This window comes from Callithrix jacchus, chromosome 16 (genome assembly GCF_049354715.1).
Source record: "Callithrix jacchus isolate 240 chromosome 16, calJac240_pri, whole genome shotgun sequence".
NCBI classification, from domain to species: Eukaryota; Metazoa; Chordata; class Mammalia; order Primates; family Cebidae; genus Callithrix; species Callithrix jacchus.
The window spans coordinates 65,367,102-65,511,280 of NC_133517.1; the positions used below are offsets into that span (position 1 = coordinate 65,367,102).

The 144,179-nt window shown below is 37.1% G+C and overlaps 1 protein-coding gene and 1 long non-coding RNA gene across 24 annotated transcripts; both read right to left on the reverse strand.

Annotated features, from left to right (window-relative positions):
* Positions 1-519: 519 nt before the first annotated feature.
* EFR3A (EFR3 homolog A) lies at positions 520-104,385 on the reverse strand. Of its 23 annotated transcripts, none has more exons than XR_008477194.2 (25): positions 104,170-104,385; positions 62,023-62,099; positions 57,748-57,875; positions 56,074-56,224; positions 52,536-52,657; positions 48,580-48,729; positions 46,636-46,773; positions 42,681-42,759; positions 39,629-39,764; positions 37,420-37,587; positions 35,093-35,207; positions 34,187-34,238; positions 31,837-32,009; positions 31,432-31,507; positions 26,664-26,825; positions 25,897-26,028; positions 24,661-24,728; positions 23,960-24,087; positions 22,923-22,973; positions 15,211-15,302; positions 10,204-10,252; positions 9,330-9,433; positions 8,750-8,799; positions 7,229-7,285; positions 520-3,314 (listed from the first exon to the last, which is right to left on the reverse strand). XR_008477194.2 is itself a non-coding variant. In XM_054246667.2 (25 exons), exons 4-25 carry the CDS (start codon positions 57,852-57,854, stop codon positions 3,209-3,211), a joined length of 2,409 nt encoding a protein of 802 aa, XP_054102642.2. In that variant the 5' UTR covers positions 57,855-57,875; positions 62,023-62,099; positions 76,497-76,610; positions 104,170-104,385; the 3' UTR covers positions 520-3,208. The 23 variants fall into 23 exon arrangements, 19 of the variants coding, with proteins under 19 accessions (XP_054102642.2, XP_054102639.2, XP_054102643.2 ...); XR_013528103.1 differs by lacking the exon at positions 22,923-22,973 and adding an exon at positions 102,355-102,540; XM_054246667.2 differs by lacking the exon at positions 7,229-7,285 and adding an exon at positions 76,497-76,610.
* A 2,438-nt stretch (positions 104,386-106,823) lies between these two features.
* LOC118148592 (uncharacterized) lies at positions 106,824-116,135 on the reverse strand. The gene is made up of 3 exons (XR_004735460.2): positions 116,016-116,135; positions 115,249-115,339; positions 106,824-106,935 (listed from the first exon to the last, which is right to left on the reverse strand). It is a non-coding gene; the product is annotated as an uncharacterized LOC118148592 (long non-coding RNA).
* Positions 116,136-144,179: the final 28,044 nt, after the last annotated feature.

Here is a 144,179-nt window from a genome sequence, read left to right on the forward strand (position 1 = left end):
GCCACCACACCTGGCTAATTTTTGTATTTTTAGTAGAGATGGGGTTTCACTATGTTGGCCAGTGATCCATCTGCCTTGGCCTCCCAAAGACCTGGGATTTACAGGTATGAAACACCATGCCTGGCCTCTTTGTGTAATTTATAGGGCAAGGAGGTAGAATTGAAAAGACAATCATTAAGACTGATGCAGAGATGGCAACTACACTTTCACAAGCACATACTATGAACTTTACCTTACTACATCTTGTCATGACTAGCAGTTATCGTTCTCATACATCCGATGTGTAGGGGAATGAATCCACTTGACAAATTAATTTTTACTAAAGCTCTTCTTTTTGTTTTTGAGATGGGGTTGTGCTTTGTCATCCAGACGGGAGTCTAGTGGCATGATCCTAGCTCACTGTAGCCTCGAACTACTGGGCTCAAAAGAAGCTCTTCATTTTTAATTTAAGCAAATATTGAATAAATTTAATTAAATGTAATAATAGCTATTACAAAAAATGAACTTATATACAAGTAATCTGATTTATGTTTTATTGCTTACATATGAATTGGACAGTGAATTTTTACATTTTAAAAAACTAACTTCATTACATTTAATACAGATATGAGCATTGAATAAGACAAATTAGTTCAATTTTCCGACATTTTGGGTAGCGAGAAGTTAATTGCTGGTAAAGTGTAGAATTATTATTCTAAAAGATAACGAGTTCAGAAGTATTAAGGAAGTATGTGTGTGTGTGCGCATATGTATTCAGGTAAACTCCAATAACAACAAAACTGTATATAAGTGGTCACAGACAACACAAGTACGGGAAGAACATTTAAATGTTAACTATTCAATGTCATGAAAGAAAGAGTGATATAAACAACTCTATACAGCAAAAAAAGAATGATTAACAATTTATTAAGAGTTTTATATATCTACAAAAATATAGCAATACAGTGAACTTCAACAAATCCTAAATGTTCAGTACCTGAACTGGCTACAACACCGTGTGCATACCCAGTTCCTGCAGAATCTCCTGCAGACATGGGGGAGTCAGCCAGTGAAAAGATCCATTTCTTGGGAATCCTTGTCAACAAGACCAGTTCAGAAATCCATATAGAAGCCTACTGTGTTTTCAAAACATAACACAACCCCAACAAAACCCAAATCAACAAAGACCAAGGTAAAGGTGTAATAAACATTAATTGTAACAGTTTTTCTTTACATGCAATACATGCATTTTAAAATCACTAAGAAACATAAAATTTTGTAGAGCAAAGTTTGTGTTTCACATGAGTGCAAATGAATATATATTTTATTTTTTATACTATTAAATTATATATATTTTTTCCATACAAAAGCACACAGTGTTAATCTATAAAATGACATCCAAGTGGATGATGATTGTTTTTGCATGTCCCCCTGCTTAGATTTTTTAAAATATATATTCAAAAATTAATATCCTTCTTTAAAAATATAGAAGGAAAAAAGGGAAATTAAAAAAAAGAAAAAACAACTTGGCTTTATTGATTGGTGAAGCGTTTTACCTGATCAAGAGGCAAAGTTCCAGTGACAACTCTGACAGGGCCCTTCAGTCCTCCAGTGGCAACGACTCCACTGTCATTCTGAAACAAGTCTTGTTGATCCACATTTAATAAGCAGCCCAGGATGTTTCAGTATCATTTCATAGGTCTCAATGACTAGACTGTTTTTCAAGATGTTCCACTTTCGTTTAAGTATTCAAAAATTTTCAAGTAAGCTTGTCCTATTATCATTTCCCTACTTTTTTCTGTTCCTACGAAAGGTGCCCAAATAACCATAAACACGAACATCCCATTCTTCACTGCAATTTTTTAAACAAAAACAAAAGTCAAAAATTAAACTGTTTTCTAGGCTACAGCTTTTGGTATGTAGGCTGTTTTATGTTAAAAAAAAACAAAAACAAAAAGCAAAAAAAGGAATCTGAAAAGATAGAACTATAAACAGATGACTTTATAAAAATGTCCTAAGAGAATTTTATGAGTTACAAAGAAAGCTGTTCATTTTACCATGTGATAAAATTCACTAAGATGTACCTAATGTTATGGGCTGTCAGTGGATGTGTAGAGTACACCTGTGATCTTGGTAGCTGAAATCAAAAGTAGCTTAAATTGACGAACTTCAGCACACTTGATTGTTAAAACACAGGCAGCTCTTCAAGTATAACTAACTAATTCTAAACAGATGCATACAAGTCAGTTCAAATCTTACAAATTAAAATTCCACCCGGAGAACTTTTTGACTACAAGGATTTAAAACAATGCACAATATACAAATGTAAATAAATGTGCTCTTAATGGAAATCAAAATGTACAGACTCTTCACAGGTGAACTAGTAGCTGTTTTAAATGTCTTTTTTTCTGTACTAAATATATATCTCATTTAATTCATGGAGCCACAGCAAAATACTACAATGTCAAAGCATAGCCTGTAAACTAATACATCTTATGATGTAAAAATATTGCACAGTTTGGTACTCCAAGAGTAAGCTCTACAGTTCTCAAGCAGAATGGTCAAACTCTTGGCAGGAAACACAGTATTACCAGAACCAGACAATTCAAAGTATGGCGTTTTTAGGGTCATGTTCAAGGAATGCTATACAACAGATGTCATATTATTGGGAACAAGATGAGGAATGCCTATCACATATTATTATAGTAAATGAATAGCAGGGTGCCTATCCCAGCTTATCTAAAGCATGGGGACAAAAAGCCACCGAACAGTTTTGCAGCCCCAGGACTAGGAACATATTTGAATGTATCTGCCTTTGCAGAAAAGAACAATTTCTACATCTAAGCAGTTGTGTAGACGTTTAAGAAATAAACAATTTATACAGTCTCAATCCTCTGAAGGCTTACTTTTTTAAAAAAACATTACCTTTGTGAAAAGTTTAAAATATACTCCTTAACAGTGGAATACAGTGAAATCAAAGCATGTTCAACTTTAAAAGGCAACAAGAACCTCAAAGCAAATTAACACGGCAGAAATCTATCTTCGAAAGTACTCAAAGTTATATATAGCTCCAAAACTTCTAATACAGTATGTCAAGCATTTGGTTAAAGATAAGTGCCATCATTATTTTCATTAAGTATGTTAATACACATTAAGTAAACCCTGAAAGCTCAGCTTGGCCTTAATTTTTAGGCTTTACAAATCATATGTTGAGGTCTTCATGAGCCAATCAGTACACACACAGATCTGGAAACTTCATCTCATAGACTGGGACAGATTGGTATTGGGCATGCCCAGAAGTGATGGTCAGTGTTCCTGATGGACTGGGAGGAGGACTGTAAAAGAACAAAAAACACCATCAGCAGATGTACTTACAAGCTGTTCATTTCACTGAGTATTCTATCTACTATCTGCAAATATCAAAGTCAGAGTCCTTAATTGCAGAGATCAACGCCATTGTAGTTGCTGGCCAGCTACAAGGCTGTAGCTGGGAAATAGACCACAGTAGTGTCAAACTGTTTTTAAGTCTAAGCATGCATTTTCCTTGGAAAATATGTATTTACAATTTTAAATGTGATTATACCCTATCTGTTCTTGTGAGCTGTGTTGTTTCATTAGTAAAAAGTTATTTCATGTATACAGACACTATCTTTTTAGATGACATTACGGTATTTCATTATATACATATATCATACTTGATTTAATCCAGTGGACAAAGGCAGGTTCATTTCCATTTTTCATTATGATAATGTTCACAAGTCTATTCTTATACATACATAATTTTATTCTGACTGGTGCCATCTTGGTTTATAGTCTTACAAATAGAAATTCTGTATTCAAAATTTTGACTTTGGTACATATACATTGTCAGAATACCAGCAATTTACACTTTAGCACTTCATTGTACCTTTTACATTGTAATAATTATCAGATAAATATTTTTAAAAAATCTTTGCCAATCTGAGAGGCAGAAGGGAATTCATTCTTATTTTAATTTTTATGTTACTATTAATGGTACGTATTCACCCTGAAATCATCCCTCTAACCCTCACGCATGGAAAATCTAAGCTTCCTATTTAATTGAAGCCCATTGCCTCTAATTCTACTCAGGTATATTTTCTTATCAGTTTGGGAAACTAACCTTCTGTCATATAATACAAATGCTTTCCTCCAATTGATCATTTAATTCTCAACTTTTTTTTGCTGCCAAATGCTTAAAACCCTTACCCAAACAAGCAATTATTTTTTATAATTTTTAGTTTTTGAGTTATGCTAAGAAAAACTTTGCTCCCAAATCAAGATTACAAAAAATTCTCCTGTATTAATTCTAGTGTTTTTATGTATTCTCCTAAATAATGAGTTGTCTATCTTGGTAAAGGAAGTTCAGTGGAAATCTTCCCTGGACCCTCCTTCACTGGTCAATAGCATTTAGCAGTTGTCCAAGCCATATTAACTGAACAGTAACTCCTTGAAAATCTGAAATCTTACCTTTACCACAGATACCTTCTATACTTGAATTTTCCTCTCTTCTACTTACCCATATACAGGTCCAATCTGATGTAAGTACCAAAGATGTGTCATATGTTTTCCTACTAAGCAAGGCAAATGCTCCCTGTTGTTTTTCTACAGCATTTTCCTGATTGCTCTTCTATGTGGTTTCTTTCACACTGCCCTTAGCATCATTTGTTCAAATACAAAAAAAGTTGATCTTACTAAAATGATAGCTCAGTCTACAGAAAACTGTTATCTATATTAACTTCCTATTCAAGAATAAGATTAGTTTCCATTTATATAAATATTAAGCATATTTCAGAAATGTATAGTTTCTTCATGAAAGTCTTACATGGTTCTTTGAATTTATTACTTCATGGTTAAGATCGTTTTCATTTTAATTAATAAATGCACAGATATTAATTTCATATAATTATTTTTTAAACTGTGAGAGTAGGCATCCTTGACTTGTCCCCAGTTTTAGGTAAAAAGCATCAGACTTTAACCATTATACACAACATCAACAATAGATTTCTTGTAATTACTCTTTATCAGGTTAGGTTCCATTCTATTTCTAATTTTCTGATAATTTTTATCTTAAATGAACATTGAGCTTTTTCAAATTCCTTTTTTTTTTTCCTGCAACTACTGGTGTGATCATGCAACTTTGCTCTCTTATTATGTTAATGTGGTGAATTTTGCTGACTGATCAATTTTCTCATGTAAAACTGATCTTGCTTTCCTCATAGTGACCCCATTTATTTAGGCCATCCATATCATCAGTTTTATACATTTGCTAATATTTTGCTAAAGATTTCTGTGACTATATTTATGAGGGGTATTTGTCTATAATTTTGTTTTTCTTAAAATATCATTGTCTTATTTTAGTACTGAAGCTATGCTGGCCTCATGAGTTAGAAAATGTTTCAACCTCCTTTGTTTCCTGAATATGTATGAAACCAGTATTATTTAAATGCATTTTCTTGCAGGACGCTTTTAAATTGCAAAACAGTTGTAGGGTTATTTGGATGTTTTACTACTTCTTGTGTCAATTTTAGTAAGTTTAACTTTCAATGATTTTTGCCCATTTCATCTAAATTGTTAAATTTAGTTTTAAAAAAGAGTTTATAATATTCCTTTGTTATCTATAGAGATGATCCTTTTTTCATTTGTAAGATTGGTAATCTGTGTTTTCTCTCTTTCTTCCTTAACACTTACCAGAGGTTTACCAATTTGATCAACCATTTCAAAGAACAAACTTTTAGGTTTCTTAATATTTTCTATTGTTTGCCTATTTTCTGTTTCACTGACTTCCGATATACTTAGTTTAGCTTCTGTTGCTCTTCTTTTTCTAATGTCTTACCAGAAGTTAATTCACTGCTTTTAGATCTTACTTCCTTGCAAGCAAAAGCATCTAAAGATATAAAATTCCTCCTGTGCACTATTTCAGCCTAATCTTACAAAATTTGGCATGTGTTTTCAGTTTAAAATATTTTCTAATTCCTCCTGTCATTTCTTCTTTGACCTATGGGGATCTTTTAATTTCCAAATATTTGAAATTTTTCTAGATGTGTTAATGAATTATAATTTCTTTTGTGGCAAGAGAAAATTTTCTAGATGTGTTAATGAATTATAATTTCTTTTGTGGCAAGAGTATGTTCTCTTTTGTGGCAAGAGAACATACTCAACTTGGTGACTTAACATGTCAGTTTCCTGACATTTACTTGCACTTGTTATATAGTCCCACATTAGTCTATTTTGTGAATATCGTATATGCACTTCAAAATAATCTATATTCTGTAGTTGCCTAGTCTTGTGCTTTTGAAAGGTCACTTAGATTGATTGAGATGGTTCAAATCTTATATCCTTTCTGCATTTTTGTTTTCTTATGTTTTAGTACTCTTATGAGAGGAACATTAAAATTTGCAATTATAATGCAAAGAAACAGGAAACTACGGTGAGAATAGGCAGCTGCCACACACATTTCTTCCCAAACTATATGTATCTTGTCGTTTAAATTCTTTGATGTTTGTGTGTGGGGCCGAGGAGGGGGTGAGGGAGTGTGGTGTTTTAAGAGCTTTTTCTACTAATTCGAATAACTCGGTTATCTGTGAGGCTGCTTATTCTCACTGTATTTTACTGCTTCTTTGCCTTTCTTGTGTTTTTAACCATACTCAGGTCAGAGTAAAAGGAAAGAACAGTGGGAGTGAAGTGTAATATTGTGTTTTGTTTCTTTTATGGGGAATACAAACTCTTTCCTCTGTCTGATGATCAGGGTGAGACAAATTAACAAGAGGAAATGTATCACACAGGACCTGAAAATTGTGAAGGCACATTTCTATAAAGTCTGTTTACTTTCTCCATAAGCTATTCCAGGGCTACTACATACTAAATTGGTGACCCAGTATAAGTTACCTAACTTTTATGTATCTCTGTTTATAAACATGTAAAATGAGAATCATTACTATCTGTTTGTTAGGATCTGTTGCAGATATTAAATAAAAAAATACATTTAGCACAGTGCTTGGAACAACATAGGTGTTTAATAAATGTTAATTAGTAGTAGTAACTGTTCAATGAGTGCTAACTATTAGTAGTAGTTGTGGTACCAATGAAACAAAATTAGTTATAACACTTATTCTAAAATATTAAATTCATATAGTTATGTTAGTTTGACTAAAAGTAACATGGTGATCTCTAGCAACATTCCGTTTAAGAACATCAAGTTAGGGGTTTGAATTTTGACTTTGCCACTCACTAGCTGTATGACCTTCAGCAAGTTATTTTACTTTTCTCTAAGCCTTGGTGTCTTCACCTGAAAAATGAAAAAAACAGTGTCTACCTACCTTTCAGGACTATGGTGAGGATTAGCAGAAATAACAGATATAAACCATGATCATAAGATCAAGTATACAGCAAATATTTAGTATCGAATGTTTGATGTTTAGACATCAAAAAAGTAAATGCCCATACCCAGCAATTTTAACTGAATCCTAAGTCTAGCACGACAGTCCCCAACCTTTCTGGCACCAGGGACCAGTTTTGTGGAAGACAGTTTTCCATGGGTGGGGGTTGGAGGGATGATTTCAGGATGAAACTTTCACCTCAGATCATCAGGCATTAGATTCCCATAAAGAGCATGCGACCTAGATCCCTTACCTAAGCAGTTCACAACAGGGTTCCTGCTCCAATGAGAATCTAATGCCTGCTGATCCGACAAGAGGTGGAGCTCAGCGATGTTCACCTGCTCACAGCTCACCTCCTGCTGTCAGGCCTGGCTCCTAACAGACCATGGACCAGCACAGGTCTGTGGACTGAGGGTTGGGGACCTCTTGTTTAGCACATATTGAATATTTTTGTCTGATTTTCTGTTCTTAAATTTTGTAAATGAGTGATCTAAACTTAGAGAGGGTAGCAATGAATGGGGGGGAAGTGTCTAGAGTAAGACATATAATGACAAAAATGTGCCTTGCTTATGAAAGCAGAAAAAAGACAAAAAAGCAAGTGGACTAGAGCATTTATCTTTCTCTAATATTAATATAATACAGGGTTGAAGCAAAATAGAATTAATCAAGTTAAAAACATAAAAGATACAGCTGATACAGAAAAAATTTCCAGAAGCACAGCTATCTCTACTGGCCACCTGTCACAAAGGTGGGTTTCCACAATGAAGTCAGTATAAGATTATGTGAAAATTCCTTCTTTAGATGGAACCTGGAGTTTGCCTCTCCTTTCTTCAGGTGCTACATTTCTTATTAATGTATAGACGAAGAACAATCAAAGAGCATAATAATTCACAACAGAACTCAAATGAATATTATATAAAAAAGCTAAAGGAAAGTTCAATAATTGAAATGAGCCATCTGTATATCTAGACTTATTACTGCCCTGAAAAGAACCATGAGGCTGACATATTAAAATGCTTTGTTTTGCAGATCAAATGATTCAATATGAGCATATTCTTATTTAAATCTAAGATTAGAATATGGGTCTTTCAAATTACCCAGATGTCCTTATAAGATCATCTGGAAGAAATGAATAATCTAAAAAAGAAGCTAGAAAAGCTAGAAGACAACTAGTCAAGAAGGGGTATCAGACTCTGCCTAATAAAAAGAATGACTATTAAGTCAAGGATTACCTGTACGATCTTATGTTAATCCTAAATAATAAGCATTACTTTAACATATTACCTTAAAATAATGAACCACAAATTCATAGGGGTCTGACAAGTTCTATTCGTGTGTGTGAGTTATTACTATTGTGATAACAAAACCCTTACCGTATGGTGAGTTCCAGTATTTGAGCGAGTCTATCATGAAGCAAATTTGCCTGCAAAAAAGAAAAAAATGTTAAGGATTATTTTCTAAGTATCTACATGTAATAATACCAATGTAATTTAAGAGACAAAGTGTAACTGTGACTATTAAGCTGATTAATTATTAAGTATACAATGCTTTAATTCTTGGTTTGATCTGTGCTATCTAATTAGTATTTAATATAAGGGTTGTCTTTTTTCCCCTTCCCAGTCTCACTTAAAAACAAGTCAACAAACACACAAAACAAAATACCTGCAGCAAGATCACAGAAAACCACTATAAAAAAGACTATCAAAGCAGTAACAATCACTAACACTTAATTTGGGGAAACAGTTCTACCATTTACATCAGCTTACATCACATAAAGAAATTACTTAGGCCTCACAGATATGCCTTCAGAGTTTTCAGTTCTTGTCTGATATATTTTCCTATGTTCCGTTGATTTGACTAAAACTTGGAACTTAAGTCAAATCAACAGAACCAAGTAAGAGTTGCGATAAAACCACAGTCCACCCACAATCTCTTCACCCTTTGTTCACTTACTTTGGATTCACACTGTGCTGCTATTTCTTCAAAAGGTGCTTTCTGAAATTTCTCTATCACAAGACGCCTCTTTTCCTTTTCCTGTTCTTCCATTCCACTGGTATCTACATAAATGTTTATACTCATTAAAAGGAATACAGAATTTCACAGACCCAGTTAATGACCATTAAGAGCTAATGATATAACATCCAAAAATAAAAACAATTTACAGGGCTATTTTTACAAGAAAAAAACAATAAGGCACAACATCCGTGAAATGTCTTGTTTAAGGCACACACACGAAAGAAAAACTCTAAGGTTAAAACTCTACAGTATAAGATTCTCTTTCATATAATACCATTGTCTCTCTGACCAAAACACAGCAAGGGAACAGGAGCTTCCTACAAGTCGAATTGCGTCAAGGTCCTTCCTGAAGGACTCTTTTATATAACTATGCCCTTGCACAGGTGAGACACTAAATAAAATACCTGCTCAACTGAATCTTGGTATTGAGTGGAATAACTGAAATACTAATGGGGTCCTTTGGAACTGTGTTGTTGTAGCCTTTTCCGTTTATTTACCACAATCTGAAAAGGGATTGTTTTGGTCTTATGATGATGTATGGTATAGCCAAAGTTTGTGAGAAAGCAAATTAATAAATGTCTTTTTTAAATATCCCTGCCAAAATTGTGTCTATTCAAGAATATGACCGTGATGGGACAAGACAATTTTGAAGCCTAAAGAATGTAGTTTAAATGATACATTTATATAGGAATCAACAAGTTTTTTTGGTTTTGTTTTTGTAATGCCACCTCTGCTTACTCTGTCATTGAAAAAAGTACCAAATAAAGATAAGTTAAATATTGGCAGTACTAACAAGTACAAAATATCTCACCAATTGCTTTCTTCAATGCTTCAAAAGTGATTTCTTCAGTGTTACTAACCTAGAGAAAAGTGATTTTAAGTGAAATCAAGAGTTAAAAAGGGTCAGTATAAATCACACCTTTACCTAGTTACAAGTTATCTAAGACCTTTTTCAGACTTGTTTGCTTTGTTGGGTTGGTCTGAGCTGTCATTATATGCCACAGTACCAAATAATCTCCACTTTTTCATTGGTTCTAACAATGGCCTACTGCAGTGGTTCCCCAAAATAAGTCTATAGTTTAGCATCAGACTGAAATAATTAGCATACCCTAGACAACAAAACCACCCTTGAATTACAGAACTCAGTCTCCAGTACTGTGATGTCTGATTTGAGTCCCATTAACTGAACACTGTACTGTAAGTAAACAATGATCTGAGATAATGAAGGCTGAGATTACACATAAATACATTTTTAGCCATGTGATAAAAAAAGAACTAAGTACTCTACAGCCTCTATAAATTTGGTACCACACACAGTTTACAAGTCAAAAGTAAAACTAAGATTTTAAATGATTTAAAAGTTAAGAACCACTACTTTGGGAAGTATTTCTCTAACGCTGACCATCAATTTATAATCTTTGAAATTATCCTTTTAACTTGCATCTTCCAAGTCTCTCTTGCTTTGAGATAGGTAAAAAGGGATGAAATCAATTGCTTTATGACAAAAAAGCCAATAATACATTTTATGGCATCAGCACATTTTCAGGAGAAATAATATATCCAGTTCCTATAGTATGTCTGAATAAAAATTAAGAAATGATACATGAGTACTTGCCTGGAACTCTCGTTATCCCTAATTTTAGCTCATGAGCCTCTGTTGCTAAGTCTAAGAAGGCAGCAAGACTAATGATAGCAAGACTTCATCCTCTGCACCTTAGCTTCTCTTTAAATCAAAGGCTTTAGCTGGCTGGAAATCAAGTAGCAAGAGTTCCACTCCCTCAGTTTTGCTACTGAGGGTTCATATTTCTAGTTCAAGTCAGATTAAACTTGGGAATCTTCAGTTGTTTTGTTCTAGATATTTGAAGCAGACATACGATTAGGCTCTGGCTGGTTGTACTTATAAGCATTCTAGTACTCAGTGAAAAAAAAAGAATTTGCTGTTGTTCTTAGAATTGGCTAGGAGCTTCTGACTTTTGAGAAACAACTACAGTATAGGAAAAAGAACATGGGAGAAGTTGGAAGGCCATCATTCTTATTACGTATAATTTTTACTCACTACCTGTCAATCTCAGATAAGAGCTAAAGTACCTTACCCTACTAATTCTTCTCTTTTTCCCCCTTTGCCTTAATTCAGAAAATTATGATGCAGCTTTCTAGCATCAAGAACCCTCAAGTCATGCCATCAGTGTCGACTTTTTTTTTTTTTAACATCTTCTTTCTTTAAATCCCTTTAAGTCATTTGTTGGTCCTATTCATTCTACTTTAGAGTAGAGTACTCTTGCCTTCCTGTCCATCTTTGTTACCTCTAGCCTGGCTACTCTAGATCCTCATTCCATCAAGTATGGACTATTACAAGGATCTCCTGACAGGCCTCTAACTCTAGTCTCGTCTTTCCAATTCAATCTTGTCACACTTGAGAGATTCCTTTTATGAAAGCACAGCTCTAATAATGACACTATCTAAATTTCGGTGCTTACCTACTTCCTACCTCAGCCTGGTATATAGCTTTCTATAATTTTGCTTCAATCTTATCTCCCACTCTTCCCTTTTGTGAAATCTTTTTTTTTTTAACTGCTTTATGCTACCATTTATAGGTTGACATTTTATACACCACAGCTGGCAAATACAAGCTACGCACATTATTTGGTGATCTACCAAACTATAATCTGTTCCAACTCTAGAGGAAAAACCAGTTATGATGGAGTTATGGAGAAGTAGTGCAAAGGCATCATTCTAAAAGAATTTCAACATTCCCTTTATATTTGTGACTTTTGCTTTATCTACTATCTATTACCTAGACTATATAATGCCTTTGGGCCTGCATGAAATCTGCCATTCATCTTTTTCTAATTATAGTAGCTACTATGTCATTTCCACTAATATCATAGTAATTGGATAGCACCTAGCACCACAGGTGTGACTAATATTGACTAGATGCTAGCACACACCCAAGTTTCTCCAGTCATATCTGGAGAAAAAGGCAGGAGTACATATATATAAGACAAAGATCTGTTATTTGCTCTAGAATAAACAACAACCTTTTGCAGTCAACTGGTGACTTAACTTTGTATTAAAAATTTAACATATATTCAAAATGCAATATATATAACATCCTATTAATGCACTTAAATAACCAAGCACTAATGTTAAGCTTACAGCTTTTTAGTGTGGTGATTTCAGGTTTTACTCATGTCCATTATGCGTATATAAGGAAGCCAAAAATCATTCCTATAGTGCTTTATTCTATGAGTCAAGCTGATAATTTTATCTCAGGAGGCAGAGGTGCCTCTATTCTATTTTAGTCATTTATCTTCTTGAATATGTTAATTTAAATTAGGCATCATTATTAAAAATATGTGTATGTACACCTATTATATGTGTGTGTGTGTGTGTGTGTGTGTGTGTGCGCGTGTGTAGTTGCATATATATGCATTGGGAAGTATTCCTCTAAAGTCATGCATTGGGAAGTATTCCTCTAAAGTCAACCACCAATTTACAATCTCTAAAAATAAACTTTACCTTGAGTCTCTCAAATCTCCCACTAGCTTTGAGATATGTAAACAATATGAAATCAACTGCTTTATGATAAAAATGTTAATAATACATTTTATGGCATCAGCACATTTTTAGAAGAAATAATGTATTATTTAGAAGAAATAATAATACGCATCTTTTTATATAGGGCAATTTTTAGAAAAAGTTCACCAAATGATTCTCAGTAGGCTGAGGTTGGAATTGTAATGTTAGAACTGGCAATCTCAAGTGGACCAGGTATTTCAATAGACTAGAGTAGCAATTTGAGGTTATCTAGGGAAACAAAACTTTGTTACGTTCTCCATCTAAACAACCTGACACTCTCTTTTTTTAAAAAAATAATAGTTTAAAAAGCAAAAGCAAATACATTTGAGGATAAACTAGGATTATACATATAAAACAATGAATAATTTTGATCAAATAAAAAAGTAATTTTTATGAGCAATTCTCTTATCTGATTTATTTTAAGAAAACAGTTTGATATTTTGCTACACCATTAACTGGTGAATATCCATCTGATGTGAATTTTTCCTGCCCATCACATGAAAGTAATTAGCTTTAGCCTAGAAGGTGGTAGTATTCTGTCTTCTGGTATTTGAACAAACATCTCTAATATACATACAAAAGCAGATTCCACAATCGCAAATGAGTCTGAAACCTAAATGTGCTCAATTAAACGTGATACTAAACTGTTTAACTTTTCAGATGCTTGGTGTCCGGCATATTTGACTTAGGACTTACAGTAAATGAAAAACAACAGGATCTTTTAAAAGGTAATACAATATTTACAGACTTTTAATGTAAAACTTATGTCAAGAATCTTTCCCCTGTATTGAGTCTTTATGCAAAAGTTTTTTCAGTTGATTTTATCAAAATAGACTGACTCTTTCCAACAGTTTCAAGTGCTCTCTATATAGTTTTGAAAGAAATAAGAATAGTTAACAAAAGGAGAAAGGTGAAAATACCAGTCAATAAAACATACTGTACTTTTAACAAAATTAAGTTTCTAAACTAAGGCTTTGGATGAATGTCTTCCCCAGAAAGGTAATAACAGCAAATTCATAATCATTGTAAGACAGAACTAGCAAGATACTCTTCTTACTAGTAAGGAGTGTGTAAATTAAACAAATCTGAAGAGGTAAATTTAGGAAAGGTTGTTATCAAGCCTTAAATTGGTAAGGAACTTTAAACCAGCTTTAATGTGCTGAGTTTCTAAATGAACACTAAGTACTTCTTCAACTACTTTTGATGCCGGGCTGGTAACTTCTTAATAAAACTGATAAATTCTACATAATGGGAAGTTGAATGGCATAGAAAACATAAGTCAGTTGGTTGTACTCTGGCCACAAAATAGTTTTAATACCTGAAGACAAATAAATCAATAGGAATTGGAAGTGGGTAGGAGAGAGGCTGAGAAAGCATAAACTCAGGCAACTTCCTTTCCCTTTCCCTATATGGATGCCCTTTTAATTATGCATATTACATCAGTGAGAAATAATAAAATACCTAGGAGGCAAACAATGGATAAACCATAGGTGGAGGATGACTTGACATGCTGGCATTTTGGCATTTTTACTTGACCATGAAAAAATTCTCTGGTGATTTATGTAGAATAAGTCCTAGAGAATAATGGCTGCTTTTTTCCCTATAACTCAGGAAGGTACACTCTTGTGCTTTTTCAAACGGGAGGGCAGCATTAAATCTATGATGTTTTAAATAAGCCACATAAGTCCATACAGAGAACACAGTTCACTGACACAGCTTAAGCTTCATCCAATTCATTATATTTACTATCCAAAATGATTAAAACATTTTCCCTCAAAGATGAAGTTCTAAAACCTTTTAAAGGTAGTGAGCATTTGGTTTCATGTGAGAATGTATAGTTCTGTTTTTGTAATTTGCATTTCCTAAACTTTTAAAAATAAGCAGGATCTAGAGGGCCCACTAATTTAATGACAGGCCTTCTATAAAGTTTCCTACAAAAAACAAAACAAAACAAAACTTATACTTTACAGTTATTTTAATTACACTATATTATACTGTGAAATCTGATAATATCATAACATATACTGTTAGGTTTATATATCTTTACAGACAGCTGAAATGAGTTCAGTAAAATAAATTACAAATAAATTCAAAGCTAAATCAGATTAATTCTACTAATAATTTAGTTGAGAATAATTTAGAGTTGTATTTTCTCCTGTTTGAAAGTGTGGAAAGCAAAATATTCTTTTAAATGATGTTCACCAAGACAGTACTCTACCATAAACTTAAAGTTACTTACCACATCATCAGAAGGAACATTGTTGGATAAAATATCCACCTGAATAGATACGGTGTCCACAATGCTTTTTCTTCTAGAAAGGCGATCTTCATCTAAAATAAAATTGTTTTCCTCCCATTATTTGTTAGAAATGTTATGTTGGTTTTCATTTAATAAATTCTACTTACTTCAGATTTCAAACACTGACAAAAATTTAAGACAGCTTGTCTTTTTTTGTTCCTTCTAAATACATAAAGCAGTGAGTTCTCAGACTTTTACATTTTGTGAAGCAGATTAAAAAGTAAAACTGATGGGGTGAACTGAAATAAGGTTAATGGTTTTTTATTTTTCAAAAAGGGGCATTTAGGACAGCAACATCAACAACCATTACTGAACAGTTTAATTTAAAACAGCAAGTCAATGCAACACCAAATGAAGGAAGTACCTAATATAAACTGAATACATTTAGCCCAACTGAAAACATCATATTGCCATTATATCTCTAATACTTTCATAGGACAGTGAAAGCTGTAAACTAACTCCGTTCTAGGATGATAGTTTGGGAAGCAAAGTCTAATTGTGTTTACAGTGCATTACAATTTGTGGAGCGGAGGAATTTGCTGTTTCAATTAATATCTCCTTCTCCAGCATTAGCCATTTACTTATCTCCATCAGCTGTTGTTCTTTGCTTTATAATTTGACCACTTCTCCAGAAAGATGCTTTCTTTACCTCAGTGCTCTAGCTAAGCTACTTTTCTGCCCCAACCCATTTGTATAGTCTGAACAAATTGCTTTGATTTTTCACTACTGACTATTCTGAAGCCTTGCAATTATAATCCCAACCCCAACCACTCTTCTGACAGTGCTTTTTAATAAAAGTCCATGGTCTCTCAAATCACTAAGTTTAATAGCTATTCCTGGCCCATTTCTGCTTAACCACTTCATGAAAATTTGAATTTGTTGATCAAAATGTCCTTCCATACATTCTTTTCTATTTCTGCTTTTCTGCTGTAGCATTCAGTACTCAACAAATCTAGGAAGTGGTGAGAGACCATGTTAGGTGTTAGGGACAGTTTGCTGAATAGATATTACATATCCCATGAAGCTTATAGTTTAACAGGAAAAATACAAAATAAAATTACACAAATTATAAAAGTGTGATGGAGAGTTCAGGATGCTAAGAAAATGTCAATAATCATGATTACAACTGAAAAAAGGAAGTCACTTTGTATACTCCAATATATACAATTAAAGGCTTATTCAACCCTTGGAAAGTTGAGTGATTAAGGTTAGCAATCAGATATTCTCAGTCTGCAGCATGGAGATGGTAATTCTCAAGAAGCTTTTAGAAGCTTCTAGTCTGATGTCCACCCATTTGAATGCTACACTGTCAACAATAATAGTTTCTCCTCTTCTACTTGCAAAACTTTCTGAGTGCTTTGTCAGTCTTTCATTCTGAAAACACATAGTGCTCAATTTTTCCTCTACGATGCAGAAGAGAATTTAGGAAGGGTGACAATGATGCCAAGTTGGCTACTGTTTAACTCCCACTCCTAAAAGAAATGTATTCAGCCACGTCACATCCCAGGACTTCTACTCTCTCAGAGTTCCCAGATACTATTAGTGTTACAGCTGGCAGTTAGTAGGTGCTCTATAAATACTTGTGTGACTGAGCCGGATTCTGGCACCTTATTTTCTGAGTTCAACATTTCTAATTTCTTATTAATCAACTCTATTTGACATGTTCTAAATCCAATTCCACATCTCTAAATAAACCATCTTTATCTCCACATCGTCCTATTTATTTTCAAGAGTGCTGTCATTCAAAATCTTCATCTTTTCTAACCCAAACCCTTAGGATAGCTTTCATGTGAGTCTTCCTAGTATGTTTCTACCTTCTATTCTACAAGTAGAGTTGTTTCTAAAATAGATAATTTTCAGTCCTAATTATAATTGTTAAACAAATGCAGCCCACTGCTTAATGCGGAGTTCCCAAGGTTTTCTACCTCACTGACATATTAAATTATAATGCATGCATGGTACACAGAGATAAATGGAAGCACCTGCTCATACTGCAGGTTCAGAGTGCCCAGGGCCTGGCCAGCTACTTGAACAGCTAAGAACAATACCCAGACGAACCTATAATGTTCCCCCAAAACACAAGGGAAGCTCAGGTCTGGAATCGGCTTAACAGCACAGAATTACTGCATCATCTGGCAACATTTCATCTTTTTCTCTCTCTCCTTTTTTTTTCTTCCTGAGACAGTATTTCTTCTCTGTCATCCTGACTGGAGGACAGTGGTGTGATCACAGCTCACTGCAGACTCAAGCTCCTGGGCTCAGGTGATTCTCTCACTTCGGTTTCCTGAGTACCAGGACAACAAGCAGGTGTCCACCATGCCCGGTTAATTTTTTTTTAACTTTTAAGTTCAGGGGTACATGTGCAGGTTATATAGGTAAATTTGTGTCATGGGGGTTTGTCATACAGATTATTTCATGACCCACATATTGAGTCTAGTATTCTTTAGTTGTTCTGGATGCTCTCCTCTCTCCACCCGCTACCCTCCAACAGACTCCGGTGTGTCTTGTTCCCCTCTATGTGTCTGTGTGTTCTCATCATTTAGCTCCCACCTGCAAGTGAGAAAATGTGGTATTTGGTTTTCTGTTCCTGTATTAGTGCACATATATGCTCATCATTGCAGCACTACTCACAACAGCAAAGACACGGAATCTACCGGCTAGTTTTTTGTTTTAATTTTTTGTAGAGACAGAATATCTTCCTTTTTTCTTTTTCCCAAGCTGGTCTCAAACTCTTGGCTTCAAGCAATCCTCCTGCCTCGGTCTCCCAAAGTGCTAGGATTACAGGTGTGAGCCACTGTGCCCAGCCTGTGCTCCATTTTACCAATCCTATTCTGTATATACTGTGATTTTACTTTACTGAAGGGACAAAAATTGAAGAATTAAAAGCAATCAGTGAGAAACTGGTTTCTCTCTTACTTACTACTCCTCTATTCCAAGGTAGCCTTCCATAGTTGTAACTAATGCTGTTGGTCAATATTATAGTTTGCCTCTTTCTGGAGATGTGAGAGGATTGCAATTACTGTCCTCTCTGTGGTTAGGAGGGGTTCTGTCACAAGTCCTGGCCAATAAAGTATGAGTCATGTGCCAGACAGCGGTAGCTCCATCAGCCTGGATTCCAGAATGTGGAGGATGTATAGGTATGTACAGCAAGTCCAAGCAATAAATAAATCTTTACTGTTTCAAACTATTAAGAATCTGGGGTTATTTGTTACTGTAGCATAACCCAGTAGGGTTTCTTAACCTTGACACTACGGACATTTTTGGCAAGATAACTCTTGCTGTGGGAAGCTATCCCTTGTATTATAAGATGTTCAGCAGCATCCCTAGCTTCTATGCACTAGATGGCAATAGGCCTATCCCATCTCTCTCCACCTCAGTTGTGACAACGAAAAATGTCTCCAAGATTGCAAAATTCACCTTTAGTTGAGAACCAGTAACTTACTGCATCCTAATAACAGACCTTTCTACAATTTTACCTGTATGGCACCACCATGTTAACTAAACTTTTCAAAAAAACACTAACTGCATAACTCCCCAAGCTATGTTCCCCAACGGCTTGTGAATTAAAAGGACATTCTAGGCTCTCTAATTAGATCTCACCAACAGTAACTTCAACCTTCCCTAATGAATCTAGTGTTCCACTCAAAGATGCCTGTTTTCTAATCTCTGAGCATGCTGCGGGATATCTGCTTTCTGGAAACACATCGTTACCTGTCCTTCTTTGCCATCCTCCTCTCCATAAAGATTCTTACCTTTGAAGGCCTATTTGAACATCACACTGCTTCCTTAAAGTGTTAAATATCACTCCAATTATTTCTGCTTGTCCCTCTTTCTTCTGAGCTAAAAAACTACTACCAGTTATTAACAAACTTTCCTTCTATCACCCTCAGCCTGGTACTACTACAGTTATGTTCACTGATGTGTGACCATATATCCATGCACAAAATTCAGTGAGACTCTGGGTTTTGCATCTACCAAACAAAAGTCATTCAGGTTCTACTGCATGAAGGGTGAAGGTCAGAATCAATACATACTAAACTGCAGCAAAACAGGACACACTGTTTTGCAAGAATTTTCAGGATGAGAATACTTTATATCCTGCATGTGGCTACTGCTGAGTTAACCTAGACCCTGTATTTTTTGTCTTTCCTTCATAATCACATGCTCTGATATAAATAACTGAACATAAAGACATCAATGGAATTGCTACAAGGCAGTATGTAGTCATCCCTGCTGATCTGTTATCTAGGCAGATTCACTTTCAAGGTCTCACTGGAAGTAAAAATAAGGAATGAATTACAGCCTGCCTCTCAGGAGGCTATAAAAGAATTCCTGGGTTAATTTATAAAACATGAGGGGTTGTAGAAAGTCATGTTGAAGCCAATAATAAAAAAGAAAAGGGAGGTATGAGGCAGGAATGGGGTCAATGAGTGGCAAAATCATTGAGAACAAAAAGGAAATATAGGGTTGTCTCAAAGGCCATCAATAATCGCCTTCCAGGAAAATCCAAAAAAAGGCCTTAATCAATTCTCAACTTCTCCGGAGTGTCAGCAATTTGTGCCAAGTGACCTTTCCCTTTTCAGAAGCTCCTCTACCTGCCTTCTCACTCCTGAGCCTACCACCACTCACATTCCAACATTGCTTTACTCTCCTTTCACATTCTTGAGACTTTCAGCTTCCTTCCCAACATGGCCTCTCCTCAGGAAAAGAGAACTCTCTAAATAAAGCCATTCCATCCTCTTTCTCTCCATGCCTTCACTGTGAGAAGGCATCCTCCCTGAAGGCTTTAGCAAAATCCCCTATGTTGCTGCTTTCAAAATTTTCATTATAACTTCCTAACCCTCATACATAACCCAGTACTAACTCCTAACTGCCTACAGGATGCTTTACTTGTATGCTCCACTTTAAAAGATACTCAACAAGAGGCTTATCTCCAAAACCAGCTACTTTTTCCTATTCATTTCTGTTAATGAAAAGTCTATCCTTCTACCATCCCAGATTCAAAACTACTTATAGTAAGTTTCGGCTGAAATAGGTACTTCTTTCCTTCTTCACTGGAACTCAGTTGATATGGTTGGCTGTGTCCCCACCCAAATCTCAACTTGAATTGCATCTCTCAGAATTCCCAAGTGTTATGTGAGGGACCCAGTGGGAGGTAACTGAACCATAAGGGCCAGTCCTTCCCACGTTATTCTCGTGATAATAAATACATAGTCTCATGAGACCTGATGGATTTATCGGGGGTTTCCACTTTTAATTCTTCCTCATTCTCTCTTGCTACCGTCATGTAGGAAGTGTCTTTCCCCCTCTGCCATGGCTGTAAGAACTTCCCCAGCCACATGTAACTGTAAGTCTAATTAAACCTCTTTCTTTTGTAAATTGCCAAGTCTCGGGTATATCTCTATAAGCAGCATGAAAAAAGACTAATACACCAGCTATATTACTTATCTACCTCCTAGAAAAACAAAACACAAACAAAAAAATCAAGCAAATGAAGTGGTAAGTAAATCCTATGTGTCCCCTCAGTTTTGCACCATCCACTCAGGTACCCAAGCCAGAAACCTGGACAAAATCCCTGGCTTTCTCCTTGTCTCTCCATATCAACCAAAAGCCTATAAAGTCTCTCTCATAAATTTTTCTAGAATCTACCCACTCTGTATTCTCCCTGATGCTTCTTTATTATGGGTGACTATCATTTCTCCTAAGAATGATTAACAAGCCATCAAAATAAATAGTCACCCCATCTCTAGTTTGCAAAACTACAAGCAAAGTAATATTTCTAAAATGTAACTCTGATCATGTTATCCTCTGATTAAAATCATGCATGCTCCCCCACTGCCTTTAGAACAGAGTTCACACTAGTTTACCTTGCTTTACAATTCCTACCTCCACACCCTGAAGTCTATGTTCACTCTGTATTAATTACCAGAAAAAATCCTGTTCTTGCCTGCCTCATTCCTTCACACGTGTTGTTTCATCTGAAGCACTTGCCTAACACCTGTTTCAAGCTCAGCTTAGAGACTTTTTCCTCTGGAAGATATCACTGGCCTGCCAAACCTGGATTAAATAATTTTATATGTTCCTAAACATCCCTAATCACAGCCGTACAGTCATATTACAACTGCCTGGTTATTTATCTTCTTAGAGAAAAATTATATAATGAAATTAACTTAATTCCTATGCACCTAGAATAATATCAAATCATCTGCTGTGTTTTGTGGTTCAAGTGAACAATATATTTGACAGAGACTAGGAGCTTTGTGAAAGGAGAGAGACCTACTCATCTTGTTCATTCCGGCTTTTGCTTGCACAACAGCTGGCACACTGAGGTGCTTGCTTAATACTTAAATAACTGCTGCATGCATTGACTGAAGCCACTGGTACCTCTGAATGGTCAGTTGGGGGAATACTACTGTTTCCCTCTCATAAAGCAGTATTTGGCATAGGCCTAAACATATACTATTCATTTGAATTCTAGGTTGATTAGAGATAAGTAAAATATAATAATTGGTTAACATTTATCAATCACATTATTATGATGCCAGGCATCAATAGTTCAATAAACTTTAGGTATATCGTCGTTCTTTCTGTAGATCTAGTTATCATTGTGTTTCAATCATTGATCTCCTTTTCCTACTATATTGTATTCTTTGAGGATAGAAACTGCATCTTAACATCTTTCTGCCCTATGAAAGTCCTAAGAGTGTCTGATATATAGAAGTAGGCAATCAGTAGAAGTTTGAGAAAGACATGATAAAAATCAATCTGGATTTTTCTGGAGCCTAAAGAATCTCTGAGCTCCTGAAAAATACCAAAATCAAATAATTTATTAAGCAACTAACTGGAGAAGCTGTTAGTGGTATCATCTAATCATTTAATTCAATTTTAGCCTCACTATCCTCATTTGTTAACAAAGATAATGCTACCTTCCTCACTGAACCATTATAAGAATTACATAAAGAAATGAATACAAAGCACTTATCACAGCGCCTGGCACACAGAACGTAATAAATAGTAGCTTCTATTGTGATGATGACGGGCATTGCATGATACACAACAAACTAAATATGTTCTGCTTTTTCTTTTAATATATTGTTCTTAAATCCCTTGAATTTTTTAAATGAATATCTGATGGACACACAGCAAAAGGAATTTAATTACAGATTCAGTATCCCGTAAAATATCACTGTTTATTCTGTTTCTGCATTAAGTAGGATACACATGCCACAGACAGGCACTAAACTATCAGACTTTACAAATCAGAAAAATCTAGTAAGTTTTCTATGATGTTATACAATTAAGTAGTCACTAAAATATTCAGAATTATTCCAGTCAATGGTAAAGATGCATTATGAGAGAATACATCTTTTTAAGGGTGGGAGGAATCAGGGAAGTGCAGACCATTTGTTAAAAATTTAAAAAGTGCCAAAGCTTTCATCAAAAATTGTTAAGAGTTAAAGGAACAGGATAAAAAGAAATAACAGGGGTAAAAATAAACTATGGCTACAAGGAAGAGAAAGGAAAATAATAACTAATAGCTATAGAAAATATGCAGGCCACTGGCTCCATTTTCCAAAAGGCACATTTTATTAAGCTATTTTCTTAGAGGAGAGGTGAGGAAAAGGGCAGGTCAAATTGACAACTGGATTTACCTTTGTACTTGTGCTTGGGTTTATGAGGTTTTTTGCTTGAAGGAAAGAGAGCTAAATCCAAATTATAAGAGTAAAATATTTTAAATGTTTAAAAAAAATCTTTTAAATTATAAATATCTAATAATTTTTATTCTTAGCTCTTCTATTTCCTCAAATAATTCCTGAGGAGCATGATCTTTTATAGTACAAAATTTAAAAGAAAATGGAAAAGCACTCATTAACATCTCAGACTGTTAGGAACAACTATTACTGTCCTAAATTCATATATTTTGGATCCATGTTGTTAAAAAAAAAGCCATTTACAAAGACTGTGCTACTTGTAGTGACTAATCCAGAAATCATTCTAAGTGAAATCAAATGGTTCTCCTGTAGAACAGAGATTTCCCCAAAGAAAGAACTAATTCACTTACCAAATTTCATATTTATATAGTCATCACATGAAAATGAGAGCAAAAGATACAAATTCTTTGATTTTAGTTTTTAAAGTAAAAATTGAATACAAGACACTATGCCATTTTACCTTCAAACAGAATTATTTCAAGCAATGAAAAAATAGAAGGAAATATATAGTTCACAGAGAAAAAGAAATCCCTAACTCAAAAAGTTTGCAGTTTTCTTTGTATAACAATAGTCTGTACTCAAATATCAAAAGTTTCCTGCTTCACTAAGCTCAATAATCACTTATCATTAAACAATTTTCACCAATTCCCATGAATTAAATAGAATATCATTTAATGAGAAAAGATCTCACTTTAAAATATAATACTAAATAAAATAATATATTAAGTATTATAACAATAAATATTCAAAAACTTGATTTGCTTAAGGTAAAATCCTATCTATGTCCTTAGATATTTTCTAAAGTTTTCAATAGCAAAATTTAAAAACAGAAGTAAATACTCTTAAGCATTTGAAAATCACTAGGCTATAGTAAGTACACACATCAGAATTAATTCTTATTGCTAACTGGGTAACAAAAAAAATTACTATAACATAAGCAATCACCGGAGTGAGAGTTCTAATTATCCTCCTCTTACCTGTTACTTGCGGTACATATGGTACTGACAATCTCTCAACACTATATCCACTTCCACCTAGTGACTCTGCAATCTTGTTGGTCAGAAAGTACAAATCTTTCTCATGCTTCTCTAAAGATTTTGGAAGCCTGCCAAGGTCATCAAAACAACAATCATTCAGCATTTTATGGAGCAAAAATAAGTTACTATGCAAAACACTGCAGAGCAAAAGCCTCAATATTCTAAATATAAACACAACATAAACTGTAGTAACAGAAAAATCAGTATATTTTAGGCAACGAATGAATTCGACTCTAAAAACACATAGCCACCACGTCCAGCTAATTTTTGTATTTTTTTTAGTAGAGATGAGGTGTTGCCATGTTGGCCAGGCTGGTCTCAAACTCCTGATCTTAGGTGATCCACCTGCCTCAGCCTCCCAAAGTGCTAGGATGACAGGCCTGGGTCACTGTGCCCTGCCAAGTCTTCTTATTCTTAAAAACTTTTTTCAAGATTGACTCCATGTTGTGCATGAGTCTACATCCATAATGTGCAAACCTTTTTATAACAAAGGAAATAATTAAATGAATTAAATGACAGACACAAAATGAAGATTAGCGTAAAGCACCAGGAATTATTACCAGAGTTTACTCCTCTATAATTATTATTGATTGGTTTATGATATCAGTACTGCATCCTTAAAATGTAAAGAATTAACATACATGCACTTATCTCTGAAGATATGCTCTGGTAGAAAATAAGGAGCTTCCATAGTTCGAATTTCAATAACCTGAAAAAATATTCAAAAATAAAAATCAAAAACTCCACCCCTCAGGACCCTGATATAAAACTTTGTAAAACAGCTTAAAAACAAAAAACTTTGAACATTTATAAGAAATATTATCACATTGCTTTTGAATTTAAGCTAAGTTTACAGCCTAAATATAAAGTTTATTTTGTTTTCACATCTATTAATTTTAAAATTAGCAGATAAAACTGTGACAATAAAATAATATATAAGGCAAAAAATGATGACCCATTACATTCGATTAAGCCTAGTATGATAAAGCAAGACTATCTACTTTCTCAAATGCACTATCTTGGAAATCGCTTTACAAATCACCATCCTCCACCTGCTGCATTACCTTTGCAACAACCTGTAGAAGGTGTCAAGGCACTTGTGTGGTCTGGCTCCTCCAATGAACTGTGAGTAAAGAGGTAGTCTGCTTTTGTAATATTTATTTCTTTAGTGATGGGCATCAAATATTCACTCAAATGTTTGATTAATGGATGAGTCTGTTTCTTAGACTACACTAAAAGCCTACATTTTAGTAAGGACTAAACGAGGTGCTTTCAATTTAAGAAAAATAAAGTTTCTCTCTTAGAAATGTCTTTAAAAGTGGACTTTTACTGCTAGGTAAGTTAGGGGCTTTGAAATGTTTATTAAGTCAGGCAAATCACGATTTAAGAGCTGCTGCTGAAGAAAACTAAATATATTTGAAAGACACAGGACAATTCTCTGAGACGCACATTCATTACTCAACTTTTGAGATCTGCCGCAAGTAGTTTAGAAAAAATGACAACAAAAGAGTATAATTTAAGAAACTTTAGATACTAAGATTCATAAAGGCTCAAAGGAAAAAACGTCATACAACAAATCGCATGAGGTATTCTAGAAGAAAACCATATATTCCACTCAACCACATTAAAAAATTCTAATAAAACAACAGGCATCTAAGAAAATATAAAAACTTTAACAATTCTAATAAAACAACAGGCATCTAAGAAAATATAAAAACAGTAGCTACAGTTTTAGCTGTAGTTTCAATTTACTGGCTCAATATTTTTATAGAATTATCTTAATTTGATAATCACCAAAGTTAAAAATAATCATCATTGGAATAAAATTAGCCATGTTGTACAAAATTCAAGTTTAAGGACTTTTCTAAATACATTACCTTGCTAACATGCTGGCAAAATGCAGGGACAGCTATCATCTGACTGACAAAGTTGAGATATGCTGCAACCAGTGCCATGATCCCACAACGATGGAACATTGGCAAATTATCCTCATTGATAATTGCACTGTCCTTTAATAAGAAACAAACACATCAGAGAGATCAAGTTCTTATGCTCTACCAGCATTTTCTCTGATTATACTGGAAAACTGCAGGTAGTCTGGAATGCTAACAAAAATGCCACTTTATCAGAAATTATTTTCTAAAAGAATTCTGAAAGGAAAATAAATGTTTATTTACAAGAGTATTAAATTTTTCAACTTAAACTCTCTTCCTTAGGAAACCTTTCCTGTTCTCATATATATACATACACATGCATATATAGCCACTGCATACTGTCCTTCTATTACATAACACTTATGCAACTCTAATTAAACAACGGCCTGTATGTAATTCTTATTTAATGACTACCTTCCCCACTAGACTATGACTATCTTCCACACTAGGAAGTGAGGGTACAGAAACTGGTTTTTCTTCTTCATCGCAGTATCCCTATGGCCTTGAAGGATATTTAGCATACAGGTTGATGCTCATTCAACGTATGTAAAAAGAATCAATGAAGAATGTGATCATAGTGTTGTATATTTTAGATTAAGAGGTAGATACCTCCCTTTTAAAATTCAAGTCCTTAGATAAAGACAACACTTCAAAGATGGTGTTTGCTTTATAAAAAATGTTTTCTGCAGTGAATGGTTATGAAAGCATACCTGTAAAGCAATGGCCAGTCGAATGAGATCAATAACTACTTCTTCATTAGCAAGTTCAATAGTTATAAGAGCAAGAGAAGTATAAAGTAGTTCATAGTTTTTCTGAACGTTGTCTTCCTCTTTACAACCCAAATATATGTGACGATATAGCTGTTGCCCATTCTGAGGAGAAAAGACAGAGGAAAAAGGTAATTCTGCTTAAAATATAGAAGAGGCAGAGTTCACATGCATACACTTTTACAATGCAGCTATATTATTATATAGCTTAACATGGAAATGAAATTAAAGTTGATGATTAGATGGTCAAATTCCAATGACTAACATCAATCAATATGCTAATATACAACTAAAAACTAATGTTAGAATTGAAGACAAAACTTAAATAAAAATAACAAGTAAAAAAATAGTTCCTGTCTAACAATGAAAATATTTTTAACAGTAATTTGAAAAAACAAAAGCAAATTATGGATTGACTTGAGAAAAATAGTGAAATGGATAGCAGAATCCTGGGAGATACTTTAGCAATACAGCCTCAGCAATGACAAAGAATATTGTGCTGAGAGGAAATGTACCCAGGCTCTCTCGACTGGGGAACAATCCTTGTGCTGTGGGTTAGCTGTTCAGAGAACAGTACCTGCAGGTTCTGTTATATTTTGGTGTGGAGTCTCTGAAGCCTATTAACAGAAATTCCCCTGGTATTGCATAGAGGTTTCCCCCCAAACTAGACAAATCTGAGTATGCTAATAAAGATTATTAAAGCCTTTCCTAGATAGTAAAGCATTCCTGGGTATAGGTGCAATGCCCTTTCCAGTCACAATGGTGACATTAACTCAATTAGCTCTCAACTGTAACTGTCTGCTGGAATCACTGGACAACTGGAATGACCACCATGCTATTGCCCTCCCCACTTCTCACACTGTCCACCCTCCTCTAATACAATGTAACTGGTCAGTGGCAAAGCACAAGCATCAGTATTGTTCAAGCATAAAGCTCCCATGTGGTTATAATATGCAGCAAGGGTTAAGAACACTCATTTTTCCCATGTGGAGAGACTTTAGGCTTACTATTCCAAGCCTATTTCTCAGAATGTTCTTCTGATCATTTTAGGAGAAGAAACTGGGCAAGAAGAGCCCAGACTCTTCTGAAGCCAGTCTGTCTGTAACAAGCATGCATTCTGCTCTGTTCTCTATCTGATGTGTAGTTCTCTAGCTGTGACAGTGACTGCGTAAGTCCGCTTAAATCTGTTGTATACTGTTAGTAAGCTTTTTTTTGGCTACAGATATAAAGCTACCCACCAGATTCCTTTATTTCTGAAGTTGTTATTTTGGCTTCCACCTTTCTGAATCTAGAGTTTGTCTCTCCTGCTCTCTCTCTCTCTCTCTCTCTCTCTCTCTCTCTCTCTCTCACACACACATATGGTTTCTATACTTGAGTGGGGAAAAAAAAACTTCATGGATTCGGTCCTCTCAAAACCTAAGAATATTCTTGAATTCTACAGTTCCTAAACATCATGAACAAACATTAAAGTGGTGCATCCATATGTGAGAATTTAGACTTCAGGTTAAATAATTCAAGTTTGTTTTTAAAAATCACCTACTACATACCCACTATATTAGATAAAATAAAAAATCTGTAATATGTAATGTAAAAATACAAATGACTTTACAAATTGGTATGGCATTATCTAGTGAATCTGAAGTATATATACCCTATTACTTAGCAATTCGTCTCTTACAGGCCTTGGAGAAATGGGAGTTATATACAGCATAACACATGTAAAAGCATGTTTATAGTAGCACTATTCCTAACACTCACTAACTGGAAACAATTCAAATGTCTGCCAACAAAAGAAAACCTGTGGTATATTCAGATAATGGAATACTAACAAAGCCACACACAGATGAATTTTACCAAAATAGAGCTAAATTTAAACAAACTAAACATCAAAGAATACACAATGTATGGTTCCTTTCACCCAAATTACAAAAACTGGCAAAACTAAACAATATAGTATAGTTTACGGATTTAAGGTATATTTAGGTTATAAAACTGTTAAAAAAAAAAAAAAAAAGAAGTCCATAAGAGTCAATTTCCATCAAAGTCAGACCAGTGATAGTGATTACTTGTAGGGGAGATGATGGAGTTATGAATAAGACAGAACAGGTAGGACACTTTTGATTATACTGTTGTTCACCTTAAAATAATTAAAGTAATAATTCCCGTAGATTTCATAATAAAAGCACTTTTTTCTACATAATTCCTTGATTTCGTGAAACATTAACAAGAGCTTTTCCACATGGAGAGAAACTATAAACTGAATTGTAGACTCAGTGGTGGCAGCTGTTATCTCTGGAAGAATACGCTTCATGAGGAAACTACAGGGGAAGTGATACCTCCCAAAAGTCCAGCACTTGGAACTGTTTTTCAAACAGACTCCATGTATAAAATGTCCCTACAAAATTCAGATGGAGCAGTTTTAGGCTGGGTAGTAATCTAAGACACAGTTGCCTAAACACACAAGTTAACCTTGAACATATACTGTCTACGCTAAACTAGGATTCTCTTAACTAAATGGCAATCCATCAGCCTGTGGCTATAGACCCAATTTTTTTTTCTTTAGGTCTTTGCGGAAACCTCCCTGACTTGCTAGTTAAGATTTCATATGAAAAATCAAACATTTTTACTGATAAAACAAATTGGAAGGTAAATGAAAAATAGGGTCGAGTTATAAAAATAAAATTCTGACAAAGGAAAAAAATGTGAACACATTGCTTCTGAAGAGAAAGACTCAAATAGGAATGGTTTACATTAATGATAACAAATGCTTACCTAGGAAAGTTATTTTAAATTATAAAACAGGGATAACTAATTCAGAGAACAGCTTAAGGATTCAAAATGTAACATGAAATAACAGTCTAATCTTGCCACTAAATTATAGCCTTTCAAACTGGTTGACTAGCAAAATTAACCACAGAAGTATTATTTCTATAACTCATAACAGATAAAATGAAATCCAGTCTGAATGTTCATGACTGTTTAATTGCATACAGTCAAAAACTCAAAAATCAGTAATCAATTGAGTTTTCAAAATTCATTGTATTAGTAATGATTAAAAATTCCTCAGTATGGAATCAGCCTAAGTGTCCATCAACAGATGAATGGATAAAGAAAATGTGGCATATATATATACAATGGAATACTATTCAGCCTTTGACTAGAAGAAAATTATTTCATTTGTGACAATATGGATGAATCTGGAGGATGTTACGCTAAGTCAAACAAGTCAGTCACAGAAAGAAGTACTGCATAATCTCACTTACAGGTGGAATCTAAAGAAGTTGAACTCATAGACATAGAGAATGGTGGTTAAGAAAAGGTGGGGACTGAGGGCAAGAAGGAGGGAATGAAGAAATTGTTGATCAAAGGTTACAAGGTTTAAGACAGATGGGAGGAGTTGTTAGGTTTTGAGATCTATTTACTGCACAGCAGAGTGACTATAGTCAATATTAGTGTATTGTATATTTCAAAATAACTGAGAGTACGTTTCAAATATGTCACCATAAAAAAAGACAGGTAAGCAAGAAGATGGATATGTTAATTAGCTCCATTTAAACTTTCTACATTGTATACATATAATCAAAAGATCATATTGTATCCCATAAATGTAATTACAATTTGTCAATTAAAAATATTTTTAAAAATTGTTTAAAATTCCTCAGTTATGTAGAATAACTTCTTTCATTAATAAGGTGATATAAAGAAATAAAAAAATTGAGAAGTAATGTATCTGTCCTATTTATTAACCAGTTTTTTGATATACAGTGTAGCCTAACTTAAATAATTATTTTATTCAAGGAATTCAATTAGATTCCACCTGTGAGATTATGCAGTATTAATTTAGGAAGAGTGATAGTTTGTAAATTATTTTTCAAATGAAGTTTTAAAATGGAGTTAACTTGAATCACAGCAATTGATAGTAATGGTAGAGACAGCAACATTAAAGACGGTGTCAGGGAGAAAACCTGGTCTAGTAAAGAGGCAAAAGAGAACACAGATTACAGGTCTCTGCACCTAGTTTCCTATGGGGCTCTGTCTCATGTTCCTTGCACCTCTAAAAACAGACTCCCTTAGCCCGCAATACTGTATTCCCTATTAGGCCAGTTGGTAGTGTCATGGTTATTGTATCTTCCAATGTTGACTCAGTGTCTGGCAAATACTACGTTCCCAAGCTTCTGAATTCAGCCATTTTCCAGTAGACCTACAGAATTTAAATTATCATCATGAAAATCCAGCTAGAAACACTATCAGGGGCAGAGATCCTACCCAACTCATCTTTATATCCCAAACAGTGTAGAAAACAAGGCCTAATATACAGTAAATATTCAGCATAGTTAATTTATTTGATAGTGATAGCTATTTTCAGAAACTTGAAGCTGTCTATAAAAAAGCCACTAAAAGAGGACTCAGTATGTGTTTTGGTGGGAGAAGATTGACAGGGCAAGAATTATAGGAAGACATATTACTCAGAGAAGAAATTTAGAACCACTACAGTAGCCCAACAATACAATGTTTAAACACAGGCTGGAGGAGACAGTGCCAAGAATGTTATACTTGAGAGAGGCTGAGGATGGCATCTAGAGGTCTTTCAAATTCAAAATTCTATGGCTTCATTTCAAGGTCACCGATCAATGAAAAACCACCTAACAATTCAAATGGCTATAATTTACGCTAGGCATTTATTTATTTTATTTTTTAGAAGATATCTTACCTTTTTCATGAAACTTGTGTCTTGTCTACAGATTTTTTCTCTTTTTATCTTTAGGTCAGCTACATCTGGTATTATTCTAGAGACAACCAATATATCATTTTTAACAAATAGCACATTTATTTACAATTTTACATCTTACATGGAAAATTATATTTATACTTAGGAGCTTGATAAGCCTGTAAGTAATGATACTATTGAATTGCTTCTGAAGAGCACATATATGACCTCCAAACATCTGGTATCTTAATATAAATGAATGATTACATTATCTCAATATCAATTAAATAAAACTCTGGGTTAATAAAGCCTAAACATGCTAGATTTGTTAAAATCACAATATTTAAATATACAAATTTACCAATATAAAAACACTATTATTAGAGCCATTTCAAAATGGCATATTACCTGATACCTCGAAGCTTCGCCCTATTGTCATGGCGATCCATGAGATTATGCATTACTTCCAAGACCAACTGTCTCAGTTCATAGTCTTCCATGAGAGACGGTGATAACAAAGGATCCAGGAAAGACCCCGGCAGTGCAGTAACAATCGTCTTTGCTTTGTATCCAGAAGTTACCTGATTATCGGGAAGAAAATAACCTTTTTTCATAAGTCTTTTTTTTGTAAAATTCATATTGTTTTATAAGAACCATAAACTTAGGAAAGAAACTATGGACAGAAGCCTGAAGAAACGACATAAAGGAAATGTGCAAAGTAATGAAGGATTATACTGAATTTACAAAAACATCATTCATAAGGAGAATAAAACTAACAGTAGCATACATTTACCATGTGCTAGGCATGATTGTAAGCACTGCATATGTATTAACTTTGTCCCCACCATACCTCTGTAAGGCAGACACTAGAGAATCTCCATTTATAAGGAGAAACTGAGGCTCAGAGAGGTTAAGGTTAGTACAAAACAGATATAAGGAACTTAAGTGGCAAACTAAAAGTAAGTCCTGCAAATTTTAAATTTAAGTTTGTAATTATTCTTTCATGTTAAATTAAGCAGTCAGTTAATAGGAACACATTTTCATTTTGGAAAGCTGTACTTTGTTAGTTACTTGATTTGACATTTAAAAGTATATCAATATCTTCTAAATATAAAACTTTTAAAGAGAATATACTTAAATGCTATTCAACATTTTAAGCATACTATATAGATATTCATTCAGTTCACTATGTGGTATAATCAGGATGGCGAGACAAAATAATTTATTTAGGGAATTTGTTTAATATAAATAAAGGCTTAGGATAAAATTAAATTACAGGTGGAAGATTTAAACATATTTCCAGGATTATAAATATACATGAAATATTTAACACTTATATTTGGACATTTATCATCGGATGGAGGTAGTTTTATAAGTCAGCTGGGAAGCTGGTGGAACAACTATCTACTCATCCAGGAAAATCTATGCCTCATACCACATATAAACATAAACTTCAGATTAAAATTCTAAATGTAGCCGGGCACTGTGGCTCAAGCCTGTAATCCCAGCACTTTGGGAGGCCGAGGCGGGTGGATCACAAGGTCGGCAGATCGAGACCATCCTGGTCAATATGGTGAAACCTCGTCTCTACTAAAAATTACAAAAAATTAGCTGGGCATGGTGGTGTGTGCCTGTAATCCCAGCTACTCAGGAGGCTGAGGCAGGAGAATTGCCTGAACCCAGGGGGCGGAGGTTGCGGTGAGCTGAGATTGCGCCGAGCTGAGATTGCGCCATTGCACTCCAGCCTGGGTAACAAAAGCGAAACTCCGTCTCAAAAAAAAAAAAAAAAAAAAAAAAATTCTAAATGTAGAGGGCTAAAATTTCAAAACTGCTGTAAGAAAATATAAACAAATGTGTTTATATCATCAGAGGAGGCACAGAGTTCTTATAGAAGATACAAATGAAAAAGTACAAAATATATAGAAAAAAGCTCATAAATTTGGCTATATTAGAATTCAAAACTTCTATATGACAAGCACCATAAACAGAATTAAAAATAAAACCATACAAGGCATTTCTGCACTTAGGTCTGAGATAGTCCATTTAAAAAATGAGATCACATAAACATTTCTAGGATAAATCTGAAAGACATTGATTTGAAAAGGACACATATATGCTTGGAGCACTTGAATCAAATATGAGTACAATTACTAGAAAATACCAGAGAACCTTTCATTCTGGGTATACTTTTTCGTTTCAGCTATTTATAGCCACTTCAAATTTTAAATGGCAACTATTAATTTTAATAAATCATTTTTCCAATCAGAAGTGATTATTTGGTAAGTATGAGAAAGAAATAGCATATGTTGAAAGAACTTTGGATATCAAGTCTGAGTTCTATTTTTTCACCCAGCGACCTTGGTGGACCTCATCAACTCCTACCACTCAGTCTCTGAGACCAGGTATTTTCATCTATAAGACAGCAATAGTTTCTGCCCTCTGTATGTTTCATCATTATGAAGATCAAACAAAATGACAGGAAAAATGAGGAATAACCAGTAAAAAATATAGGCTAATTTTTAAAATGCAGAACATTTGTCTGAACCCAGGAGGCGGAGGTTGCGGTGAGCCGAGATCAGGCCATTGTACTCCAGCCTGGGTAACAAGAGTGAAACTCCGTCTCAAAATAAATAAATAAAATATTAACCATAAACAGTAACTTAGTTAAGAAAAGAGAGCTTGTAAGATGAAGCCATTCAATTAATCTTTTCAGTAATTTAAGGTTAAGTATTTCCTTTATTTGCCTTAAATGCCTTACCATAAGCAAAGATCTCAGCAACATTATCTGAATCCTCCTGGTTCCCAAATCCCTAAAATATACAAAAGGCTAGAATTATTATATGAATTAGCATTTATATTACTTCATTTATTTCAATTATTGGATTTTAAAATTCTATTCTTACTGGCTAAGTAGACTTCATTTTTTATAACAATTTAAGTCATGGCTCACTTTACATGTCAAAATAAATTTCATGTGAACTAAAACAAAAACATCAACAAAACAATGTGTTATTGGCTGTTAAATAGTCCTATGTGTGTGATGACAAGAAAATAAATCATATACACAGACAACTAAACAACTGAAATTAAGACACCTTAAATGAGAGAAAATAATTACTATAAACATAGCTGATGCGTTTCTCTTTAACAAATATGAATAAACAGGAAAGAACAATTTTAGAAAAATAAATGGTCAGAGAAATATAAGTTGAATAAGATACTATTACTTCCTTATTAAATTAACAAAACAAAAACATTCACAAACAAAAACTTTAGCATGTTATAAAATCAAATTAAATGTATAAAATAAGGTGGTCAGAGCACATAATCTTTATCACTTTCAGTTCTAAAATTCTAAGAATAAGCCAATATTTCAGACATACTAATTTTTAAAATTTATACAGAAAACTTGAAGCTTCACCCTAAATATGTATGCACACGATTTTTAAAGATGGAAAATCTGAGAATTTATATGGTGAAAATAATTCTAAAGGCATAAAAATGCTGATTCAATTGCTTAGCAATCTACTGTCATAATAACACTAACTACTTTCCATAGGAATTTTATTACTGATTTAAAAAACAAAACTTTACCATTTTCTGGATTTCTTTAGGATAAAATGTAACCTAAGATTAAGTTCAAATTTACCGTTTGAGAACATACCCTAGTTGACTGATATCCAAAGTATGGGCAGATGTTCCAAAGACAGGTACTTTCCCCATAATGAACATCATGATTTCTGACCTCTGATAATCTGGCAGGTTACTTCCAAAAAATCCTATGAGAGTATTAGGATAAAGTTTAGAAACTGAAAAAGTCTACTTTTCCATATAATACAAAATTATTTTTAGCCAAAGTTTTCAATATGTGGTAAAACAATCACTGACAAGTTTTTAAGCTGCATGTAACATTAAAGGATAATACAGTTTCATTTGTCCAAAATCATTTAGTTATGTACCATATAAGCTGTGTAGTATAATGGACTGATAGATAAAATAATAGATTTATCAAAGTCTTTTTTATATAGTTGTAACAGTGACAAATCAGCACTGACTTGAGTTGACTGGAGTTTTAAAAAAGGAAAAATACTTTGGTAGTATTTCTGATGAAACTCTAGTTCATACATTGTGCCTAAATTATTGTTCTGGTACTTTATCTACACATTATCTGGTAAAGAAGTCAATAATTAAGTCACTACTCTGGTTTTCCAGGATTGCTCAAATAGTTGAGTGTCATTATAGTAAGCCAAGTTTATAGATTACCCATATGAATTCAACATACATAATTCAACTGATGTAAAAAATAAGTAAATAACTTGTCATTTTTCTTATCCAGTCTAGTTTGAGAATATTTTAAATTTATCTGCTGTAGCTTTTCATACTTACTTCCTGGTCACAAAAGATTTATAAAAGTTAATTACCATTTACTCATGCTTTAAAAGTTGCCTATTTCTTAGAAGGACTGGAACACACTATCAAATCATGGCTGTTATGTTAGTTTCTTAAAATTCACTGCAGTCATTTCAAAAACTTCCTGCATTTTTAGTATTTTTTAAGAATAAGCTGACTTTTCAATGTAACTGTTCGGCTTCTATTACTGGAGCTAATGATCTGTTTATACAAACTCAAACATTTCTAGTCATTATTTCGATTGGAACTAGGGTAAGTCATTTCCCACAATCATGTACTTTAGCAGTCAAAAATCTCATAACTTTAACATGACTCCATCTCCACAAAGTACATTTTTCTAGTTAACACTTACTGAATACATATTTATAGAATAAGAAACTATTTTGTATTTGGATCCTCAAAACAAGTTTATGAGTCTAACTTCTATTATTTGTCTCAGTTTCCTCTTGTGGAAATGACATTAAGAGAAGAACTCTTACCAAAAAAATTAGAGAGCTAACATTAGGGCCTGAAGTAAGGGTTACTTATTTCCAAAGTCTATGCTTATTCCTTACTTCTCCCACACAAGCTACTTTAGCTTTTCAAGCACCCAACTAGATACATTCCTAGTCTTGCATAAAACTGGACACTGACTTTCTGTCCCAAACTAATTAGTTATTACCACAAGGACATAAAGTAGTGTGCACTTCTCTTTACCGCAGCATCTAACTATAGTCACTAAGCAAGTATAATGTTGCTTATACTTGAAGGAGTAAGTTACAGTGTGTACCTCTGAATGTGCTAATCTGAGAAGAACATATCACATATGTAGTATTGTAGCCAGGAATATTTAACTTGAATTTAATCACAAGGAAACACCAAACAAAACCAAATAAGGAACTTTCTATTTTTAAAAAAGTGGGAGGGGGACTTTACTCATAAGAAATGTCCACGTCATAATGGAAACATTCCTCACTAATGGACCTAAAAAAATATTACAACTAAATGCAATATATGATCCTAGACTGAATCTTGGACCCAAGGAAGAAAGTCAATATAGGACATTACTGGGTCAGCTGATAAAACTGAAATATGAAAGGTTGATTCAAGTACTGGATCAATATTAAATTTAGCAATGCTGACAATTTTACTTGGGTTATATTAAAAAATACATTTATTCTTTGGAAAAATACACTGAAGTATTTAGTGGTAATAGGCCATGATATGTGCAACTTTCTGTATCTTGTGGTTTATAAAAAAATACATGTGTATGTGTGTATTCTTACATATACATACACACACAAAGACACACACACATAGAGAAAGAAACAGGAAGAGCAAGAAGGGAGAAAGAGATGCAGGAAAGAGAGTAAAAGCAAATGAAAAAGTAAATGGCACAAAACGTTAACAATTTGTGTCCTGCAGATTTAATGGGACAACATAGTGTTCTTATATTCTCATGCTTGCTTATTTTCAGAAAATAAAGTTTTCGGAAGTTTAAGCTATGATTCATCTTTGACAAATGTAATAGTCCAGGACCTTATGTGAGAGCTTTTAAATCACTGCTTTACATGAGAGTTTGGAAAAGTGAAATGCACTCACCTATTGTTTGGATGATAGCATTCTGCACAATCTTCTCATCATTGTCTTTGGAACTTGTGTTTAAATTGGCACTGCCTACAGATCCCCCCTGTAAATCATCTGCTTCAAATTCAACACTAAGACGCAGATGCTTCAAAAGGGTATTGAAGACTTCCAGCACTGTTGGACCTAAAAAGGATCACTTACGTGAGAAGATACATGTTTCTAGTATTGCATATTCAAAGTCAATTATCTTATTTCTCCACAGATTTTTTTTGTAATTTTCTAAGTAGTCAAAAGTCCATAATTTATAAACTATTTCATTTTTTTAAAAAAGAGTAAATGAGAAATAATTAAGAAAGTCGCTTCATTATATCAACCAATTTTACTGGGCATTTATGAGCAACTTGCTATTTGAATCTCTGATTCCACCCTTACAAAATGTGTACATGCATATAAGAATTACCAAAAATTTTCTGCCTATTTAATCTTATCTGTTCGCAATAGTGTATACTAGGATGATATGTGACTTAATTGCTGGGTACAAATCCACAAAATCATATAATATAGCTCACAGAAGCATCAAATATTTATTTTGCTTCTTTTGAGACTGAAGAAGGAAAAATATGCTTCAATTATGAGACAAACTACTGAATTTATTAGATTCAGGTTAACTGTGCATTTGTTTTCTGCATTTTGTTCTACAGCTTTTCTGCATGTGTTTCTCTCACTGCTTCTGTCTACCTTATTTTAATTAGTGGGTTTCATTTCTGCCTTTTACTCTTAATTCAAGCTTCTTTAGGAAAGGTAGCCATGTTTAAATGCCTCTTCAAATATATAGAGCCTAGCACATAGTACCTAACACACTTAGTAGTGTTAGTAGACATTAATCAATGTGACAATTCAATGTATTATATTGTTTCATTTCATGTTTCCAATTAAATAACTTTCCAATTAAATAACCTGTTTTATCTCCTTGAGATAAGTTACAAGATAAAATGGAAAATTCATATCCAAAATGCCCACCTTTATTTGACAATAAAAGAACAAAAGAATACAGTTGGTCCTCCATATCTGCAGTTCTGGATTCACACGTTCAACTAACTATGGGTTAAAAATATTGGGGGGAGGGGAACCCAGGATAAAAAAAATAACACAAATCAAAAAGCAATACAGTGTAATAACTATTCACATAGCATTTACACTGCATTAGGTATTTTAAGTAATCTAAAGATGATGTGAAGTATATGGTAGGGTGTGCATTGGTTATATGCAAACACTACACCATTTTATATATGGGACTTGAGCACCCACAGAGTTAGGTATTCTCAGGGGTCCTCAAACCAATCCCCTGCAGATACTGAATGATGACTACTTTATTAGATAATATATTTCTACTTTGATTTTCAAGCAAAGAAACCATAACCAAATTTTCCTTCAAACTTCTGTACTTCTAATATGGACTACTCCATTTTTGTAGTTACATGTAGGTAAAATACTGTAATTTTTGAACTATCCCCTCTTATCATTACCCCATGATCAAATCCTGTCAACGTGACAATGTCATTCCTACTGCTCCCATGCAAGGGCAAGTTCTTTCCCTCATGCACACAACAACGGCAGGAGCTTGTTATTTCTAATGTGCCCTATTTTGCTATCAGAAAAATTATCCTATAGCACATTTCTCATGAAGATTAGAGTAAATCTTTAAGGACTATTCATCAGCTAAAGAACTATGTCCACAATTTGATTATGACTTAATTTTAAAGCCACCTCCCTGACTTCTAAACTAGAACCATACATTCTACCCAAAATGAGCCACATAAATTTTGCTCCTGCTAATCCATTTTCCCTCCCTTCTCTAAACCCTGGCTTTTTTAAGCTATGTGATCAAAGCCGGTCATATATTACAGCATTAGGTGGAGCTGTCTAACCGTAAGTACACTATGAGTTTCTTCCATCTGCATTCTACCAATGTTCAGTATGTAATCCATACTCAAAAACCTTTATTAGAAGAAGAAAAGGGAGGAGAAATTGACGTGGAGGAAAATACTTAACTGTGCACTAAAGAAGACTGAAAATAATTGCATGAATCCAAATTTCAAGAAAAACTTATAGTACATCTAAAAATGTATAGAAATATTCTTAAAGAGTTTTTCATACACTGTTATAACTACTGAAAGAACACTTTAAACTAGATTAATGTACTATTTTATTTATTGGGACTCACCTATGGAACCTTTAGCAGCAATGGCGACAGCCTCTAACAGAACCTGAATAATACCTGCCCGAACCCGGGGAGCATCTTTTTTACGAGCATCAAGGTGTCCTAGAATCTCCTGAATCACATGGTGAGAATACTGAGCCTAAAGGAGACAAAACAGTACAAAGATGTATGAACAAGTACATGTACCTTGGCAGAATTCATAAGAATAAAAAAAAAAACACCTGACACATAAATGTCCAATTAGGGAAGGGTAGTCATGTTATGAGACAATATATAGCCAAATACAAAGTCATTCTTTTGAAGAATAAACAGAGATGCTGGAAAATATTTATGATACTCTGAGTGAAAAGAAGCATATTATATAATACTTTGTTTAACAAAATTCAAACTAGTTTTTAAAAAGTAAATTATAATTACATATACAAAGATTAACACTGGCCACCCCTGAGAAAGCAATTTATGAGAAATTTTTATTACCTTTACATTTTTCTGCAATTTCACAATGGTCATTTATATACTTATAATTTGATATCAGATCAAAATTTGGTAAAAAACATAAATGATGACATTCACAGTACTTTTCCCTTACCCAAGCTAAATACTATTTAACACGGACACCTAACAATGCTAAACAGTCAAAACACTCATCTAATCAAGAGCTACTGTCAAATTGAAAATATTATTAATATGTACCTGACAAAATTTAAATCAAGGAGATATCGAAAGATGTGCAAGTAACGCAGGCAATTTTATCACATACAAACAAATTTGATCAACTACAGCGAATGTTAGGGCCCAAAACAAAAAAAGCATAGCAGAAAAATGTTTATTTTTAACTCTAGTTAATTCCTTTTTTTTTGAAGAGTAGCAAAGTTTTTTTTTTTTTTTAAACCTACACTTAAATGTCCATGAGTCACAATTGGTCTACTATCCTGCACCAAGTTGTCAAAAGCATCTGTGGCCCTGAATCTCCCTGTCTATTCTTGTCTTCAGACAGGCCCGCTCTGCCCTGTTTTCAGGCAGGTTACCTTTCTTTCCTTTGGAATGTGTGGTTTGATAAGAAAGGAGTGCCCTACGCATAATGGCTACCCTGCTGAAAAGCAAAAATTCCCCTCCTTCTCTATCAAGTTACAGATTTCATCTCTAGGTATTTCTCAAATTTTTGTCATAACACACATCTACTTTTAAAGCCACCCTAAGTAAAAACTAAGTTTGTGTTTTCATCTTTACATTGTTTCATTCAAAGCTATGTTAAAATAGATGAATGTTAGGCAGGAAGACACATACGCACAACCTGAAACTGAACTTCTTGCTCAGGAAGCTGCATGCTTCTGGTATGTGAACTTGTGCAATTATTAGTCTGCCTTTATAGGTAAGGTAGCCATTTGATTTACTGTCCAAATGAGGACACTCCAGAGAGTGAAGGAAGTATTGTTAATAATTACACATAAAGTATGACTATACTACGCAAACCAGGGCATGTGTTCATTCCACTTATGAACGACTCAATAACGGTATCATGTGTTACAAGAATATGGAGTGAAAGGAAGGAAAGTGAGAAGATGTTACACAGTATGTTGAAGTCACATGTACTAAGGTTTCATTTACCTAACAGCAAAATTTGCCCTTACGTTGAAATTTAAGGCAATGTTAACAGATGAATCACTTTAAGAAGCAATATAATACAGTGGTGGTGAAATACACAAGCTCTGTAGTCAAACTAGCCTAAGTTCAAATTCTGGCCATACGATTTAATAGCTAAACAGCTCTCAGATTAAGAGAGAAATTATTTAATCTCCCTGTAACTCAGTTTCTCTCATCTATAATATTTAAATGATAAAAATTATTCATAGGATTCTTGGGGTAATTAAAGGAGTTAATTTGTATAAAGCACCCAAATTGTGTCTATTGTACGAAAAATGTTCAATATGCATTAGTTATTATTACTACTTTTCAATTGGTGACTCCTGAGCTAATATATGACTATAACATCAAACATAACAATAATGACAAAAGAGCATTTCATTCAGAAGTGACCAGAAGCAGGCACTCTTCTAAGTACTTTATACCAATTTTATGCAAAAGGCAATTAGAACAATCAAAGCTATCCAAAGTTTTAATTGTACAATGATAGTTAAACAGAAATTCCTATTCTGGTATATACCACCATTTCCAGAAATATTATACACGCTTTCCCAAATTGCCAAGCCCTGTCATAAAACAATAGTAAAATACTAGACTAAAGCTTTCCCTTGATATACTTGGGGACAGGCTTCAGTCCCACTCCATACACAAATCGCACATACTCAAGTCAATGGTACCAAAAACAAGACCTGAAATCCATCTACACAGTTGGCCCTGCATGGAAAAAATCAGCTCCCCATAAACTTGGGGTTTTGAATTCAACAAATAATAGATTTTTTAATCTCCATTTTGTTGAAAAAAAAAATCCACACTATAAGTGAAACTGCACAGTTGAAACTCATGTTATTCAAACTATATTCAGGCTATATATAAGAGTTTCTGATATCCAGATAAAGTGGCAGGAAAGGAAAGTCCCTTAGTCCAAACTCCAGAAGAAGGCAAGCATCTGGAAAGGTGAGGGCACACTGAGGCCAGCAGCAGTTCCAGGCAAATCTTCACCTCTCCAGTGCCCAGAGCTACTCATTTAGACAGCTGTATACATGAAGACTAGATACAAAGCTTAGGGCCCATACAGGAAAGGTAGGTTAACAAATCAGAAATCCCTGTGTCAATTCAGAACCCCTAAAAGACAACACCCTCAATGAATCCAGGGGTAGCAGGAGACTGTCAAGAAGCTTGTCTGTGTTGGTCTTAGTGCTGAAGGGAACCATGATAGAATTATTTAGTTCTTTTGATTAGATCTATCTTTTCATCTTGGCAAATAAGGAAATAAGTAGCAAAAGAAAATTAATGAGACAAAAGAGCTAAATTAAGAACAATGATTTATAGCTCTCCACGTCTGTTAGATAATGTGTTTATCTATAAAGAACCAAAATTACTTATATAAATATAGTAAATAACCAAACCTTACCTGAATGGAATACATTATAATTTTAAAGCAGTGAACTGCAAATTCATTGGGATCCCACAGTTTGTGATGATCTAAATGCCTGCAAATAACAACAAAAATTACTTTAAAATTCCCTATTTTATTATACTTTCTTCCTCTAGAAACCTCAACAATAGGAAAAGCTTAAAGTGAGAATACTACCTAAAAGAAAAGCAAGATTTCAGTTTAATTCTTAATTAATGAGCTCCATGAAACATATGTTGCAATTAAAGCTATTTCTAAAGCAATGCTGTGGACCAGTAGTAGTTTCGTGAACATTTAATCAATAAATATTTACTGATTCCCAGGTTTTTTCAATGTTGCAATTTATTAATTTACTTCTTGCAATGAGTAATTTTATCTAACAAGTAAATATGAATGAAAGAGGGTAAATGATGGACAAATACAAGGCTGGAAAACGCCAGGAGAACAACCTTAGATTATATCCTCAGATTGCCAGATCTACTTCTCACCCTTTGTATCAAAACTAAAGTTTAAAAATTGTCCTTCCATATCAAAACCAGCTTTATTATAACTATCATTTGTTGAAAATATGTTTTATGCTAGGCATATATTATCAACCTTAACGGTTAATTTAGACCATGAGTTCAGGAATAAAATGATTGGAATTTGAATTCTGACTTCACTTTCTACCTATATGTCCTTGTTCATGAGTGAGTTATTTGACTTCTCTAAGGGTCAGAAATCTGACCTGGAAAATGGGGACAGTAATGACATCCACTTCATATGGTAAAAGGATTAAGTAAGATAAAGCATATAAGGTTATTAGCATAGACACAGGGTGCAGCCAGCACTTGATAAGTAGTAGCTTCTATTTTAAGATATAAATAAATCATTTAATGCATGCATTAAAATCTTCTCAGAGGTGAAAAAATTGGAGCTCAGAGAGGTTGAGTTTTTCAAGTTCATACAACCAATAAACAGCACATCCTGATATGACCTATATTAACATCTGGGTTTGCTGCTTATTATAACTTTCATCTCCCGGAAAGTAATAATTGCTTTTTGAGGCATTACAAATGGAAATGGTACCAAAAAAAAAAGACCTGAAATCCATCTTGAATCATCACAGTTTTTAAGGTCTATTGTGTTATGTACTATGCGCTAGCCTTTGTAGATTCGAAGAAGCATTTGAAGATGGCTACTTGTTTGGAAGAAGCCTGAAGAGTAGAAGGCATAAATGAAATCCACTACTTAAAATTAAATGAACAGAAGTAGTGATAAAAAAAATATATATGTAGAGAATTTATAGGACAAAATGCAGAAAACAAATGTACAGTTAACCTGAATCTGATAAATTGGGTAGTTTCTGCCTCATAATTGAGGCAAATTCTTCCATCTTCACTCTCAAAAGATATAAATCTTTAATGCTATTATGAGCTGTATTATCATGATTTTATGGATTCTTAACCAATAGCCAAGTTAAATATTGTCCATTATAATATTCATCTGCTAAGAGGCAGAAAAATAAACTTTATTTACCTCATCAAGCATGCTACTAATTACTTATAGTTCACATACATACTTGTCAAGAATTTTATTATAGTAACCTGCTGACATATTGGCCCTGGCTCAAATATGTCCTAAATAGCCCTATCTGATTAACTTTCACAAAGGGCAGTTATAGCCACTGTATACTTTTAAGCTAAGATCTCCACTAATTATCTATAAACTTAAATATAAAATTTTAAAATCTCTACAGTATAGGCTAAACTTTTTCCCTTCTATCTCACACAAAGCCCTAAACCCTATCCAACACTCCAGCCAACATTATCAGTGTCTTATGCTCACTGTTGATTAAAAATATAATACTCAAAATTTGATCATTTTATTTTCTTTACACAAATAACTGAAATTAAAAACTGACTTTAATATCAAACTAAAGCATTATTTACAAATAAAATACAATTTCCAGAGCAGTTTTTGATAACTACCTTCATCTACCTTAAAAGATACTGGCCCTGGCTGGGCACGGTGGGAGGCCCAGGTGGGCAGATCACCTCGAAACCCCATCTCTACTAAAATTACAAAATTAGCCAGGCATGGTGGTGCATGCCTGTAATCCCAGTTACTTGGGAGGCTGAGGCAGGAGAACTGCTTGAACTTAGGAGGTGGAGGTTGCGATGAGCCAAGATTGTGCTATTGCACTCTAGTCTGAGCAACAAGAGCGAAACTCCCATTTCAAAAGAAAAAAAAGATGTTGGTCCTAAATTCTCAATTTAGACATGAATTATTTGTTTTGAACTGCCACAGCATTTTTTGTCTTTTTCCCATAATCCATATATTGTTTTACAAATATTGTACATGTCAATCACCCATTACATTTGTTATTAATGCATATATTCCCAAAATACATGGCACCTTGCTTACAGAGGACATTTAATATTTAATTAACTAAATGGCTAGAATGTAATCACATATTTACTTAAGATTAATTTAATTAATTAACTAATACATGATCAGAATTTTTAAGTTCTATATAGAAAAGAATATAACTCAGTTCGAGTTACTCAATTCAAGTAAAGCTTATTTGGTAATTTTTTTTCTCCAAGCTAGCTCTCTAGATTTTTAAGGCCTTATAGATTAGTTCTCAATAAGAATATTAAGATAAAAAATGGTATTCTGACATTGTCAGGATGTGTAGATATTTAAAAAAAAATCTGCCCTTAGTATATTTAATGTAATCCTGATTAATTTTTAGTAGCATTTCAATATTTTGGAGGTGGGAGGAAACATAGATTGAAAATCTAATGATTATTTAATTTTTAATATAATTTTGTGATTTATAGATTCTTGTAACTACGGCTCGGCTCTACTTGGAACCCTAGGCTAAGAACATCCATCTGTAATTAATAAAGAATTCTGGGCTGGGCGTGGTGGCTCACACCTGTAATCCCCCAGCATTTTGGGAGGCCAAGGTGGGTGGATCACAAGATCAGGAAATCAAGACCATCCTGGCCAACATGGTGAAACCCCACTGCTTCTGAAAATATAAAAATTAGCTGGGCGTGGTGGTGCATGCCTATAATCTCAGCAACTTGGAAGGCTGAGGCAGGAGAACAGCTTGAACCAGGGAATCGAAGGTTGCAGTGACTGAGATACCACTGTACTCCAACCTGACAGCAGAGCGAGACTCCGTTTCAAAAAACAAAAGAATTATGGATGTTACATTTAGAATATCATACATATTCTATAAAGCCACTATTATAGTCAGAAGGAGAAAAGGACAAGTTGAATTTTAACAAAAAAAAAAAAAGACTAGCAAAAATGTCTAGAAATTACACAGAATATTATATGGTAGATCTATCATCTAGTGATTGAGTTAGAAATACAAAGGCTTAACAAGGCTTGAGAGAAAATGTGTAGGTGGAGAAACTCAAAGCTCATTAACGTATTTTGCCTGGAGGAAAGCATGTAAGTACCAATGAGATATTTAATATTCTTGCTCTGATTAATCACCATGTAAAAGATTATTTACTCAGATATGTGAATGTGATCTAAGGCAGCCCAGCCATGGCAGAAAGTCAAGAAATAGAAGCCAGGGAACAGGAAAAACTGACCATCAAAGTTAGTAAAACAAGATACATCATACTTGGACACTGTTTATTTAAATATTTCACTGCACATATGCATTTCAAGATCTGTAAGTAGCTATTCAAGTTAAACAATGCACAAGATATGAAGCAGATTATTACACTTCATACTTAAAGCAAATAGCTACTGAAGTATTGACCACTGTTCAAACATATCATTTGTGACTCAGTCCTGTAACTACTTCCACAGTGTTACACTGATTCCATTAATAACTTCCTCATACAAGTAAAAAAGTAGTTGTCTTCTATAAATAAGTTAACACAGAATTGAATAAATTAATACAGCAAAGTCACAAATAACCAGGAAAACACCAACTACTTACGCAAAAACTGGTCTAACGGCATTATTCATATTCCCAAAAGTTGCTCGTCCCAGCAGTTCTCTGAAACAGTTTTCAGCCAGCACAGCAGGATTCTCTTCTTTGTCAGTTGCTGAAGGAGAAGAAGGAGGGCCTATGCGACTAAAAGAGAGAGCGAAATAAAGAAAAATGAACATAAGAATTTTAATATTAGTTCTAATAAACGGAATATACTTTAATTTTTAGAAATGTTAAAATGGCATTTGCTTTTTATCATCCAGTCGACATAAAGTTTAATTATAATTTCATGAATTTAAAACCACCAAAATGAATCATATGCTCTTTCAAATAGAAGAAATAAACTTGGCTGTGCAACTTGTTTCTAACAAAATGTCTTTTCTATAAGTAACACACTCAGCAGCTTGCTATTCATTTTCATTCAACTTTTCTGTATTTATAGCAAAATCTTAGTAAGAACACAGTGCCCAGAGACCATCTTTAGGTATCCTCAATTTAACTGTAAATGGGCAAAAATAGAATGAAGTGAAAAACTATGACCTAGCCTATAAATAAAAAATAAAAATTTAAAGCTAATTAGAATATTTGTATATGTAGCTGTCTTCAGCAGACAATATTCTGTTCACATCTTGAAACATTATTTTAGGCTAATGAATTTATGAATAATAATTTAAAAAATGTATATGTGGCACTGGGTTTATATCATGAAAAAATATAATGTCTTAAGAAATGGCAACCAATGAGCTCTGTTTCCTATATTTTACATAAGCTAACCCTGGACCTCAGGAGCCATAGTTATGGGAAATAGGTTTCCATCTAGCTAGCGATCCTTGAAACAGTAAATATTTTAGCTAAGAAAACTTTCATCTCAGCTATAGTGCCAAGAATAGGAAAAATACAGATAATGATAAAGTATATCAAGTTTCACACTTTAGGAAAGGTTCACAAAGCTGGAGACAGTCACATCCAAGGAATTAAGCATGAATCCTTTCTGTAATTAGTGCAAATTAACATGAATGTGCAAGTGCTACCATAGAGTTATCAATTACATCTCATTTCTAGACTACCTTTATGTTGCTATTACACATATAATCACAAAAATTATACATAAAATTTAAATCTAGAACTGTAGAATTGAATCACTTTTAAATTTGATTCAAATTTTCCTCTGCAAACTGCAATAATCAGGAAAGTAAGGATAATAAGTCATTGGAGAATACTGCTTCTGAAATGTTCATTAATTTCTATTAAATATATTAAATATTATTTATATATAATAAATATTTTATTATTCATTAATTTATTATTATTAACTTGCTATCTCTGTGTATGGCAACAGAAATGTGGGGGATAAGCATGCTTCTAGTATTTGAAAAAGTGGAATAAAGTACAGAATTCCAAGTGAATGTTATGGAAAAAAGAAAAAAACGAGCATATACCCCAAAACAATATTCAATTCCAGAATATCTTAGGACAAATCAAATATGAACAGTGTCTAACTGTTTTGTTGAAAAAATAAAATTACAGTGTGGGTAGCTATTATTATTATCATTATTATTTTGGTTAGTTCTAACTCCCTGTGCAAAAGTATACTAGATCTTTTATATTAATAGAAACGGAGCTATAATTTCTGTTTCTTACATTTGTGACTTTAAGTAGTATTCATTAAAACAGCAATTTGGATATTCAATAGTAAGAGGAAAATAGACTGTAAACTTATTCTAAAAGAAAAAGAAGGCTTAGGTGTATGAACAATAATCTGTATTCTACTAACCCTAATGTGATCACTATGGACTAAAATTTTTTCAGAAAGGTACATATTTTTAAACTCACTTAACTTTATGAGACTACTGTTTACAGAGTATTAAAGACAAAACGTTCTTATCCTAGGCAAGCACACATACACATATATAAAAGTAACAGTTTCAACACTGACATCTTTTTAAATACCTGTCAACTTCTTCTATCTTTTGCATATTAAACAGGAGGGATGGAACAATCTTATCCATATGCTGAGGTTCCCAAATGGTGGCCCGAAGTTCATCGTTAACTGTTTTGCGAACCACACCTTGAATACCCCTAATTCCAGCAATTCGTATCCTATTAAAAAAAAAAAAAGAGGAGGAAAATGAGTCATAAAAAAAGTAATTCAAACAAGTCTGTTTGCCTAGCTAAGAAAATGAGTATCAATACTGTTATATTAACAATAAAATATCTTAAAATAACACACAAGTCTAAGAAAGTAAAACCTCAACAATTTAAGATACAGAGATGTGCCCCAAAAAGTCTTACTTTAAATATTATGTTTCTAAAATCAGCATTTTAAAAGTTAAAGGGACTATAAAATACAAAAATACCTATTTTTCAATTTTAAATAATCAACAGCGTAGGTTTTCTTAAAATGATAACAATACTCCATTTCTTACCTAGAAGTCTTAAGAGCTGAGTAAAAACAGGATTTCACTGTTCTGAACACCCTTCATGCTTCGTCAGACTTCTTTCACTGTTCTTCCCTAACAGCCCTTCAACTCCCTTAGTCTACCTAGATAGAAGACTAAGCTGGTTCTTTTAAAAGGTATTACAAACAAGAACTATTGAAATGGAGCACAGATAATCTCAGCCGTATATATACAAATATACATTATCATGTAATAATCTGATAATGTGACTTAAAATGTATCAATATAGTAGTGAGAGAATGCTGCCTTATCCTCCCCTCCCAGATTATAGCATCAAACTTCCTCAAGCTCTTCCTCACTCTTCTTTAAAAAAGCAAAAAAAAATAAAAATCTGTATGTTCAAGAATGAGAAGAAAAGTGACCAGAAAACAGTTTCTAAAAACTGCAAAAGAACAAAGTCTCAAGAAGAGCTAACTTGGTGGCTCAATGAGTCTCAAAACAGTCAAATATGATTGTTATTTACTTCCTTTCTTTCTACTCTCTGAAATACTCACCAATTAGAGGTTTATTCAGTTTACCTAGCACTGTCTTCCAAAAACTGTAAATAGGTTTAAAGATTAGAAGATATGGGGAGGGAGGTGACATTGCTTTACATACCCATGGCAAAATAATGCAAGCATCCAGGAGTAGCAGATGGAGAATGGAAAGTGGCAGCAATACGATACTGAACAGGTGAGAAAAATGAATTGGAAGACATAAAGGTAAATTTTGCCTATTTCAAAGCCGTATCTATATATGCTGCTCTTTAAAACATAAATGAGTCTTGAGAGACTCTCGGGCAGCTATCACAGTGGGCAAGCCTAACATTCTTACAAAAGGTTCCTGCTTTACATACCTGCTGCTACACCTTGGGTGATGAGAAGGCCAAGCACAACGTGGCACGAAGCACATGCACAAACAAGATGAAACCTGTATCATGCCTTGTGAGTCAGCAGCCTAAATGGAGCAGCAGCAGATACTGGTGTCTTTGTTTAAGGTTAAGGGGCAGTATTGGGTGGTAACTATCAATAGCTACTATAGCTACACAGCTTCATCCAATCCAGATCTAACATCTAGCCTAATCAGCACATTCTAGCCATGACCCCCTCAAAAGGAATTTTACATTTTCCCCATCAGTGAAAAAGAAAAACTGTCACATCTACAGCATAGAAATGTTGAACAGTTTAAATGGGTTAACTCATGTCAAGTGGTTAACAATAACTGGAACACAGTAAGCACTCAGTAAGTGTTAGCAGTTCCTGTTTGTTGCTAACCATGATGAGGAAGGGAGGAGGGAGGAGGGAGGAGGGAGGAGGGAGGGGGAAGGGGGGAGGGGGGGAGGAGGGAGGAGGGAGGGGGAAGGGGGGAGGGGGGGAGGAGGTGGTACTTGCTACCATAGCTGAAGTTTCTTCAGAAAATTAGAGTTAGAAATTAAAACTGTGATGTATGACTCTACAAGCAAGAACCAGTTCTTCTTTCATTTTAAGAAAATCCAAATGTTTATCAACCCCATCTCCTACTGTCCATGTCCCCTGGAGTTCTATTTGATAAGAATTTGGTAAAAACTAAAGGGATTGATGATGTATCTAAGTTAGAACATAAAAGAGAATATAAACACACTTAAAGAAAATCAAAGGGCTTATATTTAAGGTAAAGCAAAAATAATCAAACTAAGTATTTTATACTAAATAGCATTTTAATTTACTCATTTGTTGTACAGGAATTCAAATGAAATGTTGGCATTATGGATCTTCAAATATGATATAATATTGGAAAGGCCTAGAATTAGCAAAATGTACTATAAGTCCTTTCATTTGGATATAGAATATTTCAACATTTCTGTTTGGAAGCAGTAATAAAAAACAGGTAAAAATATATTCAAAAGACAAGATATTTCACTAGGGGATGATACTTAGAAAAACACACTACATTTTTCTATATTTTGACAGACAGCAAAAATGTTAAAATCTTGAAAAAATTGCCATTTTCTTTAATCTTTATCTCTTTTTGCCCCATTAAAAACTTATTATCAGCCTTTGAAGAGAGAGAACAATCTCATAAAAAATTTTTTAAATGTCGTTTAGAGAAAGAAAAGAGAATTTTCCTGGTGATGGAGACAAACAGAAAATTAATCATTGTAAAGTAATTATAGTATTTTTTTTCTTTTTTACCTCTGAGAGGCTTTATATTTCATAATAAAGGAATAATAGCAGGACTTTAAATGGCCTGTACTCTACTGAGCAAAAATTATACTAATAGCATCACAGACAAAAACAAATCTTATACCTGAAATTAACTATTAAGTCACCATTAAGCTTTCTTTCTCCAAATTAAAATGACATTTATACTTGTTTTTATTTCATGTAAACCAGCAGTGTAGCCTGCATACTTCAACTAAAAGCTAGTTAGATTTTGTATATTCCTTTATTTATTTTAAAAGAAAAGTAAAAATTATAAAGCATGCTATATCTTGATTATTAGCTGCCCACAGTAATTCTAAATTCTGGTTGATTTCTCGTTTTTTAGGTGTAAGATAATAATGCTCAAATTACTTTCTATATTTACCAAAGTTATTTTGACTTTAATTCTTAACTTTAAAGTTTCTCATTTCTGTATTTCTCATTCTACCAACCTATAGACTGAGTTTATGAAGTATTCGATTCCAGATTTTTAGTAGGATACATCTAGAAAAAATGTTTAGAAACGTCCAAGACAGTTGTCATGACAACCTCAGATAAACAATGATTCAGTAGTATATATTCATTCAATTTAGCTACTTTTCACACACACAAAATTATCTAATTTTTCACTCAGTTAACTAACTGACTAAATGTACCAGGCACTATTCAAAGTATTACCAATACAGCAAGTAGTCCTCAAAACCAAGTCCTCACCCTCCTGGAATTTATATTCCATAGAGGAGGGAGAAACAGACAAAAAGATATATGATAAGAAGATAAAGATAACTGGGGGTGGAATGAGAGGGCTGACATTTAATGAAGGGTGGCTGGGGAGGGCTTTGTGATAAGGTGACATTTGAGCAGAAATATGAACAAAGTGAGGTAACAAGCCATGTGGGCACCTAGGGAATTGTTCTGTGCAGAAAGACCAATGTGTCCAAAGGGCCTGAAGAGAAGTGAGACTAAAATGTTCAAGAAATGGCAAGGAGATCCATGTGGCTGGATTAGAGTGAAAGCAGGAAGAAATGGTAGAAGTACAGGATATGACACAATAAGCGGAGCATGAACGGACATTCTAGGCTACAATAAAGACTGTATTTTAGTGAGCTGGATAACCCATTCTCCTTTTGCTACTTCAGTCAGTAATTATAACTTCTAACAGCAATGGGAAGCCATATTTCAGCCATATTCTGGTTTCCTCTGGTAATCATTATGTAACATATAAGCACAGTATTCATCTCTAAATTACTTACTACAGAACTAGATTATAAAGTAAAATAATACATACTCCGTTCGTATTTCTGGATCACTATGACAGGAATGACACATGGCACTGAATCGAGACACAAAAAAGTCATAACGTCTGTGATAGGATGGTGTGTCTTCTTCAATATTTGCAAATTTGACAAACTAAAAAACAAAAACAATATAAACAACATATATCACCTTCTTGAAAGTGTACACCAAATACATTTACTTTCATACATTGTTATATTAAAAAGCAACATGAAAATAAGAAACAAGCAAAATATCAAATATGACATTTATACAAAAGCTTTCTTTTCATGAGATAGGGTCTTGCTCTGTCACCCAGGCTGGAGTGCAGTGGTGCAATCATAGCTTACTAAGCCTCAAATTCCTGGGCTCAAGTGATCCTCGCACCTCAGCCTCCCAAGTAGCCAGGACTACAGGCATGCACCACCAAACCTGGCTAATTTTTTTATTTAATTTAATTTTTGTAGGAATAGGAGTCTCGCTATGTTGCCCAGGCTGCTCTTGAACTCCTGGCCTCAAATGATCCTCCTGCTTTGGCCTCCCAAAGCACCCAGATTACAGGCATGAACCACAGCACCTAACCCAAAAGAAACTTTTTAATAATGAACTTTTAGAAATCAAGAGGAGGAGAACAGAAGAAATGTAATCTGTGCTTTCCCTAAATCTTAATCCACAATAATGACAGTGTATTTATCATTGTACAAAGAACACAAGCTTTGAAGTAAGAAAGGCCTAAGACTGAATCCCACAGCATTACTTCACTGTGTCTTTGGACAAGTTATTTAGCTGCAATTCCTAATCTATAAAATGAAAATAATATTTCTAAGCTTGAACGGTTTTTGTGAGAATCATGACACAATATATATAAAATATCTAGCAAATACTGTATTATGTCTTCAAAAAGACATAAACCAATGTTACAGTATTGATGTTTATTACCATTACGTATTATTTTCATAACAAAATTATATATTATCATTTATTGATATTAACACTTTTCTTTCCTGAATCAGTGGGTATACAGCTATATTATGCTCCATACTTTTCTGTATTTGAAACAGTTGACAATAAAAAAGAGGTAAAAATAAAAAATATCTAGCACAATTTCTGAAACAAAGGAAAACCAAAATACATTGCCTCTATTACTGTCATATTGAGTTGACATTAACATGAAGAGGAAAATGTCAACAAATTAAACCATAGAAAGGCCATTTATAAATCTTAAATCAGTACTGGTCATGTTTGATAACATGGGGCACTCAGCACCACTAAGAAAATTAGACTGCAAGGAAATACTAGGTAATTATTATTGGTCAAGATAATATAGATAATATGGCATTTCATTTAATGAAGTTCACTCAAATTAAGGTAGATAACTGGGGAATTTGGTCTTTTGCCCAAATAACTTATTAAAGCAATCTAAAGGCATTGCTGGCTGTAAGTAAAGAAACTTTTGGAAATGCATACTAAAATTCTCCCTCAAGCTGTAAAGCTTCCCCTAAACTTTCCTCACCTAACATAAACAGAACAGGAGAAGCCTCAGTAGCTACCTTGCCTGAAACTAGGCTTGTCACATCATCTAAATGCATTTGGAAATACCCAATATTTTCCTGCTGAAATAAGTGATAAAAATAATATTAAGAGTTTGAATGAGGGCTTTATTTAACACTCTTGCTACCAGTAATAACTAACAGTGCCATGCACTGTTCCAAGAGCTTCATATATATTAACTCATGTCACACAACAATCCTGTGAGACTGGTATTCTCATTATCCTCTTCTCAGAGATGAAAAATTGAGGCAAGGAGAGAATAAATAACTTGCTCAAGATATATAGCTAGCAAGCAGTATAGGTGTAATTCAAACTGGGGTGGTCGGAGTCTGGAATCCATACTGTCAGCCCCTGGTATACTTCCTCTTCCTATACCGGAAAATGATTATCCATAAACAATAGCAGGTAATATATGATTATTTTATTTTTTGATTAAAAATCTGAATGGAAACATACAGTATTCATGTAGGTTGAATGCCTTAAACCTTCTCAGAGAAGAAGTCAGAACTGAAAGACTGAAGGTGATACAATGAAACTAGACAAGGAAAGAAATAATGTCACTGTATTTTCTTTTTGAATTAGGTATGCTTTCACCAACCTTATTTTAATGAACTATGGCTCAAGATAGAAGAAAATAAATGTGGTGAGCAGAAATAGTTCAGAAGTAGCCTAAGAAAGAATAAAGATACAAACCCTTAATGTTAATGGTAAATTTATTTTTAAAAGGGTGCCAAGACCATTCAAGGGGAAAGATTGGGCTTTTCAACGAATAGTATGGCATAGTTAAATATACACATGCAAAATGTGGATAAAGCTGAATGCTGAATTCACATCACATACAAAAGCTAACTCAAAATGACTTACTAAATACAAACCTAAACTGTAGAACTCTTAGAATAAACTATTAGAGTATACCTTTGTGATCTTAGATTAGGCAATAGTTTCTTAGATATGAAACTAAAATCACACCCATCCACCACCCCCAACCCCCCACATACATACACACCCCCACACACCAACAATAAAAGGAAAAAAAAGCAAGTGGACTTCATCAAAATCAACGCTTTAGTGACTCAAAGCATACCAGGAAGAAAGTGAAAAGACAAAGCCACAGAATTGGAGAAGATATCTGCAAATCATATATCTGATAAAGGATTCTTATTAAGAATATGTAAAGAACTTTTACAATTCAACAATCAAAAGACAATTGAAAAATGGGGGAAAGGATTTGAACAGATACTTCTCCAAAGAAAATATACACAACAGTCAGTGAGCACATGCAAAGCTTTACCATTAGTCATTAGGGAAATCAAAATCAAAACCACATTGAGATACCACTTCAGACCCTCTAGGATGGTAAAAGAAAGTACTGATGTGGATATGGAGAAACAACACTCATATGCTGGTGATGGGAATATAAAATGATGCAACCACTTTAGAAAACAGTTAAACACAGTAACTTACACTACTAAGTATAGACATTATTAATTGTTTATATACTATTAAGTGTATATACTTAGTAGTGTACTAAGTATATATACTACTAAGTATTTATACACTATTAATTGTATATACTACACTACTAAGTATATACCCAAGAGAATGAAAAACACATCCACACAAAAACCTGTACACCAATCTTCATAGCAGCATTATTCATATAGCCATAAAAATGGTAACAACCGTAATAATGAAAAGGCATGAAACTCAAAGGAAGTGTAGGACACAAAGTTAATGTTGCAACAAATGAATGACCAAGAGAAAATAAAAATGACAGGTGTGCATTCATTTACAGGCAAATATTCTATTACGATCAGTTAATACCACAGATTTCACAAGAAACAACAGAAAAAGCGAGAGACAAATAATTCTAATTATCTTAATTTGTGCTGACTGTTGAATTCAGGAAATTTGCCTTTACCAGGTAAAGACATTCTAAGAAGCAATTAATTCTAGATATTCTAATTAAACAAAATTAGTAACATTACAGTTTTACTCACAGAATTTGTTCCAAGAACTTGAAGCTTTGGTTCTCCTGATTCCAGCAGCTTTGCCACCATATGAAGAAAGCTTTCTACAAATGGCTTAATGCTTTGAGAATGGCAAGCCATGAGAAGTTGGTCCAGTGCCTCCATAGCAATCAAAACATACCTACATGTCAGAGAAAGAAAACGTCAAAGCATTTCTACCTCTCTTAATTCTCCTAAGTGCTTTCCATTGAAAAAACTGACATAAGTCTATTAAAATACACCAAAGAAAGAAATGCAAATTTAGTAACTCTTAAGTAATGTCTTAATTCTCACATAGCACTAATGATCTTGTAGGTTATAAAATAATCCTTATATTGAAGTATACAGAAAATATACTCTGTATTCCTCCATTTTCTCTTTAACTATCTAAGCTTCTTTAACATTAACTTTGTGTATTTTTCTTTGTAAATACAGGCAGTTTATATTTTCCAGACTTTTAACCATATTTACTTGTACCTAACCCGAAATAATTAGTAATGTGACAATTTCCAATATAATCTACTTATATGTGTAAAAATGAGTAGATAAAACACTATTAGCAACAGAATATTATTTTCAAAGTCTCATAAATATTAATTTACAATTCATCAGATTTTACATTTTGTAGTTAAAATTCAGACAGATACCAGAGGCTAGGAAGGGCAAGTGGGGCTGGATAGGGGCTGGTGGGGTGGGGTATGGAGGGATGAAGAGAGGTTGGTTAGTGAATACAAACTTACAAAATTAGATAATAGAAATAAGTTCTAATGTTCAACAGCACAGTAGAGTGACTAAAGTTAGCAACAATGTACTACACATCTCAAAGTAGCTAGAAAAGGACTTGAAATGTTCCCGACACAAGAAAGGACAAATAACGGACAAATAATGTGGGGTGATGGATAGCCCAAATACCCTGACTTGATATTTACACATTCTGTACATGTAACAAATCCTCACATTTTTAAGGGCGAATCTAAAAAAAAAATTAAAATTTAGTCTTTAGGTAACTGTCATTCAACAATCAACTATAAAGCTATCTCTGCCAGACTTACTAAAACATTCTAAGTGATAACCATGCGGAAATACAGAAAGCTAATACATCACTTGGAGGATACTCTAATAAACTTGCATCATAAAATAACGGAATAAGAAAGTATTTATAATCCAAATTGCAAAGTTATTATTGCTCTAGCACAGAGAATATAGTAGGATGGTAGACTTCTACTTACCAGTAGAAGTACAGCTAGTAACAGTTTCAAATTAGCATGCTGGGATTTTCTGAGCCTTGATATCTAAGTCTAGCATGGTTCTCTCTTACTACTCCTCTGAGAGGTAAAACTAAAGCTACGTGAAAAAAATCATCTGCTTTACAGGATCTTTCTGTTTGTTTTCAATTCAGAGACTGATTTTTAAGTTACTGTGTTGCACTGAGAAGCAAGCTAAAGGTAACTCAGTTAACTAACGTTAGTCTATTCACAAAATCTGACCACCAGAAAAGTAATAAAAGGCACAACATCTATAGGAGTATCATATATTTATTTGTATATTATAATACTTTATCTGCTATATATTATCTTTTTCTCTCTAAATGGCAAAATAATCTATAGATTTAGTCTAGAAAGAATTTTCCAAAGACACTATTTTAGCAGCCATTAGTTTCCTTACCCAGAACGATGTCTGACAACATCCCGGCTCAACCTTTCTGCCAGGTAAGAACCGATTCGATCCAGTTTCTCTGGGGCAGATACTGCATAAAATGTTAATTTCTCCATATCAGCTTTCACAAGGCCATCCTAAAAATAATAAGAATAACAAGATAAATAGATTATCTATATTTTCATGCATATATTTTTAAGTGTTGCCTGCTTTACATTTTCCCTTTTTGGATTAGGGATTAAATCATATTTATGTAGAATCTTCTGTATATAACCTCCTTAGTGCTAATATTCACCATGATGGATACATAGAACTTTTAAAAAGTTTAGAATGCACCCTTTATGCAAAGCACAAAAATCAATTAGACTCTAACATCTTCTTTTATAGAGACAGCTCAATTATCTGCAGATGTATGAAACGGGATATAGATGTAAAAAGATTTCAAACAAAATTTGTTTCAGTGTAAAATCTTGAATTACTATTACGCCCGTTTTACTCATTTACTTATAAAATAGTCAACATATTGCTTTAATGATTCAGAACTCAGTGATGTCATTTTAAGATTTTGTTGTAATTAATAAACAAGAAAGTGTTCAGAACTGTAGAATCTATGCTCATTCGATATATTTTAAAAGCAACAACAGGTCCCTGATGTGGGATTATAAAACAGTCACTTGTCTCTGCCATCTAAAAGATGATGTGCAACAGGTCCACAAATTCTCCCCAGTTACCACATAAATTTCTTGGCCATATATAACCCATGTAAGTGTGCTTAGGAATATTGGAATAGGTGAGAAGGGAGAGAGAGAAAAAAACTGTTAGATGGTGAATCTACAACAAAAACTGTGTAAATTTATGTTTTCTTCCTCAACTGGTCCCTCAATGTCCTTTGGCTATTTTGTTGTGTCCCTAGTTGAGTCACCCCCTCATATTTTCCACCTACTCCGTTTTCCTCAAACTTGCTACTTTGGGGCTTCTCTCCTCTCTCTGACAGCAAATGAGCTCTTCTCTTTCTCAGAGAAGGTGGAAGCCATCAGATTAGCATTAATTGGCAAAACATCCCTGCTTTCTCACTGCCTGTTAGGTCAGTGTATCTTAACCAGAGGTAACTGAACCCCTCCAGGGCAATGTCTAAAGGCATTATGGGTTGTCATAGATGGGGAGAGGTGGGTACTGGGATCTACAGGTAGAGGCCAGGGTTGTTTCTAAATATTTCACAATGCACACAATAGCCCCCAAAAGCAAATAATTATCTGAACAAAAATGTCAACTGAACCTAAGTTGAGAAACCCTGCCCTAGGCAAACAAGAAATCCAGTTTTCCTGTCCAGGAGGAACTGGTTTGCCTCTGCTCTGTCTTCTGCATACAGTCCCAGAATCTGGCTTCATCAGTTAACCTCTCTTATTCCTAGTTCCTTGACCTCTACCTGTCTATCAGTTCCTCTACATCATCATTTAAATATAATTGTGTCTCACCTATATTTTTAACCCCTTACTAATTTTTATTGAGGAATAATCTATATATAAGTAACTGCATTGATATACAGTATATAATTGGAAATATGACAGTTGTGTACATCTGTGAAGACACTACTACAAATAAGATACCGATTGAGGATACCTCATCCAAAATGCTTGGGATCAGAAGTTTTTCAACTGTGGATTATTTCTTAGATTTTGGAATATTTGCAGATACTAACCAGTTCAATATCCCTAATCCAAAAATTCAAAATCCAAAATGCTCCAGGGAGCATTTCCTTTGAGTGTCCTGTCAGTGCTCAAAAAGTTTTCAATTTTGGAGCATTTCAGATTTCAGATTTTTGGATTAGGGATGTTCAACATGTATAGAACATTTTCATCGTTTACAAAAGATTTCCCATGTCCTTTGCAGTCTCTCTCTCACCCTCTTCAGGCAATCACTGCTCTGCTTATCACTATGAATCAGCATGCATCTGACATAAATAGAATCACACAGTTCAGAAATCATATCTGTTGTGCAAGACTTCTTTCACTCAACTCACCTCTTTGCCCAGGAACCCTTCTCAGTTCACCTGGATAATTCCTACTCATCCTTTAGGTCTTAGCTTCCTTCAAAAATGTGTTGCACCCTCCCAAAAGCTCCACCACCAAGATTGGATGAGATGTTCCCATTATATGTTCTTTTAGCTCACAGTACTTATCTCCACTATTATATTTTATCAGGTTATCTTTTCATTGATTAAACAAATACTGAGTGCCAACTGTGAGCCAGGCACTATGATAGACATTAGGAAAGTAACAGTGAGCAAAGAACTGCATTAACTCAATTGGTCCTCATGAGACCCTTATGAGACTGGTACTATTTATTACTCCATTACACAATGAGAAACCAAGGCACTTGCCCAAGATTATCCAGCTACTAATTTTAAGCAATTATTTATCTGTCCCCTCAATAGATTTTTCTTTCAAGGCAGGGGCTATGACATGTTTGCTTCTGCATTTGGGTACCTATTGTCTAACCCATTATGGACATATCACAAGATTTGTTTGTTTTAATAAATTAAAAATAATAAATATGGCAAATTGAGTAATGTTTGTGATATGTATTCAAGGTTCATATAGATCTTTTCCTTTTTTAAAATCTGATCTTAAAGATCGCTATTTAAATAAATCTTATATTAATTCTTGGCAAAAATAAGGATTCTTTCTTTAATTTACCTGGGTCATTCAAATGATCAAGTGTCCAAATCTCCCTCACTGCCTACAAGTTAAAGTGGCTAAAGTAGAGGTCTTGTCTGCCATTCCCAATTCTCTAAAATCTGGCCTCCACCTTACCTTCAGTAACCACATGTCCCAGACTTCTCAGGAAAATAATTATTTGAATATTCAGCCTATTAACTAATAACATCTAAAATTTCAAATGAGAAATCATGTCAACACAATTATCTCACTTACACTCTACAATTAGGTTAGAAAAACCTTCGCCTACAGTCAATGGATAACTTGCTCTAGACTTCAAATATATGTCTTGCTTTCCAAGTCTTTTCTCTTTCCCCTCATTTGCAATAAAGAGACTAATCTTGTCTGCCTCTCCAGATGGTATATATCCTTCAAAGCTCAGCAAATCTCATTTTCTCTGCGAATGCTTCCCAGAGATTGCCAACCCACAGTGATACCTCCCTGCTTTAGAGACAAAAACTTTCCACCTGATTTACTTTGCATTTTACTTACTAATGTGTGCACTCTAATTTCATATTTAATATGTTTCTGCTTTATGTCAGTTACTGGATTGAAAGGTCCTTAAAGGTAAGTACCATATCTTAGGAGTTTTTTATATGCCATAAATTATCCAGGAAAACATGCAGCCAATAACATTTAATTGATTAATCTCTTCTACATAACTGAATGTTTAAATAGATTTGGTTAAAAATGAGATATATTAACATTAAGTTAATGTTAAGATAACCAAAAGCTTTATGTAGTCTGTTACATTTCAAAAGAAAGCAAATTTTGGAAGTAAAAAGCCATATAAACTTTTTTGTTTACATTCATTTAACATGAGACTACAGAAGTCTTAGAAAGGTTGAGGCAATGTGAAACAAAATCACCCCAACCAGTTGCTTTGAAACACTAGTCTTTATATAACAAATTTTATAACAAATAAATAATTGTTATAAAAATTAAATAGTATTTAAGTAAAAAGAAAAACTCTGCCTGAAACAGTCTTTCTCTACCTCTCAGTTCTCTTCTAAAACCTGTGTGGTCAACGTCTATTTATTCTTTGGATCTTAGGTTAGATTTTTCCTCCAGTCTTTCTTCTCCTCAGCCAGAACTGGGTATCACTCCTACTTACTTCAGGAGTGACTCACACTTCATTTGTCTATTACAATGTTTTTTTTCACAACAGATTGTAATTACCAATTGACTTATATATGTGCATAGTGAGAGTAGAAAACTTTATCTCTGTTCACAGTGGTATCACGAGCACTTAGTTTAAATAATCTGGTACTCGTTCATAAATTTTTAATAAGACAGTGGTACTTAAATTAGATACTATATAAACTATAAAAGAACATCAACTGTCCATTTTTCCAGATTTGTGCCTAATCTAATAAAAGAAACTGAAAACTAGATAAGCAAGCATGGGTTATTTAAGAGTTAAAAAAAGAAAAGCATAAAAAAGTAGTATAAATGATGAGATATAGAGGTAAAAGTAGAGAAATGAAATTAGGGAAACCTTAGGGAGGTCAGCGGGGGGCAGAATGGGTCAGCAAAGAGAAGGATCAGTAGATGTAGATCAAATTACTTTTGGATCTTCAGGGAATATGTTGTCCACCAGGCGTTTGTAGCGAGGACGCAAAGCAGAACAGCAGCAGCATACTCCTGTTAAAAAAAGGAAATCAAGAAGTATAGAGATTATTAATATTGTAAACTGACCTGGAAATTCGAGTTTCTGAATATTAATGGGCTATATAAAATACAAGTTCAAACTGCCACAAATAAAGACATACAAATGTAATCTGTGATTGAGAAAAGAAAAAGTTAAATTTCTGATCCTTACTCCAAAAACACACAGCTTCTAAGAATTTTTGTGTAATATGCATACACATCCTACCAAATTCATCTGACAAAGCGAAAACATAATCCATGTCCCCTTTTCCTCATTTCTGATCTCATCTCCCATAATTCTGGCATACCCCCATCCACCTGTCACAGTCCACTCCACTCCAGCCGCAGTGGTCTCCCCACTGATTCTAACCAGCTAGGCCCCCTCCTTTGGATCTTAGGTCTCACTGTTCCCTCTGCCTGGGAATCTCCAAATATCTACTAACAGCTATACTAACTATGTTACCTTCTTCAGTTCTTCATCTAAGCCTCTCTGACTACCTTTACCCTGCTCTACCTTCTTTTTCCCACAGCACTTATCACCTAACACATTAAATAAACTTTCTGTTGTGTTTACTGGTCCTCAACTGTGGTCGCTCACCAGGACCAACGAAGGCAGGGATCATTGTTTTGCTCACTGATAAATCCCAAGCAACTGAAATAATCCGAAAATACTTCAGATCAACATTAATACTGACACTGAAATAAATTAAAATCAAATATGTATTAAGCACACAAGCACTGAGCCAGGTCCTGTATTGCAATGATGAAAGAGGCTTATAACCTGAAAAGAAGATTAAGTGAGTACTTAGTGTACACTAATGCAAAGACGAATATAGGAAATTCAAATTGTTACCATGGCAGAGGCTGGCAATACGTCTGAAAAACAAGTCCTAATGCTTCAAGTTTTCTGTTAGAATGGGAAACTTCGTTATTTTCAGTAAGAAAGGTTCTTTATAAGCTATTAAGTTTCACTTACATTAACAATTTCTGATGTTATACACTATACACTACTTTTAGTTTAAAAACACTTGAAAAATAAATGTAACCTTGGAATGCAAACAATGTCCAGTTCCCCCTTTAGGAAACTTAGGTTTCCCAAGAGAGACAGAAAAGCAAATGGCAAAGTGCCTAGTGAGTAGCCACGGGGTTAAAGAACGTGGGCTTTGGACCTAGATCTGTAGGGAATCAGTCTTCCCACTGTCCAGCTGGGCTGGGTGGGTTATTTTGTCTCACTATACTTAAGTTTCCCGATCAGTAAAAATAGATGTCATAATGCCTGCTTCATAATAATTGTGGGAATTAAATAAAATTGTATATAAAGATCTTAGTAAGTAAGCACTCAATAAAAATGGTAGCTATTATTAGTAATGCAGTAAGAGGAGTATTACAACAATCAGCATAAGCAGATGATGATCAGGTGACCTTAAGATAGTATTCCCAATAGTGTAAAAACCTTTTCTGTAAAGCAATCATTTAAAAATCACAATACATTTTACCTATGGTTCCCAACCATAACTATCTCAGTAGCAGGTGTAACAATTACCATTTTCTGAAGATGAGTGTGCAGCACTGTACTAAGGATGTTACAGCATTATTCACTCACTCACTCCTATGGCACCTCTCTGAGGTTACTATCATCCCCATTGGATAAATGAGGAGACCAGCTTAGAGAGGCCAATTTTGTCCAGCAACACCCAGCTGGGGAGGATCTGAGGAACTGCAATTCCAACTCAGACCTGAGGACTTCAGAGAGTAACTGCCACACTAAACTCAAGTACCAGCAAATTTCTAAATTACTTTAAATATTTTAGCTTTCTATAAATCACGACCAATGAACGTAATTGCAGAAATGTGTATGCCTAACAGATGAGGGATGCACTGCCATATAGGAAAATAAATGATCACAGCGAGTTTCTCAGAAAGGCCCAGCACAAAACAAAAACTCCTTCTTGACTACTTACTATAAATAAAAAACTACCCACAATAAAGAAGGTATATAGGTTAAAATTTCTCATTTAAACTTTTAGGTTTATATAAAATTATATCAAAGACAATATAAGGTCAAAATTAATCACAAAAGAAATTACTATATAGGCTTTTAAATAAATAAGGATACTGTACTTATAAATATCACAAGAACTAGTAAAATAAAATCATTGGACCTACTTAAGTATAGAAATGTAGTTGACTCCCTTGTTGAAGTAAATTCATAAGGCTTTTCAAGTTCAGCTGCAGGCACCTGAACATAGTCCTTCATGTTGTATCAGACTATTTTCTAGTCATTCTTTCTCACTCTAGATCCTTTTACCTACTGCTCAGGAAGTGCCCAGTTCATTTTACTTCTAATTAATTAGCAGAGGGCACTAAAGTACTGTACCTTACCTAACTTGTCATTGACATCAAATATAAAGCTATCAAGAACTTGATAATATCCATATCAAGTTCTGCTATCAAAGCCAAACAGCTTAAATATGATCCTATTAAAGTACTTATATTGCTGGTTTAATAAAAGTAGGTTTTCACACAGGTTAAATAAGAAAGCAAGCCTACTTATACCCTCTTTACTTAAGGCATTCCTTTAGTTCCTCCCATCCTAGCTTCTGATTCCTTCCAATAAACCCACTTGGGTCCTAAAACTAATCTGTTTTTGACCTCTTCCCATCTTCCTCTTTCCCAAAAGAAATAAGAGGGATGAGCATATCACAGAAAATCTCCAACAATTGGCAAGTCTAAGCAATATGTTATTCCTTTAAATTTAATTCTATATTGCAGTTCTTTTTCCCAATTGTATGTATAGGGCCTTCACAGTGTTCATCACCTAGGAAATATTCAATAAATACTATTATCAGTAGCAATAAATTAATTCTAGCACATAAAGGAGAAAGTTATCCACTATTCTGCTACAGCATGTGGAAATCAGAACTCTGACTATGATACACTAGAAGAATATGAAATAGAAAGGCTCAAGTGGGATAACTTCAGGAAAACAGAATTCAGACACAGTGGACAAATTATGACCAAAAAAGTGCCAGGCTAAATATTACAGTAGTGTTCACACAGGCTCTGGAATAGTCTATTCAATATGGCTCTCTGAGCCTTAGTCAGTGAACAGGAAAATCCTGCTACCCACCTCTCACAGTTAAGGGTATTACATTAATAATACATAAAAGGTGCCTGGAGTGCAGAAGCCACCTAAACACACTTAATATGCTCTTTTTTTTAATGAGTAAATATTACATACTCCTGAAGTAACATTTCTTCAAAGACATCTGTGATATTGTAAAATATATATTTGGTTTTCCCATTTCCTGACAAATAGCTTCTGATAGCCATATGATCTCCAAAGTGCTAAGTGTCTTTGTGCATAGTAATGAGTTGACTGATGGCTGGGGGCTCAAGGATAGCTTCTGGTGTGGGCTAGTCACAGTAAAGACCAAGGCATGATGAGAAGGTGGAAACTTTCAGCCACAACCCCTAACCTCTAAGGATACCGGAGGGGCTGGCTGATAGTTACATTGGTTATGGGTAGCCAATGATTTAATCAATTGTGCCTTTATAGTGAAGTCTCTATAAAAATCCCAAAAGGACTGGGTGTTGATGGGCTTCCAGGTAGCTGGACACATGGAAGTCAGTGGAGGGTGACTCACAGGGTGAGAATATATATGGAAGCTCCTCACCTCTTCTCTCATACTTGGACCTATGCATCTTTTCCATCTGGCTGTTCATCTATCTCCTTCCTAATAGCCTTTGTAATAAACTGGTAAATGTAAGTAAAGTATTTCCCTAAGTTCTGCGAGCCACTCTAGCAAATTAGCTGGGCCCAAAGGAGGGAGTTTTTGGGAATCCTGATTTATAGCTGGTCTGTCAGAAGCACACGTAAAACAACCTGGGGCTTCTAACTGGAATCTTAAAAAGTGTGTATGTATGTGTGTGTATCGTGTGTGTGTGTGTGTGTGTGTGCACACAGGTGAGTGGAGAGGTGGCAGGGGGAGGTAGTCTTGTGGGACTGAGGCCTCACACTATGGGCTGTGACACTACCTCTAGGTAAATACTGCCAAGAACTGAATTACATTAGAGGACACCCAGCTGGGGAATTGCTGGTTTGGTGTGTGGAGAAAATCTCCTATACATCTGATCACAGAAGCATGTGTTGTTGTGAGAGTATAGCAGAAGAAGTAAGCAGTTTGTTTTTTCTACGCAAAACCCCAAGTAAATTCTTCTCCTTAGTCCCCCAATATCATTCTCATATATATTCAGCACTGCCTCTTGGTCCCTACACAGTAGTGATGCCAATTAACCTCTAGAAGACGTCAATATTGACCTCCTTCAACAGCTAATTTCCAATCCAGCCTGGCTCAGAGGCATTCATAGAAGGACCTGAGCAGCTGTATAGAGAACCTCAAAGCAAAACTGATAGTGTGGATAGGCAGGCACACAAAGGTACTGGGAATCAATATAAGTGGTTGGTTGACCAGTGAGTACTTCTGGTTTGTGATACCATTTGCTTTCCTATGCAACTCTATAAATGTGGGGACTTGAATCATTAAAAAAAAAAAAAAAAGACTCCTTTAAAAATAAGACACTTCCATTTCTGAGAAACTATATTATTCTACGATAATTTAACTGGAAATACTGATGTCTCCATCACCAAATGCTACCATGCCACTGGCTACTTAGGATAAAGCTATCCTCCAAAACAAAAATGCCAAGTTAGTAACACTGTCACTGGGGTTGAAGAATGCTTAGATTCTATTAACATTATGAAAACTGACTGTATGACTTTGAATTTTGTTCCATAATCTATAAAAGCATGTAACAATAGTATCTACACCTTCTATATAGCAATTCTCTCATTTAATTCTTACATGTAACATAACAGAAATTCACTGACATAGTAGGGCTTACTAGATTTTATACTTTTAAATGACAGTGTCTATGACTACTGGATTTTGGTCCTTTATGCCCTCATTATATATTTCTATCATAGCACCTGTAACAATCTACTGCACTTATTTACATATATGTGTCTGTCTTCACCACCAGAATATAAATCCCTCAAATGCAAAGCCCATTTATCTTACACATTGTTTTGCATGTCAGGCATAAAGCAGGCATTTATAAAAATGCTTTTTGCTAAACGAGGAAACAAAATATAAAGTGAGTTTAACATCTGCTCCTATATGCTATGAAAATCAATAAAGAAAGTACACTGTCCACCCTAAAACACTAAATAAGTGCCAGAATGATGGCCGGGCGCAGTGGCTCACACCTGTAATCCCAGCACTTTGGGAGGCCGAGGCGGGTGGATCACGAGGTCAAGAGATCGAGACCATCCTGGTCGACATGGTGAAACCCCCTCTCTACTAAAAATACAAAAAAATTAGCTGGGCACGGTGGTGCGTGCCTGTAATCCCAGCTACTCAGGAGGCTGAGGCAGGAGAATTGCCTGAACCCAGGAGGTGGAGGTTGCGGTGAGCCGAGATCGCGCCATTGCACTCCAGCCTGGGTAACAAGAGCGAAACTCCGTCTCAAAAAAAAAAAAAAGTGCCAGAATGATATGATTTTTCCAACAAACAGAAGACAATGTCAAATGAATCACATTGAACAATTCATGTTTTATTTTTAGGTATAGCAGAGGCCATCAGTAATCAAGGTGAAAAGACTTTGTATTGGAAGATTTTTAAAATTAACCACTTCAAGAACTGTAGCTCTGTGGTATCCAAAACCCTTTAAAAGAGTCTGCCTCATATATATTCCTTCCAAGGTTAAAATTAAAGTCAAGTTACTCATTCAGTTGATGTCAGAACAAGACATTTACTTCATACAGTCAGAAAGATTTAGCAATATTAGTGTTCCACTCACACACATCCTTTCCAGGTACCAAAACAACTCACATATAATGCATGTGTGTACATGTGTGCATATATACATATGTACAATATGCAGTAAAGTTAAATATGTATATATACTGCATATTATCATACTTATTGAAAAAATTAAATGTTACTCAGCAGAGCTACCCAAAGACAAGGACAATACACATACACACACACACACACACACACACTCTCACACGCACGCACAGGTGTATTACATATAATTCTGTATATACCTATATACACACATGTATTATATATAAAGCCTATAATATGGATGTTATTTTAGCACGCTATGCTACAAATGACAACTACAAGGAATTAAAAAGGTAACTACATAGTTGAAAAGATAAAGGTTTAAAAATAAAATTTAAAACAAAATTTGGACATTTTAGGACAAAGACTATCCAATATCAAATGGACTGCACAGCCATAAGCACCAGAGGTTCAGAGGAGAGAAAACAACTTCCAGTTAAAGTAAAAAGAGGTTTTGCCAAGGATATGGAACTTGAACTGGATACTGAGAACTCCCCAGAAGAATGAGTAGGACTGACATACAGGAATAAACTAGATACAGTGAAGGACAACTGTAATCAAATGCAACAAGACAAGCAACAGTATGCGGATGGTTTATGGGAAAAACAAAACGCATATTCTAGTGACCCAGAGCTTTGAAAGAAAAGTGGAAAAACATGAAAAGAGTTTGGTGACTAATTAGATGGGGTCAAAAGAAAGGGAACAAAATAATCTTATCCTCAGAAAAGTGTTCCTTTTAAAAGGATTTTAATCCATTAGAGGAGTATTTTATTACATGATTGTTTCCACGTATAATCGTATACCTTCTCTCCTTTCATTCTCAATTTCACTACTTGTTTGTAATTCCTAGGCACATAAACCTTATGGAAAAGAGGACAACAAAGCAATAAATAGAATTAGAGCTCCAATTCTGTTTCAAAGGATGGTCTTCCTCTTATACTGCAATACTTTGCTCTATAATAGACGTAACACAGACAAAACTCTGGTACACTTCTCCAAACAGTTCTGGGAAACTGTAGAAAAACAAACAAACAAAAAAAGCATCTTTTTGTCCTGAGGCAACTAACTGGCATATAATCCACAGATAATTTTTTCCCACTATTACAATTTTTAATAAAACACATTTTTAATTTTAGACATTATCCTACTTAGTAGTCATGTTATAGACTTACACTTATATTTAACTTTACTATATATTATCATGTTTATTGGAAAAAGTTTAAATATTACTCATCAAAGTTACCCAAAGACAAGAGCAATGAAATACAGAATAATCTGGGCTTTTGGAAAATATCATTCTGAGATATTTCACTGGAAAAGCTTCTAGAATCATTTGAAAAAAAAATTAACACAAATATTAATATTAGATAATTTAATTCCCTTTTCATTTCATCTGATCCTGGCTTAGTTTGCAAAACAAGAAAAAACCCAATGGATGAAAGAGAAACCAGAGCTGCAACCAGGAGAGAAAAGTACTCATACCTCTACCCCACACTGTAGAACAGTGCATGGCTCATCCCTATTTCCAAGACTATATCCCCGAACCCTGAGTGCACACACCAACTTCAATGTGCTCAGCCGGCAGAGTCCTGGCAAGGAGACTATATCACCCCTGTGTCCCAATCTACAGAGGTAAGTCATCAGATGATGCAGAAATAAAAACTGAAACAGTATGTGATTCCCTTAATACATAAAAATTGACTAATATTTTCTACAATGTCAGTAGTACTCTTAGAATTAAAAAAAGAACATTTTCATTGTTGTATTTTCTTTTTTAGATGTAAACAGTAACTTTCTTCTTTAATACAAACCATGGTACTATTAAATTGAAATTTACTGTGCATAATTAATATGTTTTAGAGGAGAGAAGTAATTATGTAGTGGTCTAAGATAAACGTTAGGGATCATGATTAAGAGGGAGAAAAACAAAGGAAAGGTAAAAGGTAAATCAAACTATGCACAATTTAAAATAGAACTGAGGGTGAGTTTATAATAGTACTAAGCACTAACATGTTCTAAGAGCCCTACTAAAATGCAATCTAGCAAAAGCACTTGTTGGCAAAAAAAAAAAAAAAAAAAAAAAAGTGTTTCCCTACATTTGTAGGGAAACAGTTGGCAAAGTCATTATGGAGACAGTTTCCATTTCTAGAGTATATTTCAACCAATCAATATCTTTGGAGATTTCTTTTTTTTTTTTTTTTTTTTTTTTTAATTTTTTATTGGATTATAGGTTTTGGGGTACATGAGCAGAGCATGCAAGACAGTTGCGTAGGTACACACATGGCAGTGTGCTTTGCTTTTCTTCTCCCCTTCACCCACATTTGGCATTTCTCCCCAGGCTATCCCTCCCCACCTCCCCCTCCCACTGTCCCTCCCCCTTTCCCCCCAATAGACCCCACTGTTTAGTACTCCCCTTTCTGTGTCCATGTGTTCTCATTTTTCATCACCCACCTATGAGTGAGAATATGCGGTGTTTCATTTTCTGTTCTTGTGTCAGTTTGCTGAGGATGATGTTCTCCAGATTCATCCATGTCCCTACAAACGACACAAACTCATCATTTCTGATTGCTGCATAATATTCCATGGTGTATATGTGCCACATTTTTCCAATCCAGTCTATTATCAATGGGCATTTGGGTTGATTCCAGGTCTTTGCTATTGTAAACAGTGCTGCAATGAACATTCGTGTACATGTGTCCTTATAGTAGAACGATTTATAGTCTTTTGGATATATACCCAGTAATGGGATTGCTGGGTCAAATGGAATTTCTATTTCTAAGGCCTTGAGGAATCGCCACACCGTCTTCCACAATGGTTGAACTAATTTACACTCCCACCAACAGTGTAAAAGTGTTCCTTTTTCTCCACATCCTCTCCAGCATCTGTTGTCTCCAGATTTTTTAATGATCGCCATTCTAACTGGCGTGAGATGGTATCTCAATGTGGTTTTGATTTGCATCTCTCTGATGACCAGTGACGAGGAGCATTTTTTCATATGATTGTTGGCCTCATATATGTCTTCTTTCGTAAAGTATCTGTTCATATCCTTTGCCCACTTTTGAATGGGCTTGTTTGTTTTTTTCCTGTAAATCTGTTTGAGTTCTTTGTAAATTCTGGATATCAGCCCTTTGTCAGATGGGTAGACTGCAAAAATTTTTTCCCATTCTGTTGGTTGCCGATCCACTCTAGTGACTGTTTCTTTTGCCGTGCAGAAGCTGTGGAGTTTGATTAGGTCCCATTTGTCTATTTTGGCTTTTGTTGCCAATGCTTTTGGTGTTTTGTTCATGAAGTCCTTGCCTACTCCTATGTCCTGGATGGTTTTGCCTAGATTTCCTTCTAGGGTTTTTATGGTGCCAGGTCTTATGTTTAAGTCTTTAATCCATCTGGAGTTAATTTTAGTGTAAGGTGTCAGGAAGGGGTCCAGTTTCTGCTTTCTGCACATGGCTAGCCAGTTTTCCCAACACCATTTGTTAAACATGGAATCCTTTCCCCATTGCTTGTTTTTGTCGGGTTTATCAAACATTGTATTGTTGTATGTATGTTGTGTTGCCTCCGGTGCCTCTGTTTTGTTCCATTGGTCTATATCTCTGTTTTGGTACCAGTACCATGCTGTTTTGATTACTGTAGCCTTGTAGTATAGTTTGAAATCCGGTAGTGTGATGCCCCCCGCTGTGTTCTTTTTGCTTAGAATTGACTTGGCTATGCGGGCTCTCTTTTGGTTCCATATGAAGTTCATGGTGGTTTTTTCCAGTTCTGTGAAGAAAGTCAATGGTAGCTTGATGGGTATAGCGTTGATTCTGTAAATTACTTTGGGCAGTATAGCCATTTTCACGATGTTAATTCTTCCTAACCATGAACATGGAATGTTTCTCCATCTGTTTGTGTCCTCTCTGATTTCGTTGAGCAGTGGTTTGTAGTTCTCCTTGAAGAGGTCCCTTACGTTCCTTGTGAGTTGTATTCCAAGGTATTTTATTCTTTTTGTAGCAATTGCGAATGGCAGTTCGCTCTTGATTTGGCTTTCTTTAAGTCTGTTATTGGTGTAGACGAATGCTTGTGATTTTTGCACATTGATTTTATATCCTGAGACTTTGCTGAAGTTGCTTATCAGTTTCAGGAGTTTTTGGGCTGAGGCGATGGGGTCTTCTAGGTATACTATCATGTCGTCTGCAAATAGAGACAATTTGGCTTCCACCTTTCCTATTTGAATACCCTTTATTTCTTTTTCTTGCCTGATTGCTGTGGCTAGAACTTCCAGTACTATATTGAATAGGAGTGGTGAGAGAGGGCATCCTTGTCTAGTGCCAGATTTCAAAGGGAATGCTTCCAGTTTTTGCCCATTCAGTATGATATTGGCTGTTGGTTTGTCATAAATAGCTTTTATTACTTTGAGATACGTTCCATCGATACCGAGTTTATTGAGGGTTTTTAGCATAAAGGGCTGTTGAATTTTGTCAAATGCCTTCTCTGCGTCAATTGAGATAATCATGTGGTTTTTGTTTTTGGTTCTGTTTATGTGGTGAATTACATTTATAGACTTGCGTATGTTGAACCAGCCTTGCATCCCCGGGATGAATCCTACTTGATCATGATGAATAAGTTTTTGATTTGCTGTTGCAATCGGCTTGCCAATATTTTATTGAAGATTTTTGCATCTATGTTCATCATGGATATTGGCCTGAAGTTTTCTTTTCTCGTTGGGTCTCTGCCGGGTTTTGGTATCAGGATGATGTTGGTCTCATAAAATGATTTGGGAAGGATTCCCTCTTTTTGGATTGTTTGAAATAGTTTTAGAAGGAATGGTACCAGCTCCTCCTTGTGTGTCTGGTAGAATTCGGCTGTGAACCCGTCTGGACCTGGGCTTTTTTTGTGAGGTAGGCTCTTAATTGCTGCCTCGATTTCAGACCTTGTTATTGGTCTATTCATAGTTTCAGCTTCCTCCTGGTTTAGGCTTGGGAGGACACAGGAGTCCAGGAATTTATCCATTTCTTCCAGGTTTACTAGTTTATGTGCATAGAGTTGTTTGTAATATTCTCTGATGATGGTTTGAATTTCTGTGGAATCTGTGGTGATTTCCCCTTTATCATTTTTTATTACATCTATTTGGTTGTTCTCTCTTTTCTTTTTAATCAATCTGGCTAGTGGTCTGTCTATTTTGTTGATCTTTTCAAAAAACCAGCTCTTGGATTTATTGATTTTTTGAAGGGTTTTTCGTGTCTCAATCTCCTTCAGCTCAGCTCTGATCTTAGTAATTTCTTGTCTTCTGCTGGGTTTTGAGTTTTTTTGATCTTGCTCCTCTAGCTCTTTCAATTTTGACGATAGGGTGTCAATTTTGGATCTCTCCATTCTCCTCATATGGGCACTTATTGCTATATACTTTCCTCTAGAGACTGCTTTAAATGTGTCCCAGAGGTTCTGGCACGTTGTGTCTTCATTCTCATTGGTTTCGAAGAACTTCTTTATTTCTGCCTTCATTTCGTTGTTTACCCAGTCAACATTCAAGAGCCAGTTGTTCAGTTTCCATGAAGCTGTGCGGTTCTGGGTCGGTTTCTGAATTCTGAGTTCTAACTTGATTGCATTATGGTCTGAGAGGCTGTTTGTTATGATTTCAGTTGTTTTGCATTTGTTGAGCAGTGCTTTACTTCCAATTATGTGGTCAATTTTAGAGTAGGTGTGATGTGGTGCTGAGAAGAATGTGTATTCTGTGGATTTGGGGTGGAGAGTTCTGTAAATGTCCACCAGGTTTGCTTGCTCCAGGTCTGAGTTCAAGCCCTGGGTATCCTTGTTGATTTTCTGTCTGGTTGATCTGTCTAGTATTGACAGTGGAGTGTTAAAGTCTCCCACTATTATTGTGTGGGAGTCTAAGTCCTTCTGTAAGTCATTAAGAACTTGCCTTATGTATCTGGGTGCTCCTGTGTTGGGTCCATATATGTTTAGGATCGTTAGCTCTTCTTGTTGTATCGATCCTTTTACCATTATGTAATGGCCTTCTTTGTCTCTTTTGATGTCTGTTGCTTTAAAGTCTATTTTATCAGAGATGAGAATTGCAACTCCTGCTTTTTTTTGCTTTCCATTAGCTTGGTAAATCTTCCTCCATCCCTTTATTTTGAGCCTTTGTGTATCCTTGCATGTGAGATGGGTTTCCTGGATACAGCACACTGATGGGTTTTGGATTTTTATCCAATTTGCCAGTCTGTGTCTTTTGATTGGTGCATTTAGTCCATTTACATTTAGGGTTAATATTGTTATGTGTGAATTTGATACTGCCATTTTGATTCTAAGTGGCTGTTTTGCCTGTTAGTTGTTGTAGATTCTTCATTATGTTGAAGCTCTTTAGCATTCAGTGTGATTTTGGAATGGCTGGTACTGATTGATCCTTTCTATGTGTAGTGCCTCTTTTAGGAGCTCTTGTAAAGCAGGCCTGGTGGTGACAAAATCTCTGAGTACTTGCTTGTTCGCAAAGGATTTTATTCTTCCTTCACTTCTGAAGCTCAGTTTGGCTGGATATGAAATTCTGGGTTGAAAGTTCTTTTCTTTAAGAATGTTGAATATTGGCCCCCACTCTCTTCTGGCTTGTAGTGTTTCTGCCGAGAGATCTGCTGTGAGTCTGATGGGCTTCCCTTTGTGGGTGACCCGACCTTTCTCTCTGGCTGCCCTTAGTATTCTCTCCTTTATTTCAACCCTGTTGAATCTGACGATTATGTGCCTTGGGGTTGCTCTTCTTGCGGAATATCTTTGTGGTGTTCTCTGTATTTCCTGCAATTGAGTGTTGGCTTGTCTTGCTAGGTAGGGGAAATTTTCCTGGATGATGTCCTGTAGAGTATTTTCCAGCTGGGATTCATTCTCTTCGTCCCCTTCTGGTACACCTATCAAACGTAGGTTAGGTCTTTTCACATAGCCCCACATTTCTTGGAGACTTTGTTCATTCCTTTTTGCGCTTTTTTCTCTGATCTTGGTTTCTCGTTTTATTTCATTGAGTTGGTCTTCGACTTCAGATATTCTTTCTTCTGCTTGGTCAATTCGGCTATTGAAACTTGCGTTTGCTTCGCGAAGTTCTCGTATTGTGTTTTTCAGCTCCTTTAATTCATTCATATTCCTCTCTAAGGTATCCATTCTTGTTATCATTTCCTCGAATCTTTTTTCAAATCTTTTTTCAAGGTTCTTAGTTTCTTTGCATTGATTTAATACATGATCTTTTAGCTCACAAAAGTTTCTCATTATCCATCTTCTGAAGTCTAATTCCGTCATTTCGTCACAGTCATTCTCCGTCCAGCTTTGTTCCCTTGCTGGTGAGGAGTTTTGGTCCTTTCTAGGAGGCGATGTGTTCTGGTTTCGGGTGTTTTCCTCCTTTTTGCGCTGGTTTCTTCCCATCTTTGTGGATTTGTCCGCTGGTCGTCTGCGTAGTTGCTGACTTTTCGTTTGGGTCTCTGAGTGGACACCCAGAATGTTGATGATGAAGTATTTCTGTTGCTTGGTTTTCCTTCTACCAGTCTAGCCCCTTCGCTGTACGACTGTTGAGGTCCGCTCCAGACCCTGCTTGTCTGGGGTGCACCTCTAGTAGCCGTGGCACAGCGAGGGATGCTACCAGTTTCTTTTTCTGCTCTCTTTGTCCCAGGATGATGCCTGCCTAATGACAGTCTTTTGGATATAGAGGGGTCAGGGAGCTGCTTGAGGAGACAGTTTGTACTTTATAGGGGTTTAATTGCTGAGCTGTGCACTCTGTTGTTCATTCAGGGCTGTTAGGCTGCTATGTTTGATTCTGCTGCAACACAGCTCATTAAACAACCCTTTTTTTTTTCTCAAATGCTCTGTGTTGAGGGGTTTGGGCTTTATTTTTGGATGTCTGATCAGGTGTCCTGCCCAGCTCAAAGGCAGACTAGCCACTGTTTGGCTGCCGAGGCTCCGCCCTGCTGTTGTGTGATTCGCGCTGTTCCTGCCGGCTCTGCTGTGGTCTCCGCCATGCCCTGCGGCGGAGTCTCTTCGTTGTAGTGTGTTGCCTCAGCAACGGCAGGCTGCGTCAGCAGTGGGCGTGTATCTCAGTTGGGGCGGGTTGCCTCGGCAACGGCTGGCTGCCTCAGCAGTGGGCGTGTATATCAGTTGGGGCAGGTTGCCTCCATTGTGGTGGACGCCCCTCCCCCACAGAGCCTCTCGGACCGTCTGCCCGGGATAGTTTGAAATCGCGGTTTTGTTCGTCCCACTGGGTATCCCAAACAATCTGTCCCTGCAATCCCCTGGGCTGGGCTACTGTGCAAGTCTTGTTCAGTCTCAAGTCCAGCCCTCTCAAGTCTCAGGTTGCCGGTTCAACAAGGCACCCGGACAAGCGCGCCCTGTGGGGATTGCTGGGTAGGGCCGGCCGCCGCCGCCCCGGCTGCCGGCTTCGCCAGGCAGACCTACTGCCTGGCGTCCCGTGTCTTTTTATACTTGGGAGTTTCCCCGTTCTGTGGGCAACAAAGATCAGTCTGGAAATGCAGCACTGACTCACCGTTTGCGAATTCAACGCGGGCTCCAATCCTGGGTTGTTCTCACAGCGCCATCTTGAGTCCCCTCCCTCTTTGGAGATTTCTATAGGAACTTACTTCCATTTCTCAGAGTAAATCTTGGTAAATACACAAAATAACAAAGATAGACAATATGTATAGCAGTATTTTATCTTAAAAACAGAGATGTGTATTTCTGGTAACAGCTTTCTTTAATACTAAGAGGACAAAAGAAACTGAACTTAAATCTTTCCTTTTATTAGCCAATTCTAAGCTAAATATTTCCTCTAAAGGACTTTAAGTAACCTGAAAAAATATTCATGGAACACCAAGGAACATTGTTAAATGTTTTTTGAAAACTGCTTTTGTTATGTCAATACTTGAACATAAGCTAATGACCCAGGAACCGTCACTCATTTCAAAACCAATTAAAAAAAAATTGTTTCGAGAAAACTAAAACCTTCTATTGTTCAAAAACACTATTAAGGTAAATTTAAAATTCCACATACAAAACAGAAAAAATTCCCATAAAAAATAAAGACACCTCAGATTGGGGGGGGGTCTCTGATATGCTCATAATTATAAATCAAAATACAGAAAAAAACAATATTAGTACAACAAAAATTGGGATTGTGGCAAGAATATGTGAAAGCAAGAACCCAATTTGCAAATCACTTACTTACATGGTTTCAAGCTTCAAAGGAATGTATATAATTTAGCATTTTCAAGGGTGGCTGGGGGATGCTATTATTAATTATGCCAGGACCAGTGGCATAAACTTTGAGCATCCCCAGCAAACCAGGAACCAGGATAATCCTACTTATTCTCCTGCATATTGGAACATGTGTAAAGGGATCAAATATTCAAATTTTCAGTTACAGCTGAAAATGAAGAAAAGCAGCAACAATCCAGCCAGGGGCAGATAAGGATAAAGAAAAAAAAGAAATATGGAAGACCAATTAAACAAACAAACAAACAAACAACCCTAAGATGTTACCTGGCTTTTTTTTCATATACAGTAACTATAACCATAATCCATAATACTTACTATGTATCAAATAATACAATGATTTTTATAGAAAGCTCATTTACTCAACATTTGTAATTAAAATGCTTTATAAAATATCTACTACATACAAGGCACCAAGATAGGCATTGTGAAATTTGCAAATATTCATACAACTGGTTCCTGAGAGAAAGAAGTTTAATATATATCAAGACTGTAAGAAATCAACATTACAGAAAAACAAAATAAGTTCCTTTACTAAAAACAAAGCTAGATGCAAATAAAATAATAAAGCAAATGACTGGATTTACCCAGTCTTTGGGTATAATTATATATACTTAACTATACTAATTTGTCTGTCAAACTCTTAACATTAACACATCTCTAAGGAACAATTACCACTCACTACTTCTAACTCCCTAACAAAATCAACATTCATAAAAATCTCCTTCTACCGTTTGTATTTATTCTTTAATGGTACAAGGTTACCTCGGAATAAATCCAGGCTAAGCAAACTATGTTTCCATAGTACAGTGCTTCTCTAAGGGTGGTCTATGAGCCCTCTGAAGAAGAATCTCCTAGAGTACTTTTAAGAGTGAGACTTTAAAGACTCCCTGGCCCCTACCCAGTACTTTCTGCATCAATCCCTGGGATGGGATACCAGAATTTCTCTTTCTAAATATAAGCCTCCCGTCCCACCATGGCCCACATGCACACCCACTGTGGTGTGCATTTGGGAACCACTGCTCTAGAGAACCACTTCCCTTGTATAATGATGTAGAGAATTTAGTATATGATGTTTTCTTATTGTGTAGTTAAGGTATTTGGGACACTGTCCTTATCTAAGTTATGCAACAGGTAAGTTATAATACAGGCTGCACCTCATAAGGTCATCTTATATATTACAATAACTGAATCACAAATAGCACTATGAAGATCCAGGGGACCAAATGAGTGAGAGAAATAACAAATGCTATGACATTTAGAAAAGACTTCACAGGAGATGCTGATGTGATAAAGACCTATCACTGGCAACAGGGAGTTGGTGTTGCAGCAGGAAAAGCCACGGGAAATGGATCTCCCGAACACCGAATACAGAAGGAAAGGGTTTATTACATCTGGGAGCTGAGGGAATGATTTGTCCAAATACAGCTCATCTAATAAAGGAAGTTTCTGCCTTTATATAGGCTTATACTTTAGATGTTACACATGGAAGAATCTTAGGTTTACAGCTTTAGAAATCACATATGAAAAGGGTCTCGGTTTATAGCTTCAGGAATCACATATGACAGGGTACCGGTTTACAGTTTTAGGACTCATATGTGAAAAGGTCTCTTTTTACAGTTTCAGGAATCACATATGAAAGTGTTCCAGTTTACAGTTTTAGGACTCATATGGAAAGATCTTGGTTTACAGCTTCAGGAATCACATATGAAAAGGTTCTGGTTTACAGTTTTAGAACTCATATGGAAAGGTTTCTGGTTTGATCTTGTTTTAAGTAAAAATAGCGTCTTCCAGAGAGTTTCCCCAAGACCAAGCGTGTTATTTTCAGGAAGGAGATTCAAGAGGCGCCAGCTGGCCTGCTCTCTCTTCTATTGAGATGCACAGTGGATGACAGAGGGGGAGGGAATCCCAGATGCCTGGATCTCCTTCCTCAGTATTTGTGGCTAAGACCACTAGAAATTCCCCATTACTTTCAAATATTGCTACCAGACCTTATTGGGGAGTAGATTTTCTAAGGAGCTTGTATAATAAATACTTGGCGGATTCACGTCAGAAATAAATCAGGACTAAATGGTCTTTAAAATCCTAAGCCAAGTATTTCAACTATAGTAAAAGCAAAGATCAGATTTTCCACATTTTTTTCTAAAACATGACCAGACCTTTGAAATTTTCTCTTTTCTTAAGATTGTGCTAATATTTTCTCTGTATTTCATTCCATCTTGTTCTTAACATTATCAGTCCTTGGGATTTATTTCACATGCAATGGCTAGAGAACAGGTTGTACATTTGGATAAACTATTCCACTCACCAGTTCCTATCTTCCCTATAGAAGACTTCTGCTATAAGAGGGAAAAGCAACTTAATTTACTCATGAGTCTGGAAAAAGGAACCTAGTAGGCTCTAAAACATAAGCACCAAATCTGTATCTGCACCATCAGCACAATGTCCAGGACAGGGTAAGAGCTCAATATTTATCTGTTAAATAATGAATAAACAAACTCAAGAGTTTCTCCTTCAGATCTGCATTCTGCAATCCACTCTTTCTGCTTATAAGCATACCTGGTTCTGGAAGTGTGTATCTTTACAAGGCATCTATGGGGTTATAGAGAAGTTTGAATCAATGTGCCTTCCTTGCAAATGGCTTGGTCAATGTGTTTGCTATGCTAACCTGGGGTGTCCCTCAGATACACCATTGGAAAGTTTAGATTTGAAGGGAAAGTAGTAGAAAGACTGATAATGGACAAGGGTCATAATCCATTCTCAACCCAGCTTTACCAGTAGTAAAACATGTATCAGATTGACTTTTATATTTCTCTATTTCAGTTGGTTCCAAACTCAGAGAGGACAAAGGTGAGACTGCTACCCTCTGAAAACCAAAAAATAGATGTGCCTCAGAAATATATATGATTGGGTAAAACAATACTCGATCTCATGTATTGTTTTAACAAGGATTTAGCAAAGCCTACCATGCCGTAGACACTAAACTAAATGGAGTGATACAAATACAGGCAACAATCCCTGGGCAATCCCTGGCCTTTTAGTAGCTCCTAATCTGGTGGGAAAAGATAATCACACACAGAGAGAATTATCTCTGCGATAACAACTATCACAGGTTGCTATGAGATGATAGCGAATGGGGTAACTGACCTTTCTGCAAGAAGTAATGACTAAATTAAGTCTTGAGGGAAAAGCAGGAATCAGGCAAAAAGGAGAGGAGTATCATTCCCAGGCAAAGAGTCACATCTATTAAGGCTCCTTAGAGGTTTAATCTATGTGGCTTTAATTTGCAAGTATGCATAAAGTTCTGCAACATGAGAAAAACGCCTAGGCAAACTTGCAGGAGGCTGACTTGGATCCAACTAAGTAAAGAAGATAAAGAGGAGGAGGTAGGAAAGTTTGGACAATTGGTTGGATGGTGGTGTCACTGACCAACAAGGAAGACAAGAGGATACACTTTGGAGTAAAAGGAGGATATCAAGAAGAGAGAATGAATTCTGTTTTGCACATATTAAATTTGAGGTAAACTTGAAGGTGGGATATCCTGCAGCAGACAATTGATCTAAACTAGAAACAAATTTAAGAACCAAAAGCAACCAGATTAGCTGAGATCATCAAAGGTGAATAAGGGAGACTTAGATAATCCTGAGGAAAGAAAACATTTAAGGGATGATGAGCAGAATAAGAGGAGAAAGAGAAGACCTCTGAATACATAGAAACTACAAAAGGATAGTTAGAGAACACAAAGAATAATTTTTCAAATGCTGTACTTTTTACAAAGGCACCAATTATACAGATAAAAGATACAGGTACTTTTTCAAATGCTTTAGTAATGAGGAAATGTCAGAAAAAAAAATTAAGAACATTTTAAAATGCAAGTAAACAAGAAACTATGATTTTCCAATAATATAATTTAAAATTTCAAGATGGACTAAATATTGTGACCAAAATAAATCACAATGGCAGTATCAAAATACTCAGATTGAAAATCATTGTTCTATAGATGTCATCTAACATGGAAAAAAGAGAGACTGATAACATAGTTTACAACAAGATTATAACTTATTATGTAGGTAATATTAAATTTCCTTTATAAGGATTTACTAATTTATTGCTACTTTAATCAGCTTTTGGCAAGATAAAAGTCTTCTATCTAAAATATAAAATTTAAGATTTCATTGTATAATTTCTAGTAAATGCTGAAGAATAAAATAATAGATTCTAATAAAAACAAAAGGAAAGTTTGAAGATAAAGATATGAAGAAAAAAAAATGTGTATAATGTCTGAAGAAACCTCACCCTTCATTTAGCCTTTAATGTTAAACATATGAGAAAAGCAGAGATTGCTTCTAACTGGATCAAGAATTGGGCAATGGTCTTATTCTAACAATACATACAGTAACAGAAGTTCCACATTTAAGGCATTCTTCCAAGAGAGACATTCAAAAAACATTTTAAGTATTTCATGACTAGTCAACCAATCAGTTAGGTTTATTAGATACTCACTACGTGCAAAGTGCCAGGAATGTTAACACATATGTCTTCAAGAAGTTCCCAAACTAGAAAGACTAAACTTCAAAAAATTCTAGTTGTCAGATTTTATTTTTCATTGTCAGAAGACAATTTTAATATTATAGCTGCAGAATTCCAGTCAATGCTTGCAAAATCATGATGAACAGGAAGTTCTAAAAGGATGGGAATTTATAAGGCTTTCATGGTTTATCACATCTGTATCTGTTTTTTGTTTCCGTGTAGTTTCATAAGGGAAGGGCACTTCTCACTCCTCTTTTTGTACTCACTGTTTAATTTTTTTTTCTAAAATAACACATAAACCATAATTCAATTTCCAATAAGAGATAAAAGAAGCTGTAAATTGTAAATGAATAAACTCAACACCAACAAATTAACTGACAGCTGGTAACTGACTGGCAAACACATTCTGGTTCCTAAAGAAACAGCCTGTTAAAAATCACTTTATTTTGTATATGAGTATATGTATGACCACCTTATAACCAACTAATCCTATACCAATTTTGCTGCTATGCTCACTTCTGTGTCTAAAACCATATTAGCACCAAGGAATCACCTAAAATAACAATATTTAACTTTTCATGCAGCAATTTTTGTACGTAGGGTGTGACAACTCTTTAATGGTCAGAGTTTCCAAGTTTGGGGAGCAATAACCTAGAGGAAGATTTCTAGTCACTGCCACAAAGCTCTGTATTTAGCACTTTTGCTTAATAATTTTATAGCTTGGATACCGAGCAAATAGGCAATGTTCTGAGTGTCACATTACAAAAAAAGGCAGTGGCAAACAAACATGTATGAAGAACAGGCCAGGCTTCTGCTCATGTTGTCCCTGTCTTCAGCTAACTTACCGCACAGCCTCAGCCCAGCATTATCCTTCAAGTTTTCCTTAACCATCACCTGAAGCTGGGCAGGTGCCACCCTCTTTCTGCTACCATGACCATTGCCATTTGGGTTATTGATCGATTTTTCTCAGAGGTCTATAAGCTCCTCAAGGGCAGAGCTGTGGTTTATTCATTTGTGCAAGATTCAGAGGGTGAAATGTTACGTAAAAAAGAATCCAGAAATGACCGATAAGAAGGTCCACAGTTATAATGTATATCTTTCCCCTCTGTGAAACAAAAATGCAACCTTGGAAATGTGAAGTCTCTCTAATGTATTAGACTAAAATATTAATCATTTTAAAAATTCAATGAGTTATAGTCAAAATGCTATAATAAAAAAAGAAAACCGCATTTGACTCCACACTTAAAATAAATAGAATGTTTAAATTGATTATCATAAAAACTAGCTGGACATGGTGGTGCACACTCATAGTCCCAGTTACTTGGAAGCTGAGGAGGGAGGATCACCAGAGCCCAGAGGCTTCAGTGAACTATGATAATGCCACTGCACTGCAGCCTGAGCAACAGAGCAAGATCCTGTCTCAAAAAAACCCTCTAATGTTTTTTTTCTTTTAAAAAACAACCTACAGTTGTGTTTCTTGAGCTATAAAGTAAATAAATGTTGGCAGTCAGTAGACATACACCTTAAATGTAATTTAGTATTTGGCACCACATATATGCCATTACAGGTCATTTTGCATCACTGTGCTGCAATAAAGTTTTGACCACACACAAAAATAAGATAAAATTTTTTTATTTCTTCAATTTTATCATTTTTGATGTGGTTCTTGTGTTTAAAATGTGCTACTTTCACACACACACAAAGTAATATTTCAGTCGGTTGATCTTAACTATAAGATCATAAACATCATAAACACAAATAAGTTAAATTTGAAATCACAGACAATAAAAATCATTTTTTAAAGTCACCACAATACATTCTGAAACTCTGTGACCAATCTACTGCATTTCTTCAGCAATTAATTAGCCTTTGAGACAGCCATTCATACTAAAATTTGAACTATATCATTTATAATTTTTAAAACATAAAACTAATAGTATACTTTTTCCTAGTCTTGTAACACACAAAAAAGCTAATAATAAGCTATAACCCTATAATAGATTTTAACTATTTTATTTGTTGGCTGATCTGGCTTTAGACTTGAGAGTGTGATTACCAACCTTTTTGTATTTATTTTAAAAATCAAAAAAATAAAATAAAATCATCTAACCACAATGAATACCAACATTTTCCTGGCATATTCATTATTATATATACTAATGTTCTGTTTTAGGCCTTAGCAAAATTTGCGAGGAGGATAATTATTTTAACGACTGTGAAAGAAAACACAGGATCAAGGACAAAGTACAGGAAGGAGATGTTTCTACTAAAACCCAGTTTAAGGTAACTCTACCTCAAAGCACTCATTATACTAAATATAGCATAAAGAGTAAACTTTAAAAAATTATAATAAGGTCTGTAGGGAGAGAAGACTTTATTAAAAAAAGTTATTTCCCTCTGCCACAGGAAACAAATTACTTACTAAGAACTTCCTCATTCAGATTTTTACAGAAGCCAGTATATTTGTATCATTTTTATGCTTTTGTGTTTTCACATTTAATGTCCTCAAGTCAAATCAAGAGAATTTCTTCATAATCATTTTTATATAATTCTATGGATGCTCTTCATTACATATTACTGATCAGAAATGGAATGCAATGTATTACTTGCCTGCAAGAGCTAAGTAGGTATCTTACTGTTAATTAAAGGAAGTTTGGCCCCACTTCATAGATTCTGCAAAAATGAACTGCTGTTGAATTTGACTAACTGCACAGATTGTGGTGTATTCGAAGGCTACTAAGTACAATTTATAATACATAACAAAAATCTTCATTATTTTAGTTACAAAAGCTTAGCACAGGATATATCACATAGTAAATGTTAAAATATCAGATATTACTCAAATATTTGAAAGATATCATGTGAAACAGGGACTATTCTGTGATGCCCTCAAAGGACATCCTGGATGTAAATATATTTACATCCTGGATGTAAGTATATTCCTGAACCTCGAACCAGAGGTTAGACTAAGGAATCTCTCTGAGGTTCCTTCTATCTCTAAATGCACATGACATTCCAACTCAAATTCAAACAAGCATTAACACATACCAATTTTTGTGGAAAGCAGTATGTAAGCCACTGTGGAAGATGAAGGAAAGAACCATAATGGAAAATTTTAACAAGCACTTACGTGCTTAAAAGGGTAGAAGGACCCACCTATAAACAATATAAATAGAAGAGAAATGAGAAAAATAGAAGTCTAGAAAAGCTCCTCAGAAGATGTAAAAGATGAACTCAGCCAAGCATGAAGACAAAATGAGTAGAACAGATTATTTCTTAGAGAACAGAAGATGAAAAGACTTTTCTGAGGTGGATTGATTAGGAAAAGCTTCTTCTTTCAAGAAATCTGAGCTTTGAGGTAGCGCTTGAAGAAAAGGAAGAAAATGAATAGAAGGAATAGAATATTCCAGAAAGGCTAAGGGAAACAGGATGTTCTGGAGTAATAAAATGACTAGCCCAGCTGAACGGTAGGTTTAGCTCTGGGGCCTAGAGAAAAACAATCAGAGAGATAAATCAGTAGTAGCTGTACAAACATATATAATAATACATATGTCTCTCTCCTCAAAATTATAGATGACCTTATATATATATATATGGATGGTAAGCTTGGACTTTGTAGGCATTGTAAACAACTCAAAATGTTTGAGTAGGGCAATAGTATTACGAAAACACTGTAATTATGTGATTAGTCTTTTTACTGTGTCAAAGGATAAAAAATTACTTGGCAAAAAAATTAAAGACAATTATATTAACAACTATGAGAAAAAATGCACAGTCAAGGACAAAGTATGGCAGAGAGATCTTTTTATTAAAACTCTCTTTTAAGACAACTTTCCCTAAAAAGATTTACTATACTTCATACAGCATAAATACAACTTTACAAAATATAACCAGATTTTCAGATTTCTATTGAGAATGCTTTCATTTATTGAATTAGATATTTATTAATGTTATTTCTGATTATATACAATACTGAAGGGGGTATGCAGAAATAATTCCTTTGGCATAAAATATTAACAAGCATACTTTGGTCCTTAGTTCTCTACACTGGTCCTTAGCTCTCATGAGAAACAATCTAATAAGCATTTATTTCATGACCTAAGAAATATCTGAACAGCAAGTCTTAGCAAGATACAGCAATTACAATAAAGTATCAGGGACTCAGAACACAAGCTAAACGTCAAAAACGCCAACCACAGTGCTGCAGACTTTGAAATTTTAATTGCTTCAAAAAAGAAGAAACTAAATCTACCAATGCCAATTTCAAATTGTTTCACTGATCTTCACTCAGTTCTGTTATCACTTCTCTGTAAGCCAAAGGACACTGCTTCCCACTGAAAGCTGAAGGGACTAATGTTTTGTTAAGACGCACTTCTGCTCAGTGAACACTGGCAAATAAGGTTAAGCAGGGGATTGTGACTTAGCTAATGCTGGTTCCCAACTTTTCTCATTTTAATATTTTGATACATTCCTTCTGAATTAACTTGTTATTCAGGTGACAAGAAAGCCCACTGAAGTTCTTGGTAAATAAAACACTTTATGCTAAAGTGAGATGAATGCTTAAAGTTCAAACCTAGACTCAGAATAACGTTTTATTCTTCCTAAGAAGTCATCTGAATGTGGCACTTCCAATTTGTCAAAAAAAGAAAGAAAGAATGCTGATATTTTCCCAGATGCCTTTTAAAAGGCCATGACGTTTATACAGAGCAAAATGAACACATTAGAAAGAATGAGTATAAAACATTTTATTATAAGTCACACAAATATTGAGAAATAGCAAAGATAATTAATATGGACCATTTAAAAGATAGTTCCCTCAATGCGTAACCACAAAAATTCAAATCACTTATTTTAGACTGGTCTTGGAGGTGAACCTATGCACAATCTCTACCTTTTCAGCCTTACTTCCCAATAAAGCATAACATTTTTCACAGCAAAACCTGTGAATACTCACAGCTTTCAAATCAAGTCTCAAATTTTCATTCCAATGTATTTGCTCATAGCATTCATTCTGCGGAGAATACTGTTTCTCAACAGAAAGCGGTATTGGTAATAAGAGGAGTAACTTAATATGCATTCCAATTACAAAAAAAGCTCCTGGAGATACAATCTATTATCAACAATTTTAAATACAACTTATGATACTGAGTTGGTAAAGAAAGCAAGAAACCAAAAAACACCCTAAGAATTCCCAATAAATTGTTGAAACAGAAGGACAATGAGTGGAAACATGAAGCGTGATTATGGATCTAGAAAACCATGGCAACAGGTTAACAAGCAGGAAAGCGGGAGAGTTCTCAGTTGTCACACTAAAGTATATTAACTTGTGGAAACAAGGCTGTGCATTTACTAGACAGAATAACTGGAGGATTTAAGAGTGATATTAAGAGTAAACGTGATTTTAAGAAGCAATGGACAAGTGTTGTGGGTTGAACTGTGTTCCCCAAAAAGTTATGTTTGAGTCCTAACCCCAGCAAAGGCTGAATTTACCTTATCAAAAATGCTTGAGACTGGAAGTGTTTCCAATGTTTTATTTTTTCAATTTAAGGGTATTTACAGAATACAGACTAGTTGAGCATCCCTAATCAAAAAAATCTGACATTCAAACTACTCCAAAGAGCATTTCTTTTGAGTGCTCAAAAGTTTCAACTATTGGGGCATTTTAGATGTTCAGGTTACGGATATTCAACCTATACCTGCAACTGTGATTTTATCTGGAAGTGGGAACTTTGCAGATATATTCAAGATGAGGTCATACTGGATTAGGGTAGGCCTTAAATCCAGTGACTGGTATCCTTATAAGGAAAAAGAAAGATATGGAGACATGAAGACAGAAAAGAGATTGGAATTATTTTGCCACAAACCAAGGAACTCCAAGGATAACAGTAAATACTGGAAGCTGAAAGAGGCAAAAAAGTATTCTTCCCTAGAGCCTTCGGAAGCACGGTTCTGCCCAAACCTTGATTTTGGATTTCTGGATTCCAGAACTGTGAGAGAAAAATATTCTGTTGTCTTAAGCCACCCAGTTTGTGCTACCTTATTATGGTAGCCCTGGAAAACTAATACATGTAAGATTTCATACAACATGTACACCAGTAATTCCATATTTATTAGATATGTACCATTCCTGAAACCAGTTCAAATACCAAATGACTTGAAGTCAGCCACCGGAGAATTTACTCTTTCCTGGATATTTCAGTCGCTTAAACTCAAACATTCCTCCCTTATCTCAATAGCAACATACAAAGTAACTAAGACAAGGAAATAAGGAATTTTTGTTCAATTCTACCGATTTTTTTCAAGTGCTACATACACGTCACTTAAGTTTAGGTAAATGAATGTTTGGTCTTAGCAAAAGGAAAAAAGACTAGACCATTAATTTACATCAAAGTTTAATAAATAAGCACAATTTAAAAACTGAAAATGTTGTAAGTAAAAGTCTGTTTCATTTTAATGTCTGATATATATCTATTACAGGTTAAATTGTGTCATCTCCCCCCAGTTCACATGTTAAAGTGATAATTCCTAGGGCCTCAGCAAGTGACCATATCTGGAAAGAGGGGGTCTTTGCAGCAGTAATCAAGTTAGGATAGGGCCATTAGAATAGGTCCTAATCCAGTATGACCAGCATTCTTATTTTAAAAAAAGAAATTTAGAGACAGACACACATACAGTCAGAACTCCAGGCAGATGGCTATCTACAAGCCAGGGAGATGCCTGGAACAGATCCTTCCTTCACAGCCTTCACAAAGTACCCACTTGCCAACACCTTGATTTCAGAGGTCTACCCTCCAGAATAGTGAGACAATAAATATCTGTTGTTTAAACCATCCATTTGTTGCGCTTTGTTGCAGCAGCCCAGCAAACTAATACATCAGATTCTAAATCCAAGTGTTTTTCAATGGCACAAAATCTAGTTTCACGTATATTGTGTAAATACAGTGGAAAACCAGAAGACTTAACCAAATGGCAACACGGTCCAATCTACTCCAGGAACTCCCTGCTCCTACCTATCCTTCATCTGTCAGTCTGATTCTTTCAAAATGTATTCAGCAAATATTTGAGTGTCCACTAAATTCTAGGTTTGGTCTTATTTAATCCCCAGAATGACCTTAAGAGGTAGATATTGATATTTACACTTTACAAATAGAGAATCAGAAAGACAATAATTTGCCCAAGACCACACAATCAAAGACAGGAACACAGATCTGATTAGGAGCCTGTAAGCCTGTACGCTTAACACTTTATATACTGTACTGCTTTCCTGAGATAGTTCTTTTTGAAAAACATGAAATAAAAAATCTGAACTGTCTACTTTGGAGACTAAAGCAATGTAGGTAAAATCTTGTGAAGCTGCCAAAATACTATACAATTACTGCCACTGCTCTCCAGAGATACAAAACTCAAGTCAGATGGTGGAGAATGGGGAATTGATACCCTGTTTGAGCATCTGTCATATTACAAAACTTAACCACTTCTAGAAATTACCTTCTTTTCCGATCACGGGTTACTCTGAGCTAAAAAAAAAAAAAAAAAAAAAAAAAGTCCCTAAAATACAAGAACATGTAAGACAGGAAAAAAGAAGTCTTTTATGCTATTAGAGTGTCTGCATAAGTTATTGGTAAACTCTCAGCATACCAGACCACAAGAAAGAGCTATAGGGAGGACTTTGCCATCCTTGCTACATGCACATCTTAGGAAAAGGGCACTTTTACTTTACAAACTCACAGCCAAATGGCCACTGCTGTTTAGGGTCTAGAATGTCGTAAAGCTTTTCCACCCACAGAACACCATGTACTGAAGTTTTGGCTTACGATAACAAAGCACTCTGGCACAAGTGTCCCTAAACTGACCAAGAAAATAATGGAAGTATTTTTATTTAACCTTTCACAAAATTCTAGCAGCAAATCCATCCCTAAGCAAAATCCAGTTCTGAAGCTAAGGCCCAATTTTATTTTGTAAAACTAAGGTGAGAATCCTCTGCTGTACTACAAGTTCAGCATGCAGAAAAGTCCATTTACTCTCTCCTGAACATATTAAAATGCTTGTCATTATAGTAATCTGATACTGAAAGCTTTCAGGGTTTTTAACTTACATATAGTATATAATATATATAAAATCTAGAAGTAAAAATATCTTCCTTACAATTAAAATGTTAAAAAGAACTGGGATTTCAGTCTTTCGCTTTCATGAGTCTCCTAATAATTACCAGTGTGTGTCCTAATGAACCAAAATCTAGTGGGAAGAGAAGGTGGAAGCAACTCGAAAAGTAACCGTCCCAGGGATTTTGTTTAATATAAAAACCAAGTCTCTCCATACCCTTAAAACACATAAATTTTATGGCATGCATATATCTCAATAACGCTGTTTTAAAAAGCAAATAATTATTTCCTTCTGTATACGTGTGACTTTAATAAGCATTGCTAATACTAAGGTTACAGTTTAAAGTTCTGCTACCCTACTGTCCAAAACGAAAAGCTGAATAAGGGGGGAAAACAGATAGCTTTGAGGTTTTCTGCAGATTTTTAGCTAAGGTTTAATCACTGACAAAGGACAGTATCTGCTTAAATAAACTAAGGCACCACAGTTTAGGAAAATAAACCCATAAATTAAAAAATATTAGTTTGTTGTCATTATGAGCATAAAGAATCTATCACAGGCAATGAGTGGGACCTTTCTTAGCTAACCAAGTTGGTTTGAGTTATTTTAATTAAAAGTCCTCTAAATAATTCACAAGTAGGATATGAGTTATCTCATGCAAAATTTAAAACAGCTTTAAAACCCCGACTACTCAAATTTTTAAAAAAAAATTAATTTCCTATTAGTCACAGAGCAACAAAAGTGTTAAGTCTGTAGGAGTGTTTGTAACTTCCAAAATTATTTTTAGAAGAAATACATTTACTATACCAACAACAATGATTCTGCATATAGATTTCGTAACACCCACAGCATCTATGCCGTATGTTAAAGGTTTTCATTTGAATTGAGATTACATTTTCTGATTAAACAGTAACTGAAAAGGTAAGTAGCACTGCAATTACATATCTACATAGAATACATAGTTGAAGTGATTTGTCTAACCAACATTTGAAGATAACAACATATAGCACAGGATTTGCTGAGCAGGACTTTGAAAAACTTAAATAATTATTCTACTAATTTAAACATTCAAGGTTCAACGCCTGATACACTCTCTCCAACCTTCCAACTAAAACCAACAAACCCTAAACATTTTATACTCACTCCATACATGAAATTATAGTAACACAAAGTCAAAAGCTCAAGACTGCTTTAAATTTTAATCTATTCTTTTAATTTATCACACACATACTGTAGTAACAGCATGTACAAGATATTTTTACATTAATCATATGCCTGTAAGAAGAAAATAAAATCTTTTCTAGCCAATATTTTTAAATGGCTTATAAACCAAAATCTGACCCTAAGAATTCAACATATTACTAACTAAATTACGTCAAGTTTAAAGATAAGGGTTACATGTAGGGGGAAAAAAAACTAACAAACCAATTTTTTGTAGCACTGAACATAAAGAACCTGGAAATCTGTATATATTTGTAGAATTCATTTTATTACTGCAACTATAAAAATAAATTTAATTTACTCTTATAGATTAAAAGAATCAATAGAAAATTATCTCACCTCTATAAATACTTAAAGTCTTTAGCAGGGCTGAATTACTGTGCAATTTTAGATGAAAATATTAAGAATGGTTGAAACAACTGCCAACGTTGGCAAAAGCAAAGCATCCAAACCACACTTAATTATAGTCAACCCTCGCTAATCTTCTCTGAACTGCTGTACAAAACGCTTTTAAAATTGTACATCCCTTAATCAGCAGGTTGCTGTACTCTGTCAGGACAGGATGAACATTATTTCTATGCTGCTGAAAAGAGAGAAAAGAGCCTGTTTACTGTGTCAGACCAAGTAAATGCTAAGAAACCAAGATGGGGAGGAAAGGAGAACACTATTCACTGTAGAAAGGGAAAAAATATTATTGAAAACTCTAAGAGCTAACTGATATTCTCAGGTGACAGCTCGAGTCTAATGCCCCTCAGTTCCTTGTGTGAAATAAAGCAGTTTCCCAGCAACTTGGCATAAGCATTGCATCTGCTATCTGCAAATCATTTAGCTGTTTTACAAATACAAATCATTATGATTCTCAAGATGGCAAGGGGTTGATAAATTACTAATAGTTTAGTTCTCTATTATTTATTTTAGCTTACATTTGTGGAGCCACCTTAATTTCTACTTGCAAACTGCACAATTTACAGTTTACATCCTCTCACCCAATTATAGTTTGACAATCACCTCCCCCAGAGAGAAAGCTGTGAAAAGACAGTTAAGGCCAGATGTATAGGACAGAACTGCCATGGATGAGACTCAACCATTGTTCTTAAGTCCCAAAGCTTAAAACCAATTGTTTCATAAATTATCTTTATTGTCATAGTATCAGATCAAACTGTAAGAGACTGTCCAGTGTTTCTGTTTCTTGCTATATTGGAATATTCAAATGCTACTAAAAATAAGTGTGAGTCATTTCAGTCTTCCATAATTCTTATCCTGCAAACATTTGTTGCAATGGTATTTGTTTAAAAAAATGATCCACCTTCTTCCTCTTTGGTTCCTTTGCCTCACTCCATCTTTAAATGAACATGTTCCTCAAGAGTTTGCCCTCAGCTTCTTTAGCCTCTATTCAGCCTATCCTTTTGTAATTTTATGCACTATTATTTCTAAAAACATTATCTGAATGTTCTTAAGGCACTATACTCATCATATCATAAAATGGACTCCTCTTTCATCTCAATTTCCCCAAACTGCTCCTCCTCCAAAAAATCCCTGTAGCAAACCAAAACCATTCACACATATGATAAAGCCAGACACCTGAGTAAATCCTTACTCCCCTTTCTCCCTCAATCCTTTAATCCAATTAAGGCTATCAATTGTATTTCCTCAAAAGTATAAATAAGGTAAACTTTTGAAGCTAGGGGCTGCTTTATTCGCCTTTGTATTCTCCAGCCAGCAATGCCTTACAAATGTAAGTCCATATATATTTTCTAAGAGAAATCCAACAGGAAAACAAGAAAAATTAAAAGAACATTTGTGATTCTAGGAACATACTGACAGTGCCTATGACTGAAATGACTACAAGAAGAGATTATAAAAATCTCCAAAGGATCATGAGAGGAAAACAGGTAAGACGTTATCAGCTAAATAGTTTTTATTTCTGCCTCTAGGTTCCCAAGCTATTGACGGCAAAACAGCTTAAATTCTTGTCAGAGGGCATATTCTAATGTCTCATACTATAACCTCAAAGCTTTTAAAAGAAGCCTTATTTCCCTACTGAAACAAATTGCAGACTGTCACCAAAAAAAAAAAAAAAAAAAAAAAAAAGAGATAAAAATAGAGTTGCTCCACTATTCACAATAGTAAAGACATGGAATCAACCTAAATACCTATAAATGACAGACTAAATAAAGAAAATGTGGTCTATATATACCACAGAATACTATGCAGCCATAAGAAAGAACAAGATTATATCTTTTGTGGGAACAAATGGAGCTGGAGGCTATTATCCTTAACAAACTAACACAGGAACAGAAAACCAAACACCATGTTCTTATTTATTAAATAAGTGGGAGCCAAATGATGTGAACTCATGGACACAAAAAAGGGAACAATGGACACTGCGGCCTTCTTGAGGGTGGAGGGTGGAAAAAGGGAGAAGAGCAGAAAAAGTATTGGATGCTAGGCTTATACCTGGGTGCAATAATATTACAACAATCCACTGTGACACAACTTTACCTATTAACTAACCTATAAATGTACCCTTGAACCTAAAATATAAGGGAAAAAAAATAGAGCTGCTCCAGCTGAAGCTGGTCAGGTAGACAGGGCCACCTGCACAGTCTTGTCAGCATCCTTCCCACACGACAGTCCTTATACTTCATTGAAGAAATGTTGAAAACTTGGCTCTAAAGGCAGCTCAAGTTTCCCTCGTGCCACCCTCACTGACTGTATTCATCAGTGTGGGTCAAGAGCAACATGGAATCCTCAGGAACCAACAATGAGGATGCTGTGCCAGGGAAAGGAGCTTCTGTACAGGTATTAGAAACAGAACTGTCCTGGAGCAGATACCCCCATCATTGGAAGACCACACAAAGAAGCAAGATGGAACCAAGAGAAAAGGGGTCATGACAAGTCACTTAAGTCTGCTTTCAATTTGAGTTGTGAAGAGTAATTGGACCTCTGAAATTCACATACTCCAACACAGCTAAGAAAATAGGAGAAGCCATAGAAACTGAGCACCAGAATCTTAGGTGTTATGCATTTGCCTGGAATGTCCTCCCCACTGTAGATGTCCTTCTAGAGCCAGCTGCAGCAGATGGTGGGATGATAATGCAAGAACTGATAACCTGCTGATTCTAACGACATGTTTACAAAGCATTTCCACCTCTAAAGTACAATTACATAAATTCTATTGCATCTAAATGTCCCCAGAAGATATTATCTTCAACCATTTAGAGGGTTAAAAAGCTAGTAAAGTTATTTTTAACTAAATTAAAAAAAAATCTAAGATGTTATAAATGGGCCGTTGCTTTAGATTGGCACAGTACCTTTTGCAAAGTTGATGAGATTCCAGGAACTGACAATGCCAACCTTGGAAACCTTACATTTCACTCTGCTCAGCAGGAGTGAAATTCATTCAAAGTTAACTGCAACAACAGCACAAGGAACTTGGTAGCTAAGTGCCAAGACAGCTGTTCAAAAATACCAATTAAATAGCAGCGATGTGAAGAACAGTTAGCGTTATCCAGAAAACTACTGCAGCAGAAATACTCTGGAGTTCAGGTAATAACAATAAAAAAGTACAGCTGAATAACTCACCAACTAAGAATAAAAACAAAAATAGCATTTAGGAGGACAGAATTCCTCTTAAAGACCATAGAGCAAATGGCTTAATGCCTAATTTAAGAATATAGAAAACTCTTGATTCAGAAGTAAAACAAAATAAAATAAAAAAAAAAACCTGACTAGTGTTTTCTTCTTCCATAAAAATCAGAATCACACTATCTAATAACACTTAAAGTCAGAGGGCAATAAATACATATGCAAAAAGGAGAATATGATACCCTACATGCAAGAAGAAAATACTAGTTCCTGTTTGCTTTAGAATATACTTCAGAGTGGCCAGGTGCAGTGGCTCACGCCTGTGGTCCCAGCACTTTGGGAAGCCGAGGCGGGTGGATCACGAGGTCAAGAGATCGAGACCATCCTGGTCAACATGGTGAAACCCCATCTCTACTAAAAATACAAAAAATTAGCTGGGCACGGTGGCACGGGCCTGTAATCCCAGCTACTCAGGAGGCTGAGGCAGGAGAATTGCCTGAACCCAGGAGGTGGAGGTTGCAGTGAGCCAAGATCGCGCCATTGCACTCCAGCCTGGGTAACAAGAGTGAAACTCCGTCTCAAAAAAAAAAAAGAATATACTTGAGAGCTGCCTCATTTCAAGAACTGAATAAATCTGGCAAATATACATGATGAGAGAATTTTGACAAGTCTGACATATTAATCACAGGAGAAATTGCCAACATTCATTTTGTGATATTTCCCTAGAACTGTATTCAACTCAACACAGAATTATTCAAAAAAGAAAAAATAAAAATCTGTCAATTCCCAAAAACTGATCCCCCACATCATGACTCATCGTAACTTTTCAGGTTTTAATCATTTAAACCACCATTTAATAAGGCAGAAATTATTTCCTCCTCCTCCTTTCAAAAACAATATATAAGTCATAAGAAAAAAGCCCCAGTCCTATTTCTGAACAACATTAATTCACCAATGATTGCTCAAAGCCTTTCACTGATTTTTACATGACAGCAATCAAACAGCTAATGCACTGTTTTCCTAAGCCAGTATGGTCAAAACTATTTGATCGGTAGGTAACTCAAAGTTCTTTTCTACAGGCTAAAACCAGTTCAATGCAGTATTTTAATGTGTTATTTCAAGTTTTGAAAAAAATTACAAAAATGTTGAAAAAAGTATGTTAAGCTGTAAAACATCTTAAGCATCTTCTTCCCTGACTGCAGAATGCTAACTGTAGAAAATATGGAAAACACAAATTACAAAGAAAAAGGATAGATCCCCAAAAGTGAACTTACAGTGTCAATGGCATAAGAATTGTTAGTGTATTTGATAATATATTGCCAAGTCTTTCTAAAAATATTGTACCAATTTAAACTTTTGCCTTTTCTACTGTATTTCACTGCTTCTGCATGTTATTAAGTCTTTTGGTAATCTGAAAGACCAAAAATGTGTTCTAACCACATAGGATTCATAGTATTTTGCTTTCAGATCTGTACAAATGCTGTAAATAATAATTTTTTCCTATTTGATATTAATTTTTAATCCTTCTTCATATAGTTAGCGATGGGTTCTATTTTGCTTATCTCTCATCCCTTCCATGTGCCATGCAGGTTGTAGGATGTATGTAGCTGTGAGCACACCCATCCAGGATTCAGATGAGCTGGGTTCTAGTACCACACCATTACCCAGCTGAATGGCACAGTTAACCTACTATTGGGCCTCAGATAACATACTCTAAAATAAAGGTCTCAAAAACAGAAGTTTTTCTCTGACTTTCCCCTGCCTTCCTGTCTCTCAGTCCCATTCTCCCGCAAGGTTAGCTATAGAAACCAGAATTGTTTTTCCACAAGGTGGGTTACAGAAACCAAAATTCTTTTTCCCCAAAGCCAGTCATAGAACCAAAAAATATTACTCTAACTTTCCCTCAGCCCTTCTGTGTAAAAACTGATCATAAAGAAATTACCTGACCTACCTTGTTCAACTGTGTGTCACAAGACCCCAACCCAGACAGGGTCCTGTCCTATACCCAGAAGAAGGGAATGCATGCTCAGAGAATCCAAGAAAATTCTAGATGGGCCTTGCTGAGTTTCCCCACTCAGTCTGTCAACATTAGATCATATATATTTTGGCCAATATTTCCATATACTGTCCATACTTTGTTGAACCTAAGCATAAAAACGGGCATTTCCCCCTGTATCTTTGGACTTTCATTCTGAAGGCTCCCATGTGTATATACGTTATATAAATTTGTATGCCTTTTCTCCAATTTATCTTCCTTTTGTGAGTTGATTTTTCAGGGAATCTTCAGAGGGCAAAGGGTAACTTTTCCCTTGCCCCCCAAAACTGCTTTGGTTTCACTTTCCCCTTAACGACTGGATAAAACGTCCTTTTAAGTTCCAAATCCTATTCAATTTCATTTTTCCCTCTCTTAAAAGTTCCTCGTCTGGTGATCTTGTAATTCTTAAATTAACTCTCTTCATAGATACCAATTTTAGAAAAGCCTTACTGAATATCCATCTATCTATTAAATAATACTTTAAAGATTTCAGTTAGGCTAACAGAGAAGGTAAGAAAAAAAAACAAGAAAAATAATATTAAAAGATTCGGGAGAAAACAGACAAAAAAGTAGAAAAAAGACATACTTATATTGGCATCATATATTTGGCAAATAATGATATTCTTCCACAACCTCAGTTAGGATGCTTTACTCAGAGAACTGCCAATACGGTGATTCACTTCATTTTTCCATCTTCATATGCCTTTGAATTGCTTCAAATTACATGCAACTTTGGGTGATAACATGCATTTTTCTGGGGAAGAATAATCATGGCTTTCATCACATTCTCAACAGGTTCAATTCATCTAGCAAAAAGACCCCTTAACCTAGACAAACAGCTCATGTCCTATCTTCTGGTCTACGCTCTCTTCCCTGAAGCAGCTGGGGAATACAATGGCATTCTCTGTGCCCTCCTCTTTATTTCTGAGAATATGTGGGACCTGTTTCCCTCAGTGGTACCAATAAAAAACTCCCTACTCCCACTATAGGATGAAGGGGTGCTCACTTCCTACAGGGGCTCCTCCAGAAGAGATGGTCCCTGACATATAAGAGAGCCTGTAATGGAACTGGTATCCATACAGAAACACTGTATGATTCAGAGGTACAGAGAAAGTATCTTAGTGATTCTTTCTTTAATAAAGATTAGAATCATGCTAATATCTCTAAACAGCAAAAAATAATAGGCGAATCTGTTTGCTTACAAAGAATCAGATTCATTCACTGAAATCCATCCCACCACTACAGAAACACTGCAAATGATAACTGGATCATTCAACACCAGAGTTGAGCCATGTAATGAGTAAAATGTGGTTTTATCCTAAAAATAAGTATCTTCATTTGACCCATGGAAAAATAGAGGCTCTGCCTTGCCTTGCAAAACACAGAGAACTATGTCTCCCTTTAGAGGGGTATGTGTGGGTGGGACAGTGCACCGGGTAGTGATAACTGAAAATCACTGCCCTAGAAAACCAGAGTAAGGCTGGGCACAGTGCCTGTAATTCCAGTACTTTAAGAGGCTGAGGCGGGCAGATCACCCAAGCTCAGGAGTTCGAGACCATCCTGGGCAACATGGTGAAACCCTGTCTCTACTAAAATACAAAAAAACTGACCAGGCATGGTGGCACAGGCCTGTAGTTCCAGCTACTTGGGAGGCTGAGGCAGGAGAATAGCTTGAGTCCGGGAGGCAGAGGTTGTAGTGAGCCGAGATTGCGCCACTGCACTCCAGCTTGGGCTACAGAGTGAGACTCCATCTCGAAAAACCAGAGAAAGAGTGCTGCAGCTGTTTTTGCTTCAAGTTGCCCATTCCGTGTCACCCAAAGTCAGAGTTTAGGTAGACTGAGTTCCCCAGAAAGCTGGGCTTCCACCTTCTATCTGTCCAGCTACTCAGCTAGTATAGTTCTGGGAGTTGCTTAGAGCTGTTTAGAAATTCTGAGATGGAAAAGTACAGTATTGAAGGAGGGGAATCTGCCCACCTTGGCTCCCTGAAGGAAACTGACAGTCAATCCCAGGCCAGGGTCCGGCAAGACCCTGGTGTACCCCAATAGACTGCTACTGACTGGATCAAGCCTGCAGGCTACTTGAATCTCTGGATTGAGAAGGCAATCTCTGGGGAGCAGGCTGGGGACCTTGCATGAAAAAGCAGGCCAGGCTGCGGGCACAGTATGGTCTATAACATTTAAATATTTAGACCAGTGGTTCTCAACCAGGGACAAATTTGTCTCCCAGAGGACATTTGGCAATGCCTAGAGACACTTTTAGTTGTCACAAGCTTGGGGCAGGAGGGTTACTCCTGGCTTCCAGTTGGTAGAAGCCAAGGATGCTGTTAATGTCCCAAAATGCATAAAAAAGCCCCTGTCACCCCTACACCTGTCCCAGACATTAATAGTGTAAAGACTGAAAACCCCTGATTTAGCCTATGATTTGAAGACCTCCATTTGTATTCTTGTCTCAGACGTCAGGCCTTGTCTATGGTACAGACAGGCCTGCAGAGAAGAACCCAATCATAAACTATATATACATATATTTTCTTCCTTTTTAGAAACAGCATCTTACTCTGTCGCTCAGGCTAGAATGTAGTGGTGAGATCACAGCTCACTGCAGCCTCAGCCTCCTGAGCTTAAACCATCCACCTGCCTCAGCCTTCAAATAGCCAGGACTACAGGCATGTACCACCATACCTGGCTAATTTTAATTTTTTTGTAGAGATGGAGTCTATGTTGCCCAGGCTGGTCTAGAACTTTTGGCCACAAGTGATCCTGTCTTCTTGGGCTCCCAAAGTGCTAGGATCACAGGTGTGAGCTACCACGCCTGGCCAAATTACAAAACTTGTATGACACTATCTTTATGAAAAAAAATAGTTCCGGTTATGGTACCCAAAGAATGACTTAATCTGACTCCAGTTACGATTCAATCCATTCTACATACAAGCCAGAAGGGTGGGGGGAGGTAGGAGGGTGGGGGTGGGGGGGCGGGGAGGAGCCTGGAAGATGAGAGAGGTTGGTTAATAGGTAAAAACATAGAGTTAGAAGGAATAAGTTCTAATGACTGATAACAGAGTAGGACGATTATAATTAACGACAATGTACTGTATATTTCAAAGTAGCTAGAGGAGAGGACTTGAAATTTCCCCAACACATAGAAATGATAAACACTGAAATGGATACCCTAAATACCGTGACCTGATTATTATACGTTGTACGAATTTAACGAAATATCACATGTACCCTACTCCATAAATATGTGAAAATATTATGTATCAATTTAAAAATTTTTTAAACATTCAATTATCCATTTATTCAACATTTACCAAGCACCTACTATGTAACCAGGCACGGTGTTAATCAAAAGTGACAGTGTTAAACTGATGGGATCCCATTCAGCTCCTGCCTAGCTCAGAGCACTAGAGTATGAAAAAAGAGCTGGGACTTAGAGGTCAGGCCCATCTAGTTCCAATCCCAGCTCTACCACTTACTCTCATTAGAAATGTAACTTTTCTGAACTTCAATCTCTCTATCTTCTAAAGCAGGTCAAATAGGGCCTCCCACAAAGTACAAGAGTTAAATAAAATAGTTCAGGTAAAGTAAAAAGTATACTGCCTAGTACGCAATCAGTAGTCAATAATTAATTCCTAGTACTAATAGAAAACTTCATAAAGTAATCAATAAGTTGGAAACCGCTGCCAAGCCTATAAAATAGCCGCTGTAACTGTGATTGTAAGAGCATATAAAAATGCTCAAATTCTGGCTTTCTCTCTCTCCAGCATTATCTCCTACCACCTACATAATCTTCAATGCAGCCCCATGTCTCCCCCTCCCCAAGTGGGGACAGACCAAAAGATGAGATCTGGGCAGCAAAGGGTAGTGTCAAGCCACAGGTCACTGAAAACACGAAAAGTCATCAGCTACAACTCTGGCAGGACACCTAGGTGGTAGGTAGAGAATAAAGGAGGAAGGCACGGAAGGAAGGAGATTGGGGGTGGAAGGAAGCAAGGAGCCATTGAGGAAAGGGGAAAAGAAGAGAAAAAGGAAGAGAAAGAATGTGAATATGAATGAACACAAAAGGCTAATAATCCAGTCATATGAAAGAAGGTAGGTCAAGTTTGCATGTAATGTGTCTCTAAAAGGAAAACACTTCAGTCAGCATCCCTCTTTTACAATTCATTCTGCACTTCTTTCATAAGAATGAATTAAAAAATAAGTTAAATGCAATTAGCCTCACCAAAAAAACAAACATGGAGTAACCATATTATTACTACAGCCTCAGAAATCTGCCTAGACATCAATGTCAGTAACTAAATGAGAAAAGAAAGCATTAACCACACATAATTCATGCAAGCATAGTTTAATAGCAGTGTTTGAGAACTTTGGTTTTCCCTAGCAAATACAGGATAACCTCTCATATAAAATAAAAGAGCAGATTTTATTGGACCTGCTTTGAGGCAAGTTACCTGTGAACTCAGGAGCCACTTTCACATAACAAGTTTACTAAAAGTTTAAGTTTGTGGCTATATAAACAAGAATCTACTTAGCACACCAGTGTAATCCACAGTTCTTCCAAAGATTTCTGTGACAAGATGGAAGCAAAGGCATTCTTCTAAGTTCACAGAACAATTTAAATTTTGACCAAGCTTACATTTGTCTTAATGTAACTGAAGGGGAAAAAAACGTAACTAAACTATTTTTGATTTAGTGCTAGAGAAAAATGAATGTTACTCTGCTCACTGTGGTTACTGATTATAAGGGCCAGTTCTGCGTTCAAGTCATGGTTTTATTCCACGGAAACTCACAGAAGGCTCAGCTTCCCAATACACAAAATAAAATGCTTAAGAAGCTTTAACAGTCCTTCCAACTCGAATTATGATTCAGAGTTTGAAAATTTTTTAAATGAAATACTGCTGAATGGTCCTTTGAATGGAGAATGAAATAAAGGCCTCTAGAAAAATGATGTGTCAAATTATAGGTTCACTCATTCGGTGACATAGTCTTGAAATCTGTGCCTAAGGGCTGACTGTTTCAGACTACAGGCTTGTAACAGGCGCACAAAATTGTTCCTGTGTCCTCGCAGTTTCCTGTCAGGCAGCCTTCCAGGTGATTGCTTTCTCAAAGAGTCTATGGATCTCCAAAATAATTCCAGTGAAGTGGCTATTAATATTCATGAGATATATCATTGCTTAGCCAGTGGGGTTACTGCATGCTCCACTGGATTCTACTTATTAACAACAGTTTCAATGACTGAGTATCAACATTCCAAATAAGCAACAAAATAGCAAGAGTAGAATAATTCTGTGACTTACAGCCAAGGGTTGCTCTCAGAACTGCAGGATCTGAGAGACCACAGTGATCACCTCCAAACCTGATTTTAATGAAAACTCAGATGGATTAACTGGTTTGGGCTTATCACTGAGCCTCTCAGCCACTTAACATTAAGACAACCAACCAACCAAACAGAAACACTTAGCTTATTTGAGCAGTTTTCTTCCTAAAAGCCGTGAATTTCCTCCTAAACTCCTAAGGAGAGTGACAATTTTGCCATCTCTGTGTTGGATACATATTTGACAAACAGAATTTCAGAGAAATATTATTGTCCACTGCACTATCCCAGCAATTTTGGCAGCTGTGACCGCCAAAGGAGACAAAAGGCAAATATGAACACTACTCACCTTACACTGGTACCCCCAATCAATCCGCAGCACGCTTTTTTTCAGTCATAAAAAGTGACAAATATTGCCAACAATGAAAGATAAAACAAACATTTCATTTGTCTTCCAGTCAGGGTGTGAAATCTGCATTTTCACTATGCAAACTCCACCATGGCCCAGACTAAAATCATTTTGCAGAGTAAACACCTGAAAAGAAGGAAGTTTACTATATCCACTCTGTGAAGCTAGATAACCCTAGAACAGAATTAAACATTTTATTGCATAGGATTGTAATTTGGGCATGCTACCAATAAATTCCACTTGAAGCCTCAACTTTCAAGAATAGGTGCTTACTTTCTCCTCTTTGCTTTCTCAGAAAATAAAAGGTTAACACAGTGCCAATCCGAAATATTCACTGAATAACGTGAACATGAATTTAGAAGTAACAAACCGGCCATAATAACAATGAAGATGATTGTAAATATTCCTCCAGCCAGAAGGAATAAAACAGAACTATAAACTGGACATATTTACTGGATATGAAGTCCAAGAGCATGAGCTAAGGACACACAGTAGTGTGTAAAGAAAACACAATCCATAGTACCCACACAAGTATGAGGAGTTAAAAGTAATCTTTACATCAGGACTATTTAAAAATTTGCCACAGGAAATCAATAAATCTTAAGAAGATATTTAAATATCTTTAATATCGATTTAAATTTAATATCCTTAAATATCAAGAAAAGATCAATCTTTCTAATACTGAGAAATAACTCTTTTTCCCATCACTAGCAAAACGTGCGTTTGGGGCTGACCTGAAAATTCAGTGTCCCACATGGCTACAAAAATAAGGACAACTAGAAGTAGTTATGAATTCTAGGAAATATATTCACGAGTGTGTAAAAATTCTATGGCATTGAATACTTACTCAAAAGAGTCCTACTTGAAAAGAATTCTCAAATCAATGCCATGTTGCTTCCTCTCTACCCAGGATCAGGAGCTTCCCTAGTTTGCATATATCCATATCGACGAGTGGGTATAAAGTCACATTGCGATTATCTGGGTCACTTTAAAATAGGTCATTAGTAGTATTTGTATCTCATCTGTCTAAAAATCCTCCAACACCGAGTGACTTTTAAGCTTTGGGGGTCCCTTGGTAACCCCAGGGACGCCAATTAGATATGCAGACTCCGGGACCCAACCTCCAGACTCTAATCCCAGCGAGCAAGAGAGGGACCCCAAGCCGGCATTTTTAACCATCTGCCCGGGTGAATTCAAAGTGTGGTCCAAAAGCCACTCTCGAGGCGCCTCCGCCTAACACGCTCCCGACTTTAGCCGCCCGGGCCGCGAAACGGACGCCGAGTTAGGCTGTCGGGGGTCGGGAGGCCGCGGGAAGGGGATCGGGGCCAGCGCGTCCACCAGCGACGTCCAGCCCCTGAGGTGAGGAGGGACTGACAAGCGCACCGCAGTTATTTTCAGTATTTCCATAAAGTCCCACGAAGCCGTGTGGCGGGCTGGGAAAAGGGCCTTAACTTTGAAATCCCACGGGTCTGGGTTACCACCAGCCCTGCCGCCTCCTCACAGCGCGTCCCAGCAGTTCCCTTAACGTTCGGGCCTCAGTTTCCCCATCCGTGCAACGGGCTCACGCCATCCCCGGAAGGCTAAGCCGAAACGAAACTAACTCCGCCGCTCGCAGGCAGTTCCTGGCTCTGCTAAGTGCAGCCCGGCCTCCCCAGCCGCCCCGGGAGGACGACCCGGCCCCCAAGCGCGCAGAGCCGGCAGCCGCCTCCCAACGCCCCCGGCCCGGCCCGGCCCGGCCCTCGGCCAGCCACTCACGGGTAGGCATGGCGACCTCGACCGCGCTCGCCGCCACACCGAGGCTCAGCGGGGCCGCCCAAGGTGTGCCGACGGCACCATGACGGCCGTTGCCGGGCTGCAGAGGCCCGGACGAGGCGAAGGGCGGAGGGAGAGGTCGCAGACCCCGCGGTCACGCAACCCAGGGGGCGACAGCTACCACCGCCAGCCCGCTCCCCGCCGGGCGACGCGACGGACGACCCACGCCCATGACGTCAGCGCGCCGCCGCCGTCCCGGCCCCACCCCCGCGGACGGCCGGGGTTGGCCCAGGATCGCTTGCCGCGCGGGTGGAGTGGGTGGCTGGGGACGGCCACGTAGAGAACACCTTCGGCCGCCTTGTGTTTTCGAAGCCTGGTGACCTGCGTGTCATTCGTTTTCCTTGCTCTCTGTTGGGGTGCATCACTCTGCGTTTGCGAGGATGATGGCTTTGAACGCACGGAATATCTGTGGGCTTTTTCTTTTGCTGTCGGTTTAACTTGCAGTGCGTTTTGCCTAATCTGAAAACATGGTTTATTTGAGTCGCACTAAGGTCATTTGGGGTGATGACTACTCATTTTCTGAGAGGACAGAAAATGTAATTTCCTTCTGTTCTTCTGGTGACTTTCAGAGCGACCTAACCCCTCAGGAGTTAGTCTCCTCTGGAGAGGGCATCTCTGTGCACTTGGCTGAGCTACTCTTCTTGACTCTGGGTGTCATCAAATATTGAAGTATCTAACAGTCACCAAGCTGAGCAGACACCGGGAGCCAGAACGCTGAGCAATGCATGTACATTTTGCTAGGTGCGGTGCGCTGCGGACAGCCCAGATGGAGAAATAAAAGCTGACCCCAGAGATCTAACACAGCGTTCCTCAAAGTGGGTCAAAGTGGACCAGGATCCTTTGTGCCTGGATCCCCTGGGGATCTGTTGAAAAGCAGATTCCTAGGTGCTGAGCCAAACCTACAAACACATATGCAGATGATTTAAATACAATTTTAATTTTGAGAACCTTTGTCCTAAAAGGTAGTGCTAACTTTCTGATTAAGAAATGATATTGTGCAGTACTGGGAGGAGAAGATGACCATCAGAGCCAGGAAGCGCTGAGGAGAAATTAGTCTTGACTCCAGGTGGACTTGGAAGAAAGCAGAATTTGAATTAGCAGAGACCTAGGGAGACTGAAAGAGGCTGGAGAGAGGGCAGACGGTAATTTAGAGTGAGTCATAGCCTCTGGGAAGAGGAGAGTGTGTACTGTACCTATAAAAGAGACTGTCCAGCCAGGCACGGTGGCTCACGCCTGTAATCCTAACACTTTGGGAGGCCGAAGCGGGCAGAGGGTGGATCACCTGAGGTCAGGAGTTGGAGACCAGACTGGCCAATACGGTGAAACCCGTCTCTACTGACAATACAAATATTAGCCGGGCATGGTGGCGCATGCCTGTAATCTCACTCAGCTACTTGGGAGGCTGAGGCAGGAGAATCTCTTGAACCCAGGAGTTAGAGGTTGCAGGGACCTGAGATCGCACCACTGCACTCCAGCCTGGGCGACAGAGCAAGACTCTGTCTCCAAAAAAAAAAAGAGAGAGAGAGAAACTGTCCCTTGCTAACAGTAAAGACCAAACTACCAAGTGCTTGGCCAACACTCACTTATGTTTCAATGCACTGTTGCCTATTTTATCATCTATAAAGTCTTTCCTGCTCCTAGCTTTCTCCCCAAGACTTTGGTGTTATCTTGATTCCTCTCTGCTACAGCACTTTCCACACTGCGTCCTAAATAAACTGTCATGAGTGCTTGTGTTTTACCATGGGCCTATATGCTTTTCAGAAATTGGCAAAAGCCATATTCTGTTCACATTTATGTATCCTTGCCTGGCACACAGTTGGGGGCCAGAGTATATTAAGTCATAACTAGATAAATAAAGTATTTTATTCAACAGTATGAAAACAAAAACAAGTAAACAAAACTAGTTAATAACTTTACATTCAACCTTGGAATGTCTTTTAAGAAACTGTTCTGTGATTTGCATTAAATTATCAGAAGCACAGCTCTGCAGGGGGAATGGTGTGGTAGAGAAACCGTGGAGGTAGGCAGCCAAATTGGAAGGCTTCATTACAGAAGAGAATGTTAGGTGGTTAGTCTTGCCGGTGGCAGTAGGAAAAGAAAGAGCCGAATCTTACTGTAGAAAAAGAATCCCTGGGATTTGTTGGCTGCTGACTTGGGAGCAATAGAGAGGCATCTGTTAGTTATGTAACTCCAAGGTTGGAACAAGGAAAGTGGTGGTGCTGGAGAGCAGTAGACGAGTCAGGAAGAAATGCTGTTTTAGGGAAGGGATGTGAAGAACGTATGAGTTTCTCCTTGACATACTGAGCTTGAGGTGACATCAGAGGGAGACATCTGAGTGAATAAATCTGAAGGCAGCTGGGCAAGCCAGGATGAAGGTGGGCTGAGGGATCTTAGGGTGGGAGATTTGGAAATCTTTGGCCCTGGGACAGGAGCTGACGCTGGGTGTCAGAGAGAGCCCTTTGAGGGAGGATGTGGAGCCAGTGAAGGCACAGAGAGAGATGAGATCTAGAGGGTACAGTGCCCCAGGAGCCAAGGGAAGACACGACTCCAAAAGGACAGACATCCCTGCTTACATTACCTTGAAAAAGATGCAGATCCCAAAGGCCCTGGAATTGTCCTGTGCAGACTGTTTTGTTTTTTTTCTTTTTTAATCCTCTTGGTCGTTTGGTTTTGTATTGTTGCCAGAAATAAAATCAGCAGCCAAAGATTCTGAGGAAGGACAACTGAATGTCAGAAATAATGGTGTCATCATGTTTCAGTTATATATACAGTACCAGCATTTTTTTTCCTCGTTTGTGCACATAGGATTTAGGTAGCAATGTTACCATACCCCTACCCGTTCTCTTATACCCCTACCCGTTCTCTATCCTATCGTCTGGATCAGAGTTCTGCCAGTAGATCCCTCCAGTCAGCCCCCACTTCCTTTTTGTTTTTTTGAGACACAGTCTCACTGTCACCCAGGCTGGAGTGCAGTGATGCAATCTCAGCTCACTGCAGCCTGTGCCTCCTAGGTTCAAACAATTCTCCCACCTCAGCGTCCGAAGAACTGGAACAACAGGTGTATGCCACCACACCTGGCTAATTTTTGTATTTTTAGTAGAGATGTGGTTTTGCCATGTTGGCCAGGCTGGTCTCAAACTCCTGGCCTCAAGTGTTCTGCCTGCCTTGGCCTCCCAAAGTGCTGGGATTACAGGTGTGAGCCACCATGCCCGGCCCCCCACCTCCTACTTCTGAAAGCAGTGAGTCTGCCATCATCTTTGGTACTTGGTCTAGGAGGGTTAGCCCCCCCTGGCCCACTCTTTCTGTCCCCTTTTGCAAACACCCTTCCCCTGTCTATCCCCCTGTGTCAGTGCTCCTCTCTTAGAGCCCAGTCTGGGCTGGCAGGAACTGGGATTTAGCCATCTCACTTGATGCCCACACTGCTCAGCTCTTGTCCTGCACACTGTGTGTGGTAGACATGGAGACCAGCCACCAGATCCCTTTAAGAGGGGATGCACTGCCTTGGTGTTTGGGCCACTTTCGTGTTTGAGCTCAGTGTTGGAGGTGATGCTTTTGCCAGGGTGCAGGGCAGGCAGAGTGCCCTTTCTAACATGCAAATCTAATGATAACTCTGATATGATTTGGATGTTTGTTCCCTCCAAATCTCATACTGAAATTTGATCCCCCAAATTGGAGATGGGACCTAGGTGGAAGATGTGTGGGAGATGTGGGATGGATCCGTTATAGACAATTTGGTGCCTTCCTTAAGGTAATGAATAAGTTCTCTGTTAGTTCCTGCACAATCCGATTGCTAAAAAATTTCTGGTACCTCCTTCCCCTCTCTCACACCTGGGTGATGCCTGCTTCCCACCCACTTCCACCATGAGTAGAAACTCCCTGAAGCCCTTGCTGGAAGGAGACACTGGCACCATGCTTCTTATACAGTTTGCAGAACTGTGGCCCAAATGAAGATCTTTTCCTTACAAATTTCCCAGCCTCAGTTATTCCTTTGTAGAAATGCAAATGACTATGACCTCTCACCTGCTAACACTTGTCTATGGCTCAGTAGAGTGTTCAATCTACAATTCAATTCCCTTAGTTTAGCACAGGAAGCCTTTCAAGGCCTGACATTGAGAGCTCTTCAGTTCCCCCACATGACAACTTATGCTCTGCTTTCCCTGGCCCTAATGAGTGTACAATTCTCAGAAACCACTCTGCTGTAGCACTCTTCCATTCTTTTGCCCACGCTCTTTGCCCTGCTAGAGTGGGCTTTCCTCTCCCCTCTTCTAGCTAACTTCCAAACTCCCTGTGAGTGTTCGGTGTAAGTAAGTATGCCCTATGACCTGGAGATCATCTTCTGGGTATATATCCTGGAAAATTTCTCACCAGGGTCCATAAGGAACATGCATAAAAAGATTCACTGAAGTTTTGTTCATGGTAATGGGGAGTTGGAGGCCACCTAGGTGTTTGTCACTTGCAGAACAGGGTAGATTCATATGTACTGTGGGTGCGTATCAGCAATATGGATTGATCTTAAAAATGCAGACCTGGCCGGGTGCGGTGGCCCATGCCAGTAATCCCAGCACTTTGGGAGGCCGAGGCAGGCAGATTACTTGAGCTCAGGAGTTCAAAACCAGCCTGGCCAACATGGTGAAGCCCTGTCTTTACTAAAATTGCGAAAATTAGCTAGGTGTGGTGGTGGGTGCCTGTAATCCCAGCTACTTGGGAGGCTGAGGCAGGAGAATTACTTGAACCCGGGAGGCGGAAGTTGCAGTGAGCCAAGACCACTGCACTCCAGCCTGGGCAACAAGAGTGAAATCCATCTCAAAAAAAAAAAAAAATGCTGAATTAAGAAGCATCAGTATTTATATCACAGTGCTATTTGTGTCATTGTCTTTTTAAAATAAAAAACATGTACATAGAAAACATGTTTTCTTTTTGAGATGGAGTCTTGCTCTTGTCACCCCAGCTGGAGTGCGATGGCACAATCTTGGCTCACTGCAACCTCTCCCTCCCAGGTTCAAGTGAGTCTCCTGCCTCAAACTTCCAGGTAGCTGAGATTACAGGCTCTGGCCACCACACCCAGCAGTTTTTGTATTTTTTTTTAGTAGAGATGGGGTTTCACCATGTTGGCCAGGCTGGTCTTGAACTCCTGACCTCGTGATCTGCCTGCCTAGGCCTCCCAAAGTGCTGGTATTACAGGCATTAGCCACTGTGCTCAGCCAGAAAACATGGATTTTAACAATTATACATAAGCAGATGAGGGGAAAGGGAATGAGAATAGGGAAATATGGGGAAAAAAATAACAAAAAAAGGACTTTGAACAGAAAGTATGCAATGAATAAGGTGTGTGATTGCTGCAGTCTTTGCAACTGACTTAAAAAAAAAAAGGAACAAATTATTTTCAAATATCACTAAGTCCAAAAAGACCTTCCAAGACCTCTAAGTTGGCTTTTAGGTGCCACTTTCAAGATCCCAGAGCTAATTTGCATACCTCCATCCTGTCTCTGAAGGGCCGTAGTGCTTTTTGTGGTACATAGCAGGTAGCGGGGATTCTCAATAACTGGGGTGGATTCTAGGAAGGGCTTCTAAGGCCTGCATGTCCAGGTGGGGTAAAGAACCAAGGTAATGTGGACGTTAACTTGTCCTTATTTATAAGAACAAGAGTCAGGACTGGAATATTTGTTACCTCATGACCTATATATTAATCATCACTAATAGTACCTGTTTATTTTGTTTAAACTCTTCAAAAGCCAATGTTGAGTTCAAATCAGGAAAGACATTCACTAGCATTTAAAGAGGAGAGTACTTTCTTTTTTTATGTTTTCTGGCACATTTTCAGAATACATGCCATTAAAATAGAAGTTCTTTGTCCCTTCTTTTATTCCTTCTCAGAAAGTAAGAGGTCAAAGTAATATTAGAAAGGTCATTGTTGACATCCTATTAGAGCATCAGCTTTCAGCTCAAATTGTCCAAAATAGCTCTGTTTCCAGTTTAGTCCAGTATTTGTTCCAATTTCTAAATCCTGCACTGAGATAATTCATTTTTAATTAGCATGCATTTTAGTGCTTCAAAGGTAATTGCCAGCCAATTTACAGTTTATAGGAAAGAACTAATCAGGCTATACATTTACTCCTCCTAAAAGCTTATTCCAAAAAAGTCATAATGATGCAATTGGATGTTCTCATTGCTTAGTTTTTCTTTCTCACTATAGATCAATAATATGCCCTTTTTGTTTCATTTCATTCCATTTCATTTTACCATTGATTAATTGTAACTGAGGGCTTTCCAGTTCTTATGAGGCATAAAAAAACACAGACTTTAGACTTAGAAAACCTCAGTTTGAATTCTGTTTCCCCCCAAAAGGAACTGGAAACACTTATGAAAACATATGAAAAGGATAAGTCTTGCTAAAGTAAATGAAGATGCAGACCGGGTCTAAAGAATCCCTCAGCAGATAAAACCAGTTAGGTCTAGTAAGTGAACTAAGCCTTGCTTGATTTGCACCCATAAGCAATACTTATCTTGAGCTATTTATTAAAAATGTTGAAATTCAAGAAAAACAGAACTTAAGCTCAACCATTCAGAAGTTACCAGCAAACGTATATAAACAGGGACTTTCTAATGGAATAAACCAAGTATGGCGACTACATAATTATAATCAATCAAATACTTGCTTTGCTTTACTTCTCTGTCCATTCTATAGAAGCCTTCCCCTGGCGTTCCCTCAGAAGTGGTTCCCAAGCAGCCCTATTCATGCATTGCTGTTTGTGCAAATAAACTCTTTAAAATTTTTATTATGCCTCAGTTTACTTTTCTTTTTTTGAGATGAAGTTTTGTTCTTACTGCCCAGACTGGAGTACAATGGTGCAATCTTGGCTCACTGCAACCTCCTTCTCCCAGGTTCAGGCAACTATCCTGCCTCAACCTCCCAATTAGCTGGAGTTATAGGCATGCACCACCATGCCTAGCTAATTTTGTATTTTTAGTAGAGACAGGGTTTTACCACGTTGATCAGGCTGGTCTTGAGCGCCTGACCTCAGGTGATCTTCCCACCTCGGCCTCCCAAAGCACTGGGATTACAGACATGAGCTACCAGGCCTAGCGAGTTTACCCTTTAACAACCTCTAATCCAGAAGATCATTACTGGACCTTTTCTGTGCTATCCAGAACATTGTGCAAGACAGACACTCAGATCACACCATGAGCCAAATGTCTCAGTCACCTCTGCTTTATAAAGAGAATTGCAAATAGATAGGGAGCAAAATCTTGAGGTAATCAGGTTAAGAGTTCTTGATTAAATCAGACAAAGCAGCTGGAAACCCTTAGAAACACTATCATTTTAAACAATTAGAGGAAAGCATTAGCTCTCATTGTTATTTACTAAAAGCGTAGCTAGCTTTAGCATTTAACACAGAGTGTAGGGGATCTGCAAAAAGGAAAGAAAAAAAACCTCTTAAATATTGTCGCATTCTAGGCAGTGAGATCTTTTACAAGACTTTTATGACAATGGGAATCAAATCTTATTTATTGCTGTATCTCCTGTACATGGAATATTTTATTTAATAAATATTTGAGGAAGAGTGGGAATATAAACAGAAGAGTGGGAGGGAGGAAGGGGAAAAAATATCAGGACAAGAAACACAGATAGGTCAACCGAAGTATGGAAAGGTCTTCATGGTAGATTGGAAAATGGCTTTCCTTTTTCTACCTCTGGCTACAACACTCTTGCAGTTGATTTTGAGGAATCTCAAAAACAAAAAACAAAAAAACTCCTCCCCCAAAGAGACAGATCTTTCCTCATCCCCGAGTCTGCGTTATTCTTGTAACTTGCTTTGACCAAAGAGACAGTGAGAAACATTATGTGAGCAAAGACTTCGAAAGGGTGAAGAAGCCTGGTCTTTCTATTCAAAGAGAGAGGCCCCAATTCTCCTAACCATTCCAGATGAGGCCACCATATATCAGCCAACCCCTGCTGGTCTACCAGCTAAACAAAGATTCAAAACTCAGCCTAGCCAAAACCCACATCCACCTAAGACCAGCTCAAATCGTCAACACACAGGAGCATTAGCTGAAGAAATCGCTGTTACTTTAAGCCACTAAGTTTGGGAGTGGTTAGTTATGTATCCCCCAATTACTACTACTAGTTTTTACTGTAACTATCGCTAATAATTACTAGCGTATAAAAGTAATCACGGGTGGTGTAATTTAGCAAGCTGTTTGTATGTGCCAACTATCACGCTAAGTACCTTAAGTACATTTTCTGATATAATCCTCACAAAACTCTGAATGGATAAGCATAAGTGTACACATTGTTTTAGCATGAGGAAATTGAGGCACAGAGAGATTAGTTTCCCCAAAGTCACACGAGTCGGTTATGACCCAGGAATTTGAACTCAGCCCTCTCTGTTCACAAACCCAAGATCTTCACCACAGACAGTGTGCAAAGTCATCTGAAGAGCAAATTAGAAGGCCCAACAGGAGACGCATCCTTCCACTCGGTGGATTTAGAGGCAATTATTGTCTCTTTTCCAATCTGTTTTGCAGAAAGAGTGTCAAACCCTCCAGAGGAAGAATCATGCTTTCCATCTGTTTCTAATTTCTTAAAAAATGCCAGTAGGCTTTGTATTGAGTCTCCTTTTAAAGGCTCGAAGCTAAATTACAATCACCATGTAATCGTTTGTTTTTCTCTCATTTGGGAAAAAGACAGAAGTAAGAAATTGTGACTGTTGACTATTGGTTTCAAACTGTAACTATTGTTTCAAACACGTTCTAATTATATCAACCTTCGTCTCTCTCAGAAAATAAACTTTAAAATATTATAATACTCGTACATGCAATATGTGTGCATTCCTATGAGAAATCTTTGTCCATACATTGTTCCATCTTGATCTTTAATGTACCTAGTCATTTATTAAAGATAAATGCATGGTCATTTATTCTAAATGACGAGTGGGGGTAGGATAGTTATTAAATTTGACTCAAATTTAGCTATTTATCACTACTAATTAGTTATTATCACTACTAATTATGTCTACCTTGAATTGGCAGGGGTAGAGGGGAAGGAGGTGGTGGGATAGGGAGTTATTAGAAGTAAAGCCAGAACAATTTATACCTTTAAAGCAGAAACCCAGTTGCAACTAAATCCTATTTATATCTAATGAAATAAGGGAGAGAGGTAGTAGACCTGCTTGGAAATATGAGAAAATCTACTTTGCAAGCAGATGACTGAAACTAGTATGGATAATTCTGGTCGTTGTATCATATTGTTTTGATTAGAGAACCATAAGTCTCTTTGTGTCCTAGATTTTTAACAAGGTATTTATTTTAAAAGAGCAAGAATTAGGCCTAGCCCAGCAAAAGAAGTTCTCAATGTTTTTGACAAGTGCATGAATCAAACTGCCTTGCTAGATCCAGAAATAAGCACTGAGGTCACAGGGAAGTGATGGGAGCATCTGAGAGCCAGTGCGTTACTATGGGGGTTTCTAATGTGAGAACAAGAGATGCTCAGATCTCAAAGAGTTAAGTCATAAAATAAAAACACCATATTAGCTCAATTCTAAGATGCATTTTTTTTTCTCATTTAAATGTTTCTGGTATAAGAATACACCTGACATTTGCTGTCAGCCGAAACTCACCAGCTACGGAAAGGAAGGTATAAATTCCTGCAGCCTGGCACTGTAGCTGTCACTGTCTAACTCAACCATCCCTAGATCCAGGAAATTGTCCCAACAGTCATTTTCACTGGTGTCGTCACATGTGATTGAATTTTGATGTAAATTTGAATTCAATCAAATCTAATTGTTGCTTAAATTGGTTCAAAAATACCACATTAGAATGCAGCATTTAAACAAAAAGTTATTGTGTGTGCAGGCAATGAACCTAAAGTCAGTAAAAAATGGCTCTCTCTAAATCACAGATCTGTTTAGATTATAGATAATAGAGCATAATAATAGATAATTTTCAAAGCTAGGAGAGTTGGTGTGACTGAATCATGCAGCAAGCGATCATTCATCACACAGAGTTCTATGGCTAAATACTTTCAATTAATATTGATAGGCCAGGTGTGGTGGCTCATGCCTGTGATCCCAGCACTTTGGGAGGCCAAGTGGGGCAGATCACGTGAGGTCCAGGAGTTTGAGAACAGCCTGGCCAACATGGCAAAACCCCTAGCTTTGTTTCTAAATGAAACAGAAACAGAAGGCTATTTCTATAGCCTTCTTGGAAATGAATGGAAAGGAATCTAATTTTCCAACAAAGGGATTAGTTGATCCAAGGAAACCCTATGGACTCATAATATGTGGTAAGTGGAATTTCCCACCTTGCTCCCAAACTTAGTTTTGAACTAATTGTCCAAAACCACAGTGAAGTTTGTAGACTTTTAAATGGCACAACTACAGGCAAGCTTGGTAGGATGGGAAAGTCAGAGCATAAGGGACCATTAGATGGCTCAGATAAACAAGCACAGCATGCAGAATGAGCTGTGGAGGGAGAGAAGTGAGAAAGGTGTCACTGATGTTGATACGACTGTTCTCCCACCATGGAGGTAAAGTAATACAATTTTATATAACTAAGCAGGTGACAGAGCCTAGACATTTAATAAGTCATATCCAAAACGGTCTAATTTAATTGCAAATCTTTTAAGACTAGTTTTTCTCCATGGTAGTTTATTCTAATATTCAATAAAATTGTTCTTAATATAGTCTGGCCTGCTTTACTTGTTTTATCATAGTGCTAACAAGAAAATAAAGCATATCTTCTAAATCACGTTGAGACATATTATGTTAACAAATTTAGTATAATCTCACATAGACCAACTTCAGTTTCTAACTGCTGTTATAATGACATAGGCTAGTGAAAAGCAGTTTTTGATAGCATTAACTACAAGTCTTTGCAGGTTTCAGTGATTCCAGCTGGAGAGTAAAGTCCAATCTCTCTAATGAAAATTATGTTTTAAGAAGACATGCATGCTAATTAAAAAGAAACTGTAAAATGCAGAAAAGTATTTTAAAAAATACTAGTTATGTCTAATTCACCTCTCACCTACTCATGGATAACATTTTGCCTCATTTCTTCCGATCTAAATCCTCTTACTTTAGTGCCAGGAGAAAGTAATATCGTGAACTTCAAGGAACTGTAAATGTGGAAAAGACAACAGAATTATATCAAATGTATTTTCATTATTATTCTATTAATATCTCCATCTCTAGCTTATAAGTTTCATGTAGGCAGCAATCATATCTTCATTTGCTCACTCTCGTATCTGGGGCATCTAATAGCCCCTAGTGCCTGCCACATGATAAAAGTTCAGTTAATCGTCATTAGATACATGTTTTGAATGAGTCAGAGTTCTAAATTTCATCCAATAGAAATCAAGTCTGACTGATTCGAGCCAAAAAGGAATTCAGGACACGATAACTGGGTAGCTCATAGAGCAGTCAGGAAAGCCTGAGGTTTTGGCTCAGTAGCTATAGACAAGTTACATGAGACTGGCCTGTGAAGCATTACCAGGCTGCTGCTTGTAACACGGACACACAGTTGTCACTAGCACTGTTCACTGACACTGGACCTTGCTCCTGTTGCCTCTGGTTACTCGGGGTGCCTGCTGCTACAGCTGCTGCTTCCCACTACAAGCAGAGATTCAGAGAGGCCCTGCCCTTTTTTTCTTTTGCATCACTACTTTCTAATTCAAAGTTTCGTGTGGTTAAACCTGGTAGGTAATGTTGAGGTCAAGTACCTAGCTGTAAGAATGGTGGGAAAGCACAGAGATGGCATATCGAGATTCAAGCAGGGGAGGGGTTCTGCCTTACCAGGTAGATTTTCCATACACAGGAGGCTTTACATGCTGGACAGCAGAAAATCATGACAAATGTGCACCCATTTTACTATGCAGCATCAGCACATCCACTTTGTTTCTCCCACATTTTCACTGTCAACAGCAGAAAACCACAAAATAAATCAGTCAACAAAAATATCACCTAATACAATGCAAATATGCCTCAGAAACCTGAAAATATTCTCATCTCCCATGAAGAAGCCAACACAACGCCATTTAAGTTGCTGAATTCCACTCCAAGTCTAGAGTGTCTGAAGCTTCCTTATTCTTATTCCAGTCCAGTCACAATCCTGTCTCAAAATTCTGCATTCCATGGAAGTAAATGCTGAAGTTAACTAGCACTCATCCACCTTATAAAACATAGCAGGACGGAGAAGAAAGCAGAATATTAGTCAATATAGTCGTGTGCATGCAAGACAATGAGGAAAAAGTGTCAGATGCTGAGAACTATTAACTGTAACTGTTTATAAGGTCGGGCTTGGTGTTTACGCATTTGTGAGTTCTCTGCTACACATTTCCTGTTGCCTTTGACTTCCCATTACCCATTATGGGGTAATCAATGCTGCCTCTCTTAGCTTGACAGAAATAATCACCCCAACCAACACCTTAACTCTTATTTCTCCCTGCTCCTCCAGTGAAAGAACCTGCATAGGGAGGTGGCAGCTCAGCTTTCCATTTAAAGAAAACAGTGTTATGAGTCCTAGAGGGAACATTCTTCTCTTAGATACTAAATTTCCTAAACCCTTCAAGTCCAGAGTTGTGGTAATGGACTGCAATGTACTCTGACTATAGAAGAAACAGCCTATATATTACCATCTGGCTCATAGTCATATACCATATTTTATATGCATAACTGCAACTCCATCTTTTAAGGTAGTAGAAGAAGGCCATGAGTGCTTGGGACATAGGGTATATGACAAGATTAGTGAATCCCATAGACTTAAATGTCTGTCGTTTTTTCACTGTAGAATAGGATTCTTGTTCTGAAGCAATGTGGAGTGTAACGCTTTGATGATGAATAAGGCATTTAGAAATTCTGTGAACCTTCTGGCAGAACATTTCTGGGCAGGGAAGACTTTTGTCTCAGGTTCTGGAGTGCGGAAGGCCAGCTTGTTCCAGGGAAGGATGGAAAAGCAAATTTTGGCATTTCAGATTCCAGAGTGAAGGTGGATTGTTCTTCATCTGTGGAGAGCTCAAATGTTGGATGGGTAAAGACAATAGCTTGTCTTCTTCATCATGAAGAATCTAATCACTCCAAGCAGAAATAAAGTTAGAAATGAAAGGTAATATCCAGAAACCTCATGATCTCTTCCTCGCTCCCACGACTCTGCCCCCAGGTCTCTGCCCCGAGAAGGGGTATGGAGCATTTAACAGGGCTGCATACAGGGCAAGGAGTAATTGTGGCCATTTTAGCAAATAATCTACCACACAGCCTTGCCCTCCTAGACATAGTTGGGGCTGAGAACCTGCAGTTTTCTTTCTTTCCTTTTTTTTTTTTTTTAACTGAGGTAAATTCCTTTTACCACATAACAGAGACAAAATAAAACATATGCCTTCTGTAGGCAAATTAGCCCATAGCAAAAAAGGGGAGACAAAAGGGCTGAGCTGTGAATGTCCAAGTCTTTCTTTTAAATTCATCCAAATGCAATCTTCCCTGAGAGTTAAGTGAAAGTTGGGAGAACCCAGCTGTGTTACTGTGATGGTGCTCCTTCTGCTTGGAGGGAAACAACAGATATAGAGCAGAAATGTTCATCTTTTAATAATAACAGTAAACTCCACCACCCCTTTGGTTTCTTTTGAATAAATAGGCTGAAACTATCCAGAGGATGATGTTACATTGATCCTATGGCTTTGTCCAGCCAAATCCTTTCATGCTTGAAAATGTGATTTCAGTCTAATTCAGCAATAGTTAATTTATTCTTCCTCTATCAGGCAAAGAGGACAGCGGGAAAAAGCATAGAAGCTCTCAGAGACCATGGGGGAAATATCTTAGTATTGCTAAAATGAAGAGGGAGAAGGCAAGAAAAAGAGTAGTCAATTCAAAAGCCTGCAGGGTGGCCAGGTGTGGTGGCGCATACCTGCAATCCCAGCACTTTAAAGGGGAGGCCAAGATGAGCGGATCACTTGAGGCCAGGAGTTTGAGACCAGCCTGGCCAACATGTCTCTACTAAAATACAAATCCTGTCTCTACTAAAAATACAAAAATTAGCTGGGCGTGATGATGCACACCTGTAATCCCAGCTGCTCAAGAGGCCGAGACAGGAGAATCATTTGGACCTGGGAGACGGAGGTTGCAGTGAGCTGACATTGAGCCAATACACTCCAGCCTGGGCAACAGTGAGAGTCTGTCTCAAAACAAACACACAAACAAAAAGCCTGTGGGGCCAGACAGTAACAGATGAGAGAGACATTAGAGTCCATGGCAAACTGAGGATCCAAAACTGTGCCCAGACGGTCAGCCCTTACTTGTGTGTAGCCCACCATTGTCATGCGGAGACTGTGAGCAGAATTGCCAGATTTTCCTATTTTCCATGAGAAGCTGGGAATACAAATTTCCTGTGAAATTTCACAATTTTTAAACATTATTACCTCATTTCCTTTTGAGTCACTGATTGCACATGTCAGTGCATGTCAGGTAATCTGCCCGACAGGCCATCAGGTCGAGCTCCTTGCTGGGCTATGGGAAGTCATTAAGCACTTCGACTTAGGATATTCAGTGGTAGTTTGTCCCAGGAATATGTCTGCAAGACCTTGGACAAGTACCTGACTGATTTCTTCCACAGTAAAATGTGGTTAGGGCTCCTTCTCCAAAGTACAATAGGTATGAAATAGTGTGGAACAGTTCCTGCATGAAGTGGGTTGTAGTCACCTCATGAAGTGGCTGGCTGCTATTTATTGTGCCCACAGTAGAGGCCGCTGTTGTCATTGGCAGTCCTTGTAGCTCCCTATGTGGCCTCACAGAGTCACCCTCGTCAGCCACCCCTAACCCTGTGAAGAATAGGTCACAGAAGCCACAGAAGTCAGATCAGATTCCATGCTTGCTGTATTAGCTTTCTCCAGAGAACAGAATCACTAGGATTCATTCATTCATTCATAAGAACTGGCTCACTTGTGGCTGAGAACCTCCACAATCTGCAACAAGCCAGCAAGCTAGAGACCTAGGAGAGTCAATGATGTAAATTCCTGTCCAAGGGCAGGAGAAGACCAACGTCCCAGCTTAAGCAGCCACGCAGGACATACTCTTTCTTACGCAGCCTTTTTGCTGTCTTCAGATCTTCAATCGATTGGTGAGGCCCACACACACAGGGGAGGGCAATCTGCTTTACTTGTCTAGCGATTTAAATGTTAATCTCATCCAAAAACATCTTCACAGGCATACGCAGAATGGTATTTGTCCAGACGTCTAGGCACCCTGTGACCCAATCAAGTTGACACATAAAATTAACCATCATACTCAATTTACGAGAATGTATCAGAGACTCATATGATAGGAAGCTAACACAGGGTCCTGGGATGCTAGAAATCTAATTACTAAGTTATGTAAATGACCGCTCCCAACACATGGCTGTTCCTGGACCAATTTCCAGACAGAAAATGTTCTGCAAGAAGGTTGGTCAAGGTATCAGTGTCTAATTCTTAGTGCTCAGTATTCCTCCTTCCTGTATGTTTCTAGCTGGGCAGATGTGGATGTTTGTCAGACATCTTTGGGAAGTGTGAGAATTGCTTATTATTCTGCACCTTTTTGCTTCTCTTTCCCTTTCTACTCTAAGATGTGTGATGGCCTTCATGACTATGCAGCTAGCTCAATATGAAGTGTCCAGCAAATGTTGTCTGTTACTGGAACTTAGTCATTATTTTTATTTATTGCTTTATTTTTTAAGATGGAGTTTCATTCTTGTCACCCAGGCTGGAGTGCAGTGGCATGATCTAGGCTCACTGTAACCTCTGCCTTCAGGGTTCAAATGATTCTCCCATCTCAGTCTCCCTAGTAACTGGGATTATAGGTGTGCACCACCATGCCCAGTTAATTTTTGTATTTTTAGTAGAGATGGGTTTTCACCATGTTGGCCAGGCTGGTCTTGAACTCCTGACCTCAACTGATCCACCTGTCTCAGCCTCCCAAAATGCTGGGATTACAAGAGTGAGCCACCAGGCGCCCAGCTGGACTTATTCATTATAGTATTATATATATTATAGTATTATGTATTTACTTTTTAAGTAAATATATAAGATATATCATATATATATATATATATATATATATATATATATATATATATATATCTCATTATACCACTCTAACACAATGTTTGCAGCTGCCTGTAAGATCCTCTGGGCAGGGCTGGGGTTATGCCTCATGTATCTGTGGATTTTCTGTTCCCTGGTCTCAGCCTGATCAAGAATAGAATTTCAGGAAGTATTTTTGGAGGGATGGGTGGTTTTCTAGTTAAATAGAGTAGTCCGACTTCTCTCAGGGAAGGTGACATTTAAGCTGAGAACCAAATGAAGTAAAGAATGAATTCAGTGGTGATTTAGGGCAAGAGTGCTGGATACACAGGGAAACATAAGTTTGAAGACTTTGTGGCGGGAACCTGCTTGTGAATTTGAGTAACAGCCAAGGCCCAGCGCAATCAGAGAAGACAGGGCAAAGTAGAAAGTGGGAGGTAGGGCTGAGAGATAGGCAGGGGTGGTGTTTGGGGACCTGCCATTCTTGCTCTGGTTGTAAGGCCTTCTCCCCATATAAATAATATTAAAATGAGAAAACTCCTTAATAATAAAGGAAGTAATAATTTAGGAAGGAACAACTGTAGTCTAACAACCTCTACCTTCGAAGAAAGTCAGGCAGGAATTTGGGATAGACGCTGGCAGTGGACAAAGGATAAATCCATGAGGGGAAAGACTTGGAGTGCAGTAAAAAACGGATTATTCTGAGCCCAAAAAGCTAGAGATTCCTGGGTATGGTATCCCTCTAGCCACCTTTCTGGTGTGATTGTCAGTGTGAATAGAGTGAAGTCCAGAATCCATGCTTTTGGGAAAGATTTTGGTAAGCAGCTGTTATGGGCTGAATTGTTTTCTCATTTTGTTTAACAAAATTCACATGGTAAAGCTCTAACCCTCAGTACCTCAAAATGCAGCAGTATATGGGGAAGGGAAGAAGTAATTAAATTAAAACGAGGTCATTGGGGTAGCCCTAATCCAATATGACTGGTGTTCTTATCAGAAGAGGATGTCATGACACAGGCATATGCAGAGGGAGGGTGATGTGAAGACACAGTAAGAAAGTGGCTGTCTCTTAGCCCAGGAGAGAGGTCATAAAAGACACCAACCCTGTGACACTTTGATCGTGGACTTCTGGCCTCCAGAACTGTGAGATAATATATGTCTGTTAAGTCATCCTGTCTATGGTACTTGTTATTGCAAACAAATACACCAGGAGTTGTGGCAGTATATAGTCCTTAAGGCATTTTCTGTCCTTTCTCGATTGCACTGGGGTCATTTTCACAAGGTTTAGAATCAGTAGAAGGGGAGACTCTACAGTGGCCCATCAGCTGAAGTGGCCTTGTGTCTCTGAATCCTGGCTCCCAGTTTTCATTCATAATAGAAATGGCACCCTGGCATTGCTTTCTTGAAAAGGTTAATAAATCTAAATCTCCTGCCTTGGCAGTCTGACGCTGTCCCACTCCTGTAACGCTGTTTGCAGGGGTGTGATGTGCTAGATGCCAGGTAGTTAATCTCATTAAATCCCCACAATAGGCTTATAATAAAGGCATCTAATTTATCAACCCCATTTTATATCTCAAAAAACTGAGGCTTAGAAATGTTAAGTAACCTGCACCAGACCATTTAGCTGTTAAATGAGGGCTTGGAATTTGAACTCAGATCAGTCTGACTCTAGTGATAGACCTGTTGCTAACTGTTCGGATATGAATTTACACTGGACTCATGCTAGAGTTAATTGTGCCACATTGGCATTGGTGACTGGGGCCAGTTCTTTCTCTGTTCTAGTTGGTTTTCCTATCTTATGCCTGGACACACAATGCTGCATATGGACACTCCAGAATCATCGAATGGGGCGGCCTAGAGTCCTGCATGCTCTCCAAGGCTGTCTACATTTGTTCAGTAACAGAAATACATTCAGCTCTCTCTTAAAGATCTTTGTAGTTCAAATCAATCAGGCATCTTTAAAAACTTACTGAGCACCTACGATGGGTGTTATAGATTAAATATTTCTGCCCCTTTTCCCAAATTCATTTGTTGAAACCCTAACCCCCAAGGTTATGGTATTGGGAAGTGAGACCATTGGGAAGCGATTAGGTCATGAGGGTGGCGCCCTCATGAATAGAATTTGTGTCCTTGTAAAAGACGCCCCAGAGAGATTCCTCATCCCTTCTGCCATGCGAGGACACAGTGAGAAGAGGACTATTCATGAACCAGGGAGTGGGCACTCACCAGAGTCTGAATCTTCCAGTATCTTGATCTTGAACCTCCCAGCCTCCAGAACTGTGAGAGATAAATTTTGGTTGTTTGTAAGCCATCTAGTTGGTGGTATTTTGTGAGGCAGCCCAGATACACCAAGCCAATGGGCTAGGCACAGTTCAACACAGTGGAATGAATACAGCAGAGGTGAGCACAGGGGCTCCTGGACACAGTGGAGTGAGATTTCCCCCTCATCTGTGGCTTGTGTAGAAGGCCTGCCTGTCAGGAAGAGAGTTCTTGAGAAGTTTTAAAGGGTACAAAGTAGTTGTCCAGTGACAACTATGAAAAAGACATTCCAGGTAGAGAGAGGAGTGTGTGCGAGGAAGCTGAGCTGGGCCAGAGCTCATGGCATGGGTGAGAGAATGGCAAAGATGAGGCTGCAGGCTGGGCCTTTCCCAGGCCATGGCATGTTGTGTATGCTGTCCTGGAGCCTGGATTTTACTCTGAAAACCACCAGGAGCCAAGAAAGCATTTTATCCAGCGAGGCAGCCATGGTCAGATGTGCATTTGGGCAGTGTGGCTGATGGGAGACCAGTTAGAAGGCAGTTGGGGAAACGTCGTGTCATGACCACCTTCAAAGGGGCAGAGGGGATGGAGAAGATTGGTTGTGGGGAGAGGCTGCTGAGGGCCATGGACTTGCCCAGCTGATGGACTAGGTGTGGAAAACGTGTGTGTGGTGGACTGCGGCCCCATTCACTGAGATGGGGAGATGATAAAGACAGAGGGTGGAATTGCCTGTATCTTCCTGTGTGGACCATCATGCAGTGAGGCATGTGTGTCTGGAGCTGAAGGAAAGATTTCTAAAGCTGCAGGGGGCTGAGAACACGCAGTAGGTAACAGGAGGAAAGAGGAAAACGTGGGCGGCTCTGAAGGACGCTGACATTTGAAAGGCAGGCAGTGATTCTAAACAAATTGTTCTTAACCCTGCAGGCACATTGCACTCACCTGGATTGCCTTTCGTTTTCAGAAAGTATGAGTAGCTTTTAAATCATACCATGGTCCAATATGTGGATTCGATTGGTCTGGGCTAAGGATTGAGTATTTACATTTTAAAAAGGCTCCCCACGAAAACCTAATGCACAGCCTGTACAATAAATATAGTGTGAATTATATTTCATTTGGAGGCCAGTCTGCTTACATGATTGAGCAGAAATCTGACTCTCTGACTTATGATAATAATATGTATCCATATATTCTCGTAAGAATCACATATCTCTCAGAATGACAATGTTCACTTTTTTGTTTCCTCTGCTACAATGTTAACTTTCCAGGGCTGTAGGAGCTGGACAAATTATTGCTAAACAAATGGATGAAGAAATGAATGTTCCAATTATCCATGTTCTAGAAAACAGGTGACCATTCAGGAAAGGAGGGCTAGAGGAACCCGGAGTACGCTGTTTCTTCTCCCTCCCAAATGAAAATAACAGATTTACAATGGGCTCTGTCCTGTGGCAGGCACAGGAAAAAACACTTTAGGCAGGTTGCTGTATTGATTCTTCACAACACCCCTATGAGGCAGCAGGAACTGTTATTATTCCCATTTGGCAAATGCACACCTGAGACTGAACATGGTTACGTAATTTCCCAGGTATCCTAGTCCACGTGAGTGCCAGGTGGAAGCGTTTCTGGAAAACCCACACCTTCCCCTTTCCCCCAAAACATTACTTACATGCTCTGCTCCAGGACAGCCACCTGTACTTCTGCTGTCCCAGATAGCCTAGTGCCCAAAGCGCTATATTTCTCCCATAACACATGGTATAGTAGTGACCTATTAAATTACTGTCTCCTCTGCTGTACTCCCAGTTCCATGAAGGCAGGGACCATGTTTGTATACCCAGTCCTCCATAGCACACTGGGCATGAAGTAAGTGTTATATTTGTAATTGTGAAGTGAACAAAGTCTGCTCCCTTAACCATGAGACATTTCAAATCTTATGATCTCTGTGTTTTATATGCTCCAGGCATGATATCTGGAGCATATGATACTGGCTTTATGGAAAGGTCCTTCCTCCTGCTGATTATCTTCCTCTCCTTTCTTTCCCTCTCTCTTTTCTGTCTCCTCCTTATCCTTCTGCACCTTTTTCACCTTTTTCTTCCTCTCTCCTCCCCTTTTCCTCCCGCTTTTGTAGTACTATACTTTCCAGTGTCCCTCTTAAAGCATATTGCCCAAAGCAGAATGCATTGCTCCCATTTATTACCTTGAACATGGCAGTACTTAAAGGTGACATTGATTCAGTGCTTTACAAGGAGCCAGACACAATGCTAGGGCTATTACCTACATGCTTATCATTTTTAGACTTTCTGCCAACTCTGAGAGATACATATTAACATTTTGTCTTTTGTTTCAGATAAAGTTGCTGAGACTGTGAATGAACTTTTCTAAATTGCTCAAGTACTTTTTAACTCCCTGTTATGAGGTCATTTTCCCAGACTCTGTGGATAACAGAAGTAACTCAGAGATTTCAGCAAGCCAGATCATAAGGGAGTTGCTTAGAATAGACTATGCAGTCTGGTTTTCATTCAATACATCTCCTTTACAACAGTCTTTTCTGGGTAAATGGTTGGTATGCTGATTCCTGTCCTGTGCAGCTTTTAAAAATGGTCATGAGGAAGGATGGGAAATTGATGCTTCCAGCACATGCTTCTGGGGCACCTCAGCTGAGGACTAATCACATCAGGAGAGACCCAGATCAGATACGGAAAGCAGCTTTCAGTCTCCAAAGCTCAACTTAAATCGCAACTAAAAGGCATCTGCCAATCCTGAAAAAGGCATGAAGACCATGTCTGGATTGCTTTCATCTTCAGACCTTTGGAGTCGGTAATCTGCCAGGGGATGTGAAAGTCCAGGTGCAGGAGACAGTGTGCATCTGCAGAAACATAATCCGGTAATTGTTACATGCACAGGCTGACGCTCCAGAGAAAGGGAACAATGAATCCCTCCAGATAGCAGTTTTTGCACCTAATCATTTCTTTTCAGTCTTTACAGTGTTCAGTGGATGCTTATGGAAAAGGTCCCTATGGTGAACAAATAGGGAGCTTTTAATTATACCCTTAAAATGGAAGAAAGGTGGGCACAGAAGCCCAAAATGGTGTCACTGGAATGAGCTTAAGTGTGAAATGCCCCGTGAATGGTTTTGAAATGTGAATGGTTTTTTGAGCTCAAAAATGGTTTTGAAAGTCTCTTGGCACTTTCTAAACATAATTTCCTGTGTATTGGCTTTAAACTGTAGGAAAATTATTTGCAGAGTATGTAAACAAACGGGAAGCAAATGCTTTTTAGAAGCAGTTGTTAGATAAAAATATCCTGTTCAACTGACAGGCATTGCATCCAACTTGTTGTTTTTATTTTGTTTAAATCCCAATCTGTCCAAAAAGAGATTTAAGCAAAAAAAAAAAAAAAAAAAAAAAAAAAAAAAAAAAAAAAAAAAAAAAAATTAGTAACTACTCTGTGAAGAAAATAACACCAGTTTCAATGGGGAATTCAGAGGTGGAAAGCACTCTAATTTCTCAGGATACTCTTCACAAAGGAGAGGAAAGGTTCTATGTATCAGCCAGAGTTCTTAATTGCAAGAACAAGTCACTTATTTTGGTTATCTCTTTCTGTGTGATAAGTGACCTCAAAACTTAGTGACCTAAAACAATAATTGGCAGTTATCTTTCATGCTTCTATGATTGACTGGGTTCAACTGGGCATTTCTGGCTTGCAGAGTCTCCCATAGCTGTGGTCAGATGTGGGCTGGGGCTGCAGTCATCTGAGGGCTCACGGGGCTGGATGTCAGGACTGCGCACTCCATGGCTGACAGTGCTGCCTGTCATCTGGGACCTCCAAGGGGGCTGACACAAGGCATCTACTGTTGGGGAAACATAATTTAAAACTAATTTATTTCCCTAACCCAGAAAATCTGTCCAGAAAGGTTATGGATAAACAAAAGTTTTATTATTTAATAAACATTAAACCAGAATGCAATGCACATCAGAGACAATCCACTAACGCACATCACAGGCAACCCGCCAAGGCACCGCAAAGCCTGAGAAACATTTTGCCTTTTTACATAGACAATCACTTACTACCCATGGCATCCTTGTTTTCAAGATAAACGATAACTAGCCACCAAGTAAGATGGATTGTCAGTGCCATTTGACATATTTAGTTTATCCTGACTTTTCCTGGTAATTGGGTGACATTGTGGTAGCTCTGTAATAGGAAGTGTTTTGCAACTTGGATCAAGATATCCACCAAAGTTAGATTACAGTTCTCTCACAGAAATTGGGAGTTAGGGGTGCTGTCGCCCTTGATGTTCAATTTCAAAGAAATGGCCCCCAGGCCTTAGAGAATCCCAGGCATTCCTGGATCATACTGCTGAGAATAGGCCTGCCTAGTCTTTAAAAGGATTTATCTAGAAAAAAGGGCATATCCCCTTGAAGAAGGAGAAAGTGTTTAAAACGACAAGTTTTCTAAAGCAAATACTATGAAAAGAAGGGGAGGGAAATATCTTTCCTTATTTTCAATAGGGAGAATTAAGCCTCTTAATTTTAATTTCATTTGTCCTGACACTATACATAGCTTTTCCATGTAGCCTGTTTCTCTTTTTTATTAGTTTTATTATTTTAATTGACAAATAATAATTTGATGTATTTATAGAGTACGACGTGATGCTTTGATACATGTATCAGTTGTGGAATGATTACATCAGGTAAATTAGCATACCCATCACCTCAAATATTTATCATTTCTTTGTAGTGAGAACATTTAAATCTCTCTTGTAGCTATTTTGAATTATACGATACATTATTACTATAGTCACCATGCTGTGTAGTGAAGCACCAGAATTTATTCCTCCTTTTGATCTGAAACTTTGTACTACTTTTGAATAACTTTTCCCTTCTCCCTGTTCACCTCACTTTCCAGCTTTTGATAAGAAAAAGAGGAAAGATAACAAGTGTTGGCGAGGAGGTAGAGAAAAGGGAATCCTTGTACAATGTTGATCATATTATAAATGAGTGCAGCCATTTTGGAAAAACAGTATGTAGTTTCCTCAAGAAACTAAAACTAGAATTACCACATGATCCAGCAATCCCATTTCTGGGTCTCTACCCAAAGGGATTGAAATCCGTGTGTCGAAAATATTTCTGCATCCATGTTCATTGCAGCGTTATTCACAATACTCAAGATATGAAAACAACCTGTGTCCATCAATGGATGAGTGTTTTTTAAAATGTAATATATATGCAGAATGGAATACGATTCAGCCTTTAAAACAGGAAATTATGTCATTTTTGACAACATAGATGAACCTAAAGGACATTACACTAGTGAAAGAAGCCAGGCACAAAGAGACAAGTATCCTTTATGATCACACTTATGCATGGAATCTAAAAAATTCCAACTCCTAGGAGGAGGGAGTAGAATGGTGTCTCGAGTTTCTGAGAGCATGGCAGCTGGGTTCCAAATCAGAGCTTCCCAAGAGCCACCATTTCCAGCAGGCAGAAGTTCAAGAATTCTTATGACTGTCATGAAAGTCATAGTGTCACTCCCCTGCACTCAGCTGTGAGTGCGTCACAGGGTCAGCCCAGATTCAAGAGGAGGGGACAGTGCAAGGTTGTGGATACTGGGAGGGAAGGCTCATAGCGGGGCCATCTTTGGAGATCAGCTACCATACCCTTCTAGTATGCTTGAGCAGAAAAGAAATGTATGAAAGTAACAGAGAACTTAGGGACTTCCAAGAAAAGCCAAAGAATCAGGCTTGAAAGCTTCATTTTCAAGAATTATTACCTAAACCACAATGCAAGGCTGATATAGCAGACCCCACTGATGTCATGCCTGGACACAGACACAGGATGCTAGCCTCTGTATGCTTGAACCTCCGCTACTTCATTCCCAAACCTCTGGGAAAAGGAATTCTATGTTCTGGTGGCTGCCTCCTGTTGTTCACTTTTGAAGAGACATCTTAAACCAGTGCATCTATTGGTAGGACGTATTAGTGGACTCACATGGCCAAATCTTCATTAAGAAGTAGGTTATGAAAATGAGATTCTTCTTATGTCTTGGGATGATGGTGTTTATAAAAGGTGTTTGCCAAGTCACCCAACTTAGATTTTCTATTCTAATTTTCTTCATTTTTTTTTTTTTAAATTTTACTTTAAGTTCTGGGATACATGTGCAGAACATGCAGGTTTGTTACATAGGTACACATGTGCTATGATGGTTCTTGGGAATCTTCAATCTCTGCATTCTGTCTACACATCCAGTCTTATGATCAAATTGTATCAATGTAGTCATATAAATAAAATATAAAATAAAATAAAATAAAATAAAAAGTCTCTAGAAGTCACCAAACTTGCTCATCCCAACTTCAAAAATCTCTATGCCTACATAGATGAAAAGACTCTATACTAAGATGGTAAATTTAGATTTTTAATTTTTTTTGAAAATTTGCTAATTTGTTCTATTTTTTCAACAACTAAACATAAAAAAAAAAAAACAACTCTTTGCCTTCTCCTGGGTCTATTTCATTTATGGAGCTTTAGAAAACCCTTCTTTTCTTTAACCGCATTGGTTGAATAAAGGATGTAGTGCCCATGTCCTCCAAAATTTTTCCCACTGCATCAATGAGAGAGTTTATATATTTTTAATACCAAAGAAGATGGGAAAAAGATGTCTGCATTCCTGTAGACTGGAGCGATCACGAGCTTTTGCATACAGAAATTTAGTGTGTTGGCCAAGCTGCTCATCCCTTTTCACAGAGATTGCATCTGCGTGCCCTCCACCCCACTGTCTGAGACCAGGCCTTTCTTGTGCCTTGCAGTAAATCAGTATTGTCAGGAATTCTGATTATCATAACCTCCCACAATAGAAGCTCATTATTTTCTTCCCATTCCAGGCTCAACAAAATTGGGTCTAATTAAAACCTTACAGGACTCTTTGTATTAGGGGTTTTTGTTAAATAAATAGATTTTAGCTGCTCTTGTCACAGAAAGAACTATGTGAGATGATAGCTATGTTAATCGGCTTCATTATTGTCGTGATTTTACTATCTGTATGTATCCTGAAACATCATTTTGGAAACCTCAAATGTATACAGTAAAATTCTTAAGAAAAAATCCTTACAGGAAATAAAAGCTTTAGCAATTTGTATTTGTTCTTGCTTATTATTGTTTTGCTTCTTTCAGCTTTTAGTACATATTAGAGCTATGTTTTTTGTATTCTTCAAAATGTAGCTTGCATATTTTATAAGATCTGGTTAGACTATTACAAAAATGTTGAAAATCTTTTATTGCTCTGGGGTACTGCAAAAAGTTAAACAACAACATGTCTTTCAATGATTCACTGAAAGTTGTTGAACTCAATCGGAGCTTCTTCACAGAGTACAAAGGGCTTAAGGGCATCTTTGGCATCAATATGTTCTCACCTGTGTGTGAATAATAAGAAAAAAGGGCCGGGCGCGGTGGCTCACGCCTGTAATCCCAGCACTTTGGGAGGCCGAGGCGGGTGGATCACGAGGTCAAGAGATCGAGACCATCCTGGTCAAAATGGTGAAACCCCGTCTCTACTAAAAATACAAAAGCTTAGCTGGGCATGGTGGCGTGTGCCTGTAGTCCCAGCTACTCTGGAGGCTGAGGCAGGAGAATTGCCTGAACCCAGGAGGCGGAGATTGCAGTGAGCCGAGATCGCACCATTGCACTCCAGCCTTGGTAACGAGTGCGAAACTCTGTCTCAAAAAAGAAAAAAAACAACAATGATAAGGGTATAACTCCAGAATGTTTTTACTCTTAAGAATACCTCAAATGATACTCTTGAAGATACCTCTCCAAGCCATGCACAAAAATATTTTTAGGCTGTCTATATATTTGTAGATCTCATTATAATATTATTACACTATAAACAACACAACTGAAACTTCACCGTGGTAACTGACACAAGAACAGAAAATGAAACACCGCATATTCTCACTCATAGGTGGGTGATGAAAAATGAGAACACATGGACACAGAAAGGGGAGTACTAAACACTGGGGTCTATTGGGGGGAAAAGGGGAGGGCCAGTGGGAGGGGGAGGTGGGGAGGGATAGCCTGGGGAGAAAAGCCAAATGTGGGTGAAGGGGAGAAGAAAAGAAAGCACACTGCCATGTGTGTACCTACGCAACTGTCTTGCATGCTCTGCTCATGTACCCCAAAACCTATAATCCAATAAAAAATTAAAAAAAAAAAAAAAAAAAAAGAAAACCTCCAAGAATTTAGTAAAAAGAGAAAAGAGAATCTGCTGAGTATATAGTTGGGATTTCAGGGATGGTTTTTAAAACGTTTCTTTCTGTTCTCCTAAGGAAGACTGGGTAGTGGGGGTAAAGTTGGTGGGAAGAAGGTGTACACACATCATCCAGAAGTGGTATGAGTTGTTTATAGTACAAGTTAGGATTTTAAGTATTCATGATAGTTGGGTAATTTTCTAGAAAATACGTTCAGGATTTTAATATATCAAGTAATATTAATCAAGTAGTTTATCAGAAGAGCGTATCGTCGGGATTCAGGCTGGTCAATTCTTTTCAGGAAAATGTATTGTACATTTTCTCTTTTACACGTATGTATGCAACACCAATTATAGGTTGGTGCTAAAGCAATTGAGGTTTTTTGCCATTAAAAATAAACCATAATTAACCAACCTCATGTCTTGCAGACACTGATGTAGGCACTGGAGATGCAGGAGGAAAGAAAAACGTACATGGTCTCTCTCTTCTAAGAGCTCACAGTTTAGGAGAGAAAGATAATAAATACTTAAATACGTGAATAAGGTAATTTCAAAAACTAAGTAAAAAACGTGGTAAGAAAACAAAGTAAAAAATCAAAAACATACTAAAAAAAACACACAGTATACTCATCTGTAAATGGGTGTTTCACTACCCTCTTAAGTGAGGTAGTATTTATGAAACATTGAGACGTAGTATACGAATAATTACACACAGTGAATGTGCCACACACACACACACACACACACACACACTTTGAATAATCAAATTACCTTAGCATGAAATTGAAGTAAAAGGTGGGCAAAGTGTAACATTTGTGCAATTCACTTTTTCTGACATAATACAAATACTCTAATTTGTTAAGGATCTGCTACAAAGAAATAAATGGAGGTATCAGAAATGGCCATTGGCACCCTGCATGAGAATGCTGTCTTTAATGCATTCTTCACTCATGAGGGGACTGGAGATACTAGCCCCTTGACCATGGGTCCAAGAAATTCACTGTTACTCTTGTCAGTTGCCAGCTGAGGAAGATACAGATCTTTTATTGCACATTTACTACTAAGTGCCAAGCACTGTGCTAGGCACTTTATGTGCATGCTTTTAGTAATTCTAGCAAGAATCTCCTGGGGCTGGATTTCTTTTTCATTTTAAAAAAATTATTTATTTATTTATTTATTTATTTATTGAGACAATTTCCATCTTGTTGCCCAGGCTTGAGTGCAATGGCACAATCTCAGCTCACCACAACTTTTGCCTCCTGGGTTCAAGCGACTCTACTGCCTCAGCCTCCCAAGTAGCTGGGATTACAGGCATGCGCTATCAAACCCACCTAATTTTTTGTATTTTTGGCAGAGACGGGGTTTCTCCATGTTGGTCAGGCTGGTCTTGAACTCTTGACCTCAGGTGATCTGCCCACATCGGCCTCCCAAAGTGCTGTGATTACTGGCGTGAGCCATCGCGTCCGGCCAAGAATCTCGTGAGGTTGGAATATTAAACTTATTTTACAGATGAGAACCTAGAGGATCAGGAGAATGAGGCAAATTGCTTCAGGCCACTCAGATAGTACATGCAGGGTCTGGCGCTAGAGCCCAGGTATATCTAACTGCAAAGTGAATTGCTTTGTCAAGGCCAATGATGCTGCACTGCTGAAAAGAGCATCTGCAGTATTGGGCTATGGCAAGATACACGAATGGCCTACAAATGGAATAGATGTTTATTATCTTACTGATTTAAGCATTTAAGTCTGGCATATGGGGTTATCAATAGGACTAACAGGATTTTGAAAGGTACAATACGCACTAGAATGATTTGAATCCCTCCATATCTTTGGAAAATATGTTCCATTAGGGTGGTTGTAAGACAGTCTGAGTGGAAAGACGATTGGCCTTGAAGCCTGACGATTGTGGATTTGCAATCTAGTTAACTGTTTCTGGGTGAGTGACATTTTCACACTCTTAATTTCTTGTTCAGTTTGTTTTTCTGTAAATAAAATTTTGAATGCCTGCTTTCAGAAATGGCTATGAAAATGAACAATATTGTCTATAAATCATCGATTTCTTTATTTTTCATATATCTATTCAGAGCCTAGTATATGCCAGACATTTTTCAAGGAGCTGGGTTACAACAATGGAAACAAATTTCTGTCCTCAGGGAGTCAATGTTCTAGGGGGAAGATAGGTAATAAATGAATGAATGAAATGCATAGTGAGTTAGGTGGTGGGAAGTGCTGTGGAGAAAAATGTAGGAAAGGGACAAGGTCCTGGGGTCACGGATGATTTCAACTTTAATCTGAAGGTTGAGGGAAAGCCTTATGAGAAGGAGACATTTAAGCAAAGGCTTGGAGCTGAGAGTGTGAGCCAAGTGAATATCTGTGGGAAAATTCCAGAGCAGAGAAATAGTGATAGAAAACCCTCAAGGCAGAATGTCTGCTTATACTTTGGAGTGGCAGAGGGGCCAGGTAGCTGGAGAGGAGTGAGCAAAGGGAGGAGTAGGAAGAGATGAAGTTAGAGGGTGACCAAGATGCTAGAAGGCACAAGGCTTGTAGGCCATTGTGATAACAGGTTGATTATGAATGAAATTGGAGGCTAGTGTGGACATTAAGATGGAAGAGTGATGCGATCTGATCTGTTCTAGCACAGTATAAGGCATCTAGTAGGTGCTTGATGAATGGTCACTGTTTTATATTAAGCTCTTTTAAAAACTGCATTGCTTGTTTTCAGCAAACCAGGTATTTTGAAACAGAGGCAAATGCTCATGACTGGAGAAGGGGTTAGCTGTGCGGAGGATTTGGAGGTCAGAGTAGCATTCACATATAAGGCAGAATGCAAAGGCAGGAATCAGAGTTAGTCAAGCAAAAGCCATAGCATGTTATCTGTCAATTGAGGCTGCTATAACAAAGCACCATACAGGTGCACCAAACAACAGGAATTTATTTCAGACAATTCTGGAGGCTAGACATCCCTGCTGAGGGTGCCAGCATTGTTGGGTTCTATGAGGACCATCTTCCAGATTTCAGACTACCGACTTTGTAGAATCCTCATATGGTGTAAAGAGAGCAAAAGAGCTCTCTAGGGTCCCTTTTATACCATTCACGATGACTCCATTCTCATGACCTAATTTCCTCCAAAGGGGTCTCCTCCTAATACTATCACAGTGAGGGGTAAGATTTCAACATATGAACTGTAGAGGTATGCAACCATTCATTTCATTGTCATGAGAACTGTGGACTTGGAGGGAGGAGGTGGTGAGACAGGAGGGGAGGAAAACCTGGGGAGAAACCATCATTGAATATGAGATAACATGTGCTTTTTTTTTAAAGCAGGCATTTCAAGTATAGCATTATAATAAATTCTAGGAATAATCATTAGTATTATTTTATAAACCACAGCACAACCTCATCTAAAAAAAAAAAGGAAGAAAGAAAATGTGGTGAGGGCTGTGCCACATTTCCTCTGCTCTCCTCCCAGCCTTCCTAATTAGAAACAATTACCCATGCTATGTACATTTCTTGTAGCAAATTTGGAAAGAGAGTAAGGCATACGGGAAAGCCGTTGTTAAAGTCTATTTCTTTCCTCCTTAAATGTAGGTATGTTGTTTTAACAGAATGCTACCTGCATTTCTGTTTTGTAATTTTAACCTTTTAAAAACTTAAACAAAAAGTAATGAATACATGCTCATAGAAAAAAATAAACAAAGAAAAATTAAATCATCTATTAGTCTATAGCCCTGAATTAACCATTGTTAAAATTTATGTACATTCTTCCAGAATACACTTTATGTATGTGTGCACATGGGTATGCACGTGCATAGTGACATTTTTCTCAGAGAGAAAACGTTTCCTCTATTCATACTTTTTAAAAACCTCATGCATTGTCAACAGCCGTCTATGATAATAAAATACTTGTATGTTATAATGTATATTCACAGAGATAGAGTTATGGGTCAAAAATAGTCACATTTTTATTTGCTTATTAATTACCAAATAGCCTTTCAGGAAGCTTGCAGTAATCTATACTTTCATCAACGTCACAGGACAATCCAGTTTCCCTACATACTTAGCAACACTATATACATACAAATATATATATATATAGTTGTTTTTTTTTTTTTTGAGAAAGAGTCTCACTCTGTCACCCAGACTGGAGTGCAGTGGTGCAGTCTTGGCTCACCGCAATTTCCACCTCCCAGGTTCAAGTGATTCTCCTGTCTCAGCCTCCCAAGTATCTAGGACTACGGGCATGTGCCACCACGCTCAGCTAATTTTCATATTTTTAGTAAAGATGGTATTTCACCATGTTGGCCAGGATGGTCTCTATCTCTTGACCTTGTGATCTGCCCTCAGCCTCCTGAAGTGCTGGGATTACAGGCATGTGCCGCCACACCTGGCCAACACTACATTTTTAAATTTTGCCTTTTGATTGACCAAAAATACTTAGTTACGGGTTTTATTAGCATTTATTGCTTACTTTTAAAGCCGAACATTGATGTTTTTCATATTTACAGGTCACAGGCATAGGCTGTGTGGATTCTTTACTTATAGACTCTTTTGAAAAGTTTATCTTTTTCCCACTGATCTGTGAAATGACCCATTTCTTAGACCTATGATATTTCCAGCATGTTTGAGTCCTGAGCATGTGCCTAAGCCAGAGGAGAGGTGAAACCAGAGGCTCTGGAAAGTAGAACAGTGTGGTAGGGCACACACATGCTGACAAGAGGCTGATGAGTGGCATGAAATAGTGTGCACTCAGCAACCACACGGCTGTTTCTTAAATGGCATGGATCTGGAGGCCACCCTGTGTGAAAGTCCACTGCTTTCTTCACAGCATTTCTCTGGCTCTGGAGTCTCTCTGGTCTATTTTGTCTTTGCCTGCTGAAGATGGATCACCTTGAGCAAAGTGAAGAAGATCTGGTTCATCTCTACGAAAACTAAAAATAAAAATAGCCAGTGTGGTGGCATGGGCCTGTAGTCTCAGCCACTCTGGAGGGTGAGGTGGGAAGATCATTTGAGCCCAGGAGTTTGAGATTACACTAAGCTATAATCATGCCACTGTACTTTGGCCTGGCTGATAGAATAAAAGTCTGTCTCAAAAAAAAAAAAAAAAAAAAAAAAAAACATAATAAGGTACAGAGAAAACTGTGGCTAAAAGGACACCCTTGAAGTCTTAAATTTGGTTTATCTGGGATGTGAGGAAAGAGAAGAAGGTGAGACAAGCCCAGAGAAAAATAGAACGAAATGAAAAATACACAAGAAACCCACCAAACAAAAGAAAAAACCCACAAATCTCATAAAAAACCAGATATCTCAAAAACCTCAGCACATATACGATTATATTCATGTAAAATTATATTTAGGTACATGCATTACGAATTTAGAAAACAGATATAATTAGATTGGTTTAAATTGGCTTTTAGCATTTTCCATGGTTCTGTGACAAGAGAAAATTGCAGAATAATGAGTATAGTAGGACTCTATTTTGACAAAAACAAGCATAGAACTCTCATTTTGTGTCGCTATGTTGTAGATATAAGGAAAAGCAAGGAGGAAGGAATAGAGAAATACAAATCAGCATAGTTTTCCAGGGCTGTCATTACAAAGTACCATGGACTGGGTGGCTTAACACCTGAAATTTATTTCTCATAATTCTGGAGGCTGGAATGCACAGATCAGGGTGCTGGCATGCTCAGATTCTTAGGGAGGCTCCATTTCCTGGTTTGCAGACAGCTGTCTTCAGGATTCATCCTCACGTGGTGGAGAGAGAGAGAACTCTGGGCTATTATCCCATAGAAGGTTCCTAATCTCATCATGAGAGCCCTACCTTCATGACCTCAACTAAATCTAATTATTTCCCAAAGGCTCACCTCCAAATACAATCATAATGGAGATTAGGTTTCAGCATATGTCTTTTGGGGAACGAAAACCTTCAGTCTACAGCAGCGGCTTAAACAACAGAAATTAATTTTCTTACAAGTTTGGAGGCTAGAAGTCCAAGATTAGGTGTTGGCAGGGTTGATTTCTTCTCAGGCCTCTTTCCTTGGTTTGTAATGGCCGTCTTCTCCCTGTGTCTACACGTGGTCCTCCCTCTGTGTCTGTGCCCTAATCTCTTGTTGCAAGGATACCAGTCGTATGAAGTTAAAGACTACACCTAATGACCTTATTTTAACCTAATTCCCTCTTCAACATCCCTACCTCCAAATACAGTCATATCCTAAGTTATGAGGGGTTAGCTCTTCAACATATGAATTTTTGTTAGGTGGTTGGGGGAATAAAATTCAGCCAGTAACAACATCCATCTGTCAATATGAAATATTTCAGAGGGTAGGAAGGGAAGGCATATGGAAGAAGCCAGTTAGTTTTGTCTTAAAATTTTTTTTATTGTCTGTCATGTCTCAACAAACATGTATTGCTTTTACAGCTTGAAAATTATACCAGAAATTTAATCCATAAAGATAGTCGATTGCCTCATCAGATGAAAAATGTCAGTGACATGGTTTGGTTCTGTGTTCCCATTCAAATTTCATCTAGAGTTGTAATCCCCATGTGTCAAGGGAGAGATCTGATGGTAGGTAACTGGATCTTCAGGGCAGATTTCCTCCTTACTGTTCTCGTGATAGTGAGTTCTCATGAGATCTGATGCTTTAAAAGTGATTGGCAGTTCCCTGCTTGCCCCCTTTCTCTCCTGCTGCCTTGTGAAGAAGGTACTTGCTTCTCTTTTGCCTTCTGCAATGATTGTAAGTTTCCTGAGGTCTCCCCAGCCCTGTGGAGCTGTGAGTCAGTTAAACTTCCTTTATTTATAAATTACCCAGACTCAGGTAGTATATTTATAACATTTTAAAAATAGACTAATGCAGTCAGACATTGTGCTTCAGACACAGTTTGATGCACAGATTCATGATATTTGTCAGGGCAGGTCTCTAGACTTTGTCATTCTCTATATGTTGCTTTGACCTCCACATGTCACCTTATACTCTTAACCCTTTAATTTATGGTAACAATATTAGCTGCAATGGTTGTAGAACACACAGTTGTCCAACACAAGAGAGAAGTCGTTTCTTTCACCTCCCATGGAAGACAGACACTTCCTTCCCTTAAACTCCAACAAATGTCTCCTGTCTTGGAATTGAGTCACAGGCTTTTCTGTGGACCAGTTTCAGTGTCCAACTGGTCACATGCTGATTGCTTAGGTCAGCCAAGGCCCATACTCAGAGCTGAAGGTCAGGTCATTCATGTCCAAACTCTTGCTGAAAATGGAAGATGGGTAATTCTGGGAAGAAAAATCTTGATCCCGTGTCAGAGGTCAGAGCCAAATGATATCGAAGCAACCAACCGAAGCCTACAACTCACCAGCCCCCATGAAGTGATTTCTAATTTTAGCTCTCACCTTAATCTTCAGGTCCAGCAACACTTCAGCACAGGTTCCATCTGCTTCTCACCTTTGGGCTCATTGAATTCATACTTAACTGCACTAGAATGTAGATTTCCAAAGGGCACGTATTTCCCCAGCAACTGGAATAGTGATTGGCATTTAAAACGTGCTTGTGGAATAGATCCATACACTGTATATTGGACTATTCTAAACACTGAAGATACAGTGATAAAAGTGTTAAGCCCCTGTTCTGGTTTGCATTCCAGTGAAAGCACTAGACATTGAATGAATGAATATATATTAGTCGAGACGTATGTACTATGAAGAAAATAAAGTATGGATAGGTATAGAGTGTGAAGGGGAGAGAGCAGCACGCTGTTTTAGATAAGGTGGTCAGAGAAGGCATCAGTGAAACAGAGATACAGAGGCAGATACCTAAGGAAGAAAGAAAGCAAGCTTAAGGATACCTGGAAATGTAATGACAGACACTGCAAGCATCAGGTCTGTCTTCCCATTGTATCAGTTATCATTAAGTTTGAAAATCTATAAGAAACATGCACTAAAGCTGTTTTAAAACCTTAAGCCACAAGTGAAGAATTTCAAAAAAGGATGCAGGACTCAGTGATGGGCATATATATGGTTGGAAAGAGATTAAGATCAAGAGCTAGAAAAGAACTAGGGACCCACTCCATTCATTAATTAGTTAGGTAATTAATTAAAATATATTTTCTATATTCTAGTGAGAGTGGGGTTCACAATAGGGTTTAAGACAGACAATAAGCAAAATAAATAATAAAAATATGCAGTATGTTGGATAATGATACATTCTACCGAGAAGGATACAGCAGGAATGGGGTAAGAAATGTTGCAGAGTGTTTTCATTTTTAATTGGGTCATTAAGAAAGACCTTGCTAAAAAGTTGATATTTGAGCACATCCTAAAGAAGGTAGTGAGTTATGTGGCTCTCTGGAGGGAGAGATTCCACGCTAAAGGAACAGCAAGTGCAAAGGACCAGAGGCAGCCAGTCCAAGTCTGAGCAAAGGTCCCGGGGCAGCAAGTCCAAGTCCGAGCAAAGGTCCTGGGACAGCAAGTTCAAGTCCAAGCAAAGGTCCTGGGGCAGCAAGTTCAAGTCCAAGCAAAGGCCCTGGGGCAGCAAGTCCAAGTCTGAGCAAAGGTCCAGGGGCAGCAAGTCCATGTCTGAGGGAAGGTCCTGGGCAGCAAAGTCCAAGTCCGAGCAAAGGTCCTGGGGAGCAAGTCCAAGTCCAAGTGAAAGTCCTTGGGCAGCAAGTCCAAGTCTGAGAAAGGTCCTGGGGCAACAAGTCCAAGTCCAAGCAAAGGTCCTCCTGGGGTAACAAGTCCAAGTCTGAGCAAATGCAAGGAAGCCAGGGAGATGGGAGCCAAGGGCAAGAAAAGGAAGATGAGTTAACAGGGCATTAGATCCGGGAAGTGATGATATCATGATTTTGGTTTTTGTGAGCTAATGTAAGTGCTTTGGCTTCTACTCTGAGATCAAAAGCCAACAGATGAGGAGAGAAGTGAGTGTCCTGATCTGACTAAAGTAGAAACTGAATCACTCTGACTGCTGTGTGTACTTATAAAACTGACTGAGAGGGTAAAGGGCAGAAGCCAGGGACTCCTATTAGAATGTTCCTTCAATAATCCAGGAGACTGATGCTGGTAGTGAAGAGTGGTGAAAAGTAGGTAAACTATATTTTTTTCAGGCAGCCTTTATTTCTCTGCTGCTTTATCATATCTGCATGTCTATTGCACAGTTCCTTAGGTTTCATGTCACTTTCTTTCCACTGAGAGACTGCCTTGTCTCAGTTATAAATTTACCAGCTGTGGTTGGGTAAGGGGTTCACTCCTGGCATGCTCAGCCATGAAGGTGGTTTGGGAAGATGTCATTTAAGCAATACAACTAGGGATCCATCCCATCAGTGAAGTAGGCAGCTCTTGGGTGACCCCCAGATTTGGCTGACACCCTTGCCTATCTATATCTTCTAAACCCCACAACCTGAGCAATTCTCTATCCTCTTTTTGCCTTTACCTGGCTAGATTTTTAAAGATTCAACTTGGCCTCCTCTGGTTTGATTCTAGACTCTCATAGGTGTGTCTTCCTCTTAGTATCCTTATGACCCTCTTCATAACTTGATCACATACTTAATCACTCTGTAGTTTATTTGTCAATTTTGAAATTATCTCTTTGAAGGCAAAAATTTTGCCCTCTTTAGCACTACAGCACTACCAGCACCTTGCAATGCTAGGCCTACAGTAAGCACTCAATTATTATTTTAATATTAAATTACATCTAATTTTCACATAATCACAAGTTTATTCCTCTGCTCTGATGTCTCTTCCTGCTCTTCTAAATAGAAGAAAAAAATGCCTCTTAGGTTGACAGTGTCAGTTTTCACTTCTGTTGCCTTATGCAGTGCTGATCTCCATTTTATCGTGATTGCCAAATTTAAGGTGAAAGAGCATCAATTTTGTAAGAGTCCTAAAGGGAAGATCTCTCCTGCATAGGAAAGTACATGGTCCAGAACGTTAGGTGGTGCTGTAAGCAAAGCATCAGGATGCACAGAAGCGTTTTCTTCCACTTAGCCGTATGGGAAAAGAAGCCTTTTCATTTTCACAATAGATATCTGTTTCCTCTCACCTGAAGTGTTGCTGTGATTGTTGATTCGGACTTGTGGGAATCTATAAATTCCAGTGTTAGGGCTGAGAAATATTTAAATATGTGTTTCTCACCAATGGCATTTCTGGGAATCAGTTTTTTAGAATAGAATGAGCTTAATCTTCTCCAGGGACAAAGCCTTCTGAATCCATTAGAAGCAGAAAAGCGGCAGCTCACTCGCATAAAGTTACAAGAAATCTTGCTGTCTTTAACAAATACCTCCCTGATCTGCAATTTTCAGCCACAGCTTATGACCCTTCAGGGAAAGAGCCTCAGATTGGAAACTCCAATCTTCATCTGCAGCTCTGCAGAAAAGAATGTTCCAGAAGAGGGAGTTTGTTCCATTTTCGGTCTTTATGCTGATAGCTTGCAGATTCTTCGGGATGTATAAGTGATCTGTCTGTGACAGCTGTCATCCACTGACCCCTTGGAATGAGTCATTTGATTTGACTGGCTGGAGGGATAGGCTGCCTCAGTCCTCACTGCTTTATATATATATATCTGTCAAAAAACAGTCCCAGGGGGTTTGAACTATTCCCCCAATTTAAGAGGATAAGAATTCATCAGCAAAAAAAAAAAAAAAAAAACTGAAGTGCTAGTTTTTTGGGGTCTAGCTCAGAAGTCACTTTTCCAATAAAACCTTTCCTGAAGTATTTTTCTTTAACGGTAAGCCACATTTGGTGAATATTTATAGGTCCTGGCTGTTGTGTTAGGCTCTTTCAAATACATTAAGTTATATACCCCTTCTTGCAATGTGATGTGGTTCTTGTTAGCATCCCCATTTTCACAGGGGAAACTGAGATTCAGAGAGACTTAAGGTAGCTTTCCTCAAGATCTGCAGTGAGGAAATAGTAACTGGGATCAGGACCCCAGTGGTCCAGCGTTTTAATCTTCCTCTTGTGCACGGCACATTGATTGTGCCCTTCTCCATTCCCACGGATGGTGGCATGCACTCCTTTTGCGGGTTTATGGCATAGCTTCCCTTCTGTGCCACATTTGCTTTGGCACAATCAGTAGTTTAGTGCATACCTTTGATTTGCCCTCGTCCCACCAAATGACAGCCCTCTACAAAGCAGACATTTTTGAGACCAGTTCTCTGTGTTGATTGCCTTCTCTTCCAGTTTCAGCAGGGCTGCATCCTCATGCATAATTGGGACTTCCCAACAACCTCTTTTTTTTTCTTCCCTAATGTATCCTCCCTCTCTCAAAGCATAAAATGGGTGACTGCAACATTAGAACTTGGCAACGAATCAACTGGCTCTACTTTAGTTCAAAATATGTTTTAACAGAGATTCTAAAATTCTTTCAGTGATGGAAAGCGTTAAATGTGGACAGGTGCATCTTCAGAACACTGGGTGGCACTGTTCCTCTTCAGCTGTGACATCAGTGACCATGTATCTGGCTCCTCTTACTCAGCACTGTGTTAAGTCCTGAGATCCACCTCCAATATGGCATCTACTTTGTTCACTTTGTAAGTGTGGGCCTTTCTGTTGGGAAAAAGGTGACTCACTGACAAATGGGCATCTCCTTGCCTGGCAGCAATGAATGACATCCATACGGCCCTTTCCGGGAGGGTCTAATGTCCGTGGAACTATCGGTTGTCCTCAGCATATAACTTCCTTGCTCTAAAATATCTGCTAACTCCATGCTGATAATTTCCTGATTTTGTGGAAGTCTGGGCACATTGATCATTGTTTTCTTCTTATTGCCTTTTCTATTTTCCTTTATTCTTATGAAGTTTCTTATTTTTGTCAGAGTGCTTATAATGCCTCCGGTATATTTCCAGCTTTTCTCTCTAGCCCTTGTTAGTTTTCCAGCTGGGGTCTCTGGAAAACTACTCGATCAGTCTTTAAACTCTGTTCTTCTCTATAGCACATTATTGGAACCCAGTGATCAACTGTAGTAAACATTTGTAGAAAGTATAGAGGGAATGTAGCAGAGTGAATGCCAGATGTTATCTGGAGAAACAGGTGAAGTTTCCACAGGGACGGTGGTGTGGAACTGACCCTTGAGATATAGATAAGTGGATTCTTCCTTCTGTGATTTTTTTCCTTCTAAAATCCTTGTTGCACATTTTGCAGATGAGAATACCGAGACGTATTTGGTTTTAACACCTCACTGAAGGCTGTGAAGTTAAGAAGTAACAACACTTTTACTGATTATAATTTTAGTGAATTCTCTCCAATATCCACTTACCTATCATTCATTCATTCATCAAATATTTTTTGAGAACCTACCATGAGCTGCTACTACTATGTACTAGATATGTAACAGTAAACAAAAACCTAAGTCTTAGGGGGTCTGCGTTTTGTGACATGAGGAGGAGGGGACAGACAGACAGTAAACAGTAACACAAATACTGAGTATGTCAGGGGATGATAATATCACATGACATGTGTGCATGTGTGTACTTGCACTATCTGGGTGGGTGTCAAGGAGCTCAGGGTAGAAAGACAAATATGCACCAATAATTATAATATTAATAGCTTCTTTGTTATTATGATTCCTTTTGATAAATTGTTTTTCCCTCTTTCCTATCTCTTTCTTTCTAGAGAATTAGAGGAACGGGTGCAATTGCTGAGCAGCAGATGGGCATTTTTTTTTCCTGGCAGTACGCTGGGAAGTAGAAGTGAAAGAGTGGCCAGTGCAGCCCTGCAGTAGTTAGGGGACTGTTTAACCTCAAGTGCTCTTAGAAGAACCTGAAGATCATTTATTAAAAGAAGTTTCCCTGATGTGAGCTCACTGACATTCCTCTACCCACCTTTTACTTCAGAATGAAGCAGAAAAAAAATGCTTAGAATTATGGTTTCTGTCAGTGGGTTCTCAGAGAGATTTCAGTGTGCCTTGCCAAGAATATTCTCTCATAAATGACCACATTAGAGAATGAGGAAAGTGCAGGCAAAGGTCATTGCTGGTGAAGGAAACACATTTGTGGGAAAAAAGGCAGTTACAAGAAAAAAGGCTACAGGCACCATAGTGGTGAGGTTGGGGAGGTTAACACTGGGAAGGTCTTGTGGTATTCTAGGCAATGGGGAGTCATTGGTTATTTTTACCTTGGCTGGTGACTTGTTTTTTTTTGTTTTTTTTTTTTGAGACAGAGTCTCAGTCTGTTGTCACGTGCCAGGCTGGAGTGCAGTGGTACAATCTTGGCTCACTGCAACCTTTGCCTCCTGGGTTCAAGCAATTCTCCTGCCTCAGCCTCCCGAGTAGCTGGGACTACAGGCACATGCCACCATGCCAAGCTAATTTTTATATTTTTAGTAGTGACAGGGTTTCACCATGTTGGCCAGGATGGTCTCAATCTCTTGACCTTGTGATCCTCCCCCCTCGGCCTGCCAAAGTGCTGGGATGGATTACAGGCTTGAGCCACCGTGCCCGGCT

Coding starts and splice junctions, on each gene's coding strand:
- EFR3A (XM_035277452.3), bottom strand. Junction 31,508..31,836: donor GCGAAGCTTCGAGGTATCAG/GTAATATGCCAT, acceptor GGTTGTCTCTAG/AATAATACCAGATGTAGCTG. Junction 9,434..10,203: donor AGCATTGAAGAAAGCAATTG/GTGAGATATTTT, acceptor ACATTTATGTAG/ATACCAGTGGAATGGAAGAA.